This window comes from Schistosoma haematobium, chromosome 1 (genome assembly GCF_000699445.3).
Source record: "Schistosoma haematobium chromosome 1, whole genome shotgun sequence".
NCBI lineage: Eukaryota > Metazoa > Platyhelminthes > Trematoda > Strigeidida > Schistosomatidae > Schistosoma > Schistosoma haematobium.
The window spans coordinates 12,649,141-12,775,045 of record NC_067196.1 but is presented as its reverse complement, the minus strand read 5'-3'; the positions used below and the strand labels follow the sequence as shown (position 1 = coordinate 12,775,045).

At 34.5% G+C, this 125,905-nt stretch overlaps 5 protein-coding genes across 7 annotated transcripts; 2 read left to right on the top strand and 3 right to left on the bottom strand.

Annotated features, from left to right (window-relative positions):
- Positions 1-20,706: 20,706 nt before the first annotated feature.
- Positions 20,707-31,074, top strand: VAMP1_1 (Vesicle-associated membrane protein 1). 2 transcript variants are annotated; one of them, XM_051210466.1, is made up of 7 exons: positions 20,707-20,763; positions 20,800-21,016; positions 21,987-22,066; positions 23,343-23,394; positions 23,831-23,875; positions 25,684-25,702; positions 30,446-31,074. In XM_051210466.1, coding segments are annotated over exons 2-5 (333 nt in total). In that variant the 5' UTR covers positions 20,707-20,763; positions 20,800-20,817; the 3' UTR covers positions 23,833-23,875; positions 25,684-25,702; positions 30,446-31,074. The 2 variants fall into 2 exon arrangements, with proteins under 2 accessions (XP_051073170.1, XP_051073171.1); XM_051210467.1 differs by lacking the exon at positions 23,831-23,875.
- MS3_00002810 (uncharacterized protein) lies at positions 31,050-37,296 on the bottom strand. Of its 2 annotated transcripts, XM_051210448.1 has the most exons (5): positions 37,273-37,296; positions 31,606-31,693; positions 31,529-31,559; positions 31,374-31,493; positions 31,050-31,239 (listed from the first exon to the last, which is right to left on the bottom strand). In XM_051210448.1, the coding sequence occupies exons 2-5, from the start codon at positions 31,646-31,648 to the stop codon at positions 31,107-31,109; spliced, it is 327 nt and encodes a 108-aa protein (XP_051073169.1). In that variant the 5' UTR covers positions 31,649-31,693; positions 37,273-37,296; the 3' UTR covers positions 31,050-31,106. The 2 variants fall into 2 exon arrangements, with proteins under 2 accessions (XP_051073169.1, XP_051073168.1); XM_051210447.1 differs by having other exon boundaries at positions 31,374-31,572; positions 37,191-37,296.
- A 10,545-nt stretch (positions 37,297-47,841) lies between these two features.
- Positions 47,842-71,438, bottom strand: MS3_00002788 (uncharacterized protein). Its single transcript, XM_035731509.2, has 8 exons — positions 71,412-71,438; positions 66,827-67,054; positions 66,046-66,099; positions 64,510-64,579; positions 54,948-64,473; positions 54,784-54,917; positions 54,471-54,751; positions 47,842-54,445 (listed from the first exon to the last, which is right to left on the bottom strand). The coding sequence occupies exons 1-4, from the start codon at positions 71,412-71,414 to the stop codon at positions 64,526-64,528; spliced, it is 339 nt and encodes a 112-aa protein (XP_035586022.2). The 5' UTR covers positions 71,415-71,438; the 3' UTR covers positions 47,842-54,445; positions 54,471-54,751; positions 54,784-54,917; positions 54,948-64,473; positions 64,510-64,525.
- On the top strand, positions 47,983-51,054 carry MS3_00002799 (uncharacterized protein). The gene has a single exon (XM_051210427.1). The coding sequence runs from the start codon at positions 49,297-49,299 to the stop codon at positions 49,930-49,932; it is 636 nt and encodes a 211-aa protein (XP_051073167.1). The 5' UTR covers positions 47,983-49,296; the 3' UTR covers positions 49,933-51,054.
- An 8,083-nt stretch (positions 71,439-79,521) lies between the features above and the next one.
- Positions 79,522-118,923, bottom strand: MS3_00002776 (uncharacterized protein; the record flags this gene model as incomplete). The annotated part of the gene is made up of 6 exons (XM_051210404.1): positions 79,522-79,899; positions 80,748-81,004; positions 84,216-85,007; positions 87,647-88,335; positions 99,677-100,269; positions 118,117-118,923. 6 exons carry the CDS (start codon positions 118,921-118,923, stop codon positions 79,522-79,524), a joined length of 3,516 nt encoding a protein of 1,171 aa, XP_051073166.1.
- Positions 118,924-125,905: the final 6,982 nt, after the last annotated feature.

The following is a 125,905-nucleotide window of genomic DNA, read 5'->3' as shown; positions in this document are numbered from 1 at the left end:
TGTCTTGCTGACGACTTTATCCTACGACACATCTGTTCTTGGAGTATGGCAGAATGTTGTCTCATCATTGGGGACTTCAACGCACCGCATATCAACTGGATAGAGCTTACAGCTCCAGGTAGTGGTTTCGATAGCGACCTTTTACCTACCGTTATTCAGTGTGCACTTGTACAATGTATCACAAAACCGACACATATTGATTTGCAACATGTTCCGTCACTGCTGGACCTCGCCCTCACCCACCACTCTGAGGATGTCTTTGATATCCAGCACCTTCCTTCACTAGTGAACAGTGATCACGTTGTAATTCACTTTAAGTTTAGGACACATGGTATACAATTCGTATCTGCTCCACCCCGTCCCAATATCTGGCGAGCCAATATTCCGGAAATCAGAAACTGTGCTATCTCGACTGACTGGTCGGTCGACGCGGATGGATTGATCGAAGATGAATGGAATAAGTTTAAGGCTACATTCGAGTCCGTAACGTCGCCGTTTATCCCATGGTCAGCTATCACATTGCCCTCCATGGATTAATAAGGAAACCCGGAAGCTGTTAAAGCGTAGGAAACATCTCTGGGACTTATTCTTGTTGACAGGTCATGCACCATTTAGGCGTGAGTACCAAAAATACCGTAATATCTGTAAGAAAACCATAGCGAAATCCCGTACCACGTACGAACGACAGTTAGTATATGATAGCCGTACTTGTCCGAAACGATTGTTTTCGTATGTTAAACGGCAAATGAAACGTAGTGATGGTATTCCCCCGTTGCTGTTACACGAAAATTCAGAATTACTAGCTGAATCAGATCGAGCAAAAGCTGAGACTTTTTCAGATTATTTTAGCGAAGTCTTCTCTACGTTTATTGTAACAAATACTTGTCCCACTCACACCGAGATACCAACCATTGAATCTGTACAGGTGACTGAGGAAACTGTCCTTCCGTTGATAACTAACCTCAAACCTGGTAAGATACCGGGCCCTACGGGTACATCCACGGTTGCTGTCATCTCTTGCGGACATTATTTCAAAACCGCTTGCGACACTCTTCAACATGTCCCTCTCACTCACTCAACTCCCTAGAGATTGGAAGGATGCTATAGTCAGTCCTATATTTAAGGACGGTCAGCGACAGATAGTATCTAACTACCGGCCTGTCAGTCTAACTAGCATAGTCGTTAAGTTACTTGAAAAGATAATTCGAGTTAGGTTGCTAAGCCACATAGATTTACACAATCTGTTAGCTCCTGAGCAACACGGATTTCGTAACAAGCGTTCATGCTTGACTAACTTGCTTATTGCGAGGGAGGATTGGACAGCAGCCGTAGATAACGGTCTGTCTGTCGACGTGATATTCATAGATTTTAGCAAAGCGTTTGACAAGGTTTCACACGTAGGTCTTATGCAGAAGCTCACGAGCTTCGGAATAATAGGTACTGTACATGAGTGGATAGGAAATTTCTTATGTGACCGCAGACAGAGAGTTAGGGTCAATGGAACGCTATCCGATTGGAAGCCGGTCAAAAGTGGTGTACCTCAAGGCACCATCTTAGGCCCTCTGCTCTTCCTTCTCTACGTTAATGAGTTACCGCTGTTACTTAGGTCGTCGACATTATTGTTTGCGGATGATGTAAAAATCTGGAGAACAATAAAAAGTGCGGCTGATCATGTGGATCTTCAAGCTGACTTAGACGGTTTAGTTAGATGGGCTCGAGAGTGGGGCTTAGAAATCAATGCTAGGAAGAGTGTACTAATGCACGTCGGTCACGGTAATAGTTACCGTTACACTATTGAGGGTAAACCTCTTCCATGCGTTCAAGAGCATAAGGACTTAGGAGTAATATTAAGTCATGATTTAAAAACGACTGCGCATTGCAGAGCAGCCGCTGTCAAAGGTTTTCGTGCGTTATGGTCACTTTGCCGAGCGTTCAAATCTTTTGACGAGGAAATGTTTTGAATTTTATATCCCATATATGTTAGACCACATTTAGAGTACTGTATCCAAGCAGCTAGCCCGTGTCTGGTAAAGGATACTAACTCCCTTGAGCGTGTCCAGCGTGTGGGAACGAAATTAGTGAAGGGTCTTTCTAGACTCCCTTACGATGAGCGTTTAAAACGCCTAAATCTTTTCCCCTTGTCGTATCGTAGGACACGAGGTGACCTTATACTGGCATTTCGTATCTTTAATTATGATTTGGGTGTTAATATGTCTTATCTTTTTGCTCCCTCCAGCACTAATAATCTCCGAGGTCATAGCAAGAAGGTTCATAAACCACGATCTAATAAACTTAAAGTGGGATCCCGTTTCTCTCATCGAGTAGTCAATCATTGGAACGCCTTACCCGAACAAGTAGTATCAGCCCCATCAGTGAATACTTTCAAGGAAAAGCTGGACCTTCACTGGAAAGCAATGTGTCAGGATTAACACAGGTTCATCAACCTACTATCCTTATTACTGGAGACTGAGGACTGACTTTTGGGACCTCCAGAAATAAATTTAATAATCAATATGTTTGTCATGATCTATAAACCGGTTAATTTCTTTGAGTTTGTTTCTTATTGTTTGGCTGCCGTTTCAAATATTTGGCGGAATTTGTGAATAAAAAAATACATTCACTAACCAAGATAAATCCACCACACCTGACGTACTATAGATCATTAAGAATCTGAAAAAAATGCAACCCTCTTTTGCACAATTCAGTCCTAGATCCTGATTGCTTTTTATTTTTGACTTATTTGTCTAATTTATATCAATTTTTGTAAAACTGGGTCGCACAGTTAATCATGGCCACACTAATAGGGAAATCGAATTATGTAAAGTAAGAGGAACGATGGAGGACATAATTCGAAATTAGTAATTAGGTAAAATTAAGTAAAAATACGTGGTATATTATAAATGAAACAGTTCCTTCAAAATGCAACTAGAAAGAATTCTTTCATCTGATTAGCTATCCACAACTGCCAAACCAGAACTAGTGAATTAACGATCTGACAGAAATCCGCATTTTCAGCAACTACAGCAAGTTCATTTACTGTTTCAGTAATACTACACGATGTAAGTTAATACCTTTTTTGTCACATACTCTCTGGTTTTGGATTCCAACCACAGACCGCTGATCCCACACCACACAGTTATGAACGGGGTCACAATAATATGGTACAGGCTCCCAGAAAACGGAATGTTGGCACGACCAAAGAAGGGTTACGGTTCACTACCTCATTTCCCTTGACACTTTTAACAAAAAAGGATGATGTCACTTTTCTTTGGTGAATCGACCATGTTACTACTCTTGTGTTTATCGGAACTGGCCTGCAAACACAGAAAAGTCAGGGCGAACACAAGCAAATCACACACAGACGAGCGCAATAAAACTTCACATTCGGCTACCTACGAGAGGCGGGTAGGGGTTACACTAGTACGCCTAACTTCTATCCTTATCAATTGTTCAAAGACACTAACTCCTGGGATAGGGTTTGGTCAATTAATATGTGCTCTTCATAGCCTAACTTACTAGTTTCACAGCTACATGTTGGCAGCTCAGTACAGATTATCCTACACTTCCACCAACCTAGAAGGCACTCAATTCCTCCATCCTTTACTGATCGTATTTACTCAATTCTTCATTAACATTGCGTAACCTCATTTAACCATCACTATCTGATCACACTACTAGAGATTGAAGCTATCAGCTCTTGTAATCAGCAGCTAGTGAATGCACTTTGTTCATAAACGATGAAACTAGGTACAACTTGTAAGCGGACTGTCATAGAATAGTTGTGGCTGCGCTATGCCACAAACCCAATGATAGCCCAGGACTGAAAACAAATCAGACCAAATAATACTGAAGCAACAACTAATTAACTAAACAATTAATTTATTAAATAAACAACAACTAAAAAGCTTCCCCCATTTTGTTGTCTAGTCATTAGATTTGGTCGATCACACACTGTTGGTAACGCCACTCTAGTGATTTATGGGACAACAAGATGACTTGGAAGCGAAATTAATATAATGTAGAAGAATATGCCGTAATATATGTACATGATTATGTACAACAGCTCGTCGTTTCATTCATCATCTTACCTGATGGAGCACCAAATCATTCTAAACCGCATTGTACTCTATCATACTATGAAATATCTCATTAAGTGGAAGAGTCACTTACATCTTTACCAAAGCGGTTCACTACAATATCTCCGTACTTACAATATTCCTCGGCTAATTTATTTAATAACATTATTGACATGAGCAACTGAAACATAAATAACTGTAAGCAACACCCCATAATATTTGGAAATTCACGTAAACTGATGCATGTCACTGTGTATGACAACGTTAGTTCGATATTAAAGTCATCCATAGATGATTCTTCCAATCGGTCTTGATATGTTTCTTATTCATAATGCATTATTCAAGCACACTTAATGAGGCCATATATTCTTATCCATTCAAGTACTGAAGCTCTCGATATTATTAGCAGTATCGTCAGGAATGTAGTAAACCTGGTCATATTCCTTAACTATCTATATAACTCAAGACAGAATTCCAAATGAATTCTGACTTCGCATACGATGACCACTAATTGAAATAGCTGTATAAAAACCAGTACCTCAACTTCATATTCATTAGTCTTTAATGCACTATACCTTCGATCCAGTCTACGAATTAGATCTTGATGACAGTCGACTTTACCATGAGACATGAACGGCATCTAAACACCATTTTGAAATCCCATAATGCTTGTGTCATTGGAGACTCTTTGATAATCACAGTGTCGAAGGTCAATTATCTTGGCGTTACATTTTCCTCTGATCTCTCTTGGTCTTCCCACGTTTTATTGTTATCGAAGAAGGTTTTCTGTCTGACTTACTACATAAGGAGGTTGCATGCTCTTGAGATTACTCGTCATTTACTCTTACAATTTGTCAATTCTTGCATATTACATATTATTCCTTACTGTTCTCCATTATTCTTTCCCGGGCTTTTGAGAAAAGAATTTGCTGTATTGCGGAGAGTGCTGAAGGCAGTTAGCAAGGTGTGTGGAGAATCTTAATAATTAATATGGTTGTGGATAGACATTTAAAGTCATGCAAACTCCTGGCAGGTGTTATTTTATTAGATACTAACCATCCTCTTCACTCTTATCTTTCTCCTTGTACATCTTATGGTAGAACGAGACGTGATTACATTAAAATCCATGCACGCAAGCAAAAGTATAAAAGTCTCACAATACCTTACATAGTAAATATACTCTTTGACGAACAGGTTGTTAGAGTTACTATAGTCAATAGCCTGCATTCTTAACATGTCTCTAATTTGAGAAAGTTTTAGTTTCCGATTTTTTCACTTTTTTCCCTCCTTTTTGCTGTTTTTTTTCTTTCGTAAAAGAAAATTGTTGAAATACCTTGTGCCAAGAATTCTATGTTGTACCAAAATATAACATTGAATAAAGCCATTAATAATAACATCGTGCATAATTATGTTCAAATACATGAAGCTTTCAACTTTCATCTAGGCCGATATCATCCTACCTATATCTCGACAGTATTTGTCACCATAAAACTCTCACTGGAACTTCAGATGAGACTCTTTAACAGATATGAGTAACACACCAGACGTGAAGCACACAAATCTAGCTGTATTGAGAGACTACATACTGTTTTCAGGTAAATATGAAACCTTACAGTCACAGTCGTATCAGATGTAAGGCCGGAGGAAAATTACTTGGTCTTAACTAAATCGTCCGGTAGTACGATCACCGAATATCGAACGGTTTGCCGACCCTCCTTAAGGTCAAAGGACAATAAACATGCATTAGTCGATTGCACGTCATGAACCAGACCATGCAGCAGTGCTCACAGCGTTTCCTGTACATATTCTCACCAATATAATAATATTGACTTGTTCTCAAATAACAGTCTGTTATATGAGGCATCCCAGTTTACAGGCAAGAACAAAGTGTTACGAAAGATACAGGCTTCAATGTAGTGGATTACTCAGTTATATTATTATTTTATAAGGTACATTGGTCATAGAATTATGGGAAATAACATTTCTTACATATGAATGATATTAGTAAGACTCGTATTGTCAATATGTCAGTTTGGGCGATTTATGGAGGTTAAATTGCGATGTGCAACTGACGGTCGGGAATAAATTCACGTAAAGTTGAAAGCTTCTAGAAACTTCAGCCTTATATCGTTCTGGAACATTTTAGACAACAATGATGACTTAGGACAAATCTACCCATCCCACATGTGTTCTCGGTGGAATATCTCGAGAGAGCTGAAAATGAGGGTAAGAAATAGGAAGGATTAGAAGCAGAACAGACAATGTTCATGCCTATTGTAGTTGAGTCATTTGTGGTGGAATAGCTAAGATATGACTTTTTGGTCTAATTCTCTTTCACTAAGGTACTTTTTAAACAATAACATTCTAATAGGTATGAATGGACGAAGAACTGTATAAATGGAGGTGGTTCAGAAAGTAGCTGAAAGCTTAGAATTATGTGTAGTTTAAAATATATAGTACTGAAAACAGTTTCTTGATACACAAATAACTATCCCTCTTTTTGTCATAGCTATTTCAGTTCGTTTTTATTTTTTATGGTCAAAAGCCGGCTCCGCTTTTAGCGAATTGCTTAGCATTGCTTGTAATAGGATCACACAGTAGGAAGTAGAATGAGTTTGTAACAGCTTAGGTTGGTTGGTTAAGAGTTGACCTCAAACAACCAAGCATATGCCAAAACAGTATTGTTCAAGTATTCATTCACTTCCTTGTTTTGTATAGGCGTTATATTCCCTATTATCTTGTATTGAATGTTGAGAGCCTTTGTTTGTCTGAACAGATAATCCCACGCTCCACTGTGACTGCGCTAAGATCGAAATAAAGACCTATTCACTACTTGTCTGGTTTCTTCTATCAATAGCACGAGGGTTACCTATAGACACGAAATTGGTGAGCCCTTTTGAACACAAATTTAACCTCATTTTTGTTATTAATATTATATCTTTTGTACTCAATCGTAAAAGTAGACCTGATTATCCGTAAACTAAGTTGGATATATAAATAGTTCATCTTTTATTATCTTAAGTTATTTGTGTTATAGAAACCATTTTTCGTGCTAATTTTATTGCTATATTTGTCACATACCTCATGTCAGACTCAATAGAAACCCATAATCTGGATGATTTGTCACCAGTGGAGATAGACACTGTTATGACTACGAAATCCCGACTTCCAGAATTTGATCGTAGTGATCCTGAGTTGTGGTTTGCTCAACTAGAGCATTATTTCACGAGACACAATATCAAATCTGAAGGGATTCGCTATAGAGATTTGTGTTCTATCCTTCCTCCTTCAGTCGCCAAAGAAGTCCGTGACTTGATTTTAGATCCACCATCACCACAATCATACACCATCTTAAGACGAGAGATAATGAACCGTTTATCATTATCAGATAGTCAAAGAATCCAAAGACTTTTTCAAGGTGAAACACTAGGTGATCGGTCGCCGTCACAGTTTTTACGTCACCTCCAAGTCTTAGTGGGTGATAACACAGTGGGTGAAGCAGTCCTAAAACAAGGATGGATACAAGCTCTCCCATGCTACGTCCAACACTGTTAGGATGCACAAGATCCTGAAACCTCATTATCTCATTTAGCGCGTATAGCCGATAGAATAATGGAAAGAGGTCCTCCAACTGGATCAGGCACAATAAATCACACACAAAAAGTAGAATCAGCAAAAGACCCCGTAATAGAAGGACTCATTGCGAGTGTTAAGAGTCTCACTGAGGCTGTCACCAGAATGCAAATGGGTCATAGAAACAGGAGCAGGTCACCACAACGACCACGATCCAAGTCACAAAACAGGTCACAAATGTCCAGACAATCTGGGCAGTTTTGTTGGTACCACTGGAAGTTTGGTGTCAACTCAACCAAGTGCATGCAACCATGCGCCTGGCCTAAGCATAATCCTAAGGCAGCGGGAAACGAGTAACCCCTCCCCAGGTCGCGACGACTGAGGAGGGGCGCCTAAACAGTCGCTTGTTTTATGTTAGAGACAGAAACTCTGGCTTGAATTTCTTGGTGGATACTGGCGCTGCTCTTAGCATCATCCCTCAAAATAAAACTGAGATTAGTCGAGAAACATCATCAATTACACTTCAAGCTGCAAATAAAACTAAAATCGCGACATTTGGGCAGAAAACTTTAACCCTAGATTTGGGGTTCAGGAGGCAATTCCCTTGGGTTTTCACGGTAGCCGACTTAGATCTGGCAATACTGGGGATGTACTTTCTAGAGAGATACGAATTTCTAGTTGACACCAAGAAACGGCGATTAACACTAAAAGAAACTTCGTATTACACAAAAGGCAAAGAAAGTCACATCAGCTCTCTTAACTTGATTCAGACTCCCCCAGTAACAACAGCGAAATTCCAAGATATACTCGCGGAATTTCCAAACTTAACTAAACCAAACCCAAAGCCTTCTGAAGACAAACTAAAAGTAAGTCACACTATCAAAACCGAAGGTGCACCGGTTTTTGCAAAACCCAGGAGACTAGCACCAGATAAGCTCAAAATCACTAGGGCCGAGTTTGATTATATGCTACAATTGGGTATTATCCATCCCTCTGATAGTCAATGGGCATCCCCTTTGCATATGGTCCCAAAGAAGAATGAAGGTGACTGGCGACCGTGCGGGGATTACAGAGCCCTAAACCGTCAAACCGTACCAGATAGGTACCCAATACCTCATATCCAAGATTTCACAAACGGTTTACAGGGTATGAACATATTCACTAAAATTGACTTAGTCAGGGCATATCACAATGTCCCGGTGGCTGATGAAGATATTCCCAAGACAGCTATTACTACACCCTTTGGCTTATTCGAGTTTGTACGCATGCCATTCGGCCTGAGAAATGCGGCACAGACATTTCAAAGATTCATAGATAACCTACTTCGAGATATGCCATTTGCGCAGGGGTATATAGACGACTTGTTAATTGCCAGCCCCGATTTGCAATCACACGAACAGCATGTACAAGCAGTGTTGAAAAGATTGGATGAACATGGAATAAACATACATCAAAGTAAGTGTGTTTTCGGTGTTCAAACTTTAGAATTTCTCGGTCACACAATAAGCCCAGAAGGGATTAGACCTATCAAAAAAGAAGTGGATACCATCAAACAATACCCCATACCTAGTTCTCTAACACAACTGAGAAGTTTTCTAGGTCTAATTAACTTTTATCGCAGATTCATACCAGGTTGTGCACAATTAATGCAACCTTTGACAGATTCACTCAAAGGAAAACCAAAAGAATTCAAACTGTCTTCTGACGCCGTCAAAGCTATCAAACAGCTTAAAGATAAATTAGCTCAAACAACTACGTTAATGTATCCGAATTCTCTTTCCCCACTTGCTTTGATGGTGGATGCTTCAGATAAAGCAGTAGGCGGTGCCCTTAACCAACCGGTTAAAAACGCCTGGAAACCAATTGCTTTCTTCTTGAAAAGACTCGCTCCAGCAGAGACAAGGTATTCTACCTTCGGGCGAGAACTTCTTGCAATCTACCTGACCATTAAACACTTCCGACACATGTTAGAAGGTAGGGAATTTATAGTCTTTACGGATCACAAACCACTAACGAATGCACTAAAGGCGAGAGCTGATAAATACTCACCTATAGAAGTCCGACACCTTGACTATATATCACAGTTCACAAGCGATATCCGACATGTCAAAGGTCAGGACAATCAGGCGGCAGATGCTTTATCCAGACTAGAAATGAACGTGCTACAGCAGTCTACAGTAAACTTCGAAACGTTGAGACACGAACAAGAGCAGGACCTAGAATTACAAAACCTACTTAAAACAAACAATTCAAGTCTTAATTTAAAACAATTCCCATCAACTATCGATGGTATTCTAATTTATTGTGACACGACCAAGGCAATGCCGCGACCTTTCGTTCCCAAAAATATGCGAAAGCTGATATATAATAACTTTCATTCTTTGTCTCATCCTGGCGCAAAAGCTTCAACAAAACTAATCAATGCCAGATATATATGGCCGAATTTACAGAAGGATGTACACAAATGGGTTAGAGAGTGTTCAGCATGTCAACAATCAAAGATTAATCGTCACACAAATTCACCCATAGTTGTTTTCTCGCAACCAGATGCACGTTTTGCCCATGTGCATATCGACTTGGTAGGTTCTTTACCACGTTCAAACGGTTTCAATTATCTTTTTACATGCATAGATCGATTCACCAGACTCCCTATAGCCATCCCGATAGCGGACATCACAGCGGAAACAGTAGCCAAAGTTTTCATGCAGAACTGGGTAACCATTTTTGGTACACCCATAACGATAACGACGGATAGAGGAGCGCAATTCGAATCCGAACTATTTAATAACTTGGCTAAACTTCTAGGCTCCAATAGGATACGCTGCACTGCATATCATCCTCAGGCTAATGGGATGGTAGAACGTTTTCACCGTCAGCTAAAGACCGCCCTTATATCTCACTCAAACTCCAATCAGTGAACAGAATTCCTACCGTTAGTTATGTTGGGAATACGAACATCTGTCAAAACTGACGCACAGTGTTCAGCTGCGGAACTGGTTTTCGGAACAACTCTGAGACTACCAGGTGAATTTGTTAACCCTAATACTAACAGTCAAAAACTTAATTTAGAAAATTACGTAGATCAACTACGGGACCATATGTCCAAACTTAAGCCGATTAATACTCGCGAACAGTCGCGCGCCGTATATGTATCTAAAGACCTAAGCAATTGCACGCACGTCTGGATAAGATGTGACAAAATAAAAGCACCACTCAGTCCTCCATTTGAAGGTCCTTTCAAAGTCGTCTCAAGAAAATCTGAATATTTCGTGATAGAAAAACATGGAAACATCGACACAGTAAGTATTGATAGGCTAAAGCCGGCTTATCTAGATCATGAACCACCATACGTGTTGTTAGATCGTTTAACTGACAAATCCATTACGGAATCGAAATGTAAAGATAATAAATCTTTACAAATGACTAAAACGGTTCGCTGGGCACATCCAATTAGTCAGTCAAGGATGTTGACAGTTTCGGCTGCAGGATAAAATCTAACCACGCAGCTAATCACACCCTGCATCTACTTAAAAAAATTTTTTTCCTCATTCCGCCTCACCGACAACTCCCCAGACCTTTTACCTTTGATATATACGTGTTATGTTAAATATTTTTTTTAAATACTGGACACATAAGCTAGGTATTCCGAAACGATGGCTGAGGATTTTAATCAAACTCATACAACTAACACTGGCAAATACAACGAATTCTAAAAGCAACCCAGGCGAGTTTTATAATTTCTTTTTCTGGTTAATTAACTATGTTGGCTGTACTTATTATATGTTTATATACATTTTTCACGTAGACTGGCTATACAATATATACCATATGAACTACTTCTAAAAGTTTTCGGGTGAGGATATGTTTAGTAGCTTGATACGATTAATACTACTATTAATAAGTAGTTTTCTAGACAACATTTTGGATTAAACCATGGTCAAGTGCTTATTAAAGTTCTCATCATTTTTTTTTCATGTTTAGGAAACTTGCGTAATGACTTAACCAGTTTCCCTGCAGCATGCTTTTTAGTGTGATCATATAACCCATCTTTATTGGCAATATTCAGATTTTTTTTAATTTCTGACATTTAAGAATCAATAACCGTGAAGATGTAGTACAGTGCGTTACTGTAAGCTTACTATGTCAGCCGCATTGATTCCACATACCTAATTTTAAACAACTTATAAGGGAACTGTTTAGTAATCATAACATTGAACTGACAATATGAATATCACGACTATGCTAACGTTAAACCAATTATTATTAGTGGCCCATACAAAGTCCTGGAACTTAACATTAGCGTTATAAAAAAGACATTTTATGTCAATAACTGATATATATATATACATATATATATATTCTTTGGTTTAAATATAACGTAAAATGGAAATTTACTAAACTTGTAGTTTTTTTTTCTATAGTAATAATATTCATGTAAACAAAGAACTTATACTTTTCCAATATGGCACCTTGATATATCAATCTGTCCTCTTATCATTTTTTCTCTCATATGTGCGCGACTTACGGACAACAAACATCGTATTGAAGGTGGGTCTGGTGAACAAAAACGCAGGCCCCACACGCACTCGAACCTCTGCCCTCCTGAATGCTAGACCGCGTGCTTAGCCGTTAAGCCACATCAGACCACGGAGGAAGTGACTTCAATATTTCCTTACACCAATTAATCACTCATAATACTAATGAGTAATAGGACTTACACACTTCTGAGGTGCAAACCAATTCGTTACTTGGATGAACTGACGAAATATTGCTTCAATATATCATGCATACCTAAATCAAACCAGAAAAGGGTATTTGACACAACTGTACTTGATCCGCATACTCTACACAATTTTTTTGCTTCTTAACCGTGTATTCTTTTCCGTTTTGTGGAGTACTCTGATGCACCCTTGGTTACGCACCTAGTTGTAAAACGCGGTCATCACAGGCTCAAGGTCACGCATTTGATCGATTTTGTTAAAGAGTCCAACTTCTAGCAAGTTCACCCTTTTACATATATGCATTACAAAAGAGTATTTTTTTCATGGTTTTTCGTGCACAAGATATCTACACTATGTCTATTCCCTTCCAGAATACCAATCCGTTCTGGAGACCAAGCACTTACATGGAACCGAACAATTATCAATTACATTTATGTATTTCCATTTCGTATCTTATTATTTTATGCAGGCAGTGGAGCAGTTCTTCAGGTTTGATTGATTTTCACCATTACCTTTGAAGTAGATTCTTCTTTACCTTTTACTTGAGGGCGACTCAAGAGGCAGATGAGTAAACAACTGATAGCCGGTCTGAGCACGGAAAAATCGAACCTCACCAACACGGTGTTGGGTAGCCCGCTCGCGGCACTTCCTCAGATATTCTTATTCCACATTCTCACACTTTCTCTTGAAAGCACGCAGCAGACCGTCGTCGATAGTTGTAGAAGAAATCACGTGCTACAAAATAAGATGACAAGCTAGTAAAGAAGAGACATCCATGGACTATCGTTGACAGCGTCAGTCGTCACTGATTGTAAGTCAAACAGTGAGCGAGTTGATAATTTTCCCTTGGGATGAGAAATAGAACTAAGGTGTTTTCGATAGTTAGGTTAATCGAACCGACGTTCCTACGGAAGTCGATTCTAGGGGGAAGCTAATGTAACAGCTTAGGTTGGTTGGTTAAGAGTTGACCTCAAACAACCAAGCATATGCCAAAACAGTATTGTTCAAGTATTCATTCACTTCCTTGTTTTGTATAGGCGTTATATTCCCTATTATCTTGTATTGAATGTTGAGAGCCTTTGTTTGTCTGAACAGATAATCCCACGCTCCACTGTGACTGCGCTAAGATCGAAATAAAGACCTATTCACTACTTGTCTGGTTTCTTCTATCAATAGCACGAGGGTTACCTATAGACACGAAAAGTTCAACGTCACAACGCACTATTTAAAGAAGTATTTCGCATAATAAATTATCACCAATAGCATTGGTTTGTGACATCCCACTTGACCATAATGAGCCATATTTAAACAGATGTTCTGCTCTGCAGATATGGGTGAATTGAAGTTATCTCGCCACCATCTCTCCATTTGTGATGTTAGGCTCTCTTACGTTTGTGGTGTGCACGAATATTGCTTTAAGATAAGCCCCTTACTGGAATATACAGTCTCTACTAGTTCCATGTTACAAGCAGAATAGAAAACTAAAACTTGTGTATTATGGGTGAGACATCTATTTAGTATATCACACTGCTATGAAGATAACTAGTGGTGTGGTGCGTGCTACTTATATTGATATAAGTAGTATATTATGCGGTTCAGGAACGTAATGTCTGGCAGCAGAAGATGAGGGAAGATCAAGAAAGCAAGAGCGGGAACAGAATGCAATTTGTATGAAAATGTAAGAACAATGAAGTCTGAGGCGTTTTGAGACAATTGGTGGACATTTCGCAAATTAACGATTTGATACATAGTTCTCAGATTTTATTGAGATGCTCTGTAATTTTGTGTCAAATACATTCGGTTGTCCCCACCCGTGTTCCGTTCACTATAGTGGTACAAGTTTAGATGGTAAGTACATATAGGAAATCAAAGCATAGCCAAGAGTTTAGGATTGCAAATTTACAGAGCAAGAAACTAATTTTTTATTTTTGTTACTCATTTGGCGATACATGCATGAGCGTTTATTCTTGATTTGTGTTCATAGACACGCTCATTAAAGTACTGACGTATTTCTGTTTCCTTATTTTCCCCCTTTCCTTCCCTAAGGTCAACTCAATATTCTTCTAAATTACACAGAACCTGATTTATTATTATTCCATTATTATTATTATCGTAGTATCATCATTTTTTCTCTTTTCTTTACTTCCTTTTTCAAAAATGGAAAATGCCAACATTATTGAAACTTATATATTAATACATTTCTGAAGAAATCCCAAGTGGTTTGTTCACAACACCTGTGTGCCCAAAGGATAATCGAAAATTAATAATTCTAGTGCGGTTGTTATGGTTCCAGTAATATAGCCAGACGTAGAATATAATGGGAATGTGGCGGTAGTCTACAAATGCAGATGATTGATATTTCAGAGTTGAGCTATCATAACCACAGACAATGGAGAACGAGAGACGTGTGTATAGTAGTGTATTTACGAGCAGTTAACAGCGTGTGTCATGCCATGAGTAATTCAAAAGGTAGGAGAGTTGGTTCAAGGTCATGCACAATCATTTTGTAGTAAATGTATAAACTGTGAAAATTAACAAAACAAACGCAAATAATATCAAAAACTATTTACAAAATAAGTTTGTTGTACCTATCTCCACAAAGCTCACCCTAGGCTCACAAAACGATTTGGATCAGTTGGTACTGTGGTGTCTGGGTCTACTAGTTGACCTGGTAGTGCTAGAGTTGTGCCGTAAACTAGTTTGGCAGATGTGCAATCTACATCTTCCTTGACAGTTGGACGGGTTCCCAGCAGTACGAGTGGTGATGGGTCTCTCCGCTTCGATGTATCAGCTTGTGCCATCAAAGAGCTTTTCAATTGGCGTTGAAATCTTTCGACCAGACCATTAGCTACTGGATAACAAGCTGTCGTTTTGATGTGGTTCACTCCCAGAAGTTTGGTAAAATCCTGGAACAGGACGGGTTGAAACTGGGGACTAAGGTCTGTAGTAACAATTGAGTATACTCCGTAATTTGATATCCGTAGATCAAGTTAGACTTTTCTTTGCAGGTTTTCAGGTCTGCATCGTCTATTTGTAGCTTCGTTATAGTTTCGAGACTAATGGCTTGTTTGATGTCTTTTTAAGATAAGGCGTCTGCGACGATGTCGGAATGTTCTTTGATGAAGTGGATATCTGTAGTGAGTTGTTGGATGTAGTTTAGCTGTCTTATTTCGCTTGGTGAATGTTGTACGATGTGTTGAGTGAATAGCATAAAGGTTTATGGTCAGTCATTATAGTGAAATCGCATCCTTGCAATAGAAAGTTGAATTGCTTCGCTCATAAATAATCAACTATTAGTTCTCGTCCGAAAGTGCTGTAACGTTCCTGTGCCGGCGACATTCGTTTGGAGAAAAACGCTATAGGTGTAATTATTTGATTGACCCCTTATTGCAGTACTACTCCTACAGCCTTATGAGATGCGTCAGTGAAGAGAGTTGAGTGAGTTGTGGGGGTCAATGCTTAGGTGTTATAACATCGTAGCGTTGGATATAATGGATTTTGCTTTACTGAAGGCAGTTTTGGCGTCAGAAGGTAACGTGAAGAGGTCGTCCTCCTTTGGCTTGGTTTCTTTTTTATCCAGCTTCGGTAAATGCGTTAAGCGTTGTAGTGTGTCTGCACAATTAGGTAGAAAGTGTCAGTAAAAATGGTCATGTCGAGGGATCGACGTAGTGATTTTACCGAATTCGGCTCAGGGTAGTTGATGATAACCTCCACTTTATTTTGTGGTGGTATAATTCCCTGAGAGTCGATGTAATATCCCAGACTTTTTGAGCAAATAATACCTACATCGTGCATTGATCCGATTGCTTGAACTCTACTTTTGTTTAGGTAAAGTTGTAATTCATAAGGATGTTTTCCAAAATGCATAATCCCACACTTGTTAAGGTTAAATGGTAATTGCCATTTTTTGCTCCAGATAGTTAAGTTATTGAGGACACTTTGAATCTTGGACACACTTCCACGTAGAGGTTAAAGCTGTAGTAACCTTGTGTTGTACGGTCATCAAAGTGGCCATAGTACATGGGTACGATGAAAGGACAATCCACGTTTGGTATTAACCATGGGGCTTCTCATATTCCGCACACATGTTCCCTGTTTCAAGCCAGCTCCTGGCCCTAGCTTTATTAGATTCCATACCAATCGTCTTTATATGAATCCTCATCCTTAAACATTAAGTCAACTGAACACCCGTACGTCGTGCTTACCACCAAGATTATAACTCACTAATCTGAAGCGAACCTCATTTCGGACTCCTTTGACAATAACCACACACTTGATACAGCTCGTATTGGGAGTTGCCTAGACATAGTTGTCCTTACGTTGCACTACATGCCTGCTCACAATCTTATGACTAATTTCTACAGCCTTACGTATCGTCATACTTTCTCGATTCTCATACCTTCTTTACTCTCCTAAATTATACCATAAATTAATTTTAACTACAACCCAAGTAAAGATAAACTTAGTGAACTTAGGCACTGATATGGTTGAAATAAAAGTCAATTTTAATTGACTTGCTAATTATGAGTTCTGTTCAACATTACTTCCGTTTTGATTCAGTGTAATGATTACTCAGTGCAGTATTTGTTTTGTCTTCTGGTATGATATTTTATTCTGTATAATATACGATATTCTTGTATTCAATTGACATGAACTATGCTCAGTGTTTGATTTGTTATAACTCTAAGAATTTTTTTATTTATGTGATTTCATCCTAATTATTAATTAAAATGCTTGTTTACTCAATATATAAGTGAGTACGTTTTCCGACTAAGGTCGTCGTCGCCGTGGTCGTGTTTTGGGGTAATAAGTTTTCACTTATGCCAGTCTTTGTGTTCTTACTTTCGCGTCGTGGGAATTGCAGAGGTCTCGCGTTTCGACTATAAGTGATAAGAGTTTCCGATACAACAATCAGCGACGACCAGATATAACATGTAGCGTTCAACTGACAAGTTATAACAGGTACATTCAACATCTGCCTGTTAGTCAAATGGTTATTAATCGGTTGGTCGAGTAGTAACAGGAACCGAACAGGTTCTCTTCTTACATTTGCTAAAATTCTGACTGTAAAAGACCTTACCCTGTTAATCCTGCGGTAAGCGAAGACCTGGCGCGGACAATTAATTTTATTGTTTAGTGCAAAATACAGTGTTTTCGTAAATCATGGAAACCATATATATACATTGATTGCTTTCCTTCTCTCTTCTACCTAATCCATAAGGACCTACGTAAAAGTCATATTATTGTCTGTACTGACCCATCACACGTGACAATCGACAGTATGACGTCTAGTACATCTAAAGAGCACATTTGAGCTTGGAAGAGAGTGACATATTTAATACAGTGAGCGAGAAGCTATGTGACTGCGTCTGTATGACCAGGTTATACCATTTTCATTAACTGTTCCCGCGTTCACCATTACTGAACTTCTCCTCGTGTTGCATGTTGAATGTAAATCTCAGTAATTATATACACAGCTTCAAAGGTCATGTGGTTAGGAAACGATATCACAACGAACTTATTTGGTTACGGCATTACCCAGATATACCCAGGGGAATAGTAGGTTCTCCTTGTTTTCGGTATTAAAATTATTGACAGTAACATAACAATATATGGCTCCATAGGATTCCAAATATTTTGATGAAGCCAGATTGATAATTGCTACTGTTCTAATCAGCGAGCTGTGACATAAAACTATCAAGCATAAGAATGGATTCTGAGGAGTATAGACCTTTGTCAGTGACTAATTTACCAACTTTTGTGTAAACCACCGTGTGATAGTAACATCACATATACGCAGCAAAAGCATGAGATTTCTTGTCAAATATTGTGGGGACATTGTTCTACTTTGAAACATCAGTCGGATTTTTACGCTCTTTACTATGAGAACTATCAATGCAAAATGACTCCCCATAAATTCAGCAGATTGTTTGGGGCCTTTCCTTTGTATCGTCGCGACGGTTTAGCTACTTGCAAATAATATAAACTCTCTGTATTAATAAGGTGCATATAAGACTTGTAATCACGTTACATAGTTTTGTGAAACTATTGCTTACTATGATATTAGTACTGCGCTAATAATAGACCTTATCCTAAAATTGTAGACTTGTCATGATATAACTGCCTAATCTATAAGATCTTAGGTAGAAGTCATATCATCATCTACACCAACTCATCGTATCGTAACAACCACCAGTACATGATGTAGAACAAGCTTAGACTAGAGATAGAACAATATATTTAATATGAATAAAAGACATAAGGTGACATTCAGCAGGGACCACGCCTGAATGGCCGAGCCATTCCATCCGATCAACTCCAATCAATTCAACCCATTGTTTCCGCCTTCTCCATCGTTAGGTATTTCTCCGCGTTAAATATTGAATATCTATTTTCCGAGTTGTCTCGTGTTCAGCTTTGAGGATTGTGAGGTTACGATCCAATGCTACTACAGTTCCTTTTAATTTGACACGAAATTGGGAAGAAATATCGCTTCCATCTGTACATATTTCTGAAGCAACCGCGACATAAGGTCTAATTACATCTATGACAAATGATTCAGAGTTTAATTTCACAACAACGGCAAGGTTATCATCCTTCGAAAAAAACTAATTTATCAGAATGAGGGTTCGTGGAGATGGTAACAGTTCAGTAGTTGAGTTAACGAACCGATTAAAGCTAGACCACCACTGAAAACCTGGAAGCACTGGGTGGCCGTCTCGTTCTAGCACAGGACTCCTCATTAGTGCGCATCCACAATCCCGCGCGCGGGACTTGAACCTTGAACCTTTAGTCTCACGCCCGAATGCCTGACCTTCGGACCACTGAGCCAGTATCCAAAGGTGTTAATTTCTGACTTCAACCGGTCCACGGTATTGCTCAACCATTTGTCACTGTTTTCAATATTTAAATGCCTCATAACAGACACGGTTGGATTCTACTGGTCATGGATTCTCACTAGAACTCCAGGAAATACATCTTGAAGCCGGTCACCAGTGGGCATATGGTGATTATTATCAGGATGGAGGTTTGTGGGGACTGTAGTAATTTGATAGTTGAATTCACGAGCCGAATAAAGTCAGACCACAATGGAAAACCTGAAACTATTCGAGTGCGTGTGAACTCCAAGTTGTTCAGCTGGGAAACTGTGCTTAGTAGAGCACCTCAGGGTACATTTTTGGGGCCAGTGTTATTCATCTTGTGTGTAAGTGACCTTCCTCGTCTCCTATCATCACCGGTCTTGCTATGTGCTGACTATGTCAAAATATGGAGGGCGATAAGAAGTAAAGGTGATAGCTCAGAACATCAAGATGACTTGAAGAAATTATCTGATCTCAAACCTCACAGTTTCCGATAAATACATCCAAATGTATTGTGAGGCATACCGATCACCGTGGTGCAAATACATACATGATGAATAACAGTAAGCTACTTGTTGTCCAGACACAATGACTTTGGAGTCATCGTTAGCCAAGACTGCCGTGCAATAGCCGCCGAAGGTTTTAGAACCCCAGGGTCAATACATAGAGCCTTTAGTCATGTCGAGGCTAAAACTTTTGACTTTGTTTATAGTATCCGTGCATCACAAACTTGAGCAATGCATACAAGCGGCTAGCTCCTTCTTAAAACGACAGAGAGATTCTGGAGAGGGTTCAAATAACAGGAACTAAGCTAAGTCCCGGAATACCGAAGCTCCCATGTGATGCTCGACTGGCTAAACTAAATCTATTCCCGTTGTCATTTAGAAAAGCTAGAGGTGACTTGATCTCAGGCTTAGAATTATTACATGATAAATTCGCACTTGATATACCCTCACTTTTTCATCTTCCAAAAGAGAGTCTACGAGGACACTCTAAAAATGCTCACAACCCCAGAGCAATTTACTTGGAATCCATTACCTCAACACGTGATTAAAGCTCCATCCGTTGACTATTTGAAAGTAAGATTGGATTAACTGAGAGACCACCATTGTCAGGACAAACATAAGCCACCTAGCCTACTGTCCGTTCCAATCTGAAACTGATTACATAAAACCTACTGCGCTGAGATAAACTAAGGTTACAAATAGAACTAGAGCAGTGGAGTTTTTAGACTACTGAAAATTTGATCAAAGGTCTAGAAACATACCGGTACATTAAGAAGCGAGCTCAGAGAAATCAATTATTTGGTCACAAAGATAATGGATGTTACTTATACGACCATGCCGAATGAGTCATACAATAGGTCTGTACTGTTATATATCAGATATTTTTTCAAATAGACATTTAGGCTTCTTTTAGTGTGAGATTCTTACATTCCATGGGAACTATTTAATGCATTTGCTTTTGTTTCATCAACTCAATCAGTATATGGATCTCAGAATTACGCGGTGTCTTTGAGCTGTTTACGAAGATGTAGGTGTCTTATCGTAGCTATCCTGTTAAACTAAGATTGTCGGTATAAATTAAATGCTTTTCTGTTTATCTAGGTCAGCCGATGCAGGAGCCACTAATGTTGCCAATGGAGGGACTCCTCAACCGCGACCACAGAACAAGCGCCTGCAACAAACACAAGCTCAGGTTGATGAGGTAGTAGATATCATGCGAGTAAACATGGAGAAAGTTCTGGAGCGCGACGCCAAACTTAGCCAGTTGGATGATCGAGCAGGTAGGGTCCGCACCATAGATTTAATGTGTTTGCATTTTACGGTTCTAAGTCATACCTTGCTACTTAGAAATAAAATTTGGTGTTCGCTACCTCTTTCTGTAAACTGTAAGTATGTAGCTCGACAAGAAAAAAAATTATTGACGGGTATTGAAGTGATTACCATTTAAGATGGGTGAGGGTAAGCGCGTGAGCTGTTATAATTGGGCATTTCGTCCAAAGTTTCAGGTCACCAGTTCACATCATTCCGGGGACGTCAGACTTTAAGTTTAGACTTACAACCCTCAGGTCAGCAATGAAAATTCCAGTCAGTCTAGGAAGGTTGTGTATCCGATTATTCTCGCGATAAATACTCCATATATGTGATGTAGCGTGCATATTATCTTCAGAATTGATTTTAAAAAAAGCTGGTGGTCGTTTTATAACAATCTTTCGACGTAGGGAGTTATCTCTGATCAAAATGTTTTTGACTTTCCGTGACTCCTAAGAAAGCGTCACAAGAAGTGTAAACAGTAAACTGTTGACACATTAACCCACTTCACTTACTGTCATTTATAAAAGCACTGACACAGACCGATCTTGAATCAGGATTTTTTTTATTAATGAGAGACAAATATCTTGGATATGCTCAGTGTTCAGAAGAATGTGTCTCCCAGACATAGTAATCGGTGGTCATGTTCGATCATCGTTGTGCCTGAAAAGCATCAACACCATGTTTGTGGTGTCGAAGTCAACGTCTTTTCGGTAATGACTAAAAGTGAAATTCAGCTAAGTGAAAATCGCGTCTATAGATATGCTTTCAACTCCCATGATACCAGTATCAAAATGTAATCCATCTCAACATCTGGGAACTTATGTGTAAAGACAGGTCAGTTGATTCAGTTTAAAAATGCGGAGCTACAAAAAAGAGGAGACAACTCACTCAATATTTCTTATTAACGAATGGGGTTCATTGTGATTTTCATTCTCACAGATGCTTTACAGGCAGGCGCTTCACAGTTCGAGGCCAGTGCTGGTAAATTGAAGAACAAATATTGGTGGAAAAATATGAAGGTATGTTCAGCTATTTGAAAACCCTTATTGGTTTTAATTTCTTGTATGATTTCTGTTGATATTAGTGAATAGCGATATTGATGAACTCTCATACTTTACGTTACTAATTATTCCGTCCTATTTCCGCGAGTGATATAATAGCATAACAACTTTATCGTCGGTGATAAATTAAAAGACGGTCGAAGTTGCGAAATCGGTGTATTGTTATTGTACCTAATTAATTTATGTGAAGGGCCCTCTTGAGGTTTAGTCATCTTCACTTGCAGTACTATTTAATAAACAAGCTAAGGTTTGAGCCACTTTTAGCATATTGAAGATATTTCTGGCGTCGAAATATGAAACCAAGTTGGTCTGCAACAGATACCTGAAATGAAATAACCTATTGTCCTTAGGAGTTAGTCTTACTAGTGTTATTAATAATCTGAGTATCAAAACTGCTGGAAAAAACTATTCAGTGGTACAAAAATCTTTTTAGCATGAAAGCTCACACCTTCGAATTTACGATTCTGTTGATTGGATAATATACTGAAGCTGATACAATAACCTCTTCGTTCAGAATAAGTTTGACCTGCATAACTTTGCTAAAATTCTTATGTTGTTACGCCTTCGTTTTCCTAAATAAGCGTAATATTCTTAAATTATCATTGTGCCGCGGTAGGTCTCAACCAATCATGTAGTCGTTTACAGGAATATCGTGCTTCACAATGTTGTAGTTGGCACTGTATTTTTCGGATAACTTTTATTGGTATTGGTTTCTAAAATGATTGATCAACAGGTTGTAGTGGGATTCAAACCAAGTTTATGTAAGTCACTTCTCAGTTGAACTTCGAAATCCGACTTAAAGTGAGGTTTTGATGCCTCTCTGAACCTCATTACTCTTCTAAACCGTTTCGTGGATAACGGAGTCCGTCGTTCACATTCTTTACAGTAGTTTCCGGTTTTAATCGATCCTAATATTAATAGATTAATATTAGACTAAACAGTATAAGTTTAATCAATAATAGTATTTTAGGGCCAAAGTTAACCCCTTTTTATTATTGGGATTTAGTTAGTAATCAACCGTTGTGACCTATTCGGTAACAAACTAAGTCGGTGACTCATATGACTGACTGAGATCTGATTCGCATTCTTGAACTGTAGCCACCTGTGTAGTGTATGGGGTTGACGAGTTAAATTGTTCTAGAGCACCGTATATCTTTACAGAACAATTAGAACAACTACCAAGATTTTCATTCCTAAAATTCATATTACTACATAATATCTTGTTTATTTTCAGATGAATATAATCATTGGTGCAGTTGTATTGGTACTCATAATAGCACTAGGATGTAAGTATTTGTTGGTAATATGTAAATTTCTTTTATTGCATGCTTCATCCGTTGTTGTTGTATTTCATATTCTGTGTATGGTTCATATACTGCGCTGTGATCGATCAAATCGACATTTGCTAAAATGTGTTTACGTCAACTATAATTCCACTTTAAACGAAGTGCTTGCATTAAACAAATGAATTTACTTCCGCTTTACCTATGAAAATGCTATTTTATTTATAGATTTGCTACATTCTTAGACTGAAAAGTCTAACTAGCGTGTATTTATACTCAAAAGACTTTATTTAACTATTGAAGAGATAGTATTTTATACAATTCCTGGGTTTGCAGGTGTCTGTTTGTAAACTTTATATCATTAATCGCTGTACGATTTTGGGATTTTAAAGTTTTTAATGTGTATATTTTGTTATTTCTTGCATTTGTTGTCAATTAGAATGTTGTGGCACTTAATGTCGTTGGTGTTGTGTCCTTTTAAAATGTGAGTGTTATTTGGTGAGTTATATGTCTGCATAAGTTTCATATGCTTCAATTTTTGTAGATACATGAATAAGGTGCATTACAATCAGTCATTTTTACTGTAAAGTTTTTGTTCATGGTGATTCATGTTTATTTGTGCATACTCTGTTAAACCGAATATATTGCTGACATAAGCATTCAGCCAATCACAAAGTTGAACCTGGCACATATATACATCAGTTCAAGTTTCCACACCGAATTAGCACACTGAGATGAAATTGTCAGGGTAAATCGAAGAGCAATAGAATTAGTAACAGTATTAATGGTAATAGGGAAGATTAGGCATAAAACATATAATTCGAAAAAATATGATGTAGTGAAGTAAAGAACGAGAAAATGAATTTATGGGGAATTCAGAAACTTAGATAGAATCTAAGCTAAGACAAATTGTAAATGCACCTGTGCCACTGCGAACGATTATGATCCATGTCACCCAAAGTCTTACGACTGGCTAAGATAACCACGTGGACACCAACCAGGTAGTCTCCACCTGACTACATGGCTCAGTTTAACGATCAGTATCTTCACGGACTATCGACTCAATAACCACCTGTTCGCAGCGAAAACTTGGAAAAATTTTCATTTTATGCTGAATGAAATCAACAGGATCCACAGAATAACGCCTATTAGCTGTAAAAAAGTTATTAGCTTTTAGCATGAGGTGACTGATCAATAAGATGTATATTTAATATCACTTCAAACTGACTTTTACTCACGTAATTATATCGATCACAAGACTCCTTGATATTGAGATGATTCCAGTTAGTGTAGACTGTTCTCAATAATATCGTTCGGTTAAAAAGTAACCGCTCTTTGCAACGATTGGATCGGCAAATTGTATAACTAAATATGTTTATATAAATCTGCACCCCTTGGGTTTATTTAAGATTTCCTTCCACAGATAAAAGTATTCTAAGCATCCTACTTTATCGATCCGTTACTCTTAATATCATGGTACTTGAGTGGATTTAGATTTTCGGCACTAGCATCCTTTGCTTTTTGAATAAATAGAAATTCCTGCTTGCTTTAGTATTCGTTTGTGCTGTCTATTTCGTCACTATGCTCCTTCTTCAGACATTAACATATAATTTCCAATTAAAAGTGATCGAGATTCTTTGGTGTTTGGCACAGCGGGAGTTATTTTATCTGGATATTTCTAAGTAATACGTGGTATTTTCTATGATCCAGTAGATATACGTGTCTTCACACAAAGGTTAATTTTTAAGACAAGTATTATAGATAAGGTCAGTCAAAAAAGCGTTCTTCCTTGCCTCGCTCTCTATATCTCGTTCATCCTTTACTACGTACTATATTATGATGATAAATCTATTCAGCTTCATTGATCTCTCCAATAATTCTGTCCTGATATCCATTCTTTGGTATATGTCATTTTTCTTAACTAGTTTAAAACAGTCGGACCGGAAAAGTTGTTTTTCTAGAAAGCCTAGTTAAAGTTCAGTAACTTTATCAGGTTGATAAAATTGTGGCTGGCTGTTTATTATCTGAAAACCATCAATTGCAGTATTTGACTATCCAAAGTTTTTTTAGTCAAAGTTAACTCATGTAAACAACAGTTAAATATGTCTATAACCCAGAAAGACAACTCACAATTCAGTATCATCTTCAGAAGTTTCTACATTTAACTTCTGGTATAGGGTTCTTAAATTGTTTTCTGCACATTTAGCTAAAAGATTTCTAGTAATCTGTTAAGATTGTCACACCCTTTTCGCGGTTTTCACGATTATTTTTTTGTCAATTCATTTTATACAGGGTATATATTTGGCGGGAAGTAAGTTGTTTTCGCTTATCTATTTGACTGTGATAATGGATTTTTTCGTTAAGTGCTTATCACGGTGTTGCGTGTGTTTATTATCATGATGTTGACTAGTCGGTCGGCTCTTTTGATTACTTGGAGTAATATCTTATATGATTATTTTGTTCTGTCATTGATTGCATTTTAGTAAGAACATGAGATTTCTGTTTCTCTATGCGCAACAACAGATAATCATCATCCTGCACAAACCTGTTCCATATATGTTTCTCCCACTTCTCATTTTTACATACTTTATTTAGCTGATATTCAGTTTTTATCATGTCACTTAACCAATAATAAACATTTGAGGATTGCTTTACCATTTAAGGTGCATATTGTTAAACTGTTCATTTATTATTGAACAATCAAAATTTGTTTGAGACTTATGTTTAGTGAGTTTTTTAGACAATTGAGGTGAAGGTATGCGATACTGACGAACTTAAATGATTTATCAGCCGATCAAGAAACTGCCTAATTACTAAACAATTAACAGCAAAAGACAATAAAATACAGTAGTATAGTAGTCTTGACCTAAATAATCAGCCCTTACGTGTCGAATTATTGGTTGTAGTAAAAGGAAAAGGTTATGTTCACATATTAGTGTTGTGAGCTGGGGTTATCATCCTATAAAGTTCTCGTCACCATCTGTGATGCAAAATGGTCAGGGTTAAGCTAAGGCTCTGATTTGGGTTTCCAAATAAGATTTATGGTTTTCATCAACCGACATCAGGTATGGCGCAATGTTTTATTTCCCTTCTGTTTACAAGCTTAATATTTAGAGTTAGAGAGGGAATATTATTTAGTTTCACTAAAAACTGAACTACGCACTTAATCACATCAAGTACTTTAACACACAATCTGCCTTAGGAGCGGACATGTTTTGCAATTTAGCTTAAGCACCACCTAAAATTCAATTTTTTTGGTTGGATAATAGGTATTTTTACTGATTTCAAGAATCTTAAGAACCAAATATTACTTATTTTTTATCCGTTAATAGTTATCTACCACTGCACTTTAAATTTCTACCTAAATACATAAAACGTTATTTTAACTCGAGCCGCCAGTATACTATGCCTTCACCCCGTAAGGTAGTTATATAGATTTTTGTTCATAAAGTCATTTTTGACTTTCACATGGTTGATATAAAAAGTATGAACCAGTGTGCAAAGTTTAGGTATTCTCAACTTATTATGAGCTGTTTGAACGGCGTATGCTCTCCGTATTATTGAGCAACGCATGGTATAAACAACTCTTATAAGCTTATTCGTCACTTTATTTTATGTGATAATTAATTTAACTCACCAATCACATGTGATAATGCTATCCGGTTGCCCAAACAAAAGTAAATGAAGCGGGGGTTCAAACCCGGGACTTGGTGGCTGAAAGTTGAACGTTTTAACTATTAATTCACACCAACAACTTAATCTTGTTCTTATGTGATAATGTATTTTAATTCGAGTGTATATAAATATATTTTAGAACTGTCGATTGATTCCAGGTTCCCGAAATTTGCATTGTTCTTCCGATTGATAATATCTACGTTTTGTTTTATGGATTACGGCAAACTTATGTTCCTTCGCTGATGCATTGATTTTACACAAATACAAAGTAAAATCATATCGATTTAGGGCTAGGGGATAAGTAATTGCGGTTCTGGAGTCTCACCTCACTCATGGTAACCCAATACATATGCTAGTATAAATGGATGGTAATTAAACACTCAATAAAACGGTTACCTTATTCATTTCGCAGGAATGCTATCAACTTTCTTATATATGTATAGAAGGAGAGCGGTGTTGTTTTGTATCATGAATTACCCATTAATGGGGTCTATACAAAAAGCTATGCTATATTGTCTATTTCCTTATATTGATTAAGCTTTGTCAACAGTGTAATCTATCGGAGTAGATTTTCACTTTTCATAATGATTCTCAAAATTGTATGAATCAGTCTGCGACAATCAACTTAGTGGCAGAAAAGTATTTTGACACAAGCTGCTATACCACATCAGCACGATTCTGTGAAATTAGCAAAGCAACTGAAGAGTCTAAATAATAGTAGTATAATATAAACATTGAAAATATGGTTAAAAAGAAAGTACCTTTGTGGGATTGTCTAACTTAACTATTAGTGTCCAATTAAAGGAGTTTTCACGAGGTTTATTTGCCTTTCTGGTATATGCCATTTAATGGCGAACACTGGCACTAAACCTTTTGATTGGAAAGGTCAGACAGTGCTCTTTAGTCAGAGTACTAATCAGTTGGGTACCAATATGTCTGAATCTATTTTAAAGCCTCGTTGAGATCAAATTTTTGGTCAATACATCTACGTCCAGGTCGGAAACATGTTTCCTTTGAAATTCTACTTGCGCGTTGGGTTATTGTAGGAACTGATATTTTAAACTTTATTAGTTAAACAGATTTCTCTAAACTTGCCACATGATCCCAATCTTTTATTATAGGCTGGGACAATCACTGATAAAGACCAGTCAGATATGACTAGATTCCATTTTTAGACTATCTCTAGTGTGTCGCAGCCAATCTTAGTGATGAAACTGATCCCTTATCCTTAAAGATATCTAGTGTTAACCTAAGAGATCATACTGCGCTACTTCGTTTAAATTTAGATATGATCTTTCTGAATTTCGCAAATATTTGGGCGACTTGTGTTAGATTGTTTGAAAGTAATGGGTAACTTGGGAAAGAATGAAAGTCAGTTAAAATATCTCTTAAAGTTCCCTATCCATGATTACAATTCGCTGAGCAGTGAATTGCCGTTGTCTTTTTCTGAAGTAGTCTCACCGACGGCTGATATTATAGTACCTAGTGTTACCCATTGCTGTTGCATCCTCAATCCAATTTGCTTTTTTTGTCAACAATTGTCCGTGATCGTTGTCAGTTTACTTTGAAGTCGTTTTTCATCAATTCAGTAAAAGCTTATAAAATCTGTTATTTCCCTAACTTTTGGTTTAAACTAGTAGTATCAGCGCTGTATTTTATCCAGTAAAACGCATCAAAATGCACGCTCTATGAGAAGCGGTCGTCTTCTGTCACACACATAAATGGTAGCTGGTAGCAAGGCAGTCTATTTTTGTCTATCTTGGGGGTCACCTGGTTGAATAGTGTCTCTATGATAGTTGGTACTTGCTAAGAATAAATGATTATCTAATCCATAGTTACTGACCAGAAATAGCATTTTGTTCACATTAGTGACACACATGAAACTCAAAGCTAGATGATGACGGGCGATACTGAAAACAGAAAAAAGATGAAGCAGTGAATAAGAGATTTGAGTGTAAACAAAATGACCTTAAAGTATGAGGGCACTTATCATTTCTCAGACCCACATACTGTGAAAGGTTGTCTTTTGACACCTGAGAAGACTGGATTAGTAGTGTCACCGCCGTCATATAGCAATCTAAAATGAAGAAGACAAGCAATCTGTACTGCAAGCATTTAAAACTGAGAGTACACTATAATGAGTATTTAAATCACTTGATTCACGTAGACTAAATTATGTCTCACGTTAATTTAATGACTGTTCAGAAACTCGTTCCTATCGAAACGTTCTAACATATCCAGAGTAAATAGTCGCATTACGAAAACTGTTACCCGATACATCCTGTAGCATGTAAGTTTGCTGGGTCATAGTTTACAACATAGTTCCAGTCAAATAGTTGGTTAGTAACGCAAAAACATTCTTGGTCTCATTAAAAGGTGTACTAGACGCGTCCACTACCTTGCTAGAGGTTTTTTGGTTAAATAACCATTGCTAAATCATGGCTTATGAGGTGCCATCCAGAAGTTTTACGTCAAATCATGTATGTTAGGGCTTAACAGTCGGTCATATGCAACGTAGATTCTGACATGTACATCGGTTCATGCTGCCATATCACGTTAGCACAGCGACATAAAGTTGTCAAGACAATTCCCGGAGTAGTAACGTTAGAAGGTAACAAGTATAGAGAAAGATGTGAGGAAATTTTGGAACTCAAGTCTTGGAGTGAATACACCTCTACCATTGCAAACGATTGTGAACCATGTCACCCACGTTTCCAAATCATTAGGATCTGCCAATTTCATCTAATTTTTTTCATATCTTAGAGGCATCAGTTTCTTATTAACCTCTTAGCTATGATCCCATATTGAGAAACACTTATCAATCCGAGATACACAAAACAATTCCATCTGGCAAAAATTCACCCAAACGAGGACTGTTACTCTAGTTGCTGTTCTTCAGAAATAACTAGTTTGGGATTGAAAGTCAAAGTAATTTTATATGTTGGTCGCCTCGTTTATCTCACTAGTAATATATTTGCCTACATAAGTACTATAGAACCCTTTCATTCTGAATATCAACTTACTTAACAGTATGTTCTAAGGAAATATACTTCATGTATTTTTCGTTTAATTTCCAGGACTATGCTTACTTTGGAAGTCATCCAAGTTATCAGTTCATTGATATGTAGCCTATAATCCTTGCCGATTATATTCATTCTAAGTGGGTTAATGACACGTACAGATGAGTGAGTCCTTGAGATGTATACCACACTAAGTGTATGAAAGGTGATCTCGCTAGTATAAAATTGTCAGTTGTCGAGCCTGAAATGTTGAGTATGGAAAGATGTTTATAAATGGTTGATAAATGATTATAATTTTTCGTTTTCTACTGGATTCTTTCTACCACGAGTCTATTTTACACAATGTTTTCCTTCCATAGGAAACAAGAAGCAGCTCCTGCACCAACAGCTTTACCTCCTCCAGTACAACACGCCGCACCAAATTCTCAGAGTCAGAAACAGCCGTTGAAGCATGAAGCTCCTCACAGGCGTCGTCGGGAAGCTTCAATGTTCGGCACTACTCCCCAATAACAAAACAGAAACTATTAGCATTCATAGAAGTGGGAAGTTATTCCAATCAATAGGACTACTCTATCTTTTATTTTCACGTGCTAACGCGCGAAATCTGCATCTGGAAACCTAATCACTAAGTTATCCTACTATGCATTATGTCGATGACCTCCTATCTTCGTCTAACTTGTTTCATTTACAAAAGAAATCACCATTTTGGTGTTTTGTATGTGATTTCCTTCCTCGTGTTAAACTTTTTGTCAGTATCATTTGTCTCGCGTCAGTTCAATTGATTTTTGCCATTAGGGATTGTAAAGCGTTTCATTGTTGTTTAACTCCGGAGTTAAAACTATAAATTCCCGTATGATTTGCATTAATTACGTTTACTTATGTTATCATAAATCATGAAAGCTTATGTTCAACTTCCTCTCGTATTACTCTTTTTCAAATCGACATTTGGATAAATACACATAATCATAGTTATATATATATTTATGAACTGGAGTGTGCTACAGTTATAAAAGGGGGCATTTACAACTCGCACAGTTCTTGTATTCGTTCTTTCGTCATGAAAGCGCGACCCACACCAGTTTTCCGATATTCACTACGCATACTTAAGTATTCCTCTTCAAATTTTTTGAGTTCATCTAGGTCTAGAAGGTACCTGAAGAAAGAAGAGAAGCGCATTCAAATGACTCATTGTGCAAATATTAGGATAGCTTCCGATATAAATGTTCAGACTCAGCTTTATTTGTTTTCGTTTAAGTGATAACGTATATTTAGATAAAACTATCTTACCTCATCTGACACTGTTCAAATATCTGATATTTAGGTTTGCATTTCCAGGTACCGAACCACTCGCCTCGTTTTCCACGTATGCACTTTCGCCAATCTTTCCACTCTTCTACACATAATTCACTAATAAGTTTCTCTTGTACAAATTTTGAAATTACGTTGCTGCGTTCTGTACTCGAAATATACTTGCTGTTAGGATCACCTGATTAGACATATAAAACAACAGGCAAGTTACCAAACCCAACTGGGCCTCCAGTATAAGAAGCATAGCCTTGCATTTTATTTCTTGTAGATTTTCACGACTAACTGTGTGTATTGTTAAGCTGAAACGAGAATAAAACAGTGACACAGTATCTCCGGAATTTATTGTAAAAGCAAGTACTAAAAGGCGGCTATAATGTCTCCCTATCTAGTATTTTTTTGCGGGGATCACAGATCAGCATGAGTTTCGAACTGTTCAACAGTATAAACATTTAACTTTTGTCTCCGTCTTCTCTTTATACGTTAGGTGTGGCTTAGAAAGCCGCATAGTTTTTGGGTTTGGTAGTGGGAATATTAATATGACATAAGTCCGCAAGTATGTTACTCCACGGAGTGTCAGTCATGACTTCTAAGATAGGCTACTTGGTGAGATTTTTGGATTGCAGTTAATTATACTCTTAAGTATTTCGACAGACCAGGTAGATATTGCATTCATCCGACTATAGATCGTTTCACAAACATTACCAATTTGTCTGTTTACGAGAAATCATGAACTAATTTGATGACTGCGTTAGGTTTATTTGTAACTGTGATGAAGTAACTCTGATCAACCAGTTTGTATGATTTGCCAAGTCTAACCACATAATTGTTTAAAAATGTGGGTTTTATTGAAGTACGCGTGCAGATGTCTTACTATGATTAACACCTGAGGTTACTTCTGGAGAAATAAGTTAATTTCAAAAAGGACAGTGATTTTTGTACTTGTTGTGATTATACTTGCTCTTGGTACTTATTGCACTAAAAAGCATTCTTGGTCTACTTTAACTAAGAGTTCTTTGGTTAAAGTTTGAAATTTTTTGCTACATTTTGTCCTGAGTACCTGTTTTTAGTCCTTGACTAACACTTGTGTTCACATTGTTATAATTTTTTGTTTTTAAATCGAATTACAATGGTTGGTAAGACTCACAAATGTGGGCAACCAAATTGTTTGTTCTCCGTTGAGGAGGGAATGCAGTGTGACGACTGTAGAAAGTGGTATCACAAAATGTGTACACGACTAAGTCCGACGGCTTACAAAAGATGCTCGAAGCCTAACTCGCATTGGCTTTGTATGTTCTGCTGTACGGATAAAAAGGTACTAATACAGGAGGCTACGGGCCTATTGGCTTTGGCCTGCAAGAAAAACGATGGCGGAAGCACTGATAACAGGAGCACTGACGATGAAGAATGTGTCAGTGTAGTAAGTGCTGCTACAGGACCCATTAAACACCTGACTGCGGTTGACGGGAACGTGAAATCTCCGTCGACATTAACGAGAAATGAAATGTCGCTTGATATTGACATCGGCAGTCATACACCTCTAGTCGAAATAGAAGATCCGGATAAAACTGTCACCGTTCCACATAGTCCAGGTGTGGCTGTTCTGAGTGGTGACAAATGGACTTCGGTAAGAAGGAAAAAAAATAAGAGGAAAAAGGCTGTAGGCAAAACGCAGCTGGTCAGCAAGACATTGGAAGGAATGTTATCAGAAGAAAAATCCTCACCGCGTGAAAAGACAGATCTCTCTGAGAGATCAGTCATTTTTCATAAGATAAGAGAATCTTCAGATACTGAACCAAAGGCAAGATTTGAACATGATCTCAATCATATTAAGACATCATTAAGTAAACTACTCCCAGATGCAGTTTCAGGAGTTAGTATTTGTAAGCTTTATAGAATAGGAAAAAAGGCGGATTCCGAAAGTCCTCAGAAAAACCGCCTCCTAAAGGTTACATTCAACACGGTGGAAGAAAGGAACCTGGTTCTAAGTAATTCACGTAAACTGATTGGATCCGGAATATATGTCCGTGAGGACCTCAGCCTAGCTGATCGTATTAAGAGAAGAGCTGCAGAAGCGGAAATAAACGAGCGTCGCCGAAACGGTGAAAGAAACCTCGTTCTTAAGGGTTTTCAGATTGTAAAAGTTCGGAGCAAAACGATCCCCAAGCCACTCTGGGTGGCAAGGGAAAGCTCTCCACAGACTTAAAAGTGTGCTACACAAATGCTCGCAGCCTACTAAATAAAATGGCGGAGCTGAAGTCAGTGGTGGATAAAGAAAAACCGGACGTTATCGCTGTCTCGGAAACTTGGTTAACGTCAGAAGTATTAGATAGTGAAATCCAATTGACTGGTTTCATAACCAGTAGGGCTGATAGATTAAACCGAAGGGGAGGCGGGGTTATTGTGTACACGAAAAGTACCCTAACCATAAGATTAGCTGAGACGGTAGCACATGTTTCAGGGACATGTGAACTGGTGAGATGTAAGTTGAAATGCCGAAGGCAAGATATTGAAGTAGTTGTAGTTTATCGCAGTCCAGAATGTGTAGCAGATGATTTTCTCCTTAGTAAACTTAAGTCCTGGTGTAACAACGGTAAAAGCCTTGTAGTAGGCGACTTTAATGCACCATATATAAACTGGGTTAACTTAGAAGTAGGGTCATCCATATCGTCGTCCGACTCCAAACTGTTAGAAACCTCGATTGGACTAGCATTATTCCAACACGTTAGAGATCCCACAAGATACGACTTAGGAAACTCTTCTCTTTTAGATTTAGTCTTCACACACGGTGATGACGTTGGCCAAACGGCTTTTCTCCCACCACTTGGGAGAAGTGACCATGCAGTCATCTTATTCAAATTCATGGCTGAGATTGCTCGTCAAACAATTGCGCCGGACCGTCCTAACATATGGAAGGCAGATATGCAGGCAATTAACTCCGCAGCATCGGCTGAGAACTGGGAAATTGACTCAAAGGCATCAGTACAAGAGGCATGGACTCTATTCAGGCAGTTATACAATCGGGTAACTCAACCATACATACCCTGAACTGTCCCAAAGAAAAAGAAGCACGGACATCCCTGGATAGGGCGGGATATTCGACGCTTACTAAGACAAAAGAAGAAATGCTGGGATGTTGCCATCCGCCTTGGCACAGCAGGTACGATGGAACGCTACAGATCGATAAGAAACGAGTGTATAACTAAAATTCGGGAAGCGCAAAGAAAATATGAAATGCAGCTGGCAGAATCTGCACTCAAGCAGCCCAAGAGGATATTCTCGTACATAAAATACAGAACAAGGATTCATCATTGGATTCCCAACCTAATTAAAGTAGGAAGTGAATCTGAAATGATAGAGGAAGATCAGGAAAAAGTTGAGGTTATGGCTGACTACTTTGGGGCAGTTTTCACTCAGGAACCTCCTCTAGAGAAAGAACCAGACCCAATTACAGAGTCAACAAACCAGCTGCTCACCGTGGACTTCGACCAAAACGATGTGCTTAAGGCTCTTAGCACCCTAAACATGGAGAAGTCAACAGGACCAGATGAACTACACCCTAAAATCTTGAGACATATTGCCGAATATATCGCAGCCCCACTGACTGTGATATTCAAAATGTCACTTGACCAAGGTGTGTTACCTATGGACTGGAAGGACGCAATCGTCACTCCCATACATAAAACAGGTCTACGACAAGTTCCATCAAATTACAGACCCGTAAGCCTCACCAGTGTTGTAATTAAAATACTGGAAAGAATAATCAAACGGACCATAACAGCATTTATGGAAACCAATAACTTGCTGAACATGGCACAACATGGTTTTAGAAAGGGTCTATCCTGTACAATGAACCTCCTTATAGCTAGGGAGCTCTGGATTAATGCGCTAGACAACGGAAACTCAGTGGATGTTGTCTACATAGACTTCAGTAAGGCTTTTGACAAGGTGCCAACTAATAGACTGCTACTGAAGTTGGCAAACCTTGGTATTGCCGGACCTCTTTTAAAATGGATTAAGGATTTCCTAGTAGGTCGTAGGCAAAAAGTAAGAATAGATTCCAAGTGCTCCATCTGGAGACCAGTACTTAGTGGAGTACCCCAAGGTTCCGTCTTAGGTCCTTTACTTTTTATAATGTACGTTAATGATCTTACAAGTATAGTACAGTCTCCAATGTTATTATACGCTGACGATGTAAAAATTTGGCGAGTAATAACTGGAGACAAAGACGCATTTACTCTTCAGGCGGACTTAAGTAATATGATAAACTGGTCTAAAGAGTGGCTAATGCCTATCAACTCGGAAAAGTGTGTCTACATGCACTTGGGGATTCAAAGGTTAATACGTACAACATAGGGGATGTGTCATTACCCGTAGTCCGGTCTCATAAGGACCTAGGGGTGACAGTGAGTAATGATCTTAAGACGACGGCCCATTGCCGGGAGGTCGCAGTTAAGGGGTTTCGAACCCTCTGGGCTTTAAAAAGGACATTCACTAAGCTTGATGCTACCATGTTCACCACATTATACACATCCTTAGTGAGAACTAAGTTAGAGAACTGTGTTCAGGCTGCAAGCCCCTGTTTAAAAGGTGACTCAGACATACTAGAAAAGGTACAGAGGGCAGCTACGCGTGCAATTCCGGAACTCCGGGGTTTATCATATAAAGAGCGGCTTGAAAAACTGAACCTCTTTACTCTGTCCTATCGCAGACTAAGGGGAGATCTAATATTGATGTACAGAATACTGAGAAATGATTTCGGACCTAACTTATTCTCTCTCTTTCTTCCCACTAGATCGGGACACCTCAGAGGACATAGCAGGCGAGTAGAAAAGCCAAGAACGAACAAAATACCCGTGGCATACAGGTTTTCACACCGAGTCATCAATACTTGGAACCTGCTACCTGAAGCAGTGGTGTCCGCACCTTCAATTGACTCTTTCAAGAGAAGACTGGACACTCACAGAAGCATACTAGAAAAGGAATAACATAGGCTGTAGGCCTTCTGTCCTTACTACACAAATCAATCTGAATCTGAATCTCATAATGTGGTTCCATAGTTTGTACTAATGCCTGACCAAAACAATGGCAGGAAACGGTAGTGTAGAAAAAACGGTTCATATAATCTTCCAGAGGTTTACACTGACAATCAGACCGCTTTGAAACCCTCATACAGTTGGAAACTAAGGGATCTACTATCAGAAGTCGTTACACCTTACATCTACCTGACAGCTTCACGTAGCGTTAAATTTGCCTATCAATTAAAAACAAACATGAAGGATACCCTAGTTTTTTCTATGCGGTAGGCTGATACTATTCTGCCGTCCATGCTTCCAAATTTTGAATTAATTGCCACTGAACACCATGTCAGTTAAACGTTTATTTAGTGTATACTTTTCACACATGTTACTTAAGAAACATGTCAGTGATAGTACCTGAAAATGACAGCTCGAAAGATGGGTAAGCGCTTTCTCGAATATTTTGGGAGAAAAGGCGGTGTTTCAAATAATCTGATGAATTGAGCATCCCACAAAGTTTCTTGCAGTAACTACGTATAGATCAGATGAAAACTAAAGTATGGGAAAGGAAACCGCAATTTTGGTCTAAAACACTACTCAAACCTCAGTGGAATCGGAAATGTACGGACTAGATTTTAAGGCTTAGAAATACATATACCCAATCAAACAACAAAGGGGATCCTATTGCAATAAAACTATGTATACAAATCTTCATGTGCACGTTTTAACAAGGTGAGAGAGTTTTAATATTAAGCATATCACTTAGTATCAGGTAGCTCACTTCATAGTGTTTATTGGTATAAAATATCCACCCATGGAAAGTAAGATAATTTCCCATATTGACTTCGCTAAATCAAACCTACCTCCTTGTCCCAACGGCCTTGAGTGATGGCAGAAAAAATGCAACTCATGAGTAACTTTACGGTAAGAAATTCTAGTTACGTTCATCAGAGTACACTGATCCCATGCTTGTTTTACCTGTAACTGCTATCGATTGTTTTGATCAGTAATAAATGGCACATTCCATAAGTTTACTGAATCGTAATTTCATTTTGTATTTCGATAGTTCCTCCTCTTTATTCTCTCACAATCTGTGCCTCACACTCCTTCAACACCTGAGGTATCTTCAGGTTAGATCTTTACCTGTCAAAGACCGAACGTTACAGACATTATGAATCTGTTTTCTGTGCACAATAGGCGTATTTCGTGCTCATTTTAGTGGGTGAACAATACATATAAAGCATACTTTTAACTGAGGATTACCATTGTAGCTCTATGTTCTCCATTGTTTACTTTATTGGTCTACGACGTTTGCGAAGCGCATAGACGCCTGAAACGAAATCAATTGCGGGAATTATGACGTTTTATTCAGCGTTCATCCAATTAGTGAATTTGAATATACTCTGAAATGCCAGATGTTGAGCTTTTATGGGATACTGAAGATGGATGGATACCCTCACACTGTATACATAGTACGAAATTTGACCATATGACTAGAATTGCACTGTGAGTAAGCCTCTCTATAGGAAGCGATTTTCTACAGGTGTAACTCTAAGCTATTCTCTAGACCATCGAGCACAGAGTCTTGGTTTAACCAAAGTCAAAACAATTAAGTTATTTGGCTTGATAAACTTTGCTTGTTTCTAAAGCATAAATTATCATAATTAGCACACAAAATAAACAATGCAGTCTATCAACACAGGCAAACACAGAAACATAAATAACATACTGAACAGTAGCTAGATGATAGGAAAATGAGACAACAAGGCAAATATTGTTTTATTATGAACATAAAATTGTGATTGATGAATAAACAAGACAGTCATACAAGGTTAAAGAAAGTTAATGTGGTGGTAAGCGTTTCACTTCATCGCTGGTGAGTTCGTTTATCGATCACACTTTGAATCTCGATGAGGTGAAAGTATATGGAGTTCCAACCTAGCCTGAAGGCTCGATGCATGCTGAGATAGTACGAAGAAATACGAAATGGATAGAAGCAAAAATAATAGTTAACCGATGAATCATCTAGATGTTTTCTACATCCCCGTTGCAAATAATCTAAATGTGAATGTCGCGATAACACACTCAACACCTAACCTTGCAAGTAACTAATAATTTGCCACCCCGTGACCATAACACTTAACAATATTTCACTCTCATATAGCCTCCGTAGTTCAAGTTTTATATTTTCCAGTTTTTGCACCACATCTTCTAATCGTTCTTCTTTTGTTACATACTTCGTACATTCTTCTCATAACTATTTAATAGACAGCTAACTTTTGAGTTTCCTACTGACCCCACAACATTTTGCACACATTAGACACTCAGTTTGCTTCGGAACACGACTAAAAAAACTTACTATGGCCAGGAATTACTCGGGTGGGAAATCTGGAACACTGAGTAACTGTTCGTAAGAAACATAATCATCCATAATATGATGTGAGTCCCTCCTTATCTGTCTCCTATCGGTTTTCTTTTTTACCATGTATGTTACTATCCGGACACTGCTTTTCAAATCCTTACTCACTACATTAAAAGTATTTCATTCAATCACTCTTTCACCAGCTAGTTTATTTCTACTAACTTGTTTTGCTTGGAAACTGATACTTTATCGTGCGCTACTTTGCGGGACGTCTCGATTTTCTACATACGGCCTGTCAAACTATCTGTCCAAAAAGCTTATACATGGTACTTTTAAAAAGTGCTTTCTATCAAGGTGTGGAACACAACTGAAATGTAGCAAACAATTGCAATCTAATAATTATTCCCAAATGAGTCCAGTATGGAAAAGAAATGGAGGATAGAGTTAATAACCAGCAAGCATCAGCGATTCCAATCCACCCAAGTTCGTAGAGCGGGACATTTCATTCGTCTACAGGTCTTTACAATTGGTGGCAATACAACTATTCAATTAGTCTCGAGCCTGCTATGTCAGATATATATACTATAATTGCTAACATAATAAACGTTTCGTTGATAAGGGAACCAAGCAAAAATCATTAACACCTACCAATATTGTAACATTCTGATTATCCAAATCAAAACTTAGTTTTATAAGGTTTCAGATGCATCGCGTATGCTTGAATTTGAAACTTCCACCAACACTTTATAAGAATCATGAGATGAAATAACGAAGGAAGATTAGCTAAGAGACACCTTTGTGATTAACTAACTCGGCAGAACAATAAAAACATGAAGTTCAGCGAAGAGATCTCTTTTCAACGAATTTATTATCAAGCTGTACAATCGTATATAAATATTAAATTTTTTTGTTAAGGTACTAATTGCGCAAAGAAATGTGAACACGAATAATCAAGATGACGCAATAGTAAGATCACAATACTAGATTACATTATGCGAATAATCATAAGAGATTTAGTGAATGTAATAAGATCATTAAAAGGATTATATGATGATTAGGAGTAGTTGAATTATAGTACGAACTAAGAATACCAGGAATAACGTAATCGGATCAAGAAGTACTAGGTAAGCACGAACGGATGTATTGTATTTGGAATTCGAAATCAAGCATTCAACAAGTACAAAGGAATCATTAATTCATTCAAACACCACAGATTAATAATCATTTTTGTTGCAATAATTAAAGGCCATAGAGGTGTAAAAATAAATAAGGTGATACGACGAGCATTTATGATAAAAATAATGAGAATATAAGACATAAGTGAAGGGGAATACTGTGATAATAATATTGATGTTAATTAAGACCATGGTGACGATAACGGTAGGACGTACTTCTTTTGTATGCACAGTTCTGGTTTGAGCTCATGGATGGTAAGACTGTCAGCTCTGTTTAGGAGTTGAATACGAAGAAATCTGAGGAGATTTGAACGAATTATACTTGCAGCCTTAAAATTAAACTGTGGATCCGTAGAATGATTACAGTTGATTGAGTATTTATGTTTAGAACTCCTAACTGCCCTTCTCTCACCCCAGTAGAATCAAACTAGGACATGTTCCCGTAAACGAGTTGAAAGCTGGCGCTGACTACGGCCAATGTACCTTGTTCCACAAGAGCAGGTGAACTGGTAGATGCACATGGAGGCCTTTATTTATTGTGATAAAGCATTTTTAATCACTTTATTCATCTTATTACATTCACCAAATCTATTGTTATTGTTCGTATTACGTAATCCAGTATTGTAATCTTTCTATTGCACATCTAAGTTATTCGTGTTCACCTTTCTTCAAGGAATTAGTACTTTAACAAGACATTATCACCTGTATAAGACTGAACAGATTAATAATAAATTCGTCGAAAAAAGATTCCTTCGTTGAACTTCGTGTTTTTTTAATTTTTAATGTTTAAATGCGAACAATAGAAGTCAAACCGTGGATGAAATTATTTTTTTTCATCAACGACTTTGCAAGGATGAAATTATGAAGAGTATTTCATGTTGGGCTTTCTATGGTAGGCTCTGTGTTTATAAGCTGAATAACATTTTCTGTGCAGCCAGAGTGTATACTCTGTAAAACGCTATCATTGACGGATAACCTCATCTACCCTCTTGCTGTTTTTTTTCTCGTAGCTAAAAAGATTTCTGTGATTCGTTAATTGTTTTTTATCTTTGGCTAAAAATGAGCGAGTGCTCATATTTTTCAGCCAATGACAAGTTCCAAAGTTGTTTTGTTCAGTCTGAAGATTTCCTTTAGAAAGCAGTAGTAGGAGTTCATGTCATATCTTTACTCAGCTTCTCTGACTATCCTCTCACAAAAGTTCTTCAGGTATTCGGTATCAGTGCATACTTTAAACGATTTCTGCCAAGTATAAGCCTTATAAATGCTAATAACTTGTTTTCATTATGTCTTTACAAGGTGAAGTCACCAAAACGGCTATAAACATATTGGACAGTTTCACCATGTAAATTCAATTAATACCTAGTTGATAAATGTCCACGTACCATCTATTGCGAATTCTTACTGATTTAATGATGTAGTCTCTTTACTAACACTAGTGGGATAATATCTCATTTTTAAACCATAGTTCAAGTCATTACTCTTGCCTGCAAAACTGGCCTAAGCCTGATCGTTCAGTAATAAGCTATTATTGATCATTATTACCAAAATTGTTGAGAATTCTCAATAGATAAGTAGGAACGCTGTTTTCCTATGATTGTCCCCGTACATCTCACCTTTTCTGATAGAAACGATGGCACTTAACTCGGTTGAATACACATGGGACTATATATAGTTAGTTTGCAGGCATTGGACTCTAATTGTACGATCCCTTAGTTGGTGCCATTTTACCTCAGTCATATCACACGACGAATAACTAGTCTGCATTTTTCTACGCGATGACCAGTAGTAATCTATTTAGATTTTTTGAAGGACGAAAAGAATTTTTCAGAATGATTTTGTGCACTGAAAATGAAAAATTAGAAAAAACTACGGTGTGAGCACACTTCATTGCGAGCTGAGTAAAAGGTTGCGGTCGATCAGTCCGCGTTAGTCACTTCATGATATTCGGTAAACTCTTCGCTGTCAACTAATAAATTGTCTAATATAGAAACGGTTTAGCATGACGGATAATCTTCCAAAGTACATAGATGTTTCACTTATAAACGTTAATTTACTTCTAGGCTATATAAAATACTCTGTGCTTTCTGGAGGTAGTGTGTGTTTAGTTGAAGCATAATAAGAACAGAAGTAATCAAGTGAAGCTGTTTTGATTATCTGGAGTCAGCAACAATAAGTTATTATGAATAGTTATCACATTAGAAGAACTGGTCCCAGGAAAACTTTACTTGTAGGTATTTCTTAATACTTGTATCTTCCTCTACTTCATCTAATATTTTTTTTCCTGTTAATGATTATTAGACGGTTTTCCATGACCATGTTGATTTTATGGCGCGAATAAATCCTGCAAGTTGATAATTATTAACCAATCGCTCAGTTTTTTTATATGATTACCTTGCCCTTCCTTATGCCTTTTCTCACTCATTAAATCTCTGAATCAACAAACACCATGATAATATGATAACTTTGAACAACTAACACATTATGAACGTAGAATAAGTAGACAAAAAGGGTGATAAAGAATGCAGTATTCACAAAGAGAAACAAAAAATGTAACTAATTGAAGTGCATATATGTACAAACATACAATTAAACCATTTTATAAACTATTAAGGTAAGAATATATGATTCCAACTGCTCCTTATATTTTTGTGTATGGGATAATACAGATCTTACCGACGCTCTCTCTTCTCTTTTTATTGTTACAGATAGTTCCCTGGATCTTAACTCTTTCAGTACTTATCTAAATTCTTGGTGACGGTAAATTAGGGGTACCACTTCCTTACGATAAAAATAATGCCGTCTGCATGACTGTACCTTGGCATTCTTTGATAGTCAATGTTTGTCAGCCAAAATATGTGGAACTGACCTCTATTACTTGTTTCAGGTCAGTTAAAATTTCATCCTTCCACGGAGATAAACTGACTTTGCTTCTGATAACTCTTTTACAAGCTGAAAGTTTAGAGTAACAGCAAAATTATCTTTCAGGAAGAATTGTTTTTAGTCATTTATTTTACTTGAAGCGGAACACCATTTGAAGAGATCATCATGTACATAAATTTGCCTCCCTTCTTTATACTTGGAATTGGGCAAAGTGATAGACATATGCACCTGACTTCTTGATGATATGTTATTATTATGAAAACTTTCGATAGTGAAAACTGGGTGCTTCTTATTCGACTAATTTATCACTGGCTCTTTATTCTGTGACTGTGACAAGGTCTCAAAGTATCTTTGATCTAGGCTTTGAACACCCGCTTACTGTGCCTTCCAATACTTTTCATCCCAAGAACTTACAGGTCACTAGACATGTACCTTGAAATGTATATGGCTCGTGAAACTTCTGTACCCTCGAATCTAGCACTGCCATGTATCCCTAACTGTATCTATCCTGGTAAAAGTACAGCACTGAAGATGTTCAACGAAAATAAACGTTTTAACTATTGAGATAAAGTGAGACCAGTAGTTGACATGAATATGCCAGCATTCCAAGTTACTACTATGTTATGTTATTGTTCTTTAAGATCATGATCAATTATGAATGGGCTGAATATGAACTCGAACGGCAATGCTCCCGAATGCATACTAAAGCAATTTAACTACCAAGTAACGTAGTAATAAACGGGGTAAAAATACGCTGGGATTAAATGGACGCGACTGGACTGAAGTAATAATAGCGCAACCATGTACTCATCACAGTTTGACGTATTTGTAGCGGTAAATAAATCCTCAACTCCATCCGTAGTTCTTCTAGAGTTACTACCGATCCTAAGCCCACACAAAAGGGGAGGGTTGGTGACCACATCCCGTAAAAAACTGCTACGAAAACCGCTAACCAGATCAAAAAATCAAACCATTTAAACTCAGCGTTCCGAGTTGAAGGAAGAATTATGACACATCGTGATGGAAGCTGAGATTCTCCCGAAGCCAGAAGGCCGATGTCTCTTCTAACAACCAGAATAACAACTAAAATAGGTATGCGGAATTTCCGAACAATGTGGAAGATCGGGAGAACCAATCAGATAGATAGGAAGATGAGGAGATACAACTCGGCAGTACTCGGAATCAGCGAAACCCATTGTACCCTAGCTGGAGAGCAAAGACTAGGTACGAAAGAGATACTTCTGTATTCTGGCTACGAAGAGGAAAATGCCCCCTGCACACAGAATCTACTGTGATGCTGCCCAAAGAAGTACGAAATTCACTTTTGTGATGAGAATCTCGCGGATCCAGAATCATAAAAAAGCATCCTTCAAAACAAAGAGGGAGGGAGTTACGATGAAAATTATCCAGTGTTATGCACCAATCAATGATGGTAATCACGGCAACAAAAACCAGTTCTATGAGAGGTTGCAATAAATCATGACGAAGTGCTCAGGAAAAAACCCAACTGTTCTTATTGGAAACCTAAATATCAAAGTACGAATGCACAACACCGGATATCATGGGTCGACATGGACTAGGAGGAAGAGACAACAATAAGGAGAGACTTGCAAATTTGAATCCACCGGACAGCAAAGCACCACATACAGACCTTCCTATAGATAAAATTGAAAGAGGAATACCCCGTCAACCTACCAATGAAAGACCTATAAAGGAATCACAAGACTAAAGGAATTAGGAAAAGTTTTCAACAGAGTGTTGCCGAACCGGACGAAAGATTCAGTAGATGTACAGCTTCGAGATCAACAAACCGGATTCCGTATGGATCGGTTGTGCATAAACCAAATCACGACACTACAGATCATATTTGAACAACCATTTGAGTGAAACTCGTCACTATACATCAACTTCCTTGACAATGAGAAAACATTTGACAGAGTGGACAGGAGGACATTATGGAATCTTCTTCGACACTATGGAGTACTTGAGAAAATTATCAACATCCTCCAGAATTCATACGAATGAGTACCCTGAGAAGTGGCACCTGAAGGACAGCTGACAGATGCATTCCAAGTGAGGACTGTTGTCGGACAAGTCAGCCTACTCTCTCCCCTCTTCTTTATTCTGATGATCGAATGGATTATGATGTCCTCCACGTCTCAGGAGAAGCACCGTATACAACGGATTGGCTAGATGTAATTTGGTGATTTGGAATTTACTGATGAACTGGCTCTTCTATCCCATACACATCAACAAGTGTGGGTAAAGGCAACCAGTGTGGCAGGAGCCTCTGAATCACTGGGCCTCAACATACACAAGCGAAAACGCAAGATCCTTAAATACAACGCTGAGAGCATCAACACAATTACACTCGATGGAAAACTCTGGAAGAGATGGAATCTTTCATGTACGTGGGAAGCATCATCGATGAACAAGGAGGATCTGATGCAGGTGTGAAAGCGAGGATTATCAAAGAGAGGCTATCATTCTTACAATTGAAGAACATGTAAAACTCAAAACAACCATCAATCAACATCGAATCCAGAGTCTTCAATACGAACGTCAGGACAGCTCTACTGTACAGAGCTGAAACTTGGAGGACGACCACAATCACCATAAAAAGTGTACAAGTATTTATAAACAATTGTCTACTGGAGATACCCAATGTCCGTTAGTGGGATACCATCAGAAACAGCCTACTCTGGGAGGGAACCGATCAACTTCCAACTGAGGGGAAAAGTAGAAAAAGATGTTGGAAGTGGATAGGACATCCACTGAAGAAATCACCAAACCGCGTCACAAGGCGAGCGCTAGCTTGGAATCTTAAAGGGAAACGAAAAAGAGGAAGGCTAAAAAACACACTGCTTCAAGAACTGGAAGCATACATAAAGAGTATGAATAGCAACTGGAAAGAAGTGGAAAGGAATGTCCGCAAAAGAATTGAATGGAGAATGCTGGTTGGCGGCCTATGCTCCCTCACGATGGGCAACAAGCCTAAGTAAGTAAATAAATAAATCCACAAAAGAAATATTTATCCTCTGAAGATGTGACTTAAACTGAGTCACGATATGTCAAACAATCTAAGCTTTCTACTAATTGGGATATTACAAATATATTGTTTATATATATAGCAATCTACCCAATGCTCAGTTTGTCCAAAATCATCAAGCTAAACCTTGGTAATGATACCTACCCGAAAGACATAGTTCTGTAACTCTTCGAAATTCGGTGCTGACCTCATTAGTTTTAATGGACTCACCTAGCTGAAGGCACTCGGTCACTCATCCACACCGGATCACGAGTGAGTACGTCGTTCTACGCATTCCCCACAAGCGTTAGCCAGCTTAGATCAAGCGCTTTTAGAGGTATATGTAAATTTGAACCTCTTCACTTCCGGTTTCCGATTTGACTGGGTTAGCATGCTTCGATTAACAAGGCGTTGCTAATTTCCGAATACTTGTCGCATCTTTACATTCCATCTAACCATCGAAAATTAGCAGGGCTTCAGAGTTACTTTAGTTAAGATTCTAAGAAGCCTAGGTCTTAAGAAATCAAACTCCCACTAATGATTCATTTCGAAAGTTAGTTCCCTTTAAATCAGAGTAGGAATAATTTTGAAGGATGTGTATGTTTTAGGATCGATGAGCAGGGGAATCAGGATAGTATGAATGAACAGATGTATAACTTGTTCATTATTCAACAGAGAAAGGTGAACTAGAATTTATTCTGGACAACTTAGGATCTAAACTGATTGACTTCTCAAACTTGATTTCTTAACTTCAAACGTCAAAATTACATAGGTTTATTCACATTACTTTCTCATAGCGCAAACAATTGTAAAATAACCTCAATTGTTTTACACGGTTTGTTTACACCATTCCATTTAAGTTTTCCAATCAATCAAATAAAATTATCTTCATGAATATAATTCACATGATACTATAATTCAGTACAAGTTATGTGTAACTTTAGTCATCTATTAAAGGGAATTCATAATTACCACACAAAAAGATATGTGTTAAGTCTGCTTAAGTTCTGAGTCCTTATTCTCTCTCCTTCAACTCTTTTGTGTATTGTTTTATACTACTTATTAATATTCAGTAAATAGTTGTATTCCTAGCGTATGTTGTGTCACAAAAGTAATGTTCTAAAATATTTACATATACTTGTAACATATATTATATTTATCATAATAATCACTTTCTCTCAACCCTTGTAGCAGCTATTCACAATTTTGTATGGTTGTTTAATTCTTTTTTAAATGCAGCGGTTTCCATATTGTTTGCTCTTGGTTCCGTTTTTGCTTGTTGATAAACTGTAACAGTATTAAAAATCATTACATGTGACGTTACTAATGTGGGTTTGTTTTCCACATTGCAGGGCAACAAAAAGTAAACGTACTGGAAGAAGAGGAACAAGCCTTGCGCAAGCTGAACCAGCAGAACAATGAATACACCCATTTTGTAATAAGCTTCCCCTTTTGTACTCGAACCGCGTCATTCAACTTTTAAATATATCTCTGTTGTGCCAGTACGCCGTGTTCTTAATTCAGTGGTATTTACCGATCCTGACTGTTGTGTTGTGTTTCAGATCTCTCCTGCTTGCAAGTAAACGCTAATAGTACGTGCTACAAAACTAGGCACAGTCAGGCTGTTACGCCATGGGTTTTCGCGCGCGTGTAACGTATTATCAAGGATTTTGGGATGTCGTCATTTATCAGGTATAACCAGTTTTCTTTCCGTCTCACAATAATTTTCTTAATGTTTTTGCTTGTTACATGACGTTTATTGCAGTTTATTAGTAGTTTGACATGCTTGTTGTTGACAACCTGTGTGAATGTTTAGGCTAGTGAAATTCACCGTTTATGAAGTCAAAAATAGACCATAATCAGAGTTTTATGGAAAAATGAGCATTAAAAACTTTTACATATAATTCAGGTCCTTAAATATGGTGGTGTTGAAAGTGGATATTGGTAGCTGTTTGCAAACTGTAGGTTGAAGCAATTAAGGTGTAGTGACTCACATTTATCACGAGAACACGACTGGTTTAATAAAAACAATTATTATTATTATAACCAACTGTACCAGTGTTTGTTTTAACGTGCTTTTGTTTGACTGTGCTAATGACAGCTATTTTGTGCTTCCATTCTTATACTTACACTTTGATTGTAACTTCGCGCGAATTCGGTTACGTTCTGTAACCAAGCTTGTATCCTGGCACGATCTCGGTATCCTTTCGATGCCACGAGATCGCCAGCAAATAAACATCGACTTGGTCCATTAATTGCCTTCTGGTATTTGGCTTCTCGGAGATTTTATGGGTTTCTTTGGTTACGTTCAACTTTCGCCTTCTGATTTATTTGGCACGTGTTTCTTGGTAGCGGTGTTCATAGTTAATCTCAACTCGACGCCACGCTACAATTGGTGATCCCAAAGTTTGGAACACGCGACAACTGTTGACCCGAATCCTGGAACACGACACAATCTCTGGTCGAATCTTCCAAAGAAGCCAATTCGGTGGGTCTATGATTTATCTATCCACGTCTGTCGTATATTTTCATATTTTTTAATATATAATATACTCGACATGACGGATAACGATAAGAATAGTATTAATATAATAGACTCACATGTATGTGTACCGAATCCTTGTTACTTTTTATTCGCGTGATGATGAATTCCACGCTTTATCCGAAAAATTTTCCCCTATTAACTATTCTCCTCGCTGACCCGGCTGCTTGGTACGAAATGCATCCGCATACGCATTAACGTCTACCTCCCAGCATCAAATGGTTAAGTTGAACGGTTTCATTGCCAACTTAAAAGTGCTCTACGAGCACACGAGAACGACAACTGGTACGAAACCTTATCGCTCGTCCTCTTAGGTATTCGAACGAGCTTGAAGGCAGATATACAATGTTCCGCCGCTGAACTGGTATACGGCACGACATTGCGTCTGCCCGGAGAATTCACACCACGGAGCAGACCTAATTTCGGTAAATCAGACTACGTCGATCGACTGTGCATTTATGCGAACGCTGTCTCCGGTGTCAACTCGAATACAACATCGACAGGTCGCTCTCGAGAGAGAGTTATCTACCTGTTCACATGTTTTTGTACGAGTAGATTCGGTACGCAAACCTTGGCAACAACCTTACGAAGGCCCTTTTCACGTGATCTTTCATCACGAAAAGACCTTCAAGGTTGATTGATATGGACGCGTCGAGATCGTCAGCGTTGATCGTCTCAAACCAGCACACGTCGATGACAGTGCCCTATCTGGTAACCTGAGATTCAATGCTAGACCTATTAAACCTAGCGGGATCCTTAAATCTTCTTCAGGTCCCACGCTAGATACATCTGAGACCTCATTCTCACATCCCGGTCAACAGCACGCGTCATCTGCACCGTCTACGGACGAGACGATAGTCTCACGTCCAGATCAGCAGACCACGCCGCCTCTTACCTCGGATGAGATTACAGGCTCACGCGATACGAACGAGACTGCCGTCTCACGTTCCGGTCGCCGAGTACGGTTACCCGTACGCTTCCGCGACTAGTCGCACAGTCAACAACCGATACGGTGTAGTGTTATTCCTATGCTACATGCATGCTACACTCTTCTCTTTTTTGGTTTTCTTTTTGTTTCCTGAGCCCACGCCTTTGACCACCTCCGTTTGGTTCCGTCGACTTCAGTCAACTTTGGCGAAAGCTGGACTGGCCACCCATGCTCTTGTCAACGCACTCAGTCGATATATTGGTTTCGAATGCTTGGCATACGCTTGGTCTCGAACATGGTCGTTACGGTCGCTTCTGGTCTTTTGGCTCAACGTGGTTTCGTCCTACGTCTGCAGCGTTTCTGGTCCGGACCCCTACGAACGCCCTCTTCAGATTCTGGATACAAACCACTCTGGTGTAGCATGCCAACTCAAGCAATACATACAGCACATCGCTCCTGGTACCGTTCTCCGAAAACGACCTTCGTTGGCAACTCGACGATCAACGATCGCTTTCCTGTTCGCCGATTCTTCCGTCCTACAATCGCTCGTCAGCCGATCAGTCTCACGATTTAAACCGCTATTTATCGAAAGTGTAAACCTTTTCTAGCGGGGGGCTCCTGTAGTGACTCACATTTATCACGAGAACACGACTGGTTTAATAAAAACAATTATTATTATTATAACCAACTGTACCAGTGTTTGTTTTAACGTGCTTTTGTTTGACTGTGCTAATGACAGCTATTTTGTGCTTCCATTCTTATACTTACACTTTGATTGTAACTTCGCGCGAATTCGGTTACGTTCTGTAACCAAGCTTGTATCCTGGCACGATCTCGGTATCCTTTCGATGCCACGAGATCGCCAGCAAATAAACATCGACTTGGTCCATTAATTGCCTTCTGGTATTTGGCTTCTCGGAGATTTTATGGGTTTCTTTGGTTACGTTCAACTTTCGCCTTCTGATTTATTTGGCACGTGTTTCTTGGTAGCGGTGTTCATAGTTAATCTCAACTCGACTCCACGTTACAAAGGTAAGCGATTGGCATCATAAAAATGGTATAAAGCAAACTACTATCATAGTGAGTCGTTCATAGTTATATGATGGGGATTTGAAGCTGTCAGTGTACGATACGACACAACCCTAGAAGAACTAGAATCAAATAACAAGTATTAATGAGTTAATTCTTGAAATCCTACTGCACTGCATTCCTATTGCATTTCATTCACGTCCTTAATTATGGTGGTGTTGAACTTGGATGTTCATAGTTGTTTGTAAAATGTAGGTTGAATCAAGGAACTGTGCATAAAATAACTATAACTGCCACGTTAGTCAGTCACATTTTCGTCATAAGTCGCACGATGCCTGTTTGTTGTTAGCATAGTAACTGAACTTAATTGTAATTAACACTAATTTTTGATGTATCTGTTGTAAGGATAATCAATGAATTTCTATTAACGGAATCCGAAATCACTTATTAAATGTGATACTGATAACTAAGTTTGGTTGTGTTGTTTCACGACTGATTTGTTGTTTTTCTGAATTATATGAAGCTATTAAGGTCCTCAAAGCTTTGTGATAAAGTCTAAGCCGGTGAACAAGTTATGGAATTAGTGACTATGGAAGATCTTTTGGAAAACCAGTTTACAAGTTCGCGATAACTGTGTTTTATATTGCCTACTGACATTTTCATTCATCTAATGAATTAATTAAAAATAAATATTACAACTATACTCAGTGTTTTACATTATAAATCGTGTAAGTATGTATAATTAGTCTAAATAACACTAGAACAAATATTGATGCAGAATAATGTGAATTCATTATAATTCGTGGATTCATGGAATTAAAAAGCAATAAGATGGGTTACGTAATATTTCATTTTATTTTTTCATATTTAGTTACCGATTTCTTAAACCACACTGTCACTTACACCCACTCACTTGATCCTCTTCAATTATGTGAACTCTTCAAATTCTGTTCAACTATTAGGTAACCCAACTCATCAGTTTTTAAATCCACGAATCCTTTATTACCTATAAAATTTTCACAACACTTACCTGTTTCTGAACTCTACTCGATTATTACACCACCCATCCTTAATGTTTCCTTGATTCTAACAACAAATAACCTCTGGCCGGTTATTGCATATATACATATGTATATAGTTATTATTGATAACCTACGTTATTCCAATTCTTTACATTCAGTTATGTCAACTGTTTCATACCTCAATGTTAAATTCTAATACATATTTGGTTGTAAGCAGCTGACGAGAAACCACGAAATATAATGAATGCATACTATTCTGCATCAATATTTTTTCTGGTTTTATTTAAATTCATAAGCAGAACTAATCGCATGAAATTATAGTCTACATAGGTACTGATACTAATTTGATAATAAACGTAATCCAACGACGGTAAATATGTCATGTGGGTGCCTAACCTATAAGACCTTACGTGGAAGTAGCGTCACTTATGTCTTCTTAATCCTTACAGACACTTGTGAATATTATTGGTACTCATCCCCATGAAAGTAGGAATAAGAGGAAAATAAGAATTATGCAAAAGTTTATTGAATCATCATTAATACTGCGGCATAAAAACAAGTTTACAAGTTATTGATAATTCCTAAATAATAATTGTTGACTTTTTTCTCAACTTCCGTCGCGAAACATTCACCATATTTCTCAATGATGTGATGCATATAGATTCTTTGGAGTCGTAGAATCCTTATGTACTCATCACTCCGTCTCGGTGATGCAATTGTTGTGTTATTTTGGAAGTTCTGCGTAATATGTAACTTCCATCTGCTGCAATGCCTAAGAAGTTGATGAGCTATACAGTTTATATTTTATAATTAATAAAGCCTACCTGTAATAGTTCGTCTTTTAACATATGCAAGTAGCATATGGCGGCAAGGATATCGATTTACTTGCTTACGCCTGTTACTCCCAATGGAGCATAGGCCGCTGACCAGCATTCTCCAACCCACTCTGTCCTGGACCTTCTTTTCTAGTTCCACCCAATTCTTGTTCATTTTTCTCATGTCTATTTCCATTTCTCGGCGTATTATGTTCTTTGGTCTTCCTCTTTTCCTTTGGCCTTCAGGATTCCATGTGAGGGCTTGTCTTGTGACGCAGTTGGGTGCTTTCCTCAATGTGTGTCCTATCCACTTCCAGCGCATCTTCCTGATTTCTTCCTCCGCTGGGATCTGGTTTGTTCTCTCCCACAGTACGTTGTGGCTAATAGTGTCCGGCCAACGCATCTGAAGTATTTTGCGTAGACAACTGTTAATAAACGCCTGTATTTTCTGGATGATGGCTTTCGTAGTTCTCCAGGTTTCTGCCCCATACAGTAGAATTGTCTTGACATTTGTATTGAAAATCCTGACCTTGGTGTTGGTTGACAGTTGCTTTGAGTTCCAGATGTTCCTCAGTTGTAAATATGCTGCTCTTGCTTTGCCGATCCGCGCCTTCACATCTGCATCAGATCCACCCTGTTCATCAATGATGCTTCCCAAATACGTAAAGGTTTTTACATCTTCCAAATCTTCTTCGTCAATTGTGATTGGATTGGTGCATTCTGTGTTGTATCGGAGAATCCTGCTTTTCCCTTTGTGTATATTGAGACCTACTGCTGCTTAGGCTGCTGCCACATTGGTCGTCTTCTCCTGCATTTGTTGTTGCGTTTGGGATAGAAGGGCCAGATCATCTGCGAAGTCTAGATCGTCCAACTGCATTCTAGATGTTCATTGTATCCCGTGCTTCCCTTCAGACGTTGACGTCTTCATGATCCAGTCGATAACCAGGAGAAAGAGAAAGGGTGAGAGTAAGCAACCTTGCCTAACACCGGTCTTCACTTCGAACGACTTTGTCAACTGTCCTCCATGCACGATTTTGCAGTTTAATCCATCATATGAACTCCATATGATATTGACTATCTTCTGAGGCACGCCGTAGTGTCGAAGAAGTTTCCATAGTGTTGTTCTGTCCACGCTATCAAATGCCTTTTCGTAAAGGATATTGACACGTAACAAATATTCTACAATTGCATTCACAAGTGCTTACATCCACTTCATAATGCTGTCCGCAGTCAACCGTAAACAACCAGTCACCGTTTTCATATTCCACGTAAGCAAGACGCATTTTCTTCAGTTCGTATAAGACTTTTAAACGTGCGAGGGGCGTCAGCATGTTTAGCGACGGAAGTATGCGCTGTGGAACATCATATTTACAGGTTCTTCCGGCCATTATTGTATCTTCAACACTTCTTCTAGACGATGTCATTGTAATCCATTTGAAAACCTTGTATATACATTTGTGCAAACTGTCCATTTTGCGTACATATCTTTTTATTTGGCAATTAAGCGACTCAACACTTATTCGTGTTGTTGCCCAGAGTTAGAACACTGCTATAAAACACAAGCGCCCACATACTTTTACGCGACATCCAAAAGCGAGATAGATACTGGCCTATTCGTCTGTCTCTCTGGTTAATTATTCTGAAATATTGGTTAAATCTACTGAATAAATACATTTAAAAAAATACCTTCCAAACTTTTCTGCGGTTACCAATCGACTTACGCACGTTCTCAATATTTTGTCGTGTGCCTAAGGGCAATTTTATGTAAACAACCATTGGTGTACCTTTTTGCGGAAAGCGCGACATACGTGAAAAGCGCACAAAATAATGTTTGCATGACCGTGTGTGATACGGACAGTCGCGCTTTCTGCTCGTCCGCAGTCCATAACAAATGTTTCCGTTCGTGTAGTTGCTCCCGTGATTTCTTTGAATTTTTCAAGAATCCACTTTACATCTGCACGCATTTCCTTTCGCGTCCAAGCAAACATTACAGAACGTCCTCGACCAAAATTATCCGTCACAACCAACTGGAATAAGGAATATCTACAAAATGTAATACAACGAAAAGCATAATCACATCTTATTATTGGTATTATAAGTAGAATCAATACATACAAATTCTGGATATTTATTGTGCAAGTGTATTTGGTCATAACTACTGAAACATATTCTCGTTACATATCCATTTTCTAAATGGTCCCTCACTTCACCTTTTTGTCGCAGCAAATCCATTACCTGCTTTCGAGTACAACAACCTGAAATATATTTTTATACACTTACCTGTCGAGAGTTTAGCTTTCATAGTCTTTACATCAGCAGCGGTGACCACATTACCAGTTTTCTCCTTGACACTTTCTATAACTTCATCTGTTGACCGGGACTGCAAAATGACTGGCTTCGAATTCTCTTTCTCTTCCGACGACAATCTTCTTGTCCATGGATCACAAACCATCCATAAACTACTACATGGATGATTGTGGAGCACCTTGTAGGATTTGATGACATATCCTTGCTCCTCCAGTCTTACACGGAACTTTGACTGGCAATCAAGGAATTTAGACCTTCAACGTAAGATATTAGTTAAAGTTCTTACGGTTTTTGATTCACTTTCAAACATTCCCAACTACGCTTATGATCAAATGTACAGTGAAACGTAACAAACAGTTATTTAAACCTGACATCCTTCAGCAACTTGCTTTCCATGTGAATGTAATGAGCATGGGTAGTCTGAGAAGGGATAAAATGATTCATCCATACTTTTTGGAACTCTTTTAGCGCGCTATCAAAGTCATCCCAGCATGCGAAACGCTTGTTCAGTATCATACTTTGAAAAGCATCGCTAATGTCCACTGAAATGTCACTTGAGCATGAAGCACTACAAACAAAAATCATTAATATGAAAAAGTTATTCTTTGAAACAATAATAACCCAAGGAAGTTCTACAAATATTTAAGATTTGCCGGTGACTTGACATTTCGTTGAGGTCTACTACAGCAGTTGAGATCACGGATCAAGTTACGAAGCAACAACAGAGCCAACATGTACACTACAAAACAGAGAACGTTAAATTATTGCTTTTGGCAATTACTTTGTGCTTTTTGATGCAGCAAAAGATGACCTAAATATGAGAAAACTTGTTACACATGCAACCCAACAAACCTACGGCAATTGAAATACGGAATGACCGCGTCTTGTCAGGCCGTTCAAGGTCGTTGAAACGAAAAGGCGAGCAGCTTCGAAAGGCTCTGGCGTTCTTCCCATGCCATAAACTACTATCAAGTTTAGACACAGTTATCAGCTGTTATTTGCACTATCGTATATTGTAATTATTCTGTATATTATTGTTCCAAGAAGCCTTTTTTCATTTCAGACTTACATACATGGCAAACTCCACAGATGCTTCACAAATTGAGGTTTGTAGCTAGTCTATGTATATTACTCAATAAAGAACCACTTTTTTAGACAAATCTCTATTTCGCGCGTATCTCAATTGTGTAATTATATGAATCGATAGATTTAACAATATGTTAATCAGTAATTATAAAAATTATTATCAAATGATTAAATTTATATATTATCAAAATGTATTACATTAAAAGTTTATGATAGCCCTTAAAGGATAAGCAGCTACTTATACTAAGTGGCTGTTTTTAACAACTACATAATCGTTCTAACAGTTTTAAGTAATACTGAAGTTTGTACAAAGTTCAGGATATACATAGTGTGTGTGCATGTATGACTTTAATCAGTTTATGAAATCAAGTGGCCACTTTTCATTGAAGAATTTCGGCACTAATTTACGACATAAGAAGTTATCTATGTTTGTTACTATGGCAAATAAACAAAATAGACAATGAGCTACCAAAATATATCAGTATAGAACTTATGCTAAACAAATTGACATGTATCATTTAATCTTAAGTCTCTATATTTAAATTATATTTATTTTATTATGAACAATGTTATTTGCCTTCAATTATTTTAATTAAGTGTAATCACATTGGATTTTTGTTTGATTATCATAATGCACAAGTATTGTATTGTTACTTCAAATTATGTAAACGAGCATAGTAATGTTCATTTTAAAGTTGAAAAGTTAGTTTTGTTTGTTTTTTCCAGTTGACTAGTTGTTCCATAAATAGGACTCTACGTAACCTATAAGAACAATACATACAATTTGTAAGGATTCAGCTGTTTACATTGTTGTACAAAGATGTGTTTGACTTGGTTGTTTCTAACCTATGAAAATAAAAGACTGAATTAAAAAGATTTGCCAGTAAAGGAAAGCTTCAAGTGCAAACTTTTAAGTTTAATAATAAAAGTAAGAATGTCTCCAGCTAACTACAGATAAATTAGGACTACAATAATAATTTATGGTGTTTGTCTTTATACAGTTCATTGACCAGAATATTATTGCATAATACTCATGAGTTATTTTTAAACATTTGTATTATTCCCTTGGTGTTGTTTTACTTGTATCTCCCCACTGTTATATAGGACTCCAGTTGATCAGTCTCATGTTGGCACATGTTTATCATGTGAGGATTGCCTCGATATAGCCTTAAGTCACAAGCTTTTTAAGCAAAGATGAATGGTGGCCAGAAAAGGAATTCAGGCGTACGTCTCGTTCTACTTGAGACTCATCAGCCGAATGTACCTGCATCCGAGAGTTGGTATTGTTTTACTTATATCTCCCCATTGTTATTTAGGACTGCAATTGATCAGTCTCCTGATGGCATATGTGCATTTGGTATTTGAAGAGGACGTACTGGGTTCGAGTCCCGGAGTGAACAACAACTCCAGGATGCATGTACATCCAGCAGACGAGTCCCGAATAAAACGAAACGCGCTTCCTGGATTCTGCCGCTAGCCACTATCTATCTTTGTATTATTGCGTTGTTAATAATCATAATAAAATTTTGATCCATCCTGATTCGAGTTTTGGGATGAATATAAACAGTAATATAGACAGGAATTCAGATAACTAGTCCCAAACAAGACGAAATACTTTGTAATTTATTATTAGCTATGATTCAAATATCATAAAACTCACAGGTTAGTTCAATTCTGTCGTTTTATGAAAAAAATTAGCTAATTTTTCTAGACTTAATACATATTATTTTGAATAATATGTAGGTTATTGAAAATCTTAGACTTAATTTGTAATCTATTGCACTTACGAATATTTTGAAACTTATTCTCAAATACACTATACAACTTCATTTTGATTAGACAGAACTCTAATGTGAGATTGCACATTGCTAAAGCTATTGCAATTCATGTTCACAAATCAAACCTTTGCATCCGAAAGAAGTTTGTACGACCACTCTTGCAACTTTGGCCATTGGTATAGGGGAGTTTGTAGCAGAACTTTGATAATCTATTTTCGTATTTCTTCCATTTTTTTTGTACTTTTTGTATTTTACTTATTCTCAACATTCGTCTTTTGTTTCTTACATAACTACTATACTACTGACCATTTATCAAAATATTTTGTAGTTCATTCTTCCCATTTTATATATTATGCAACGTGATAACTGCTTGATTTTCGAATAATTACTTTGATCTCTCGAGGCGGGATCGTGGATGCTCACTACTGAGGAGTCCCATAATAGGACGAAATGGCCGTCCAATGCTTCCAGGTTTTGTATGGTGGTCTAGCTTCAATTGACTCATGATCTCAACTATTAAAATATTACTAAAATATCCACAAAACCCCTTCTGATACTTTGATTATAATTAATCCTCTTTCTTTCAATTACTCAATGTTAGTTTATAGTCGATATGTGATTATATAATTGTTACGTAACTTATCCACTCGATGAGTATTATTTCATTATTAGTGTAGAGCCATGATGAAAAACTAATTGAAAAGAAACTTCTTCGCTCCAGTCGTTTCTTCTTTCTTTACCAGATAATCTTTTGCTTGCTCATTCACTGTTAACTTTAGTAATGAAATCTCGAATAGTTGATCATTTTTGTTTCATTGCCGAACAAATAACTCTATTACTGTGGATCGAACTCAGAACTTTCGGTTTAGCCCTGAAATGCTTAACTTCAAAATCATTGAACTCGTATTCAATGGTGTACATGTATAATTCCAATCAGCTTATGAAATCAGGCGGCCACCTTTCAAATCCTGGGGTGGACATTTATTCCACACATGATATGCTTGAACTCTACCGGTCATAGCTTCTGTACAGAATTTCAGGAGTCACGTCTTGAAACTAGACACCAATCAACTAAAGATTTAAAATATGAAAATTCTATAGTTTCAATTAACCCCACTCTACCAATAAACTTTTATTTACGGATTTATTTTTCCTATTAATTAGTAATGAAATGGTCGTAATAAAGTCACTTATTTAGTTCTAACTGAAAAGCAATTATAATCTATATTTCAATTCATGAACTATTTGAATAGAGAGGGTTTTTTGAATGAAACGGATAATTTCTTTTGTGATTTAGTAGAGTGCATATCTAGCCGTTGATCATGCCAACAATGAAGAAGTTACAATCGGTATGTGTACTGTTTTTTTCATCCTCTTGTAAAATATATTATGTTCAAATGTTTTTTAAATAAACTGCATTAGAATAATTTTGAAGTTGACAGCAGTTTCAAGTGTATATAGAATATGTTTTTAATATAATTGTTATTAGTGAGAAGAGTTTTCGATATACTTCTAAACAGATCTCTTAGGATTAACCTATTTACCTTTCGAAAGGGGAATTCAAAACAATAAACAATTTAATTTTGGAATATGTTTGAAATTCTAATCAAACTGCCTCTTTTAAAGTATCTTTCAAAATCATCTATATGGTCAAATAATCAAGCTCAAAAGGAATCACAGATCAAGAAAGGCTTCAGAGATTCAGAAGTACAAAGTTAACCTTTATGTACAAAGGTAGTTTGTTTAATCTGTTATTTAATTATGACAATAACATTTGAAGTTTCCATGCACTTTATGATATGATCTTTTCTTTATTTTTCAATAGACTATTATAGGGTTTTATAACTTCACCTAGTGATACGAATTTTTTCTGAATGCTGTTTTCATTTCTTCCTTTAATAACACAATGAGCTTGTTTCGTTGTAATTACATTCACTTTTGTAGTAAAACTCCGTTAAGTTTTATGAAATAACATTTGAGTTACACAATGATATTTAAACTGAGACTAATCCTCAACTATCAAAGATGATCTAAACCACTTTCACAGTGAGCAAGTAAACTTAAAACCTCACTAACATCTATGGCATAAAATCTATAAAAAGCTTAGATTCGGAAGTAATGAAATAAGTTTGGGATATATGAATTCTATTCATTTTATAATTGAAATATATAATATGTTGTTGTTTTACCCTTATTAAATTATCTTTGAAAGGGGTTTTATTTTTTCTAAGCTCATGTATACAATCTAAATGTACAAGGAGAAATATGTAACACGCATCGTACACTTCAATTTGTTTACGTTTAATTTTGTTAAGTCTTTCAATAGACTTATCTAACAGACAGTATTGTTCGTGCAATAACAATTTGTATATTTTGGTATTATTACCATGTCCGTATGAACATGTACGCTTGATCACATGTGACATCCTACGCACATATCCCATGTAATTTGTTTAAATGTTAGTTGCTTTAATCGCTCGATGAATCGTTCGCTTTTTCATTTATGTGTATTTATATCTTATTCATTTATTGGTCTTTTCATTCTATTCTTTATCCGATTCTTAGTTCATATATGTATTCACTCGCTCGCATTAACATTTCTGCTCGAATTCTCTTGGTGTGCTTGTGACCTAGTGATCTGTGTTATTCAACAATAATCTGTAGTCGGTGCTTCGTGTTGCCTCCTGCAATTTATACACTGTTGAGATTTATTCAATAACAGTTATCAGGGCGAGTGATATAAGTAGTCCAAGGAATCGTCTCAAAGATAATCCACTACAAATAAAATGGGGGAAAATTTATAATTTATAAAGAAGAATTGGATGAAGTTGAGTTCTTTGTGCTAAATAGTTTAATTTCTAGAAACCATTTTCAGTACAAACTTCAGAAAGAAGTATCCAAAAAAAACTTCTTCATGAGTAGCTAACATTTTGTTCTATCGATTGTTTATTGTCAACGATTTTCCTATCATTGTCCACAAATTCATTTTTATCTTCCTTAGTTCATCCGTCAGTATAACAGATATAACAAATACATTTATTTTTACTGAGTATGTCAGTAATGTGATTCGATTGTACAACCATCTAAAGCCAGATGGTTAAGTATATTTACATCAGTAAATTGTAATAAATAGAATTAGTTCCAATTCTTAGTGATTCGATTTGACTTACCAAGTTCAATGGTAATATTTGACAATGAACAACTATGAACGTTTAACTATAATTGTTATTGTATAACTATATGAAAGTGAAGATAGTTTTTGAATTCATGAATACACAATGTATTTGAAACATAATGTTCATTTAACGAGTAAATAAAATGTAATTAGGGGAAAAAAATTGAATGAAACATTAGCTTAAAAACATGGAGGAACTCAAACTCTTACCATCAAAACGATCGAATATATGAAATTCGAAACTCATGGATGAAAATACTATTCACTACAAATACCATCGATATATTCATTGTCATCTTTATTCAAATTAAAGAGTTAAATTCTAGACAGATTATATACTCAGAAACTTAAGTGAATATATTTACACACAATGAACACAGTGAATAATGCATAAATCTTCTGATTGTTTATTCTAGTAGAACATTTTCGAAGCAAACATCTTTAAAGCATTTAATCTCTTTCATAAATTTCGATAATGTAATAAGAAGACGAAGATTGTCAGAACTATGTGATGGTATATTAGCGGAATACATGTCGAACAATCTGACCACACGTTATTTTTATTATTATTATTATTACCCTTGTCACTTCTTACCCCCATTTCCAGTCTAGTTATCCTTTAATTTTTATAATATAAATGTTCTTAACAAGTACAGATCAGATCAGATTGTTCGAAATGTATTGCTCTAATATACCATCACATAGTTCTGATTATTTTTGTCTTCTTATTACATTATCGAAAAGCATCTTTAAATAAACTAAATACTTTACTAAATTATTTTGTACTATGCTCTACAGATTAAAGAATCATAATTGTCTGATGTTTTTTTGATTCCTATCCGTTACACAACATTTAATACTGAATTTATCACATACTGTTTGAATGTTATTTATGATCTTTCAATGGAACAAACATTTTAAGTTATATTTTCAACAAGGATATCTATTAAATAACTGCAAATAACAATATAATATTCAGAAGGGGTTTTGTGGAGATTGTAGTAATTTCAGCAGTTGAGATCATGAGTCAATTGAAGCTAGACCACCATGGAAAACCTGGAACCGCTGGACTGCCGTTTCTTCCTATTGTGGAACCCTTCAGCAGTGCGCATCCACGACCCCGCCTCGCGGGGTTCGAACTCAGGACCTATCAGTCCCAACTGTTGAAATTACTACAATCTCCACAAAACCCCTTCTGATGCTAATTAACATATGCTCACTGGTGACTGGCTTCAAAAGGTATTTCCTGGGGTTTTAGTGAGAAGCAGTGACCTGAGGAGTTCATGCAGGTCTATTGTGAGATATCAGCTCACTGAAGACAATGGTATACGGTGGCTCAACTTCGTGGATTCGTTGAAGTTAGACATTAACACCGCTGGATGCCGACTCAGTGGTCTAGTTGGTTAGGTGCCTGGCGCGAGACTGATGGGTCATGGGTTCGGATCTCGCGGGGTGCGGGGTCGTGGATGCGCACTGATGAGGAGTGCCATACTGGAACGAAACGGCCGTTCAGTCCTTCGAGGTTTTCCATGGTGGTCTAGCTTCAATTGACTCATGATCTCAACTGTTGAAATATAATATTCAATACATTTTGTATTGTTCATTTGAATCTTTTTAGGACTGCAATTAATCAGTCTCATATTGATATATGTATACCCTGTACAGATTACCCTGATATTGACTTAAGTCACAAGCATTACAAACGAAGATGGATGGTAGTTAGCAGTGGAATTCAGGAGGCGCGTTTCATCCTATTTGGGACTGGTCAGCTGGATATACCTACACCTCGTATGCAGGTATATCCAGTGCGTTCTGGATTTCACTTCTAGCTACTATCCATCTATGCTTAGAATATAACATTTGTTTACTGGAAATTTATCGCCTCCTAAATTTAGTTAAATATTAAAGGGTTGCATGTAGGATATAAAAAATTGAAAAACTGTTTACAAAAAAATATTATTAACTAAATGTTCTTCCCAAAATTACTCTTAATTGGATGGGATATTAGTTAATCAACTGTTCTATATGTAGGATATTTACATGGTAAGTATAGTATCTATATTATATAGTCATTTTTCTTACTTTTATACAAGCAAGGTTTACTCAGCAATGTCGGATATAAATATAAATATGTGCAAATGAAAAAACAGATAGACTATTCAGTGAGGAGTATGTACAGAATGTGTACTTTGTATATTTATGAGAACCATATAGAAGCCTAATAATGTTAATGGCTCTGATAATTTTGTTTCCAAAACAAACATCTACATCAATATGCGATTCAAAATTGCATCGTACGACTTTATGTTAAAAGTAAAGATCAGATCAAGTCTATAAGACTAGCTCCTTAGCAAACATCATCATATGTGAACAGATAAGAATCTTGGTTCTACACAGACCCAAAAAGCAGATAAACATTTACGTAACATTTTAAATGGAAAGAACGTTTAAGTAAATAAGCTAAAAGTTGTTGTATCCTACGCCCCATCAAATATCACATGAAAAAGTCACCAATCAGAATACTGACTCATATGACCACCAGTCTTGAAACAACTCTGTATCCTTATTGGTCCTTGATGTAGTAGTTTCTCGCCTAGTCCAGCCCATTCAGTTTAGATCACTATCTCAGCTTTCTCTGCATGAATCACATTTCAAACATACGTGGTTCATATACGAGAAAACCAGACCTCATGAAACCAGAAGTAACTGTGAGTGTAGGATACTGTAACTGATAAACTGGGAATAAGTTAAAAATAGTAAATCGTATAATAATAGCCAATAGGCCAAATGGAAGCTTATGATAAAAGGTATATATATTCTACTCACTTAATAATTATCCAATAGGAATATATTTAATAATAGTCCATAATTAATTTCTACCAGTTCATTTATTTTTCGTTCCGGTAAAACAAAAGTATTACTAATTTTTCAGTATTAGTCTTTCTTACTCTTCTGTTAGTTGATCATCCGTTTCAGATAATGATATGCATTATTCCCATACACAGGTCCAACCTATTACTCAAGTGTGTAAACACTAAGTGAAGAGGTGGCTTTACTAATAAACTGAACTAAAGTGCTACCAAACTCATGTAAGAAATGAAGTGGATCGTAATGTAAGGAATTTACAAGCTTATTCTGAAATCTTACATCCTATGAACTAAGTTTCTCTGTTTTTCCACTTATCCATCATGAATATTTACGTAATTGATTATGTAATAGATCACCATCTCTTTAAATGATTTAACAATTGAAGTGAATAGAAAAATGACCCCACCAATATTGATCACACCTTATAAAAAATATTTTTTAAAATGGTAAACTCTAACTTAAATTACAAAGGTTTTCGTCTCATACAACTATGGTTGATATTTGTCTTAGAAACTACTGATTCTAATATACCTAGGCTCTAAGGATTATTTATTTGTATGGAGTTGGGGGAATTTATGAAAATAATAGATTTTTCATAGTTTAAATGACGAACTGATCTTATTGGGATCAAGAAGCATTGTGTTGTGATTACTCACTACTAAGAAGTTCTATACTAGGAAGAAACAATTGTCTAGTACCCTCAAGTTTTTAAAGATAATGTAGCTAAAACCAGTTCGTGATTTAAATTACAAAAATGATTTATTTCATCAATAGATTATATTATTATCGTGGATGGTCACTGCTGAGGAGTCCCCTATTAGGCTGAAACGACCGTCCATTGCTTCCAGATTTTCCATGGTGGTCTAGCTTCAAATGACTCATGATTTCAACTAGTGAGATTATGTTATTGTTGTTTTGATTCATTTAAGTTTACCCAATGCCCAATAAATAATACAACTTAAAGGCAAAAATAATAATGAATTCTTAGGGAGTTTATTAATTCATTTGTTTATGAAATGTTTAAAATATTAAATATGATAAATCATGATGATAACCGTTGTAAAGATACCTAATGCATTGAAATGAATTGAACAAATTAAATTACTTGGATAAATTGAATATTAAACGGATAATATGTATGTATCATCTTTTGTTTCTTGACGAGCCAATACTTCCTATAATGAAATATATAAATATATATGGAGATATAATTTTGTATTTTGTAGGAATATTAAAGGTATATATACTTCAAACAAGGGATCCTTTGTGTAACGAATTTATTGTCAAGCTTTTCATCTAATCAACTCATATTGATGTTATGTATGTTGGTAATCTTAGCATTTACACTATATAACATGTGGTTGAGTTTCGTTCACTGAGCTGGAGTGTTTAATCGTGGAGCTTTGATTGTTCTCCCAAACATCATCAGCGCAAACTTCCAGTAGAAGTGAGGTCCCGACCGTAGCCGCTACCTTGACGTGGTGGTCGGGCTTGCCTATCGTGATGACCCAGCAGAGCTATATTGACTGGAACATATGTTCCTGTAGGTTCTACCATGCCAGGCAGGTCGATTGGAGAACGGTAAGACTAAAAGCAGTAACTCAAGGTCTGAGGGCGAAGTCGTACTGCTGACTGTAGAGGGGTGTAACAGCAGTAAGGTGTTTCCCTCGGACAACCAGCATGACAGCGATGCTGCCTTCCCACAAGGAGGGGTGGGGTTAGAAAAGGTCGACCCTAAAAATGTCACACCTCACCTTATCTCACGGATTTCCGTCTCCGGCGGTAAGGCACTTTGAAGAACGGAGCTAACATGTCAAAAACCTCCCACAAAAAGGCCGTGCGCGACCGGCCTCAAGCAGTTGTCCCATGGGCTCTTCGGTCACGCTCCCAGGTCGTTAAGGCCGACATTAATCCAAATTCCTTTTCAGGTTCCTCAAGAAATACCCTTCCACGGTGTGGACAGCCGGGAAGTGACACCAGCCCTCATATCCGTAACAGCACGAGAAGTGAGGTACTTGATGGCTAGTCCTGTTGACCTTGATTTTGAATAGTTACTGATGACCTTTAACCTGTCGTTGTTTACATAGTTATTTTGATTGTTACTCTCTTTGATCTGATTCTCGACCCCATATTTGTCCCCGATATATTTAATTTATTAACAAGTTGAAGCGATTTTTATGTATTTACTGATTTCTGATTGGTCTGAGTGTCAAGATTCTGAAAATTCTGTGGTCTTGTTAGTATTCCCTCTATCCAAAATCTGAAGACTTTCCTAATCGGGCGTATATCCACAATCATCCACATCCACTGATGAGAACGGAGATACATCGTGGAATTAAACAGCTAGTAGATGTTCATCCAGACGTAAATGAATAGGGTGGCCACTTTATCAGTTACAATGTTTATTTCATTGGGAACAGTTTATTTTGTAGATGATTTTCTTGTCATTTCATCCTTTGATTTGATTGAAGTAATTCTGCTGAGTATTAAAGTCCTTCCATTACACCACCAGATCCATAATTTGCACACAATTTTGCAGGTAATTCGACCTTAGAACTCCATATATGTAAAGATACTAAAAACAGTGATCGAATGTATGACAAAGCACACAAATTTAACTTTCGATCATCAATAAACTTACTTTATCTGTTGATTCACGTTTACTCTCTTCTTCTATTAACATTTCGGACGTTTTCTAACGAAAGAAAAAGCACATTGGAAACATATGTATTCCTTGAAGCTCTTTTTATTCAAATAAGTTGACTTAAATTCATTAATGTTATGGAGTCCTAAGAGTTCATCAAATCATTCGATTCATTCATTGAGTAATTCTAATGTCAACTATTAGAATGAGATTTTTTTAAACAATGTACTGGTAGTAATGACACTAAATTAAATCCCTATTGGACACTACGAAGCTATGGACAACAGTTTCCTTTAGGTGTCAGATCACTCAAGATCACATATTTTACAACCCCACCGATAGAGATCAAACTCAACAGCCATATTATAATCAAATTTTATTTTATTAACTCTCAGTTTGGTCGTTTTTCAGTTCACATAATTTCACTGTCTATTTAGAAACTACTTCATGATTATATACATATATATAATTTAAGAGTTGAATTCATAAATCGATCGAACCTAGACCACCATTAGAAACCTGGAAGCACTGAACGGACGTTTCGTCCAACTGTGGGACGCCTCAGCAGAGCGTGCACCAATGGTTCTGTGAATGGGACTCAAATCCAGAACTCTCGGTTTCGCGCGTGCACCACTAACGACCAAACCATTCAGCCGGTCTCCAACGGTCTCAATGTCTCACCTCAGTCGATCCATGATCCATCTATCATCGAAGGTTACTGAATAGAAACAAATCAGGTCAATGTACAGTGTATGATTCAACAAACATAGTCACTCACATTCAATTGACTTATTACAACAAGAAATATGATTATCAGGAAACCAAACAGAGTTATTCCAGTTTGTAATATCATAGAACTTGGGGAATCTTTCCACTTTGGATGAAATTGTCTCACAATAACTGTGATGTTGACTAGTGTAAATGAAAATATTCCAAATATTGCTATCATGAACTGAATACTTCTTGAAGATATTGAAACTTTTTGATCATTTCTGTTTTTTTCAGACTAGAGAAAAACAATACCATTGAAATATTTAATCACCATATAGTGAGCATTTCGAAAACTACATTTAAAAGTAACAAATATCATCAGAAGGATCGGAAGACAGTTAATTTATTTCTGAAGGCCTTAAACGTCCCAGTTTTGGTTTTAAGTACTGAAACTGACCGGTCTCTTTTCGGCACATGTGCATCCTATGCAAATTACTGAGTAATTACCATCAGTCAATTTTTCCCTTATATCTGGCAGTCAACAAAAACGAGGCAGGGATTATTATTTACACTAACGTAATCCATGATGGAGGGAGCGTTTCGTCATCTGTCGTTTTTTCTGAATTACGTAAAAAATGTAAAGTTTTCTTCAGCGAAAATATCACTCTGTCATGCTACGGACGTGTCAAGTGTAGCGCACTCAGTCATGATAGAGGAAAAATGACAACATAGCAAAAGTCATATCGCCAAATAATCCCATAATATAAAGTAGTCCAATATATCTACAGTTGAGTGACTAAATAAACCAAAACTTAACCGTTATCACTGATTATACTACATTCAGATGAATTGGCAACGTAGTGTTCATCCCCAGAACATTAAACCGACTCTGCTTTAAATTTTCTTTCATTGCCATCCCATGAATTAAAGTAGATTTTTTCACACCTTTCCCCTTGCTCTTCGCAAACCTGTCGTCGAATAATATCGATAGTTCTAAAGAGGATTTTACAGGTTATTGTTGTTTCAATGTTGATATAAAAGCCAATAATTTGTGTGATGACGAACATTTAGATAACAATAAGTCCGACTAGTCACGCTATTACTGCTTCAGATTCATGCTGTTTCCAGTAACGTTTCCGTCGCTGAAATCGTTCAGTCATACAGTAAGAAACGTTAAGATGGTAACATTTTGTCATTGATGTCAGAATGGGAAACCACACATAAAGATTATGTGCTGTAGAATTGGTCGTAAAGCTGCCAGAAGAAATCCTAGTCGTTCCCAAGGAACGAGGTAAGTGTGACAATTTTATAAGGTTGTTTCTCATAATGCTTCATCAGAATGCGGTTGTCCAGGATTCGTATTTTCAAAGTAGACAGTCGGATGTCGTACTTTACTTTGTGGAAACGTGAACCACAACCATAAATGAAATTCATTACTTTATCACAATAGATCATGGATTCCATGGATGATCATAATGAATTAGTGATTGTGAAATTAAATCATCCAAAAACTATGTAATTGAATTCAGAGAAAATCCTGTTTGATTAACTCGAATTTTAGAGACTAATCACTATTGATAATCTTAAAAATCATCTCTCATGGTAAATTTCAAACACATTTTATTATAACAAACTACAATACTATTTAACCAAGTCATTTTCTTGTACACTTGTCTTTGTACGATATATTAATAATGTAACCGCTTCTATGCTATTATAAACCGATGTGACTGATCTAAACAATTGGACGGACTTTAATAACTCAGATAGTGTATTACTACTGTGTCAATTCTACCATCCTTGTAATTTTATCCTATCCATAGAATATTGTGAGCTTCAGTATATATACCTCTTATATTCGTGTTCTTGTAATCTTACGCTAACACATCTCATATATGCTTCCGTGTGTTTTTGCTTATACACTTATTGTTTTTATCCAATGCCTGTCTCTTTGTTGCCCCATGTATTATTTATTTCGGATTAGATTATAACTTGTTATGAATAATATTTTTAGTAGGTATAGCTGACTTCTCCAATCCTTATCGAGGAGAATGTATGAAATATGGACAACCGAAACACTCCTATTCGACTTTGTTTTTGTCTATACTGTTATTAAAGAGATTTGTCGACGGAGTATATACGATTTATGTGGAATCTTTATTTGATCTACATCATAAAGATCGTTCACTGAAGTTCTTTGAAATCGTATTGAAGTACAGTTCCCTTCATAATGTAGGCAAAGTAAGACTGTGATCAAATTTATATTTTATATTTTAATACATAATCAATTCCGGATAGTTAGTTTATAATTGACTTTGTAATATAGTCAGCCAAATCTATTCAATCATTCTTATGAAAGTCTACTAATTATATCCTTAATAAACACTATGAAAAATCTTCAACCAGAATAATGTATTCATAAATTGTGCGTTACCAGTATGCTTTGGACAAGGTTTATAAACTGATTTTATTTCTTCTTTATATGATAAATACATTATGACGAACAATCTTTAATAATTAGTTATCATTTGAATTAGATGGTTCATTATTCTCTATTTAAATTAAATGGAGTCACATATCTTTTACTCATTATAATGAATGAATGTTTCTCATGTTTTATAATCTTTTCAATGGTTGAGATCATAAATCAATTGAAGCTAGATCAACATGAAAAACCTGGAAGCACTGAACGGCAGTTTCGTGCTTCCAGGTTTTTCATGTTGATCTAGCTTCAATTGATTTATGATCTCAACCATTGAAATTACTATAATATTCACAAAAACCCTTATGATATAATCTTTTCGTTTGTTATTTATTTACATGGTGAAATTATGTAATCAGTTGTTTATTTGTAACTATACGTATCTGGTATTTTGACAAGCATATAAGAAATATCAAGTGTGAGACAGTTATTTACAGTAGGTAATGAATGAAGCTTGAGAAATATTGCAAATTGATTGGAGTTAGGCATGTACACCGTTGGATGCCCGCTTAATGGTTTAAAGGTTAATCATACGTGTGTGAAATTGAAAGTTGTGGGTTCGACTCCTTATGGTGAAGTTGTGGATATGCACTGCTGAGTAACCTTATACTCAAATGAAACAGAAGTGCAGTTCTTCCAGGTTTCTAAGAGTGGTCTAGCTAAAACTAGCTAGTTACTTAGACTATCAGAATTCTATCATCTCTACCGATCCCTTTATACTAATATCAAAGACGTTCTTGATTACAGATAAATTTATGAATGAACTTGTTAAGAGAAGAACTCTTTCATTAAACTATATTAAAGGTTAATTATCAAGCAAACATTGATAAGTTGTTTTATAATATTTCAAAATTTTGATATTAGATTATAACACTTTTCAAGATGCTAAAGGAAGTTTAATTAATTATTTCTGAATATGAAATGTATAGTTTAAAAAAGCAACTAGTCATTTATTGGGTTATGTATGGTAGATTTATACAGAATAATGAAGTTCAGTGGATAATATGAGTTAGATACTTTGTATCATGTGACTCATTCTCTGTTAGTTGATTATACATATGTATGAGGGTTGTGGAGATTGTTGACTGTTATCAAGATTGCAAACCGACCTAAGTTAGAAAACTAGTGAAAACCTGGAAGCCTTAGACAGTTGTTTCGCCCTAGTTTGAGACTCTTCATATGTATATCCACGACCTCACCATCGAGGGTTGACTCTAAAACTTTCGGCCTGAGAAGAGTGTCCACTACATTCAATGAATCATGGTTTGCTAGTATCGTAGAATGACTAAAGTTGGATATATATACCATTAGAGCCGAACTCAATGGTCTAGAGTTTAAGTGTTTCTGAAGTGGCGGGTTTGTGAATACATACTGTTCAGGATTCCCATACTATGAAAAAAAAGTTGTCCACTACTTTCAGATTTACAATGATTGTTTAACTAAGATTCCTACAATTGAAGAACATATGGAATTCGAAACAACTTTCAACCAATATCAAAGTCAGAATCTTTAATACCAACGTCAAGGCAGTTCTACTGTACGGAGATGAAACTTGGACAACTACTACAACCATCATCAAGAAGGTACAAGTATTTATAAATAATTGTCTACACAAGATACTCAATACCGATTTGTCGGATACCATCAGTAACAGCCTGCTGTGGGAAAGAACAAACCAGCTTCCAGCTGGAGAGGAAATTAGGAAAAGACGATGGAAATGGATAGGACATACATTACGCAAATCATCAAAGTGCACCACAAGGCAAGCCCTAACTTGGAATCCTTAGGAGGAAGCGGAAAAGAGGAAAGCCAAATAACACATTACGTCGGGAAATAGAATCAGATATGAAAAAGCTAAATAACAACTGGAAAGAACTAGACAGGATTGCCCAGGACAGGGTTGGATGGAGAATGCTGGTGAGCTAGTAGCTTATGCTCCTTCACGAGGAGTAACAGACGTAAGTAAGTTTAACTTAAATCTGTTCATGATTTTGATTAACTTTATCTTAATTCTGATTGTTCATAATAAATAAGCTTCCAAATAGATAGAACATTTTAACTGAAATGATCAACTATAAATGAGTGAATAAATCAACTATGAATCATATGTGAATCAACAATTAAAATGTACAAATAATTCATAACATTCAAATCCTCTCAATTAACGTACCATTTTGTAAAAGTCCACAGTAGTTGTTAACTGTTCATTGTATACAACTTTGAAGTTTGATATAGTAATAATTATGATGACCTTTGAGTCGACTATAAAAAAAATAGATGAAAAACATAAAAATAAAAACAAAAATAATTTCCAAATGTTTTAATCATGGTAGTTCTATTGATAATGTACTTGAATTGATTAAGATAAGACTTTAATTTAATGATTTTTATAATTAATATGAATTACATAATTATACTTTGTTCCATATTCAATGTATTCTATGTATTATAGTAGTAATAATAATAATAGATTCTGTGATGAGATACCGAAACAATGTTGTTACTTAATATCAAATGGGTTTTGTGGATATTATAGTAATCTCAGTGGTTAAGATCACGAGTCAGTTGGAGCTAGACAACCATGGAAAACCTGTAAGCACTGGACGACCGTTTCGTCTTATTGTGGGGCTCCTCGGTAGTGCGCATCCACGACCTCGCCCCCTGCGAGATTCGAACACAGGATCTACTGGTTTACCGCGCGAGCACTTAGCCACTGGACCACTGAGCCTGAATCCAATGGTGTTAATGTCTAACTTCAACTAAACCACCAGTGTCTTCAATGAGTTACTATCTCACAACAGACCTGGTTGAACTCCACTGGTCACTACTTCTCACTAGAACTTCAGGATATACCTTGTGAAGCCAGTCACTAGTGAGTATATGTTGATTGTTGTTGTTTAATAACGAAAAGTTCGTTTAAAATTTGAAATAATTAGTCCTTTTGATAAATTTCGATAGTGTAATAAGAAGATGAAGATTATATGGAACTATGTGATATATTAGCCTCTTTATTCTCTATAAGATCCGTTTAGATTCACTTGGTGTTGTTTTACTTGTATCTTCCCATTGTTATTTAGGACTGTAATTGATCAGTCTCTTATTGGTATATGTGCATTCTGTGAGGATTGCCTCGATATAACCTCAAATCACAAGCTTTTTAAGCAAAGATGGATAGTGGCTAGCAATGGAATTCAGGATGTACATTTCGTCCTATGTGAGACTCGTCAGCTGGATGTACCTGCATCCCCGAGTTGATGTTCACTCCAGGACTCGAACCCAGTGCCATTCAGCTCCAAACACCATCGCGATATCCACTTAGCTACAGAGTCCTGATAACCACCTACAATTTTAATAGTGTAATAAAAAGATGAGGATTATACAGAACTATGTGATATGTTAACGTCTTTATTGTATATAAAAAATTTAATTCTCATTTTGAACCTACTCTGGTAATATTAATTTATCATTCAGCATCGTGAGTTTTATATTGTTTTTCATATGATTTCTTTTACTTTCTTCATTTCTTTTTACCCTCCATTTTTAGTTCAGTTAACCTTTTACTTTTAAATTCTGAACAAGTAACTGTATGATAAGATTGTTCGAAAAGTATTGCTCTAATATTTCACTTAGTTCTAATGATCTTCGTCATTTAAAGTTGTTTATTGCGACTTTTTTTGAGTCAAAGATGAAAATAGGCTGAAAAATATTTTCTTTTTTCTAAAACCTCAAATCTTTGAAGATGGATTGAACAATATAAGTTTTGGTGAATTTGACATAGAAATAATTAGTTGGACAATCTAAATAGTATTGTGGTGTGTGTTACTTATGTCGACAAACATGAGTAGTATGCAACATCAATCGGAAGTGGAAAACTTGGCGGCAGAAAGCAAAGAAGATTGAAGTGAAGAAAAAAAAAGGGAAATAGAAAGGGATTGCGAAATGGAAGAATCATACAGAATGTGAAAGACAATTGGTGGAAGATTTGTAAATGAACTATTTAATGTATGGCTCTCATATTTTACGAAGATATCTTGTAATTTTGTATTAAACAAACTGGTTGTATCCAGTCGTGTTCTCGTTCATTAAAGTACTTGTTGTTACAGAAACATGTAACGGTTGTCTAGAAAAATACCGTACATCTAAGTTATTGATTTATCAATTCAGTAACATAAATCCATGTTACCGGTCTTTTTTTTCTTACTACGTGACGTTGGATTCGAAGCTTCAGTATCAGAAACAAGTCAGATAACCATTTTGCAGATATAACCGTGACATGCATAACAGAATAGATTTTAAATGCCTTCATATTACAGTATAATGTTACTGTAGTTTGTGGATATATTAAAATGTAGTTTAACCAGTGATTTTCTACACATAATATAGCATCGTTAACTCTCTCATTGGAGTGAAATTATCTCCTTTTTTTTTAAACTGCTTACTGATGCGTTGACAAAAACATGAAATTGTTGCTATATTTCAAATCTCAGCCTACGATCCAATCTTAAGCAATTATTCATGATAGGTTCTGGGTTCGGATCCCGTGAGCGGGATCGTTAAAGCACACTGTGGAGGATTCCCATGCTAGGACGAAACGGCCATCCGGTACTTCCAGATATACCATGGTAGTCTAGCTTTAATCGACTCATGAATTCAACTAGTAAAATTACTACAATATTCACAAAATCCTTTTCTAATTATTCATGATTTTGAAAATAACAAAAAGTAGATGGATATTTTTAAATAATTTAAAGATTGAAATCAACTAGACTTCAGTTTTATTTATACTAAAATATATTTTCAACAGAACTTAAATGCTAATTTATAGAAGGAATTGAATTAATCTAAGGTATTCCACTTTTTAAAATTGATCAACAGAAAACTAACTGTTGTACTATGACTTACTGTTCGTAAATTGTTCCCAGTTTATTACTTGAAGCTTTTCATATTCACACTCACTTTTGTGTTGTTTGGGTATGGTTGTAGTTTTTCATTGCATGGTGCGATGTGGTCCAGTATGTTTGAATGAGGACCCACATTTGCTTGAAATATAATAACAATGGTGTTGCATGCTGGCTTCTCTTTGGATTCAAGACCAGGAGTAGGAAAAAGCTTGGGAATGTCAGACCAACAGGGGATTATTTTACACAAGCTCAAGGCTAATGGTGTTGGTTTGACGTATAATTGATTAGGTCTAAGACACTAGGCTATAGAAGAGATCGTAGACGTGTCATAATAGATTTTTGTTTGGTAACTATGATATGTGATATCAGTCAGCATCGCAAGCCACAACAACCATTGATATAAGACATATAGTTGGACAGAACAGCTGGGATTATGATAAACTGTGATATATAGGTATTATTTACAAAGGTTCTAAAGCTAAAAATGGAATAGCGTTCATTTTCCAAGAAAGAACATACAAGTTGAGTTTGATATCTGGAGGTATTTAAAAGATTAAGGGTTAACTAACAGTATAACAGCAAAATATAATTAAGATTAGAAAGTAGGCGATAAGTCTAAGGCGAGTAGCAGATTATGAGAATAATCTATACAATCAAGTATGAGATAAGGATAGCAGGTCAATTTTTAGGATGCGCAGTTAGATATAAAATAAACTGGTCCTGGACTCGGTTCAATAGTAATAAAATACAGAACAGTAAGGTGAAAGTATCCAGACCTTTAGTTACTGCAAGCTTTCTACTCGGTAATGTAGCTGCCACAGTATTATACAACAGTCTATCTCTAATTCGTGTAAATTTAATGAGAATGTCTCATTTCCATTAAAATATCCAACTTCAAAATAATGCGAGACGCACACAGAAATAGGTTCTTTAAATTATACTATTTTTTAATATATAAGTAGTATGAATATTTAACAAAACTTTCCTCAAATAGATGGTGGCCAACATGAAACCCAAGACTAGCGTTTCGCCCTATCTGTGACTCATCAACCGTGTGTACTTACAAACCCAGAATTAATGTTCACTCATGGACTCGAATCACGTATTTCTCACTTGAAACACTATCATTTTATCCATTAGGCTACTGTATACTGATAGCTCCTGGCTTATGAAGTTGATAGCATTTTATTTCACATGTATTGTTTCAATTTTTCATAGAGTTTTAGGACTGTACAAGCCAGTAGCTATATAGACTCGGTCGCTAAGTGGATAAATCGGTGGCGTTTGAAGCGAATAATACTTAGTTTGAGTCTTGGAGTGAATATCAACTCTGTGTTTGTAGGTACATCCAGTTGGCAAGTCCCAAATAGAACGAAACGCGCTTCCTTGATTTCACTGCTAGCTACCATTCATCTCTGCTTATAATAATTATGACTTGCTGGTAATGTTGAGGCAATCCTGACAGGATGCACGTATGCCGAAAGATACTGATTAATTGCAATCATAAACATCGATGGGAAGTTTCAAACAACCATTACATATGAATTATTTTCTAGTAAATATATTAAGACGTCATTGGCACAAGTTCTAAAAACTTTTGATACGAGGAAAATATAGAAGATCTTAAGTTAGAAGTATGAAAGTAAACTTTTTTTACTTAAACAATACGTCACAAACAAAGGTTAACATTAACTTATTGCCAAATATGGAAAAATTAAAAGGAAGATTAGGTCAGTGGTAGACTAAAGTATTAAATAGATCGTATTCTGCTGAAATGAATTACATCAAAAAGTTAATGTCTAGATTCATTAAAGAAACTGAAAGTTTCATATCGTTTGAATAAAATAGTGACTTGTAAAATGTATCCGTTTATAAATACATAAAATTCAATGAAAAAAGTGATTATTTTATGGATAGTATCAAAGATACTGTTGTGGTGTGTGCTAATAATATCGACATAAGTAGTATATAACGCTAGTCAGAAATAGAATATCTGTCATCAGAAGGTCAAGAAGATCAAGGAAGAAAGAACAGGAACAGATAGCAATTGGTATGGAAGTGAAGGATCATTGAAGTCTGAGACGATTGACTGATATTTACAAAAAGAACAGTCAAGTTTGAGACAATTGGTTGACATTTTGCAAATTCGGTATTTAAAGTATGATTCTCAGATTTATTAAAATGTTTTGCAATTTTGTATTCAAATGTATTTGATTGTCCTCACTTGTGTTCTCGTTCACTACACTGTATACCTAAATACAATATAGGAGAAAGAAAATCTATCTTTATGTCGTACATTGACTTTTAGTGATTTTCTTTCAGTTAATCTTAACACATTTTCATGAATTCAGTTTAATAAGTTTTAGTGAATGTTAATTGTATTTAGTTGTTTAATGTTCAATTTATTTTTTGTTCAATGGTTATTTCACAATGATTTTATACTTGGTAACAATTGTTCACTTCATAAAACTCTGTAATTAGTAATCACAAAATTCATAAATAATGGAATTAGCTTGAATATGAATTCAATAATCCTCTTGATCTCATTTAATAGACCTTCTTAACATGATTAGTCTTTTTAATTGACTGTATTGAGAGGCTAGAAGCAGTTGTCATTAAAGTTGTGGTCGTATAATCTGAATCGTTAACAGAAAGACTAGCAGAATAATTAAACTATAAGTTTATAAACAATTCCAAAAACAAACAGAATTTTGAACTTCCTTTTCTGATATGTTTAGGAAAATTGTATTTAACTAATTTATCATCTGAATATGTCGAGTTCGTTGGTTATATTTACCGTATACCAGAACAGTGAGAGTATACTGATACTTCTAATCTATAAACCATTTCCACTACAGACTGTTTACTTTACTGATAACTATTTAACTATTAGATTATGTTAATAATTTTCTGGGTTATTATTATATATGCGGTACAGTTCGATTTAGAATTAGATTATTGCACAGTGTAGATTAATGTAATTATAGCTTCAGTTAATGATATTATGCGAAATGAAATTTATTTCATCCGACTTTTTTAAGCATTTGGTCAGTTATTGACTCCGGTTCCTATTTGTAGAAGATCTGAGTAAAAAAAAATAAGCAGATTCATTTTAAATGTAGCAATATTTATCAAATGGTTTATTAAGAAATCGTTTCTTATTAGGCCCGTGATTTCAGTAAAGTTCAGCAATCTCTACAACTCCAAATGGATAGTTATCATATGCTCGTTGGTGAATAACTTTGAAAAGTAAATTAAAGGAGTTCTAGTGAGAAATTGGAACCATTGGAGTTAAACTGTGTCGAGTATGAGTAAGGTACCCTTCAAAAATAATGGGAGAAGGTCACCTAATTTCATGGAGTGATTGAAGTTAGACTTGTGCATAATCGGATACCCGTTCAGTGATCTTAAGGTTAAGCGAACATGTGTGAGACTGAAGGTTCTAGGTTAAGTTTCGCTTATGGGGTCGTGGATGAGCACCTCTGAAGAACCTCTTACCAGGAAGAAACGGCCATCTAGTGCTTTTAGGTTTTCAATGATTATTTGATTTAAGTGGAATTCTTATTCAATTGAAAACCTTGTTTATTATATGAATTCGAAGACATTGAAATTAAATAGTATGCACATGTTCAGTAATAAACATTACTAAACAAGAGAATTAATGTTGTATAAGCATTTAGGGACACGGGAAATTGTATAATTACTAGACACGTGAATCGAATTTCAGTTTAATATAGCTGACAAAATGCAATCAATAAAACATTTACTCAGTCTAGACTACTCACAGTGTTTCTTTCCAGATTCTAACAATCAGTTTTATGTTTATTTAATAAGTGAGTATTGCATAGTAGAGTGTAATTTGCACTCATAATGTCATTTGAAACCCATACATTTAATAAATATTTATGCTTTTCATTTTAAACATCACAATGTACTTCAATAAACACGTTCATAATATCTGAAAGGGTTTTGTGGAGATTTTAGAAATTTCACTGATTGAAATCATGATTCAATTGAAGCTAGACCACCATGGAAAACCTGAAAGCACTGGACGGCCGTTTCGTCCTAGTACGGGACTCCTCAGCAGGGCGCACCCACGATCCCACACCCCTTGAGATTCGAGCCCAGGACCTATCGGCCTCGCGCCAGGTTCTTAACCAACTAGACCACTGAGCCGGCATCCAATGGTGCTAATGTCTGACTTCAACCAATCCACGTTCATAATAGACAATTATAGATAACTCCAGTAGATTAAAATAGAATTTTTAGTAAGAATGACACTTTGTATATACACTACTCACTTACTAAATGAACATATAAAAAAAATGATCAGAAGTGTCATATACGATAATAATATTAGAATACACTGAAAAAAAAATTCACAGTAAGCTTAGTCTTTTTATTCAATAATAATCATAGAACCATCAAGGTTTGATGATTGTATAGATCAAATAGTTATCTTATAAAACATTATACTATTTTTATAATTAAGAATTCACTGGGGGGTAACTTATTGTAAATTTAAAATATAAAAGTGATCAAATGATCAATTCATAATAAATAAATAAAACAAATTACTTTTTTTCAATTAAATTTAACAACAATAAATTACAAATTATATTTGTATTTTATTAAAATTGTTATCATAGATTCATGTATTATTTGAAAAAGTTTTGGCGCCCTTTTTTCCAATTCATTATACTATTAAATTTCTGAATTCATATAAACAAATAATTCAAGAGTGAAATTAAAAACAAACAAACAAACAAAAACGAGACTGATAAAAAGAAGAGAAAAAATGGAAAGAAAAACAAAGAATAATCGATAGAGAAAAAACAAACAAATGAAAAGATGAGATGAGATTTATTCTAATTTATATCATGAATATGCATAAAATACAATTATACAATGATTCTTGTGAAATTCCATATCAAGTATAGAAAGCTAATTAAATATATAAGAAACTGGATACCACTCTACATACATACATACATACATACATACATACATACATACATACATACATACATACATACACATGTATATCACATCATTCTACAGGACATAAATGAAGGGATAAAAGAAAATCAAACTATTATGATCATTATTATTAATTGATGGAAATAAATAAATAATAGTTTATGACAATTCTTAAAATTATAGTGTTTATATATAGTGAATATTTGGTATATTTTATTTTGATGATAAGAGAATGATATGTATGAGTGTGTGTGTGGAGGTGGGCGATTGGGTAGATGGATGGGGGTGGTGTTTGTAACTATGTATCATTATGTAATAGAATCAATTGATTGACCTGTTATAGAACATAAAATGGAATGTATTTAAATTATACAATTTATATTTACTATTCATTTATAATTATCGAACTGATTGAGATAAATTATCAGAATATGATGATAAATTATTTGTTGAACATAATAAATCAGATTGTATATCATTTGGTTGTATTAAATTGTCAATTAATGATCCATTATTTGAATTTGTTGGAACATGGACATAAAGATTAAAATCGGAATTTATTGATTTTGTATAAATATTATCGATTTTTTCTTCATTATAATCATAGGTAGTGATACATGGATATAAATTTTGACAATTTATCTCTTTTAATTGATTAACATTTTGTGTTGTATTATATTGATTGATTGAATTGATTTCTTTTTGTTTTAATTTATCTGAACAAATTTGATTGGTAATATTTCGACGAAATTTAGCGCGTGCATTTTGAAACCATACCTCAAAATTGAAATAAAATAGAATCAAATAAAAGTTATATTATTATTTGTTTAAATTATATTTGTGATTAAATATTAAAACTATGGTTAGATTACATAGAGATTACTTATAAGTTGATGAATTTATAGTTTATTTGTTTTCTATTGATCAATATATATATATATATATATATATATATATATATATATATATATGAGGTATTAAGGATAGACAGAATGATCATCAGACAAAGAAAGAGTTGGAAAACAGTAAGACTTGACAATATATACCAGCTTAAGAACTGAAGTCAGATATAGAAGTAACTGAATAGATACTCCACATTCTATTCAGGAAGATTGAGTGAGAAGAATGAGTACCCCATTAACATACTAAAGAAAGGAAATTGTAACAAGTGTGAAAACTATAGAGTAATCGTGTGGTGTGTGCTACTTATATTGACATGATTAGTAGATGATGTTAGTCGTGAAAAGAGGGTCTGGCAGCAGAGAGACAAGAGGATCGAACAGTAAAGACTGGAAACAAAATACAATTTGTATGAAAATGCAAAAACAATGAAGTCTAAGTCATTTTGGGACAATCGATGGACATTTTGCAAATTAAGCATTTACTTTATGATTATTAGATTTTATTAACAAGTCCTGTAATTTTGTGTTAAATACATTCGATTGTCCTCACCCATCTTCTGTTCAACTCTGAAATGTCGGTACATCCAGTTGACGATTCTCAGTTAGGATGAGACGCATGTCATAGATTCCACTGCTAATCACTATCCGTCTTTATTTATTCAAATAAGCTTTACTGATTATAAAGAGAAAAAAAAAAGAGAAACACAACTATATTCTACTTACTTGTAAAACACGTTTAGATAAACCAGTTTTTTGTGATAATTGTTTTAAATCTTTAGAATCTGGATTATGACTAAATTCAAAATAAGATTTCATTATTCTTAATTGTTGATGTTTAAATGATGTACGTATTCGTTTAATTTTTCCATTATTTTTATCTATTCGTCTATGTAGTTTTTCATTAGATAATAAACGTTCATTTTCTGATTTTCTTATAAATTTTATTGATTTGATCGATTTTATTGGTTCTGATTTTGTATCTATAATAAAAATCAAATTATAAAATTTTTTTTTAAAAATTGATCAATATCAATCAATAAAAGAAAAGTACATTCATCAAATGAATATCTGATCTAATATATTCTAACTGAAAATAGAAGTCTAATAATTTCAATATTCTCTTCATATAATTCTATTCTTGTAATGCAAAAAAAAGAGATATCCAGTTTATATGTGAATATTTTTATCAGAATGGGTTTTGTGAAGATTTTTAGAAATTTCACCGGTTGAAATCACGAGTCAATCGAACCTAGACTACCATAGAAAACCTGGAAGCACTGGACGGCCGTTTCGTCCTAGTATGGGACTCCTCAGCAGTGCGCCTGGCGCGAGACTGATAGGTTCTGGGTTCGAATCCCGTGGGGGCGGGATCGTGGATGCGCACTACTGAGGAGTCCCATACCAGGACGAAACGGCCGTCCAGTGCTTCTAGGTGTTCCATGGTGGTTTAGCTTCGATTGACATATGAATATTTGTCAAAATTAAAATGAATCGTTTAACAAAAATTGGGCGCCGAGGATAGAGAAGTCATTATATGTCTAAACTTTTTCAAGGGTAATAATCAAAAGTGAAAATGTTTGATCTAAAATTTTGATTATTATTCTGAAGAAGTCTAGACAAGTATGTTGAACGAAACGTTGAAAGTATGTTCTATTTCAATCGCTGAGAAATTTTTTCAAATAGAATTCTTACATATCTAGTTTATAGTTAAAGTTTAAATGTTTATACTTTCTATGTTATTGTAATACAAGTCTAGATATTGAATTAAGTATTGATACATCGATATGATCTTTCTCAATTTGTCATTAGCTTACAGCTAAATGAAATGAATCAAATAAATAGTATAGAATAACAGCTTTTTTAAGCTAACTTCACAAATTACTGCTACCAACTCTAATATAACTACCAACTAAACACTTAATATACTATTAAATTCATACTAGCACTATATATATGTATATATAGTTGGCATAACATAGATAATTATGTAACTGAAATCAGTTTTAGCATTACTGTAATCCCCCAACAACATTTTATGGTAGTAAACTTATTGAATGTTGATCAAATTACGACCCTTATCAGTAAATATTAACTATGTGATCACATAAGATCAGGTAGATTTTAACTTACCAATTTTACAGTCGGTCTAGTCTGTTTTCAGTCAGTTATCAACCAACAGTCACATTATATCATAAAATAAATATTGACAAAAAATTTAAACTATGCAATTAGCACTCAAGAGCTAGAAGGAATTAGGTTTATTGTGGAATTTGAATGATTTTGGATATATTCTTTCGGGATCAGTGTTGTGCGGTACTTATGTGTCCTAAATTGAAACAAAGCATTTACTCATCATTTTCTGGTCAGTCCCTCTTTAAAACTGTTGAAGGAACTTCCATAAATCACTTGACATATGTTAATATCCACATAAGTTTCAAAGGGTCTTATAGTTAGCTTTCTCAACTCTCCATGCAATTCGATAGCATATTTAAAGATAAGAGTGAATATCTTTTTGTTTCAGTCAGTAATAACCATATTACAGATTATGATTCTCTTCACATAGCAACTTGACACAATATATCGATCAGAATCTAATTATTACAGAAAAATTGATCTTTAATTTTCGTTTGTGGTCTTTGATAGGTTATTTCTCATGCAATTCTCTTACATGTTATTAGCCTTCACAAAAGAACTCAATTGAATGACTGTTGATTCCCTGACATTTTTCAAATTTTGGATACTTAGTCAATCTCAACTACTAAGAGTCCAATCTATTTATACATAAATAGGTTATGAATATGACTTTTAAATCAGTGCTGCATCAAAAATACATTTTCATTAGTTTAAATGATCATTGGTTTGTTAAGGTTAATGATGCCTTAATTCTTTGGATGCTTTGAATATAACAGCAAAATATATAAAAAAACAGATTGTTTCTATGTGAAAAGTTTTCAGTTAATAAAATATCATTCTATGTAGTTTATTGAAATAAAACTTAACATCTGGTCAAATTCATTTTGTATTGTTTGTTTGAAGCGGACAGTACTGGATTAAAGTCCCTGTGTGAACATCAACTCGGATGCATGTATATCTAACTGATGAATCCTAAATAGGACGAAACGCGCTTCTTGAACTCCACTACTAGCCACCATTCATCTTTGTTTAACATCAGATCGTTTAAAAATGATTTAATGACTACATTATGTGAATAAAATGTCACAGAACTTGAGAGTTTTTCGTTCCTCCCTGGTAAAATGACAATATATTATTACAAAATATTATTTACAAAATAATATTTCATAATGGATATAATACATAAAATGTATTTTAAAATTGAGTAAAATAGGTGACTAAGTCTTTATAATTCCTTTTTAATTCACTTGGTATTGTTTGGCTTGTATCTTCCCATTGAGTTTTTTTTAAGACTGTAACTGATCAGTCTGTTATTGGCATATGTACATACTGTGCGTATGCCTTGATATTGCCTTAATTCACAAGCTTTTTGTAAGCAATGATGGATAGTGGCTAGCAGTGGAATCCAGGAATTTGGGACTCGTCAGGTGGATGTACTTGCATCCCAGAGTTGATGTTCACTCTGAGACTCGAAACGCGTGTCCTGGATTCCAATGCTAGCCACCATCCATCATTGCTTACAAAAATTCCATTTTAATTTACAAATTAACTTTCAACTATAAAGAACAAAACAGGATTTTATTGGATATTATAGTCTAGTGCTATCACATTTTCCATGGTTGTCTAGCTTCTATTGACACATAAATTCAACTATCAATGTACTATCAGAAAAGTTTTTGTGGATATTATGGTAATTTTAATAGTTGAGATCATGTGTCAATAGAAGCTAGACAACCACAGAAAACTTGGAAGCACTTGACTATAATATCCAATAAAATCCTTTTTTGTTCTTTATGGTTGAAAGTTAATATGTAAATTAAAAAGGGAATTATTAAGGCTTAGTCACTTATTTTACTCAATTTTAAAATACATTTTATGTATTATATCCATTATGAAATATTATTTTCATCCTATTGTGAAACTCCTGATTAGTGTATATCCACGATCCTGACCCCTTCCCCCAGCGAGATCTCAACTTACAACCTATCAATCTTACACACAAGCGTTTAATTTACTGTTAACAACAAAATTATTAAATTAAACTTTCTCATAACTAACTTTTGAATAAATTAACAGATTTCACAGTTGTTTTATTCATTATTTCATTTGTTATAGTTTCATTGAATAAAGATTGTTGTTTATTCATTGAACTCATATTTTCATTATAATTATTCGTTGAAATTTCACATAAATCAGTTAACATTGATAATTCACTTTTATTTATAAGATGATTTTGATTAGTATCTTTTAATGTGATTATATTTTTATGTACATCTTTATTTGTTGATATACCAATTTTTGATGTAGAATTCACATTTGTAAAATTTCCAACAGGACATAATGGTGGTGAAGTTGATAATGAAATACATATGGATGATAATGAAGGTGAAGAAGATGAGGAAGAAGATGAGGAGGAGGACGATGAGGACGACGATGATGATGATGATTGAGAACAAAATGAATATAATGGTGAAGTTAAAACTGTACTAAGTGGTGTTCTAGTAGTGATTGTATTCAATATACAATTTGTATTCATATCATTATTGATATTATCAATTATATGATTAGATTTAGTATTAAATGATTGTGTAACAGTTTCTATACTTGGTAATAAATTAATTCTGGTATTATCCATTTCTGTTATATCTTTTGATTCATTTAATTCATTATAATTAGTAGTTGATAAGTTTGAATTTGAAATGACATCATCAGTAATATAATTAATAGTTGAATCATTTAAACAAAATTGTGAATTATTTAATTTATTTAAATCTTTATCATGAAATGAAAAATTTTTAATAGGGATTTGTGAACAATCAGAAAGACATTCATTGATATTTTCATTATGAGCTATAAATAATGATAAGGATAGAAATCAAATAGTAATCGATATTTTTTATAAATATATTTAGTAATTTCAATGGTTAAGATCATGAGTCAGTTGAAGCTAGACAACCATGGAAAACCTGGAAGCACTGGATGGTCGTTTCGTCCTATTATGGGACTCCTCAGAAGTGTGCATACACTATCCGTCCCCTGCGGGATTCGAACGCAATACCTACTGGCTACGAGCGCGAACGCTTAACCTACTGGACCACTGAGCCGGCATCCAACGGTGTTAATGTCTAACTTTAACTAATTCACAAAATTGAGTGACACATTCACCATTGTTTTCAGTGAGTTACTATCTCACAACAGACCCGGTTGAACTCCACTTGTCACTATTTATTTATAGATTTAGATTGAAAAGAGTTTATGATTGTAAATTGAAGAAAAATTTTCATCTTTACATGAAATATTAAAGCATCATAATGTAGAATACAAGAAAAATATTGGGTGTTGATATTAATCTGACCATTTTTATTTCATTTTAAACAATGGAACTTTATAAACTTAAATAAATATAAAATGTAATTTGATATAAACATAGTTTCTATTTACAATTCATTACCTGTAATACATAGTTAAGACATTTAACATTTCATTACATTTTACGCTTGTTAACTCTCATGGAGAAGTATAGGCTGTTCAATAACTCTATTCTGGGCAATTATTTCCAGTTGTTTATAGTTACTATTCATTCGTTTCACGTCCGTTTTCAATTCGTTTACAATACGTTCCTTAGTCTTTCACTTTTCCTATTTATTTCAAGATTCCAAGTTAGCACTTGCCTCTTGATACAGTTTGATGATTTCTTCAATGTATGTCCTATCCACTTCTAATGTCTTTTCCTAGTTCCCTCTCAGCTGGAAGTTGATCTGTTCTCTCCCACAGTAAGCTGTTGCTGATGGTATCCTACCAATGGATATTGAGTATATTGTGTAGACAACTGTTTATAAATATATTTACTTTTTTCATTCTGGTTGTAGTAGTTCCCCAAGTTTTAGCTCTGTACAGTAGAACTGTCTTGACGTTCATATTGAAGATTCTGACTTTGACATTGATTGGTGGTTGTTTCGAGTTCCATATGCGGCCCTTGCTTTGCCAAATGTGTATGAAATGGAGTCCATTTATTTACTCAATGATAACTATAACCAATCGAGTGAATATGATCTTCAGTATTTTATTGTGTCCTTATAAGGAATATGGTGAATTTAGGTAATATTTTCTTATTGTATTATTGAGTTACATATAAATGTTGACTCCATCAAATGAATACTTTATAGCTGCCATTCACTGAAATGTTTACTGTTACTCCAGACATAAAGATTAGTCTCAAAATCATCACGGCGGAAATCAAAGTGATCTGAATAGTCTATTTTGACATAAAGTTGAGCAGAAATATAAATATATATATAGTTTTCTGTTGTGACACTTTGTTATCTTTTTATAATAATTTAGATCTTCTGAACACTTCCAGTACTTCCAGGTACCTTTTAAATGTAAATTACTGGAAGGAGTTTGTGCTTCCTGGTTTTCCATAGTAGTCTAGCTTCAAATGGCTCATGATTTCAATCTGTAAATTATTGGAGTTTGAAGCGTGAACAATTAAACATCCGCTCAGTAACCCCAGGGTATCAAGCTCATCGTGAAGTTTCGAATTTTTACATTCGATTACTGGAGGAGCTGTATGTGCGAACTCATGAGGAGGGATATACTACCATAAAATAAATGTCCGGTTTACTACTCCCCTCAGTAGTTCTCTGACTACGATCAGTTCGTGATACAAACTACAAATTGAAAACTTTGCATAAACTTCCTATACTAATCATGAGTATAACTTTCATTTCTACCAAAGTTCTTATGGTTAAGGGAAGTCATTGATATTTGGCTTATATAACTGACTCGATTTTAATAGATTGATTTGATTTGAGATCTAGATCTTCTAATACTTAGCTGAAAATGTTTTTGGTCGTATTTAAAATCCATTTAACTTTAAATTTTCTGAGGTTGACTACATTACTTAAGTTAGTTAGTAGCTAACAGATAAATAAAAGTATTTTTAGGATTATGAACGTTGAAGAAATAAATTGATATAGAGCATTAACTTATTTAGCATTTTTGAATCCAAACTTTTGATGGTGGAATTATTCCGTAAAAATACATTGATAAAATTACAATCCACAAAAAGTTTTTTAGCCTTAATAAGAAACCACAAACAGTGGATTTCAGTCATGTCGAAAGTAAGACAGTTATTTACAACAAGCAGTAGGAGATTTTCGCAAAAACACATGTTGAGTTGATTAAATACCAACTCATGGATCTAGAAATTAAACCTCCATATATCAGACCAAATATACTAAATTCGATTCCCTGAAGTGAAATCGTAGCTCCTCAATTCACATGAAGTTTCGTACTACTTCCTAGTTTTCAACGGTCATCTAATATAAATCAATTATTGATCTCAATTCATAAAGTACATTTGAACATTCAGCAAAGAATTAGAGGAATTCAGTTAAACTTAATTCAATATTAATATAAAACTTGAGTTCATAAATCAATAAATCTGATAAGATTTTCTTGATAAAATTATAAAACAAAAAACTTACGTTTCATTAAGTAATTTTGACAATCATCAATATGATTTGAATTGGATAATATTAAAGGAGTTAATTGTTCTGCTGAATAATCAATAATTACATTTTCTATTGAAATTTTTTCATTTGTATTACATAATTGAATAAGTGGAAAAAGTTTTTGCGGATTATTTTCATTATTACTAGTTGAACTACTATTATTATTATCAGTAGTATCATAAATAATCGATAAATCATTTTGCTGTTGATAAGAAGATTTTGTTAATAAATTTGGAAAATAATTTTTTTTTATTATTTCAACATTTTTATGAAAATTATTATTCTCTCCAAATAAATTAATTGAATTATTTGATTGTAAAAAATTAATTAAATTAGGAAATTTATTATTTATATTTAATGAATTATGAGATGTGGATATAGTTGATTGAATATTATAAGATTGATTAGCTTCAGTTATTGGATCGGTTGATATTAATGTTTTATTCATAGTAAATGATTGATTACTATTATTAGTAGTAGTATGATTATGTAATGAACATTGAATAGTTTGATTTTCTAATATATAAGTATCACCATATTTTAATAATCGACCACAACTATAACAAGTGAAACATGATTCATGATATAAAGTATCATAATTAACTTGAAATATTAAATCATTTTTATTTAATTTAATGCCACATCGGGAACAAGAAGAAAGTCTAAAATGAGAAATAAAATAGTGAAAGATAACTAAGATACTCTCTTTTTTTAAATGAATAAAACTAAACGTTTGTACTGTCAAACTTATCTACTCGAATCCTCATTATTCCCTTTGCCTTTTGATTTTGATAAGCATTATGTAAAAAAGTCTTTTTTATCTTACCGATAACACATCAGAAAGGTTATTCTAAGAATCCACCATTGAGTTCAGTGGGTGACTGGCTCACATCTGACATGGTTGGACTCCATACTGAAGTTTTTTTATTGATACATATCTTGTTGTACGATTAGCATCCCGATGAAAAAAATATTAACGCAATATCATGGATTGGTTGAAGTTAAATATTAATACTGTTAGATGACGGTCCAGTAATCTAGAGATTAAGGGTTCGCACGCGAGATCGAAGGTTATGGATTTGAAGCCCACGTGCGGACCGCAGATGAGCATTGCTGAGGAGGTTATCAACGGTGGTCTAACATTGATTGTTTTATGATCTCAATTGAAACTGAACAATCTTCATAACCTAATACTGAGAAAAGTAGAGTTGTGTTACAATTTTATCATTAAAAATTAAGTCCTTGTATAGGAAAACAAGTCAGGATACGTTTATGTAGAGCATAGACAAGCTTAAAATTTCCTATCGATGATTTGAGAAGTAAATCATTTAAAATTAATATTCGCTTGGTTCAGTGTACATTTGTATGACAAAATAATAATTGTTTTTGATTAAGATCATGAATCGATGAATGTTAGATTACCATTGAAAACCTGGAAGCACTGGATGGCCGTTTCGTACTAGTATGCGATTCCTTAGCAGTGTGCACCCACTGGAGCTAATCCGTGTCAGATAGAGACAGATATCAACCTCAGAAAATGGAGGATGGTCGCGTAATTTTGTGTGTTAGTTGAAGTTAGGCATTAACACTGTTGGAAGTCAAGCATTTGCGTGTGAGACTGAATGTCCTAGGGTTCGAGCCCTGTATGCAGGATCATGAATGCACAATACTAAGGAGTCTCATACTCGGACAAAACGGCCGTCCAGTGCTTCCAGGTTTTCAGTGATGGTCTAACATCCATCAATTCATGATCTCAGTCGAAAACTTAACAATTTCCACAAACCCACGCTGAAAATAATAATTGTAAAATGCATTAAACAAATTCATCAAGCTGTGAAAACAAAGATAAAATTAATAAATAGATCATATAACTTTAGATTATTCAAGAAAATATGAAAATGCTAACTCTAAAATTTGACAATGTTAAAACAAATGTTCATTAATGAATAAGATTAGTTCAATATTATAAATGAAGAAGGTATAGAGAAATTTTATAGTACAACGTTAAATAAAAATAAAAGAGATTTTTTGGCTACTTTTAAAAAAATAATCATCTTCATAAACTACAGGTATTAGTTTAACGGACTAAAAAACGGGGGTTGAAATTTACAAAGTCATTCATAACGACTATCAATGTCAGCCCTATTGTATGTTAAAATTCTTTGTATACATTGAAAAATATTTGAGCTAAATGATAAAACTGTTAAGCTTGTAGTTGCAGATCATAAATGACCTAAAAGTATCATTTAACTAAATTCATAGTTTTCAGAGGTGAATTTTGAAATAAGTCATCTATTTCGAAAACATTATGGGTCATTACACATTTAGTAATCTTTAGATACAGAATTTGATTATTTTCAACAACAACAACAACGATCGTTTCGTCCTAGCATGGGGCTCCTGAGTAGCACGCACCCATGACCCAGTACGTGAGATTCCAACCCAAAACCTTCAGTCTTGCGAGTGAACTCTTAGCCTAGAGACCTATGAGCTGGCATCCAAAGGTTTTAATATCTAATTGTCTACCATTGTCTTTAGTGGGTAACTGTCTCTATAACAGACACGGTTGAACTTCATCGATCACGGCTTCTCACAAGAACTCCAGAAAATACCTCATGAAACCAGTCACTATTGAGCACACGATGATGATTATTCATCCAGTGCTTCCAGGTTTTCCATGGTGGTCTAACTTTAATCAACTCGTGAATTCAACTATTAAAAAATTACTACAATATCCACAAAACCCTATTCTGAAAATAATACTCATTACTTGGATTACACACAATCTAAACAAACTGAAGAATCATAGTAATTCATACGTTTACATGGTAAAGAGAAATTTATTTCAATAAAAGAATGGAAAAGATTGTATCATTAAGTGATTCGAGATCCTTATTGTCAAATGAGGTTACACAAGAATCAGGGATTATGAAAGACAATTGTCTACTTGATAGATAAGAAGAAAAATGAAAAACATAAAGGTTATAATAATAAGATCTGAATTGTTGTTAAAACATTGTTAAAACATAATAATAACTGATTACAGTTAAACAGACAAAACAACGGTTTAAATAAATCGAAGAAATAATTGAAAAAAAAGGGAATTAAAGTCAAAAAAGGATGAGAGGTTGTACTTATCGTTTTTGAACACAGAGTTCGAGCTTTAATTGGTGGATTGCTAATGCTTCAACAGTGCATAAGTTTTTGATTCGATCTCCCTTCGATCCAGTTTCTTTGAAAGAAAACTCCTTCGAGGCGGTGTGACCACAGTTGATAAAATGCTTCTGTAATGAACTGGTAATTGTCTTGTATTCTCCTCTTAAAAGCCATACCAGGTAGTGTTCTGAGATGTGTTTAAAAAGTGATCGCTTTGTGTAGCCGATTTATTATCAAAAAATACTGCTTAATATAGATTACTTACTTACTTAAGCCTGTTACTCCCAATGGAGCATAGGCCGCTGACCAGCATTCTCCAACCCACTCTGTCCTGGACCTTCTTTTCTAGTTCCACCCAATTCTTGTTCATTTTTCTCATGTCTATTTCCATTTCTCGGCGTATTATGTTCTTTGGTCTTCCTCTTTTCCTTTGGCCTTCAGGATTCCATGTGAGGGCTTGTCTTGTAACGCAGTTCGGTGCTTTCCTCAATGTGTGTCCTATCCACTTCCAGCGCATCTTCCTGATTTCTTCCTCCGCTGGGATCTGGTTTGTTCTCTCCCACAGTACGTTGTTGCTCACAGTATCCGGCCAACTGATCTGAAGTATTTTGCGTAGACAACTGTTAATAAACACCTGTATTTTCTGGATGATGGCTTTCGTAGTTCTCCAGGTTTCTGCCCCATACAGTAGAATTGTCTTGACATTTGTATTGAAAATCCTGACCTTGGTGTTGGTTGACAGTTGCTTTGAGTTCCAGATGTTCCTCAGTTGTAAATATGCTGCTCTTGCTTTGCCGATCCGCGCCTTCACATCTGCATCAGATCCACCCTGTTCATCAATGATGCTTCCCAAATACGTAAAGGTTTTTACATCTTCCAAATCTTCTTCGTCAATTGTGATTGGATTGGTGCATTCTGTGTTGTATCGGAGAATCTTGCTTTTTCCTTTGTGTATATTGAGACCTACTGCTGCTGAGGCTGCTGCTACACTAGTCGTCTTCTCCTGCATTTGTTGTTGCGATTACGATAGGAGGGCCAGATCATCTGTGAAGTCTAGATTGTCCAGCTGCATCCTAGATGTCTACTATATCCCGTGTTTCCCTTCATGATCTAGTCGATCACCAGGAGAAAGAGAAAGGGTGAGAGTAAGCAACCTTGCCTGACACCGGTCTTTACTTCGAGCGGGTCTGTGACCTGTCCTCCATGCACGATTTTGCAGGTTAATTAGTGTAGATTATATGCTAAATTAAGTATTATGGTATTCAGTTAATTATCCATATGTAGTTGTCAACCAACAGTTGATTTGGATTGTATTACATATACTATGAAGGTTACAAGAAAAAAAACATTTATAGTAATCTAAGTAAAATCATTTCAGAACTATTCATCTCATTAATGAACTATAGAGTTTAGTTCTGATTTCCCAGACAATTCAACTTTAATGTTCAAGTCGAAAGAAGTGATAAACATGTCTAATTAAAGGGTTGTATGTCGTAATAAACAATATGAGATATGTTAGTTAATTATCATACGTTTATATTAGCAAAGAAACTGAAAAATCCAAATAGAAAGTGAACAGTGAAATGATTATTTCATTCCATATACTCACTTGTAATTTATTCTTATATAGGGTTAGTTGATACAAAAATATTAGGAAATTTTACAGGGTGAAATATGGGGTGAATAATGGGGTTCCTGGTGAGACTATAATTTATGGACGAACCAATCAGATATAAGTTAACGAATCTTGGATTTTGGTACGAAATTCATTCATCTATTTGACTAAATAGCGTTTTAGCATTCTAGCCTATGTCAGTTAATGATGAAAACCCTAAATCTAAATCCTAACCTTAACTATTAACTGTAAATCATAATTCTAATTCCTCATACTGGTTTATAACTTTTCATTTGGTCCTAGTTAGTAGATGGACATTCCCAAGGTTACTTTAACGTCGCTCAAAGGTCGTCTATAAATGATAGTCTCACCGGGTTCCTTAAATAATTCACTTTTTATTCAGGGACGTAAAAAAAATCGCTGGAAGAATATCCTAATGTATATTCGAAAATAGGAAGTGAGAAGTCTAAGATTTAGAAAGATTTATCAGCATTATATTAGGTTTTAATTTCTAAGAGCCTTCTAAACATTTTCCTGGTCGGAAGTTTATTTGGATCTCAGTAACTTCTCATACGTCATTCATAAATATGATACAATGTATAAATCACACAATTAATTTATTCATTATTATAACTCACATATAAATATGATCAATATCTCTATTTCATTCTATGTTATTCAAAATGTCTTCTACATAGTAGCAGATTACCTTAAATATATTGCAATGATTTTTAATTAAATTGTAATAAGAATGGTAAATCTAAGTGATGAAATGAAAGAAGTCTTTATGAGATGTTCACAAGTTAACATGTACTTCAACTCAGTAGTTAGGCGGACAACACATTTTACATCGGTGTCTTGATGTGAACATTAACACTAAGATGCAGGTACATTCAATTGATGAGTCACAAATGAAACGAAACGAACATCTTGGGTTAAGCTACTAGCCACTATCAAATATCGATTTTAATTTGAGAAAATATCATCGTATTCAGTAATATCATATTTCATAAATGTGATATTTTAAAAATGGATTTGATCCCATTTTATGTGTTAATTATAGTATGAGGGTATATGTAATCTGATAAGTTATACATTTACATGTTTCCAAGTATCCATTCGATATCAAAACGAAATTAGTTGTTGAATGTATTCTAATTATTTGTACTCCATCAACAATGAAGTATGAACTTACATTTGATTCAGTTAGTTTCTGTCCTAAACTATCACTAATTACATTTGGTTTACTGAATTGAAACTCTTTAATATAATTGTTTTCATAGTTAACATCACAGAATAATTTCAGCTAAACGACCTTTGATATTAACTACGAAAATGGAAAAAAAATGTCCATTGATCTCTTTTGTGATTAAACATGTGCACGCTTGTGACTAACTTTGTGAGGTGATACCGGAAATAAGAAGCCATAATCAATGAAATCCAGCTATGTCAAGTATGAGGAAGTTACCCATCAAATACATCAGAAGATAGTCGAGTGGAAATGATTAACTTAATAATTTCCTGAAAACTTGAATAAAAAATTGATAGGTAATGAGAATATACAATACCAGATAAAAATTTATCACATTTATCAACAAGCTGTTCAGAAATTCGGAATTTTCGTATTTCCCTGTTGAATATTTTACATTTCAATCAATATATTAGAATTTAGGAGATCAGTTGAATTCGTAAGTTGATCTAAGCTAGACGACCATTAAAAACTCGAAAGCATTGGATGGCTGTTCCCTCCTTGAAGAGGATTTCTCAGTAGTGCACATCGACGATCACATACGTGGAATTCAAACCCAGGACCTATCGATCTCGCATGTGAACGCTTAACCTGTAGACCACTGAGCTGGCATTCAATGATGTTACTATCTAACTTCAACCAATACAAAAAATTGTGCAACCATTCTCCACTGTCTAAGGTAGATACCTGTTCCTATCTGACATGGATTAGCTTTAATGAATGCTCACTGATTAGGAGTCTCACAATAGGACTAGGTTTTCAATGATGGTTAGTTAATATTCTTCACACTCAGTCTAACTGATTTTTACATGTAACAGATTATCACTTATAAATTATTATAGTGGATATTCTGTACTAATAAATTGTACTGTATAAACACATTTTATTTAAATTACTCCTACATTATTTAAGTTGAAGTATCTCCATTTGATACCTGTGTACTTTAAAATACCTTCATTAAATACCTCAGAATATATTTTTTTAACAAAACGTTCATCATACTGTTCTTCTTTCTTCTAGAATGACTATTACAATTAAAAAAAGACAAAAAATACATACACATAGAAGTAACATGTTAACATCATCATCATCATCACCATCATCATCATCATCATCATCATCATCATCATCATCATCATCATCATCATCATCATCATCATCATCATCATCATCATCATCATCATCATCATCTACAATGGAATCAGTGAATAAACGTTTTTCATCATATTGATTTTAACAAACTATATTGCTAAATTTTCATAATTTACACTACTGATTATTCTGAATAAAACCAGAAGAAACATAGTGAATAGATGTTTCATTCTAATATGGTACTCTTTAACAGTGTGTATTCACAATGAACGCTTAAATTTTGTATCTATAAATCTTTGTACTTTTATACCATATTGTACTGACTTTTTTCCCGCAATAATTCCTGATCGTTCTATATCTAGAGCTTTTGTCATTTGTCTTTTCAAGAATATTATTATTATTATTATTAACAACTTTCATCATACCAAGATATATATAATAGTGAATAATCAAACTCTATTATCTTTAATCTGTTTTATGATTAATACAAGCATAGAATACGTCTATTGTTTCTTTTCTTGGCAAATTAACAGCATACATTTGATTTTATTGTTTGTTGTTTCTTCCAAGTCAACTAGTTGTTGTTGTCGTCGTCGTTGTTGTTGTTTTAACTTCAATATCCACATTTGAATTTATCTACCTGTTTCATCTGTCGTTTTGTTTTAATTTTTTGTTCTTTAAATGTTTCTCTTTTATGCAGTAAATAGAAATTTGGGAAGAAAACAATCATCCAATAGTAAAGCAAATAATTTATAACTTGTCATGCTGTGATTGTAACCACACTAGGAATGCAAACAACAATAATAATTATAATAATGACGAATATACAAATGTATAAATATATCCGTGTTATCTTCAAAAGTGTCTAGACCAATATAATATTAACTATATATATATATATATATATATATATATATATATATATATATATATATATATGCGTTTTTCTCTCATTCTGTTTTGAAGATTTTCTAGTCTTGTTATGATTATTTTGTTGAACAGTTTCATAGGATACATGTGAAATGAAACAACATTTTTTGGGTTTTATACATTTCTCTTTATGAAATTTTAAGATATATATTTTTAGGTCCTTCATATGAACTTGCCTACTTGCCTGAATGTATATATATGTGTGTGTATGTGTATGTGTATACACGTACTTGCGTATTTGTTCGTTTAAATCACTGATTTATTGTATTGATAATCAGAATTCTAGTACTTTCAGAGATTTTACATGAGTAATTTATTATTATTTTTTATATTAAATTTAATTTCATTACATTTACAGTTATTGGTAGTATCCATGTCTTTTATGATGATAATGATTATTATTTCCCTTCTATTCCCTGTTAACTACACTCATGTCGTTTTTTCTTATTTTAGTCAGAAGAAAAAAATTTTTTTCCTTGAAAATTCAAAAGATTTTTGGTCAAGATATTGCTGTGCTTTTTTGTCGATTATTTACTCCTAGAGTAAAAAAATATATAAAAAAAAAACCGAATGACTTGATTTGCGAAACTTTCTCTCTATCCATATACACATATAGACAGATAGATTCACATGGTTTATAATTACCTCAACTATATATATATATATATACCCGATATTACTATAATCTTAAATAATCTCTAATGTATATTACATTTTATCCTTTAATAATGATCAGTTAGTTTATATGCTTTCCTTCTATGGTTTCTTTAAATTTTCCTTATATCTTCCTTTCATTTATTTCAATGTCTAGTTGTATTTATGTTGACATGATGCATTTAAAAATCCTAATAAAATTCTTATATTCATGTTCATTACTATTTTAACTGTCAAATGTCTCTCCCTCTCGCACACACACACATATATATATATATACCGTAAACATGTATAAATGTATGTGTGTGTGCGTGTTTGTTTTTGCACACATATTGTGTGTAACTTATGGGTAAAGAGTACACAATCGTCATGTCGTGCTATTATTATTTTTTTCTTCAGTGTGAAAATCACATAAAACTTTATAGACATTAATAAATGCATTTGGTTACTATTATACATACATATATACATACAAATACTAGCACAATAGACCACAATATGCATTTAAAACAGAACTAATAATGATTCATTGACTATGGTGCAATCTTCATTAGTTTAACTTGATCATAGATTATTTCTCAGCACAAACAAGTGCACCATACTAGTGTTCCAATAACAGCGATAAAGATTATATATACATATATGCAAAATCTGTCCTATTTCCACAGTTCCCACTAGCCATCTCTATCACTAACATTTGAATATGTTATTTGCTTCTTTTCATCAAAAAAAGTGAAATACATGTCAAATTTTATGAATCGTTTAGGTCTGTTTAGAACAGACAAATATCGGAGAGGGGAAACAAATAAGTTAAATCTATTACAGAATTAAAAGTGAACAATCGAAATTTCACCTAGTTACTTAGTTTATATTTGATTTAAAACTAAATGAAGTTAAATGGTTAATTGTTGTCTATGTTGTTTGCCCTCTTTTTTGTCATATTAAATTTTCATGTTAGATATTGTGTACACACAGATGTCTTATGGAATAAAGGAATATTAGTTAGTAACAGACATAATAGCACAATAAGAAATGAAACCAAGAAGGAAATTATCAGGAATAAACACAATAGTCATTCGCATACATCATATTCTCACTAATCTTGTCATTCAAATAAACGTAGAAATCAACCACAGGAAATGATGATGAAAACACAGAGACTATAGTGAAAGATTAGAGATTAGGTTAGATGGAAACGTCATAGTTTTTAACTATTGATAGATTCAATGAAATGTCAAGCAACTTAGTTTTTATTTTAAAAATGTTCAATTTATCATCCATGTTTATTCATATGTTCGTTTATTCGATTGATTCAAGTTATCAACAGTATGGTGCCTGAAATTCATTCACTTTTTTTACGAGTTATTATAAGTAGATAAGTATTGTCAAGAATAATTCGAAATAACTTTTTATATCTATGATTAGTATAGATTTGATAAATTAGAAAAGCTAATCTCCAATCGGTTAGGTGGAAATAGTAATAATCATTCATATAGAATAGGTGGAATATGAATAGCAGTGGAATCTGGAACGCGCGTTTCGTCCCATCTGATACTCGTCAGCTAGATGCAACTATTGTATCATTAAAAGCATTGAAACCAAGGTAACAATGAGTGTTTACTCTATTGACGAGAGTCAGAAATCAATATATTTGGAACGATGAATAAGATTTTTTTTAGCTCGGATGGATTCTTTTACCAATAGTGCATTCTGTTGACTGGATAAAGCTTTCATTATTATTTAATAGATCAGAAAGTTCACTTTCACATGAGTTGGTGAGTTTTTACTGTTGTCTGAAAATAACAATGAAAGCTTCGTGATAAATCCATCCACCTTAGAGAACAAAGCATTATTGAAAACCTATGCTACTAATACGCGACAATCCACATAAATATTTTGGTGATTGGATTCGATTAAAAACAACAATATATGTAACCTAATAATATGAACAATTCCTAATGTTAATAAATAGTTTGAATTATTTTTTCTGGTTAGCGTTTTTTTAGCGAGGTAGTTTACTACGGGATGGGGTTGCTAACCTCATGACAAACCCTCCTCCTTTATCAGAGCCTTGGACCGGCAGTAGCCTCAGAGGGGCGCCAAGTAGAGAAATGGAGACAGACATGAAAAGAATGAACAATAATTGGATAAAAATAAGGAGGAAGGCCCAGGACAGAGTGGGTTTGAGAATGCTGGTCGGCAGCCTATGCTCCATTGGGCGTAACAGGCGTAAGTAATGTTAATAAATAGTTACGTTTGAAAATACACTGAAGTTTCACCTTAAAACTGACCACTTTGTTGTAAGGTTATAACAGATTAGTTTTAATTACTTATGTAAAACTGAATCCTTGATGATATACTGATGGTTCAGGAAAATATAGGTTTCTGAACAACCATAAAGTAAGTTGTAACTTAAAAATATTTAGACAATGTTCCATCACTTGGAGCGTTAGTAGTGAATGTGGAAAACTGTAATAATATGTTTTCGCAGGCACCTAAAGGCTTAGTTATCTAGGAGCTTGATACTAAAAAGTGAATGAAGATAGTAATAAGCTCAAAATTAAGGTTTTATACTTATTTAAATTTGTTGAAACTTCGGTAGTGAAGTTCATTTTAATGAAAAAAAAATACTTGAAGGAAAGATGTTACTCACCATACAGTATGCATAGGTGAGTTCATGTAGGATTTTAAAACTAACACCGACTATTATCAATAATAAATGGAAACTATTGTTAGACAGTATAAACTGAAGAGTTTGTTCGAGAACTTCTCCATTGACAGTGGTAATAAATTCGAACACAAAATAATAAATTTACATTCTCTCGACACTAAATCAAACATGAATACAAATCTTATTAGTCAAAACTTTCGTTCACTTTTCTGTTAGCTTCATATATGGTGTCACTGTTAAGCTAATATCATTACCTAAACTCATTTCAATTATCATGTTAGTATTCTTTTTAAACAATAATTATCGAAGTGAGTTCGGCTAAAAATTAAAAAGATAATACATTTACAATACTAGATGATTGTAAACAAATGGTACTTGGTACAAACAAGTACTAATTATCAAAAATGTATATTCAGTCTTGAGAAATTTAACATTCCATATGAGTTTTATGCTCATCATTCATTATCATAATCAATAATGCAATCACTGACATTTATTTAAACTAAATGTACCCTTTTAAAAATCTTTGAGCAATCACAATCAATAGATGAAGTAGTTATTCACTATTTCTTAATATCCATCAATCATTTTAATTATAATAGTTTATTTTAATTCAAAACTTCTATTTTCACTTACCTTTTATAATGTTCACGACAGAAAACCATATCATTTTTAACAAAACATGTTTTCTCCCATTGTAATGTAATACCACATTTATAACATCTTAAACAATTCAAATGCCAATATTTATTATCCATACATAAGAATAATTTATCATGTATACATTCATGACATGAAGTACAATGTAAATTAATTAATTCAAGCGATTGTGAGAATGCTGTTCGTTTATCTTCTAATCTGTCTGATAATATTAATGATGATGATGATGATAATGACGACGATTCTATAGCTGATGGTTCTGATATCGATGATGATGATGATGTTGATGATGTTGATGTTGTTGATGATGATGATGATGACGATGATGATGACAATGACCAAGGTTGTTCCGTCACATTACATAAATTATGAATATTTGGGCTTGTAAATTCATAGGATAAATTTTTACATTGTACAGTAGAAAATTCATAATCATTACTTTCAGTAGTATGATTATTTTCAATCGAATTCATTGAATTATTTGTAATTGAAATAGACGGATCAACATTCATTGAACATTCTGTTTCATTCTTAATTGGATCCCATAATTTTGAATAGAAATTTGTACACTAAATAATAAAATTGTACACAAAAAAATTTCGTGTATTTTCTTTTTAAAACAAGTTCAATTTGATTAATAAATTATGGATTTAAGAAATGGTATCAAAAAAGAAAAACAAAAAACAAATATCAGAAGGGGATATTAAAGTAATTTTAATAGTTGATATCATAGGTCAGTTGACACTAGACCACCATGGAAAATCTGGAAGCAATGGAGGGCGGTTTCGTCCCATTGTGGGGCTCCTCAGTAGTGCGCATACACTATCCCGCCCCCTTCGAGATTCGAACACAGGGCATATCAATCTCGCGTGCGAGCGTTTAACCACTAGACCACTGAGCCGGTATCCAACGGTGTTAATGTCTAACTTCAACTAGTCCACGAAATTGCGCCACAATCCACCATTGTCTTCAGTGAGTTACTATCTCACAACAGACCTGATTGAACTCCACTGGTCACTGGTTGTCAATAGAACTTCAGGAAATACCTCTTCAACCTGTCACTAGTGAGCATATGTTGATTAATATCAGAAGGGGTTTTTTGTGGATATTATAGTAATTTTAATAGTTGAGATCATGAGTCAATTGAAGCTAGACCACCATTAAAAACCTGAAAGCACCAGAAGCAACAGATTTCATTAATAATTAGATGATCAGTGAATATTAGGAATGGTAAATTATTTTTTTTATGATTTTTACTTTGTTGTTTGCATCCTGAAATAATGAATGGTTATTTAATCACAGTAATGTACAACCCTGATTACACCAGGGATCGAACCTTGAACATTCAAGTTTCATTATGATTTCTTAATCTCTAGGTTATTGAACCAGTATCCAATGGTTAATAGACGTGTTAATGCTTCCTAGTTTCCGATGGTTTACTAAATAAGATCAGTGAATGATAAAAACGAGGAAATTAAGTAATACACACAGTTATATATTAGTTCACTCATTATATCTTTGGCTGCAGTGTTTTGTAATAACAACGTCAACTGAATAGCATGAAAAACAGGTCGATTGAAGCAATCTCTAAAGTTATCAAAACATTTACTTCTCATGAATTATACAATAGTTTCCTCTAAAATATTTGTCGCACTACTCTGTGAGATGTTTAACTTAGCCTCACAGAATAATTTAAAAGTCAATTCATTGTATATATATAGCTCCCCAATGCCCTGGTACGGCCGAAGGTGAGTAGGGTCCGCGATCTCTCTCGGAATGCTCTCACGTAGCCACATGTATACAGCCACTACCATGGAAGTCTTACTGACTGCCTTCTCGCCGCATTACTGTTGTCAAAGAAATTGAGAGGATAAAGACCGAATGTCCGGCACTTTAACCGTCTTGGCGGATATGAAGGAGCAACCTAGATGAGTTGGAAAACTCTGATTCCAAACCAATGGTGCACATGGGCTCCAGGATCCTGAGGAAACAAATGATGTATGAGCCAGTTATTGGTCACCGGCTACCACGGGACTACATATTTTGACGTTGCTCCACTGTCTTATGGATCAGACCTTCAGATCGAAGGCTCCATGTGTCACCCCCTAAGAACACCACCTGCCCCAGCCTGGGCACCCGAGAAGTATTACAGCCCACACACAAATCAAGTGACTTTTGTGGTGCATATGCTTCCGGTGCCCCTTTGTACTAACACTTATGTGTTCAAATATATATAAGTCTCGTGCTAGTTGACACTTCTCGATTATGTAAACATTTAAGTCCTTCAGTAGTTGAATGGTGACCCGAATAGCTCAGTGGTATTACCTCTGACTGAAACAATAAGTGATGCGGTTTGGAATACTACAGTAAACATCACTTTCCTCAAAATTATAGATATACCTTATTGCTGAGTACAGACTAGTACAAAACTTAAATTAAAACAGATTAGCGTTTACAATTGTCTCACTGGTTGAAATCATGAGTCAATTGAAGCTAGACCACTATGGAAAACCTGAAAGCACTGGACGGCCGTTCCGTTCTAGTATGGGACTCCAGCAGTGCGCACCCACCACCCCGTCCCCCGCGAGATTTGAACCCAGAACCTAGTGGTTTCGCGCCAGGTGCTTAACCAACTAGACCACTGAGCCGGTTGACATCCAACGGTGTTAATGTCTAACTTCAACCAATCCAATTGTACCCAAAAAATTATATCTACACACTAACATTTACAACGAACATAAGATCTATTTCAAATATTTATTATACACATTATGGTAATATTGTAAAAAATTATTAATTCTTATATTCATTCATAAAATGAGATCAAATAATAGTCTACTAGGGTTGTTTTTTCCCCTTCATTTGTATAATTTATTATTATATGTATTACGTAATCAGCAATGGTTATTATATTTCAAAATTAGGATTTATTGAATGATTACTTCAAAGAAGAAATAAACGTAACCACAGACTGAATAAAGCTGATATTTATTAAATAGTAAATAAGTAGAGGAATGCACACACACACATATATATATATATACATACATACAAACATATACATAAGTGTGTATATACATAAATAGTTAGCTAGAAAATAATGGGGGGACTTTTTTTGTTTTTGATAATATTGAAAATTTCCCAATTTAAAACAGTAAAATTAACTTTATGATCTGTGAAAAAGTAGGGGGATCAAAGGGAGAGAGAGAGAGAGAATGTTCATTTTGATTCTATTTCAACTTTGAAAACGTTTATAGTCTTTATTGTGCTACTTTTCTTCTCTCTCTCTCTCTTTCGTTTTAACATTTTCATTCTATTTTTTTTCTTTTTTTTGTTGGTTGGTGTAAAATTTTCATTATTCACCAATATTTTTTTTCTACTTTCTTATATGTGTATGGGTTTATTTACATCAAAGTATGAATGATATGATTATTGTGTGTAGTAGTTAGTGTGTACTTAAATATACTTTTCTATAGGTGTTATAGTGTTATATTCATAGATCCGAAATTATTCCATCTTTGTCTCTCTATCTATCTATCTGCCTATGTAACTATTTTCAAACGTGTATCCATGATTCTGAATCCGCAAAATAACTTTTTATGATATATATACTTGTACACATCATAGGAGGAATAGTTACACTGATAATCTATGTCTTAATGTGAAAAAAAAACAACTGAAAAACTTATCCCTATAAAAATTTATACTTCATAATTTCACCTATTTTATTTTTCGTTTCTTCGGTTGACTTTAAATTGTCTTACTTAGATCACTACAGGAATTAATGAGGATAATTGTTACAATTTCTTTGTTAAAATCATGGACTTGTATTAATTAAGCAACTATACAGGACTGCCAAGCATTAAATAGCTATTACATTTTAGTACGAGATCCCTCGAGAGTACGTAACCATGATTTCCCCCACTAAGGATCGAGTCCAGAACTTTCAGTTTCGCAGTGAATGCTTAACTTCTAGATTACTGAGAATAAATTCAACGATGAACATGTTTAACTTCAATCGTTTCGTAATATTGTGCAACAATCTTCCACTGTACTTGATGGGCAGTGAAGTCACACTCGACTTGGTTTAATGTGTTAGTCATTGAATTCTGGATCATTGATCTAGGGATTAAGCGTTTATGCGCGGGAACACAGGGTTTGGTTTTTATTTCTTGTAGTAAGGTCATGGATGTGGACTTCTGAATAGTGCTATATGAGGATGAGATAGCTTTCCGATGTTTCCTGGTTTTCAGTTGATTTTTAACCACTACCAGTTCATGATATTAACAACATAGCATTTAGCTGTTAATAATATTCATGTAATAATGATGTTATGCGTTTTGTTCGAGGGGAGGTTGCCTACTATAGTATTTGATACAAATTTCCGCTATTCACTGACTTGTTACTTTAATTGTCTAATCTTCTGATAAGTTATGACAAAATCTAACAATCTTACCGCGAAGTCTCATAGTGACACAGTGAACAAAAAGAAGTTATAATTGTTGTTACAATTTACTTCACAAATGACTTGACCTAACTTAAAAAACGTCGGTGAGGGTAAAATTAAAAATAAAATTATCTACCACTGAACATCATAGGTTTATAGCAATATATATTTACTAAAGCTATATGGTGATTATTACGGGAGTGGAATTGTATAGTCAATACTATTGATCTTGATGTTGGTTCCCATAATCTCACCTGGAAATGAATTAACTATGTTGATTTTGTCAATTCAACAAAGCCATTTGAACTTTTACTAAAGTTAGTTATCAATTAGTGAATGACTAATATTTGAGTAGAATGTCTTTAAGCGTTGTTGAGTCTGGAGATAGTTTTGATGATGGACTGATTTCTAACCAAACAACCATTGAAAACAAAAGTTGTCTGGACATCTATTTCATTCTAATATGAATTTCTTTAATTGTGCTAACACAAGATTCATCAGGGGATATGCCTTTTCTAAAGCTTTTTAATAGAATTTAGATTCACCGAATTCATACAGCTTCCGTGAAAATACACTTACAAAATATCCTACCTTTTACTCGCTTTAGTTTGTTTTCGACTCTGTATTTTAAATAAACTATTGCGTATTTACTTTTTCTATCAAAAAGAATCTTTATTATAACTCGCTTTATAGGAGAAACGGAATTATTCCCATGGAAGTTTTCGACCTGTTTTAAAGCAACATTCATTTTATTATTTTACTTGTTTAACGTTTATCTGTCTCCAACTATAAACTGTACAATATGATGACCAGATAAGCCTGTTCATATTCTAAACACAAACTTATCTTCCACATCATTTTACTTGATAGAGTTTGAACAAGAAACCAAAGGTCCTAGGTTCGACTCTCTGTCTCAAAGTCGTGGATGCACACAGCTGAGTCGCATATTAGAACGGAACAGTCATTTAGTGCTTAAAGGTTTACAGTAGTGGTCTAACTTAGTTCGGTTAACGATTTCAATGAAACTTCATCTTATTATATAGTTTAGGTGATTCATAAATACATTAGGCTTGAATTTTGTTTTACTCGTTTCCGTATTGAAATGATCTATTGGAGAAATATAAATAGATACATTGTGAATAGCTTCATTAAGGAAGTATTTTATATAAATAGGAAACTCCTTGAGATTGTACTACATAAAAAGTTGATTAGTTCTTTAATTACTTCAAGTCAACATTAACAAACAGTCCGTGATGCAAAACTATGAGAGTACAAAATAACCATTCAATACATCTTGGTTATTAACGAACATCTAATTAATTATGAACATTATAAACAAAGGTAATTTTTAATTTAAATGTACTACACTGTATTTTTTGTTGTTGTTGTTGTTGTTGTTGTTGTTATTCTAAACTTACTTCTCTTTTATTAATGACCAAAATAAAAACCAAAAAACTTTTTTATTTTTGTTTCAGTATGAAATGATATTTCAGATTTTTGTATGTGTAAAGTGTACTAGATATACCATTACATTATTATTATTATTATTACCATTATTATTATTATTATTAAAACTTGTAGAGAACAGAGTAAACAAATTTCACTTTAATGTTACAAAATAACTACTATGACATTATTAAATTTATTTATAGAGTGTTACATTCCATATCTTTGAAATTATTTAATTTGTATACCATTTTCTATTGACCAAATGTATGTTGTAGTGAAATAGTCTATTTATTAGATAATGATTAGTTTGGTTGTTTGTTTTTTCTTTTTTTAAATCTTTAGAATTATCATATAGTTTCATTGTTATATTAGAGTTAAAAATTTAATAGTTGAATTCATGAAAGCATTGGATGGTTGTTTTGTTCTATTATGAGACTCTTCAGTAGTATGTATCTACGATCCCACCTCGGGGGATTCGAACACAGGACTAAGCAGTCTCGCGCTTGAACATTTAACCTCTGGATCATTGAGCCGACGGTGTTAGTGTCTAACTTTAATCAATTCATGAAATTGCACCACCATCCATTGTTGTCTTCAGTGATTCTATATTACTTACAAGTACTTACAAGTTAGAATGCTCTTAAATTACATTAATGAATATGTGACTAACTTAGTTATCAGTTAGTAGAACTTAGCTCAAACATGTATCGATTCAAGTTGTCACACTACATCATCATAGAGATATACCATAGCATATGTAGTAACAGTACTAGTGGTAGTGGGAAGATAAATTATAGAAAATATGATTAGAGAAGGAAATATAAGTTCCTAAAATAAAAGCGAAAACTTTTGAGATAATTCAAAATCTTAATACCTAGTAGAAACTAAACAGCTAATTCAACTGTTTCATTACGAATGATGCTGAGACATATTACCTACAGTTCTTAACCACTGATTATGACAATCACGCAGACTATGACCAAGTAGTGTTCACCTAACTTGATGACATAGTCCAACAGTCAATAATTTATGGATTGATATTATATATTGATCTGGCAGCCTTTAGCTTTCTTGCAATCTACCATTATACAAGCTATTATTCCAACTTGACCAGTCATTTACAACCTCGTCAATCGATTTACCACTCTTATCCAGTACTTCTGAATATAACCTTGGTATTGTTCACTTGATGCTCCTAACATACACGAACAATATTTCAAAGGCTACATCGTAATAAACAAATAACTTGGTATTAATGGTACAGTTTTATGCCGAGAAGTTTCTTTTATCGAATTTTCCAGTATATTAGAATCTGAACTACTTGACTTTTGTCTTTGACCAATAAAGCTCTATTTGCCGTTACCATGATAAATCTAATTGTTGAGCATGATTAAATAAACAAAATCAGACTAGTAACTAAGTGAATGTTGCATAAGTTAAAATCACAAACTTTTACTGATAGTATATGGAAATATGAAAAAAATAAAATAGAATAACACGTTAAAAACTTAGATTAGTTAACAAGCTGATAGCCATACAGATGGTTTAATAATATCGGTTTATACTAACTAGTACAGAATTAAAGTCAATAGATGAAAGAGTTCTGGTTAGAATCCTGATATGATTTCAAGAAGAAATTGCTAGTATCAGTTTTAAATATCTTTTTATTGGAATAAACACTAATAATTATATATGAGTTTATATTCTGTTGTATCCTATAAAATGTCAAATTTAACCATTCACTTCATCAGTATACCATTTAACTTTGTTGAACAGTTTCATCTGAAAAGTTTTGTTTCTAGGACACACTTTCTAAACTTTATTTCTAGTCGATTATCAATGATAGAAATTTGGTTCAAGAGTTATAATAATTGATATAAGCACTAGAAAGAATATATCACCTAATTCCACTCAATAATTTATACCCTGAATATGTGCATATGTTTTTTTAAGAAACTCTGACATTTCTGAACAGTTTTGTTTAGATGATATTAAGCTATTACAAAAGAATCATAGAAGATTTCATCCTGAAAGAATTTTCTCTACTCTTTGGACACTTTATATGAATTTTATTTCATTATGATTCATTGCTTCGCTTTCGTGTTATTTATATAACATTTAATCATAGTGAACTGAATAAAAACAAGTAATGACAAAAACTTTTAACAGTAATAAAGCAAGAGATTAGTAAAGACGGTTTGTAGACGTTTTTGAATGTTCATGGTTTACACAGCAGACTAATCTTAGTTAGTCAACCATCGAAAACTAGGAAGCATTAGATAGCCGTTTCGTTCTAGTATATGAATCCTCACTACTGTCTTCCCACAGGGCATCGAACCCATGAATGTGGTGTAAAAAATGAACATTCATGAATCTCCCCAAACCTACATGTACAGTCTAGTGACCAACTTCTAGATCCGATCCCCGGAGTCCTAGTGACAAGCCATTACAAGCGGAATTCAACTACATCGGGTGTAAGATTGTTACCCTCCACAGGCAATGCAAGATAATCTAGTAATATTATGAGTGGATCAAAGCTAAACATGCACATTGCCAGATCCCAGTTCATTAGTCTAGAAGTCGAGAGTTCATCAAGAAACCTCAAGATTCTAGGTCTGATTTCTCGTGATAAAGTTTTGGAATTACATTTCGGAGAAATCTTAGGCTAGAAAAAAACCCAGCTATTTATTGCTTCTTTGCTTTCAGTGATTGTCTAAACAAGATCAGTCAGTGGTATAGAGTATAATAAGAAAAATGTCTGGCACTTTAATAAAACAAGAATTATTTGTTCCTAACATTTGGAGGGAAAAAGCAGACGCTACATAATGTTGTTTTTCTGTTTCCATTTTCTATTCCGTTAGTATATTTCAGAAGCATTGTTGTAAATATATACAGTCTTGTCAAGGCAACCTATTGTCTATTACAGATCCTTTTTTTAAATGTTAAAGAAATTTGATTTTACACAATTCTATTTATAAATGAGTAATAAAGTCTGCAAGAGGTATTTATTTGAGTGCTAGTGAGAACCAATGACCAGTGGAGTTCAACCGAATCTGTTGTGAGATAGTAACTCACTGAAGAAATGGTGGATGGTGGGACAATTTCGTGGATTAGTTGGAGTTAGACATTAACACCGTTGGATGCCAGCTCAGTGGTCTAGAGGTTAGACGTTCGCGCGCGAGACTGATAGGTCCTGGATTCCAGACCGCGAGGCGGGATCGCGTATGCGCACTGCTGAGGAGTCTCATACTAGGACGAAACAACCGTTCAGTGCTTTCAAGTTTTCCATGGTAATTTATCTTTAATCGACTAATGAATTTAACTAAGAAGTTAATAATGTTTTTTCTCCAATCTTGATCATTCATCTCTGCTAAGTTGAATCACAGAATTTTCATGATGAAACTTCTCAAGTTACAATTGATGAACCCTTAAGAAAGATGTTGGAAATATTCATGAATGTAATTTTCTATTGAACATCTCCTACATACTTTGTATTAAATTCATATCAAACTACCTGCCCTAGTTTTGACGAAAGTTCGCTTGGAAATCTAATAATGTATGACACTGTGAAAATTCACTTGATGACTTTAAACTATTTCAATTCTCAGTGTTTCTGAACTGTTATCTAGTTGATTTTCAATTTTAATTTTTCTTAAAATTAGGTATTGTTTATGTGTAGTAATTGTTGAGTTTTCACAACTTACGTCTCGAATTGATGTTGGCTGGACTACTATTAAGAACTAGGAAGCATTGGACAACCGTTTAGTCCTAGTATGGGTCTCTTTAGAATAGCACATCCATGACCCTGCCATAGGTGATAGAATTGAAGATCTTCTATCTGTTGGCTAACATTTGGCCTCCAGACCAGTGGACTCGCATCCAATCTTCGTATCGTTTCATGATTCTTACTAAAGGAGAGTTCTGCAGGCTTTATAAATCTCTAATACAATTAATAACCATATTCTCACTAGTGACTAGCTTCAAAATACGATTCCTGTAGTTCTAATGAGAAGCCGTTACTAATGAAGTTCAAACATGTCGAGCGTAAAACAGATGTTCACTACAGTCAACACAAGATGGTTACGGAATATCGTTCAATGATCGTCGTTAGTGATGTACACCTTTGAATTAACACTATTTTTATGTCCAGATAAATTTAGAAACAAAATACCTAGAGAATTTCGCAGATATACTATATGGAATAGGTCAAAATAGGGATAAATTACCTCATAATTATTAACTAGTTCTTGTCTATTTTATGACCTAATCCAAGTTACTTTCACAAACCTATAAGTACTATCTAAAAATGGGAAACAAATGTGAACTATATCAAGTAAGTAGTACTATTAATTAGTTAAATCCTTCTTCTTTTTATTGAGATCATGAACCGATTGATGTTAGACCACCATTACAAACCTGAAAGCACTGGACGACCGTTTCATCCCATTTTGGGACTCCTTAGCAGTGAGCATCCACGATCCTGCCCACGGGGTTCGAACCCAGGACCTTCAGTCTCGCGCGCGAACGCCTAACCTACTGGACCACTGACCCGGCATCCAATGGTGTTAATCTCTAACTTTAACTAATTCACGAAAAAAAATCTCCACAACCCCTATACTGATAAATTCTTCTTTCTTGTATTTAGTATTTAATATGAAATTTTCACTTGCTTTGATTAAAGTGATGAGTATCTATCAGGTGAATATTATTTGCATAGTGTTATTTACTATCGGACAGTAAAGATTATTTTACAATAAAATAAAAGATTTCAAAAGTGTACCAAGTCAAATGATTGCTCATTAAAAGCCTGTTGTGACTTAGTTTCTTGCCTAACAGTTGTCGTCAGCTATCACCACTGTTTAAAGCGTGTCAAATTGCCCTGCGAAACTTATAGTTTTCCTTAAATAAAGGATTAAAATCTTAAGTAATAAACTACTAACTAATGTGAAAATCAGATTGTATTTGTGATGTAATATAAATCATGAATATGAAAACCAGTGCCATAATCTTTGGAATTAAATTGGTTTCAACTAACCTTTGAAATCAAACTATTAAGTAACTTTATAGATCATATATAGTTATATTGGAATACAACAGTATGGCAATATTAAAAGATGCATTTTGTAGATCTTACTGGTACAAAAATAAATTAATCTCCCAAAAATCATTCTACCTTACTTCCAAGAAACGACTACTGTCTAGATAGAAAGATATATATATATATATATATACGATTTTGGTATCATATTACATTTGATATGTAGAAAAGTGGGAAATTTAACCAATCGATGAAAATAAGTCGTATTTACGTTGACATCAAGTTATGGCTGAAGATTAGACTCTGAACTCGCAATTAATCAATGAATAATCACTTAAATTACAAGTTCATTTACTTTATTAACAATTTCTTTGCTAAATGGACAATACAGAATTAGGCGAAACTAGAAAATGATTATCATTACTATGATAATAACAGTTTATTAACTTCTTCTCTGAAAACTTAATCTCTTCTACTCAGTAATATCAAATTTTCCATCAAACTTGAAGGTCCTAGATAAAATTATGTAAATAGTTTTGTGCAAATACGGTTGTAATGTTTAGAAGTAAGAATCTAAAAGCTTTTTTACGGTGGTAGATGTTCATTAGTTTTCTCGTTTTATTTAAATTTTAGTTACATCATGAATTAGTTACACAGTTCATCTAAAGATGATTTAGCAATATTATGAACTAATCAAAGTTATTCATGTACACTATTAGATACTAGTTTAGTGATCTAGAATTCACGCACGAGACTGCGGGTTCTGGGTTTGATCCCTAATGATTCGATCGTGGACATGTGCTTCTGAAAAGTCCCATATTGGTACGAATCACCCATTCAATTCTTCTTGGTTTTAAATTTCTGCTTAACTAATATCAATCCGTGATGTTTCTTTTGAAATCCATTATAAATCTCTACAATTTATGTTCGATAATTTTAGTTAAAACAGCAAAAAATCATTCCAGATACGTACTCATGTGCAATGAAGTATCATACAAATATTTATATAATGTAATTCAATGTCAAACTCATATACACCACTGAATTATCATACATACATGATAGTAAAGGAAATTGTGAAGGTTGTTGAATTTTTAATTTGCATTATAGACTGACTTTAATTAAACAACCATTGAAAACCGGATAGAACTGAGTAGTGCTCATTGCTGAGGAGTCTCATGCTATAGCCAAAACAGTTATCCAATGATTTCTACATATCTAACTACTGTCAATCTATGATGTTAACTTGAAAAATAAAAAAGGAATTCTTGAATTATTTTCTCCCATAAACATAACAAAAATAATAAAGAAAAAAATTAGTTTTTGTTATATAGTGAAACAATCAACGATCCCGCCTCTCAAGATTCCAACCCAGGACCTATCAGTCTCGCGCGCGAGCTCATCCAACAGTGTTAATGTCAAACCTCAACCAATCCACGAAATTGAGCGACACATTCATTACTGTCTTCATTGAGTTACTATCGCACAACAGATCCGGTTAAGCGTTCGCTCGCTAAACCGATAGGTTCTGGGTTTGAATCTCGCGAGGCGAGATCATGGAGTCGCACTGTTGAGGAGTCCTACACTGAAACGAAACTACTATCCAGTACTTCCAAGTTTTCCATAATGGTTTAGCTTTAATTAACTCATAAACTCAACTACTGAATTCTCACTTTTATTCTATAATACATTAAAATTAAGTAGAATATATATCATGCCTAAAAAAGAAATATTTTTGGCGAAGAAATACACTTCTTTTCTATTATCCTACTGTGCACACATAATATACTGACATAAATATTAGAAATGTCAACATATTTCCTGTATAACAATGTATCAAAATGTATAAATGACATTCACATTAGATACTTAACTTTATTCAATGTTTACATCGCGTCAAAAATCATCCACCTAAGCTACAAATCTTCTCCACCATCTGAAGTTGAAATCTATGATACAAGAAGACATATATATCTACTTAGGGTATTTGTATAGAAATAAAACTATTTCCAACATTTTACATTATATCACAATTCAAAATGTTTGTTTGTTTGTTTTTCTCTGTTTTTGTATCGAATCTAAATAGTTAGGTCATTTTTGTATAATATCAACATTAGTTTCTTTTTAATTTCCCATTTTAAATACTATCAAATGACACTTGATTTACTTCAACAAAAAAATGTTGTAAAGATGTAGTTGAAATGGATCATTTTTTTGTCAGTGTTAAATATGTAGCTCTAACTTGCAAGTAAAGATGGATAGTGGCTAGCAGTGGAAACCAGGATGAGCATTTCATCCTATTTGGGACTCATCAGATGGATGTACCTGCATCTCAGAGTTGATGTTCACTCTGAAACTCGAATCCAGTACTGTTTGCTTCAAACGTTATGACGTTATCCACTTAGCTACTGAGTCTTGATAACCATCTGCTTGTGCAATTGGGTGAAGTTTAAATTCACTTGATGTTGTTTACTTGTATCTTCTCATTATCGTTTAGGACTACAATTGATCAGTCTCTTGTTGGGATATGTGCATCCTATGCGGATTACCTCGATATTGCCTTAAATCATAGGCTTTATAAGCAAACATGGATAATGACTAGCAGCATATGACTTCAGGTAATATCGAAGCAGTCCACACAGAATGAACATATCCCAACAAGAGACTGATCAATTGCAGTCTTAAATAACAATGGGAAGACACAAGTAAACAACACTAAATGAATCTAACTTACAGTTTATTTGCTTCAATCATTTAACAACTTAAAATTCCGTACAATTATTGTATTATCAAAAGGGTTTTGCGGAAATTTTAGAAATTTCAATAGTTAAAATCATGAGTCAATTGAAACTAGATCACCATGGAAAACCTGAAAGTACTGGATAGTCGTTACGTTCTATTGTGGGACACCTCAGCAGTTCTCACTTACCATCCCGCCTCGCGAGATTCAAACCCCCAACCTATCGGTCTAGCGCATGAACGCTTAACCGGATCTGTTGAGTGATAGTAACTTAATGAAGACAATAATGAATGTGTCGCTCAATTTCGTGGATTGGTTGAGGTTTGACATTAACACCATTGGATGCGCCCGTACGCGAGACTGATAGGTCCTGGGTTCCAGACCGCGAGGCGGGATCGTTGATACACACTGCTGAGGAGTCTCATACTAGGATGAAACGGCCGTCCAGTGCTTCCAAGTTTTCCATGGTGATTAGCTTCAATCAACTCATGATTTCAACTACTGAAATGATTGTATTCACCAAAAAATATATGTATATAGTTTCAAATATCTGTTAAAATAAAAACTCAATTGAATATTAAACTCTTTTACTTAACAACCATTCATTAAATAAGTCGAAAAGAAATTCTCTAAAACTCTAAATATCACATTTTTATTAAACAGTTGATAGGTCCTGTATATTTTTAGTTGAATTTCTTTTCAATTCATAGTTGCTACATAGTGAAATGAATGAATGAAAAAATATATCTAAGTATAAATAAGTATAATTAAATTCATAAACATCCCTCAAATATGACAAACTAGACATTTAAACAAAAGTGTAGCGTTCTTTTTTTGTCTTCTTTCTATTTACTTCAGTAACCTTGAACTAAATCAACAAAATTTAATAATGTAGTTCTTAGAAGAAAAAAAAAGAACAGATTTTGAAAATAGTAGTTGGTTGTTGATTATCTTTCTTTCCTTTTTTTTAGTTTTCAAAGTATTTATTAGGATTCATTGTTAAAATTTTTCTTTAATATATATATATATGTATATAGTAATATTGGGGTGTACGCTACTGATATCGACAGATATAAGTAGTTTGTATCACTAATTGAAAGTGGAATGCCTAGAGGTAAAAGGTTGAGAAGACTGAAAAGACTAGGAAGAGAACAGATAATGACTGATATAGAATAAAGTATTTACTATATGGTTCTTAGATTTTAGTAAAAGATTATGTAATTTCGTATTCAAGTACATTTAGTTGTCCCTGTCAGTGTTCTCGTTCACTACGATACAATCTCGTTTAAATATAATAATCATACAAGATAAAAATTCTGAAGTATAGTTGTGAATTCTGATAAATCAATATTAAACTCAAACATCGAATTTACAACAGTTAAGTCTATGTTTATAAAGTTGCATAAGTTACAGATTAGTTAAATTCAAACAATTATGAAAAAGACCATTATCCATATGCTAACAGTGAACCATTTTATGAATTAACCTTAGTTTCAAAATATTAACAAGAGTAATAATAGTAGCCAAAGTAATATTTATGACAATAGATCTTGACTATGAAGAATTGAATTTATGTGGCGGAATGATTTAAATTGATGTCATGACTGTTTGAACGATACTAACAGAAAAATGCACGACTATGGATGTTTTTATTGATTACTTTCAATCAATCAATACTTTAGACAAAATAAAACTAACAGTTTTCAGATCTCCATACATTCGCATTTAAACACTTCACTGGGCAACTTGAAAGTGTAACGTTTGATTGATTATTTACTTTAAATAATTTACGGTTGTTTCTATCTTCAGTATTTGGTGATTCCATGATGATAGTGATTCTCGACTTTCTGGGTAGGAAATATAAACACTTCAGGCATATTCTAACAGAGCTATGAACATATTCTCTTACAATTCAAATAACACTTCCTAATTTCCTTGCCACTAGGACAGAAGATTTTAAAGGTAAATTAATAGGCCTTAGCACTAAGTACCTAGTTTTGAGCTTTTCAGGTATTCTGTATCTTAGTACTCAAAGCTATTTGAAGATTAATTTAATACAGATATCAGTAAATGATTAGATCTTTACGAGCGATCTACGATTAAGATTGATTTTTAGAATGGAGTCAAGATAAGTCAGACAACCATTCGAATCCTGGTGGCATTGGATAGCCGATTCGTCCTAGTATGTGACTTCTCGGCGATGCTCATCGACGATCCCACAACTAGGGATAGAATCCAGGACTTTTGGTCGCGCGCTTAATGGTCTGTAGGTTAAGCGTTCTCCGGAAAACCGAAGATCCTGGGTTTAATTGCAGCTCGCTGGGTAGTGAATGAGTACAGCTGAGAAGCCCCATACCAGGACGAAACGGCAGTTCAATGCTTTGAGGTTTTCAGTCTTTGTCTAACTTAAATCGATTCATGACTTCAGTGAGGTCGAATTATTTTTAATCGATTGAATTTATCTATAGCCACTATCCATTTTTACTTAAATATGTTCTCAATAATGGTGTATAGTACCTGTTAATTTCTAATTAATACGTCTCAGTCTAATAACACCAACTATCAGTCAATTTTATCAGAGAGATAACCAGACAATTTTTGTAAAATTAAATAACTTTTCTAGATTACTGGTCTACTTAGAAGATTTATTCTGAGTTATAATTTAGATGTAAGCAATTGTTAAGAGGAAAATTACTTTCTGTAAACTAAGCGAAACTATTCATTGATTCATTTGGCCGTTGGACATTTGTTGGCAATAAATTAGAATGTCTAATTTCCCAAATGATTTATACACGTAATTCAATTACGAATAAAAGTGTAATAAACTTTTTTTCAAGAGATACCTTTATTTTCAGGATGGGGAATCGTGGAAATTGTATGAATTTAACATTTGGATTCACTAGTTGATCTAAGCTAGACCACCACTGAAAACCTGGAAGCACTGGATGGCCGTTTCATCCTAGAATCGGACTCCTCAGTAGTGTGCATTCATGACTCCGGACGCAGGACTCCAACTCAGGTCTTCAATATTGGTCTAGCTTAGATTCATGAATTCAACTATTAAAATTACTACCATCTCCACAAGTCTCCAATCTAATAATATTCATGCGCTCACTAGTGAATACCTTCAAAATGTAACTTCTGGAGTTCTAATGAGAGGCCGTGACTAGTGAAGTACAATCTGTGTCGAGTGTTAAACAGACAACGGATGAATGGTTGCGCAAGATCACATATACCTGTATTTATTCGAAAATACCAAACATTTTAAAGTCAGAGCATTATTATTTTGCTTAAATTTAGAGCCGAATAGTGTTTTTTTTTAAAAAAAAACTTAGTACCTTTCACTTTAAATAACGATGATTCGCTGGATTCCACTATTAATCATCATCTAACTTTAACAAAAATCTAGTAATTAAATAACAAGATCAAGATGATCCATTGAGGATAAACATATACCAATAGAGACGGAGTAATTGCAGTCTGTAATGTTAACAAATAAAAAATGTAAGCTCTTACAATAGAATAGCTTACAGTAAACACACCTAAAAAGTGCCTTTAGATCTGTTTTGTTGTATAAAGTTAAATAGTATGAAATGCATTGTCAAGATGTAATGTATGATGAAATGAATCTTTTCTTAATTATTCAGTAAGCTAATTGATTGAAAGTAAGATTATCATACATTTTTCATAAGACTAAATTATGTAAAAATTATCAACTTCATAAAAACTTTAATAATTGAATTCATGAGTCAATTGAAACTAGACCACCGTCGAAAACCTAGAAGTACTAGAAAGCTGTTTCGTCCTATTATGGGACTTCTCAACGGTGCACATCCATGAAACGGCCATCCAGTGCTTCCAAGTTTTCCATAGTGGTCTAGTTTCAATCGACCAATGAATTCAACTATTAAAATTACTATAATATCGACAAAACCTCTCTGTATTCATAAAAATTACTTATGATATTTGTATCATGTTATATGCATATCATATTCATTGAAATTGATGGTAATAATGATAATAATACACTGTTAAACATACATAACGATTTATATTAATAAGTTAAACTATTAGCATGTTACGTAAGTTATTATTACTCTCATATAAATGTAATTCCTTTCCCATTATTTTGGTATAATTTTATAATCCTTATGTAACCCTAATTAAAACACAATTATTAGATAAATTTATTCCTATCCTTATTAATATTTCTAATAAATAATACAGTCTTATGGCTTGTCACATCAAAACTACTTTTCATTCAATAACTAATGATTATTTTAAACATCAGAGAAAGTTTCCAATTTAGAAACTAATAAGAATAATACACTTGGTATATCACAGCCAAAACATATATATATATATATATATATATATATATATATATATATATATATATATCAGAAGAGGTTTTTATGGATATTATAGCAATTCTAATAGCTGAATTCATGAGTTAATTAAAGCTAGACCACCATGGAAACCTGGAAGCACTGGATGGCCGTTTCGTGTTATTATGAAACTCCTCAACAGTTCGCATCCATGATCCCGCCTCACGAGATTCAAACCCAGGTCTGCCCAGTGCTTCTAGGTTTCCCATGGTGGTCTAGCTTCAACTGATTCATGATCTCAACTATTAATACATATATATGTTCTAGCATGTATAACTTAGTCACATCTACCTTTTACCTTCATTATTAAAATATGCAATAAATTCTTGACAATAATCTTTTTTTTCAACTAACCTGGTAATTTTTCATTTCATCTGATGAACAAATTAAATTTCCTAATATTAAAGGTTTTATATTGTCAATTGAATTCTTTTGTTGAATAGAATTATTTTCATTAACTAGTAGTATAGAATGATCATTATCTATAATTGTATCATGATTATTATTATCTTTGATTAATTTTGTCATTGTAAGTATACCTTTCTCTATACAATTTTCATCAATTATTAATTCTTCTGTTTTTAAAATATTTTGTTCTTGATATTGATCAGAATGATTAGGATCAAGATAAGTTTGAATGGGATCATATTCATAATCATGACTTGATTTTATTTGTTGTAAGTTATTATTATTATCATTTTTATTATCACTTTGATTATGTTGTCTTTCTATTCTCCTGACTTCCTCTTGTCTTAATTCATTAACTTTGTCCAAATGATGTTTGACCATAGAATTAGAATAAATATTGATATTAACTGTAGAAGAAGAAGAAGAGGAACAACAATATTTTGAGTAATTTTTTTTTGAATTTATAAATGTTGACTTGTTACTATGGTTAATAATAATATTACTATCAGTAAAATTATTATTAAGACATGTTGAAGTACTGAATGTAAGAGCTGTTAATTTTGTTATTGGATTATTGTTATCATAAGTATGATGATCTTGTGGCATAAGATATGATTGGTAATAACAAGTTGGATAATGACCAATACAGTAACTATGGTGAGTATTAAAATTTGGATGTTGTTGACGTTGTTGTTTTTGTTTTTGTTGTTGATTGTGACGATTATCTACATCAACCAACTGAACAGTTAACATTTCAACTTATATGCTGATATCATTCACAAAGTAAATATTTTCTATTTTCTATTGATTTTATGTGTCTTATATATATATATTTTAAAAGATCGTCTGATTAATAATTAATATCCCGTAAATAGGTTTTGGAGTTGTTTTTTTCCTCGTAATGAATTTACGTTATTTCTCTACTATGGTTAACATACGATTCATTCAACGTAAGCATTCATATATTATAGGAATGTTAACTATACTTTGGCAGCATTCTGATTGGTTAGCCTACGTGTATCAATCAACCAATCGAATTCTACAGCGTATTTTTGGGATGAAATTCATTTTTCATTTTCTATTCGTATTTAGTCACTTGTAATTAGTCAAATTTACTAATAACTTTTTATATTATTCAGATTGCTTATTTTTTTATGAGATACAGTACAAAGAAAAATAGATCTATTTGTTTTTTTTTTATTGAGATCAAGAACCGATTGATGTTAGACCACCATGGAAAACCTGAAAGCACTGGACGGCCGTTTCGTCCTATTGTGGGACTCCTCAGCAGTGCGCACCCACGATCCCGCCAGCGGGATTCGAACCCAGGGCCTTCAGTCTCGCGCGCGAACGCTTAACCTACTAGACCAATGAGCCGGTATTCAATGGTGTTAATGTCTAACCTCAACCAATCCACGAACTATTTGTGGTTGATAATTTTTAGCCACTAGTATAGGGTTGTGCAGATTGTTGAGATTTGATTGAATAGATAAACGTTGGATCACCATTAAAAACCTGAAAGCATTGGATGACCGATTTATTCTAGTATGGGACTCCTCAGCAGTGAACATCCACGATCCTGTACGTGGGATTTGATCCATATACTGATGATAATCATGTGCTCACTAATGACTAGCTTCAGGATAAAACTTCGAGAGTTCTAGTGAGAAGCCATGACCAGTAGAGTTCAACCGTGTCTGGTGTAATGTAATTACTCACTAGATAAAATAAAGGATATATATATAATAACTGAAAATTCTGACTTAGATAATGAAACTACCAGGCCATCATTGTAAACCTGGAAGCACTGGACAGCTGATTCGTCATAGTTTGGGATTCTTCAGTAGTTCGGATCCACGACCCCTCACGTGCGATTTCAATCCAAGAATTTTGGTCTCGCACGCGAAAGCTTAACCTCTAAACTACTGAGCCGGCATCTTATATTCTGATCACTTACGTAATCACTTACCTGTATGTTTAAAATATAACATTGTACAGTATTAAGCTTATCCCACTTACACTAAGTATAATCGTATATAGGAAATGAACAGTATTTTTAAGAGTAGATGAATAAAACTATGCTTTCGTCATCATATTGAAAATTCTGTAAACTTTATTATCACAAGACTTTGTAATAAATCGTAAACAGATCGATTAACCTACGATATAGCAATACGATTCATACATAGGTTGTTACACTAACTGATTATTTTATGGTCAGTTTAGAAAACAATCAATTCACCAAAACTATCGATGACTTGTATCATATAAGATGACAAATTTAATTCAAGTAATACTTTACATTTAATAACTGTTAACCTGAAACAAAAAATTTACACTTGGAATTGAAAACACACTAAACATATAATGTCCCGATTTTTGTGTAACATGAAATTCCGGTAGAACTTTCATAAGATCCGTTTACAGAAAACCTTTATGAAATGGCCAGCTAGCAAGCTTCCACAGCTGAATCCCTATTGGAAGACGGAAAAAATAGCATCCTCATCAAAGAAAATCCCTGTTCTGAACATCTATTTCAAAAGTGGAAACATCTTGAAAGGAAGAAATTTTATCTCTCCCAAAAGGACTTTCTTAGAAACCTTGAGGTTAGTATTCGCTTGCCGATTAACGTTCATAAACAACCGAAAGCCTAAACTCTCACATATGATCACTTTATATGCACTCATCATCTTATCTACTTTTGTGAAGCAAGATATATAGGTTGTTTGATGCATGTTCCACCGAAGATTATTTCAGAAAATTATCTAAGCTTAAATGAGACGGAAGGGATTCAAAAGGAAGCTCTATAATCAAACACCGTATGAACATAAACCATTCAGTCAAAACCGACACAGTGTTTTAAGTCGTTTACAAAGTTGATAGAAAGCTATTAAAGACAGTGAGTTTCCGTTATACATTTTGAAAACAGAGAACTATGTATGCAAAAAAAAACTTATTTGGTACCTTCTACCATGGTCTTAATCTCTAGTTTTCCAAAACCATTACCCTTCATCTAATATCTTTCTCGATTGACCTGTTAGCCCCTGATGGTCTTGTTTTTGCTTTCCTTTTCTTTTCGACTACATTTTGTCTTATAACATTATTTAACGCATCTTTGTAATTATCAATTATCATTTGTTTTGTTGATAAACTTTAATACTCTGTCTTCTAATAGGAATAACATCTTTCGTTTTTTTTCTTATTTTACCTCACTGTTATCATGTTTACTAAATCTACCATTATTTTCATCAGTCTTATATATATATTATGGACTATAATTTTGGATTATATATATATAGTCGTACAGCTTCGTAAATGAATTTTCCGAAAAAGAAAAGCACTCGTCACTGAACCAGTCTTTTTTGTTTGTATCCTTAAGTTCTTTACTTAAAACTAAATTGAACCAAACAACAAGTTAGACATCTTCATTGAATTAGATTAAAACTATTCGATGATGTAATCATGCGCGATTTTGAAAAAAATATTCTTACATGTACATTCCTACTTATCAATAATAGTTCTACAGTAATACTTTTCTTTTTCCATTATATCTTTGGATAATGTGAAGTATAACAGTAACCGAAATTGTAAATAAACGTTGATAATGAATCCATTGAAATCACAGATCTCAAATATAAAGTTGTGTGACAATAATTTTTAGATGGAATTAAAATGATCATTTCTTGATAGAATCAATCATAGTTTGATTGAAATCATACTAAAATTTATTCTTTCTATTATAGTATACCTTAAAATAATAATAGAGCTTAGCATTAACTCTAGTACATTGAAACAAATTAATTTAATTTAGTAACAAGAGGTTAACATGAAATAAGATCTTGTGAAATATTGATACATTATTTAGAAGGATCTTAATGAGTACATAATTTAGACCAAGAGTTTCACATAGATTATTACCAATCAATCAATTGAACTCTATCATCTATGAAATTAATCCTATAAATATTGATTTTCATGCATTAAACTCAATTTATTTAAACAATGTACAATTAAAAGATAAAAAAAATTACCCCCCCCAAATTAAACTATTTAAATTTACCTCCAAAAATTTATTTAAATTTAATAAAATAATTTAATTCAATGAAATATATTAATAATAAGTTACTTACTTGTTGGTCATTATACTGATTTTCTTTCTTTGAATTTATTTATTATTTTTTAATAGAAGAAAAATCTCGGTAATCTAATTGATAGTTCGTTTTTGTTTGATGAGAGGGGGGGGGAGGCGGCAAGAAAGAAGAAAACGATACTAGCAATACTACTATTACTACTAATAATAGTAATAGTAGTAATAAAACACCTACACTCATAAACCAATTGCTTTAATCAGTTGAATATATAAGAAAATTTTTTAAAAAAATGATTCGACTGTAATATCTCTTTTTTATTAAAGAGGAAATTAAAATGGATCAGAATAAACATACTATACTTTGGACAGTAACAACAATTCTATTCTTCAAACAGTAATAATGATAATAATATGATAGTGGTAGTAATAATAATAATAACGATAATTTGTTATTTATGGATATAGATGTATGCTTTATGACATAATTATTATTTTGTAATAATTCAATATCTCCGACTCTGGTTAATTCATTATATCTTATATGATTAGTATTATTATCATCATTAGTAGTAGTAGTAGTAGTAGTAGTAGTAGTAGTAGTACATGTTAACCAATAGGACTATTGTTTAGTTTCACTTGTCAGAATTCTTTCGCGCCTTTATATAAGAAGTATGCATATACAGACATATATATATATATATATATATATATGTGCTGTAGCAAATGCTACTTTTTCAACATTGAACAAATTGTTTAAAATATGGTAAATGTAGTGTTGGTTTTTTTAAATAAAAAAACCATATTTCTTATATTCAAAATTTATCGATTCCAATCTAGTAACACTTCATTAATATAAAACTTGAAAGTAAATTTTTCTCAAAACTTCCACTAAAACTCTTTTAACTAATAAGCGGATAATTTTTAATAAGATAGGTCCTGGATTCAAATCTAGCGGGGGGCGGGATCGTGGATGCGCACTGCTGAGGAGTCCCATACTGGAACGAAACGGTTGTCTAGTGCTTCCAGGTCTTCCATGGTGATCTAGCTTCAATGGACTCACGATTTCAACCAGTGAAATATATCTATAAAGATAAATCTTCATGGATGGTAGTTTAGATTGTAGAGTATGCTAATCTAGATGATAAATTGAAGAAGTTACTAAGCTCAAGAAAATAGTTTATTTCATAAGGATTTTTAAGAATTATTAGTTCATAAGTTATATTGATCACAGATAAATCTCAGTGAGGATACTAATGAAATATAGGAAACACTGGGTGATTATTATGTTTCATCGTGCGAATGGTGGAGAATTTTAATGATTGGATGGTGGCGCGATTTTATGGGTTGGTTGAAGTTAGACATGAACATCATCGGATGTCGACTCAGTGGTTTAAAGGTTAAGCGTTTGCTTGCGAGACCGATAGGTCATGGGTTCTAATCTCGCGGGGGAGGGCGGGATCGTGGATGCGCACTGTTAAGGCGTCCCATACTAGGACGAAACGGTTGTCCAGTGCTTCTGAGTTTTCTATGGTGGTCTAGCTCATAAATTCAATTATTAAATAAGTAATCATTTTTCAATTCCCGTTAACCAGTTCTCCGTAAAATTGAGCTTATGTCTCTGATGTTACAGATAGCTAAAATTCAAAAAATATACAATCTATTATCAAACTGTACAATCGTATATATATGAAAAAAGTACTAATTCCGTGAAGAAAGATTATAATACCGGATTACGTAATACGAATAATAACAATAGATTTAGTGAATATAATAAGATAATTAAAATGTTTTGTTATAATAATTAAAGGTCATAGAGGTGTAAAAATAAATAAGGTGATATAATGTATTTTATTTTATTATTTTAACACATAGATATTGGTACAAAGAGGCACCAAATATATATGCGCCACACAAATCTCATTTGATATGTGTGAGGGCTGTGATACTGGCCGGGTGCCCAAACCAAAGCAGGTGGTTTTCTTAAGGGGCCACTCCCTGAGCCTTCGACCAGAAGGTCTGATCCACAAGGCAGTGGAGCATCGTCAGGAGATGCAGTCCGATGGAAGCCGGTGACCAGCAATTGGTTCGTACGCCATTTGTTCCCGCAGGATACTGGAGCCCATGTGCACCATTGGTTTGGCTTGGGATCCGGTCAGAGCGCCGGACATTCGCTTTTCGTCCTCTCAATTTCGTAAACAACACCCCCGCCGCGAGAAGGCAGTGAGTAGGACTTCCCTGGCGGAGGCTATATACGCGTAGCCATGTGTGAGCATTTCTAGAGGGAGAGCGGACTCTCCCCACTCTTGGCCATACCAGGGCATTTGGGGGCAGTAATAATAATAATAATAGGATAATCAAAATAATTAAGAACAAGGTAACGATAACGATAAGACGTACTTCTTTTGTACACATAGTTCTGGTTAAAGCTAATAGATGGTAAGAGCTTCGGCTACTTTTAAACGTTGGATACGAACAAATCTGGGTAGATTTGAACGAATCATATAAACAACCTTAAAATCAGATTATGGAACTGTAGCATGGTTACAGTCGATTAGGTGTTCAAGTATATACCTCCTAACTGCTTTCCTTTCACCCTTATAGAACCAAGCTTGGATATGTTCCCGTATCCGAGTTGAAAGCGAGCGCTGGCTACGGAATTAGTACCTTTTTCATATATATATCTTGTACAGCTTGATAATAAATCCGTTGAAAAGAGATCCCTTCGCTGAACTTCGTGTTTTAATTTTAATGTTTAAATGGGAATTATCTGTGAAATATACAATCAACATTCAAAAATTTGATAAATCTCAACACAACCGATATCTGATAAATTTCAATCGAATTATAGATCAAACATAAAGTTGCATAATTTACATCACATACTGATTTTACTTAGACAATCGTTAGAAACTAGGAAACAGTGGACAGTTATTTTGTCCTGATACGGTATGATTCTCTAATATACATCCATAACTTCATCACAAGAAGGTCAAACTCAAAACATTTTTATCTGAAGGTGGACATCTAACCAAATGGAACTACAGAATTGGTAGATATACCTCAGAGGAGTCCCATACTAGAACGAAACAACTGTTCAATATTCACTAATTTTCAATGTTATCTTCATTAAATTCAATCTAAAATTAGTACAATTTATAAACTAAACTAGTCGCTTTGAAACCTATTCAACTAAATCATGATATTAATTTGTAAATACATTATTCAACCATAGTAAGGTCTCATATATGTAGGTGGGTAGATAGTATGTAGTTTCAAAGTGATAAAAATAAAAAAAACAGGCTTTAAGACTAAAATAAAACAACAAAGTGAATTTTTTTCAATTAATTGTCTCAACAACAAGAACGATAACAAAAAAGATTAAAATAACACAATTTAAACCCTTGAAATGATACCAAGGTAAATGTGATCATAAATATATTTAATAATAAAAGAAAAGCATTGAGAAAAGAACAAAACCATTATGACTTTTCATGGTTTATTCTGGTCATATCGACTGTTCAGATAACAAAACATACCATAATTGTAAGATAAAAAAAAAGCAAAACTTAACAAAAGTAATTGCTTTATAATAAATAGAAAAAAACTTAAGAAGTTCCAGATATTTTATCTGTAGTTGTAGGTTAA

Excerpts from the sequence above, each read along its gene's own strand:
- VAMP1_1 (XM_051210467.1), top strand. The coding sequence starts at position 20,818 with ATGCTTTTCTGTTTATCTAGGTCAGCCGATGCAGGAGCCACTAATGTT. Across the intron at positions 21,017-21,986 it reads CCAGTTGGATGATCGAGCAG|ATGCTTTACAGGCAGGCGCT; the intron begins GTAGGGTCCGCA and ends TCATTCTCACAG. Across the intron at positions 22,067-23,342 it reads ATTGGTGGAAAAATATGAAG|ATGAATATAATCATTGGTGC; the intron begins GTATGTTCAGCT and ends GTTTATTTTCAG.
- MS3_00002810 (XM_051210447.1), bottom strand. The coding sequence starts at position 31,648 with ATGCAAGGCTATGCTTCTTATACTGGAGGCCCAGTTGGGTTTG. Across the intron at positions 31,573-31,605 it reads TGGAGGCCCAGTTGGGTTTG|GTGATCCTAACAGCAAGTAT; the intron begins GTAACTTGCCTG and ends ATGTCTAATCAG. Across the intron at positions 31,240-31,373 it reads TTTGAACAGTGTCAGATGAG|GTACCTTCTAGACCTAGATG; the intron begins GTAAGATAGTTT and ends TTCTTTCTTCAG.
- MS3_00002799 (XM_051210427.1), top strand. The coding sequence starts at position 49,297 with ATGAGATTACAGGCTCACGCGATACGAACGAGACTGCCGTCTCACGTT.
- MS3_00002788 (XM_035731509.2), bottom strand. Across the intron at positions 66,100-66,826 it reads TTGTAATAAGTCAATTGAAT|AAAACGTCCGAAATGTTAAT; the intron begins GTGAGTGACTAT and ends TTCTTTCGTTAG. Across the intron at positions 64,580-66,045 it reads AACGTGAATCAACAGATAAA|GAAGTATTGGCTCGTCAAGA; the intron begins GTAAGTTTATTG and ends ATTTCATTATAG.